The 144,179-nt window shown below is 39.8% G+C and overlaps 1 protein-coding gene across 5 annotated transcripts; it reads right to left on the bottom strand.

The window, feature by feature from the left end:
• Positions 1-50,163: 50,163 nt before the first annotated feature.
• Positions 50,164-122,239, bottom strand: LOC124720171 (zinc finger protein ZFP2-like). Of its 5 annotated transcripts, XM_047245495.1 has the most exons (7): positions 122,167-122,208; positions 116,936-117,025; positions 100,964-101,087; positions 100,746-100,835; positions 73,019-73,056; positions 69,393-70,404; positions 50,164-51,968 (listed from the first exon to the last, which is right to left on the bottom strand). In XM_047245495.1, the coding sequence occupies exons 6-7, from the start codon at positions 69,455-69,457 to the stop codon at positions 50,747-50,749; spliced, it is 1,287 nt and encodes a 428-aa protein (XP_047101451.1). In that variant the 5' UTR covers positions 69,458-70,404; positions 73,019-73,056; positions 100,746-100,835; positions 100,964-101,087; positions 116,936-117,025; positions 122,167-122,208; the 3' UTR covers positions 50,164-50,746. The 5 variants fall into 5 exon arrangements, with proteins under 5 accessions (XP_047101451.1, XP_047101450.1, XP_047101452.1 ...); XM_047245494.1 differs by lacking the exons at positions 69,393-70,404; positions 100,964-101,087 and having other exon boundaries at positions 122,167-122,239; XM_047245496.1 differs by lacking the exons at positions 69,393-70,404; positions 73,019-73,056.
• Between the last annotated feature and the right edge of the window lie 21,940 nt (positions 122,240-144,179).

Raw genomic sequence — 144,179 nt, 5'->3', positions numbered from 1 at the left:
AAGAGATGATCTGTCCACTGGAATCCAGGATAAACGGACAGTGATCACAGCTAATATAAAATGTTTCAGGTGTGGACGAATGGAGCATATAAGGAGTCACTGTCACCATCCTCAGGGTGATGTGAATAAGGTAAGAGGAAGTAATAGTTTTAGAAGTAGACGACTCAGAAGGAATAAGATGTTAAACACCAACAGATACCTCGGGTCCACCTATGGTCCTTTCCAGTAATCCTGGATGCTATGAAATCGTATACAGAGATGGATTGTGCGATAAGAGGAATAGTAGGAAGAAAGGATTGCATGATATTATTGGACACTGGGGTGCACGCGGCAGTCGCGAGTAGTGATCTGATGAAACACAAACAATGGAATCCACCATAGTACAGACTGCGTGGAGTTGGGGATACAGATGTCACACTATTAGTATTGGTGGACTGCCTGTATATTGTTCAATTTAAACAATGTATAGAGATTGTGCCACATACGAGTGATAGCTTCGACGCATTTCTGCAGTTAGATTTCTTACATCAGCATTGTGCTATAATCGATCTTTGGCAACATCGGGTGGAAATTAACGGAAAAATGTGTCAGTTAAGTCAAGCGATTATTAACATAGCGATGTTGTGAGGGGAATCTGTCACATAAGATGAACCAATTAAACTGCAAACGACCACACTAAGACTTAATTCGCACGATTGTGTACCTGAGGGTATTGGGAAAGGACTTTGGGTCATTGTTGAGTCTAACTTGCCAGTATGAACTTTGTATGTGGTGGAACTGTTAGAAGAGAATGAAGTACTAGATCAGATGGGTTCCTTAAATAAAAGAGGTAATGCATGGGTACAAAAAATGAAGCGTGAAAAGAAGATATCTGTTTCTTTAGATAATCTTGTTGCAGAGGACGTAGGATTAAGGAAGCCAATGTTAATAGCTAATACAGATATCTTGGAGGAAGAAGAATGGGACATGAGGGCTGTCGGCCATGGACAAGCACTGGACGTTGTTGAAACTGCATTATGGGAAAAAAGTCAGGTACCTAGAGGGGAGCAATGGACAATGGATAGAAAAATTAGTTTTGGAATTTATGGTTTATTTTTTCCAAAAGGGCCATTACCAGCTACGTATACTACACAGCACCACATACCGACAGAAAATGAATCATCAGTAAACCGCAAACCATTCAGAATACCTAGGTACTTGTAGCCAATTTTCAAGGAATTTATCCATCAGCTCCCCATGATGGAATAAGTGAAGAAAGTAATAGTCCAGGGGGGGGGGGGGGGGGGGCACGGATAGTCGTCGTGACAAAACGTTCAATGAATGGAACATGAAAACAGGTTTTGTTCTGATTACAGACACCTAAATGTGAAAACCAAAATGGATGCCTACACTTTGCCAAACATCACAGAAACCTTGATCATATACGTCAATGCAAATATTTTTCAACAAAATAGAGTTGAAGGGTGGTTTTCACCAGACACAGGATCGAAACAAAACAGTATTTTCTGTACCCTGAGGGCACCACCAATTCAGAAAGATAACACTCGGATTAAAAAGTGCAACTGCAGTGTTTCAGAGGTTGCTGGATGGAAACTCAGAGGTTTTAAACAACGCCAATGCTTAGTGTATCTCGATGACGTAACCGTCTATGGGAGTGATATGCAACAACATATGCATCGATTAAGGCTAGTATTTCTAAGGTTAAAAGCAACGAAGGTAACACTGAGTACAGAAAAGTGCAATTTTGTGATGGAAGAGGTAGTATACTTAGATCATAACATAAGTAAAGATAGGATTAAGACAGACCCAAGATTAAAGAGATTGGTATGTGAATCTCCTGTCCCAGAAACTTTAAAGGAATTGCAATCGTTTTTGGGACTCATAAAATGTTACTGACACTTCATAAAATAATCTGTGGATATTGCTAGGCCGTTGACACAATATTAAAAAAGGATACTACTTTAGTGTGGCCAGGAGAGTGTGAGCATGCTTTTGAGGAGCTAAAAAGAAGTTTTAACATCGAGTCCAGTATTGATATTTGCGGAATTTAATAGAGAACTTAATTTATAGTGTGATACATCGGACCATGCACTTGGATGTGTGTTGTCACAAGATATAGAAGGCATAGAACATCCAGTAGCTTCTGCATCAAGGCAACAAAATTCTCTGAAAGAAGTTATTCCACAATGGAGAATGAGATGTTATGCCTTATTTATTGCATATTTCAAGTGTTATCAGTACAGTAAAAACTTTAGGGTTATAAGAGGTCATGCAACATTAAAATTGTTGTTGTGCTAAAAGGACCCTTCCAGTAGGTTGTCACGGTGGGCAGTAAGACTAAATGAATTTGGTTTTGAAGTTATGCATAAACATGGGGAGAAGCACAGAAATGCAGATGCCTGAAGTGCAAAAGTAGTAATGCTAGATATTTCGGGTAATGGACATAAGGAATGGTAAGCTACACAAAGAGCAGATGACGAATGTAAGCAGTATTTTAAGCAGTCACAGTTCTGTATGCAGAACAGGTTGCTATGCAAAGGAATCAAGCTGGGACCATGGGTATTGGTACCAGCAAAGCTACGGAACAGATTGCTACAAGAAGAACATGATCACATATTAGTGAGTCATGGAGGTGGCAGATCTACCAACAGAAGAAGAACAGAAAAGTATTCGTGGAGGAACAGGCAGACAAACATTAACCACTATGTGTAGAATCACACACAGTGTGCACAGAGAACAGATTGTTTTCGAACAAGAGTACCATTGTAGAGATTACCTGAAGAATTTGAACCATTCGAATTTCTGAGGACTGATGGTCGCAATGCCAAACCAGCATGTGGCAAAAGTGGCACAAGCACTTGGGAATATTTCGATACTGAAATTTGGAGTGTCTGAAACAATAATAACAAACCATGAACGAGCTTCATGAGGGATCTATTCAAGGAATTGTGTAAGTTATTGAATGTGAAGAAGTTAAGGACGAGTCCTCTCCATCCACAAGCCAGTGGAAGAAGTGAAAGAGTGCATAGGACGATCGAGAAGATGCTTGGATACTATGATTCATATCACACCAACTGGGACATCTGTTTCAAATACGTTGTCTCTGCCTGCAACTCAAAGCAGCATAGGAACACAGGACCATCGCCATATGAAGTTGTATATGGTCATTAAGCACTATCATTGTTCCACTTAATGCAAACAAAGGAAGGGAAGACAGGAGATTCTATTAAGAAATTTGCCAGAGTGATTAGGTAAATTTGGAACAGAATACAGAGTGCAAACACACGGTCATCAGAGAAAGAGGAAGATACAATGGGCCATACGGCAAGAGTGCCACAATATAAGGTTGGTCAGTGGGTGAAGCTATCAACGTTGTATACTCCTAAGGGAAAGGCGTATCAGGGGCCATACCATGTGGTAGAGACCACGTCGATAGTAAATGTAAGATTTAGTTGCCCACAAGAACGATAATCGTGCGTGTAGTGCGGCTGTAACCTATCCTAGGGAGGGGGGGGGGGGGGGACGGGAAGTTATTCCAAGGATAGGAGATGCAGACCAGAAAGGGAGAGTGAGGAGAAAGGTTTCGGAAGGTAAATACAGGTTGTGAATGAAATGATAACGAGGAACTGTGTTGATTGAGGCCTAGGATATAGTCGTTTAACATTTTTTATCTTTAGGAATAAAGTTAGTGTAATTAGTGTAAGCAGCTGAGGAGCAGCAACGAATTTAAGAGGGAGAAAAGTAATAGGTATTCCTCCCTCTAGGCGGGGTTTAGAGAAGTATGTATTGAATATCTCATGAGAACTATGATAACTGATTGCACAAATAATGCTATATGCCAGAGCTACAGAAGAGGCAGTTAATCAGAAGCAAAAGTCTTAGATAGGCAAGTAGTAATCACACAGTGTTTGCAGTCCGCAGAACATAGTGTCTGGGAAGCACGAGAGAAAGTAAAGGAACTATAGAAGGCTATGCAGCAGACTGTAAGAGATCAGAGGTAAACTTTTTGTCGCCAGAGCAGTATTTAGAGGGTATAAGGAAAGTACAGAAGGAGCTATCGCTGAAGTTGAGGTTGGCATTAGAACCAGAGCACAAATCTTTACCTTCTTGCTTCAATGTAGCCACAGTATTGGTCAGACTGATGGAGTGAAAGTTTATTGTTTTCTTTTCTATACCAGTAGCAGGGAGAAAAGCACATTAGCAGTGCTACATAGTTCATGAATATCCCATAAAGTGGGGGATACCGAACAAATTTGTAAGGGTAAAAACACAGCAACTGTTCCTAATGGCAAAAGACAAGGAATGCAGGTAGAAATGGAGAAGGCGAAGTTACAAAAATAACACCAAGGAGATATCACAGTCCGTCCGAACATGGTAATAAGAGAGCGGCAGGATTCCTACGCAATGAAATTGCTAATGGAACAAAAGGAAGTAAGAAAACGTAATAACACAATGTTAGCCTGTTGAAAAACACCCCTTGGAATGCTGTTCATGATTGGCAGTACAACAGGCCGACTCAGCAGACTGAGGTACAAATTTGCAATCACACTGCATGGTATAACCAAGAGAATGTCCCTTCTGTCATATGAATGTACACCCTAGGACATAACTCCAGCCGGCTGCTGTGGCCGTGCGGTTCTAGGCGCTTCAGTCTGGAACCGCGTGGCCGCTACGGCCACAGGTTCGAATCCTGCCTCGGACATGGATGTGTGTGATGTCCTTAGGTTAGTTAGGTTTAATTATTTCTAAGTTCTAGGCGACTGATGACCTCAGAAGTTAAGTCGCATAGTGCTCAGATCCATTTGAACATAACTCCAGGTGCAAGTCCAGTGTGTCTAACAAGCAGACAGGTTGGTTGTAGGCCCTCAATTGGCCACCTTCTAACCAACACACAGACATCACTAGCGCCAAAATAGACCCAGCCTTCATCAGAAAACACAACAGTCCTTCATCCTGCGCTCCAATAAGCTCCCACTTGACACCACTGAAGTCGCAATTGGCGGTGATTTGGGGTCAGTGGAATGTGCACTGCAGTGAATATGACTCAGAGCTGTTCTTGAAGTAACCGATTTGTAACAGTTCGTTGTGTCACTCTGGTGCTAACTGGTGCTCGAGTTGTAGCTGCTGATGCAGTATGATGCTCCAGAGCCATACCCCATACACAATCGTCTTTTCTCTCATTAGTGCCACAAGGCAGTCTGAAGCCTGTCTACTTGTGACTGTACATTCCCATGTCCAAATCTGCCAGCAATGACGCGCAATGGGTACATTCCTGTCAAGTCTTTCAGCAATATCGCATAAGGAACATCCAGCTTCTCGCAACCCTATCACATGGCCTTGTTCAAACTCAGTGAGGTATTGATAATTGCGTCTTTGTCGCTTCAAAGGCATTCTTGACTATCATCAACTCACCACGGCCAATTTCAAAGGTAACTAACACTCACGACCGTTACTGCGTGTATTTAAAAGAAATCTGATTTGCACCCTCATTGTAGCTCTACTATCGCCACTCCTTATGACTGGCCGGAAAGTTGAATAGAAACCATCTTTCAGATGTAGAACCTCGTCTACCGACTTCCATTTATTTCTCAGAATCCCTTCTTGGTGTTGCGATTTCCTTCCATCGATGTACTATCAAACTCTAAGAAAACCAATAAAATTTGAAGTAACATACTGAAAAGGACGCCTTCATACATTATGGAATATACATGTTAACTCTTTTAAAAGAGGGCAATTATTAATTCTCTAGTACACGTCAAGTAAGCCGAGAATACATCTCATATATTTCGTGGCTGCACAGAAAACCATTCAAAGGACTAGATCTACATATGATAGAGTGTCATTGAAATCATAACATTAACCAATCACAGCCGAACAACCCATAAAACCAATACAAACCCACATTGTCATGGGGTAAGCTTGTCACTAACATGTGCTAGCATAAAGTGAGGAAATCAGACTTCCACAAACTGAAATTATAGAAAAAGAGACATCAGTTCATACATGATATGTTGCCTTAATGAAAAGGCGGATGTTTAAGAGATCTTAGATATGCAGAAGAACACCGTATGAAATTTTCTTTTGTGGTGTGCATATGACAAATGTTGAATCGAAGTTTTCTTCATTCAGGAAGATGTTTAAACCCAAGTAGGGTGGATTGTCCCCCTGTGATAATTCAATGGTAAATTTAATATAAGGACGTTAGCTATTAAGTGCCTTACCATTTCATCTATGTGATATGTATTACCATGAGAATCACACATGTATCGTCAGTATAACTCTTATAGGCTAAGATCTTGGTCTTAAACTGTGGCTGTGTATTAAAGTATTTTTGTTCAAAATACGCAGTGTAAGTCAGTGGCTGTAGAGGAGGCCAAGGCCAACCCCATGTTTTATTTGTAAATAGTACTGCAACTTACATCCTTCTGAATCTGCTTACTGTATTCATCTCTTGGTTTTCCTCGACGATTTTTACCCTCCACACTGCCCTCCAATACTAAATTGGTGATCCCTTGATGCCTCAGAACATGTCCTACCAACCGGTCCCTTCTTCTTGTCAAGTTGTGCCACAAACTCCTCTTCTCCCCAATTCTATTCCATACCACCTCATTAGTTACGTAATATACCCATCTAATCTGCAGCTTTCTTCTGTAGCATCACATTGCAAAAGTTTCTATTCTCTTCTTGTCTAAACTATTTATCATCCATGTTTCACTTCGTTACATGGATACACTCCATACAAATACTTTCAGAAAAGACTTCCTGACACTTAAATCTATACTCGGTGTCAACAAATTTCTCTTCTTAAGAACTGATTTCCTTGCCATTGTCAGTCCACATTTTATATCCTCTCTACTTTGAGCATCATCTGTTATTTTGCTCCCCAAATAGAAAAACTCATCTATTACTTTAAGTCTCCCACTTCCTAATCTATTCCCACAGCATCACCCGATTTAATTCGACTACATTCCATTATCCTCATTTTGCTTTTGTTGATGTTCATCTTATATCCTCCTTTCAAGATACTGTTCATTCCATTCAACTGCTCTTCTAAGTCCTTTGCTGTCTTTGGCAGAATTACAGTGTCATCAACGAACCTCAAAGTTTTTATTTATCCTCAATGGATTTTAATTCCTACTACAAATTTTTCTTTTGTTTCCGTTACTGCTTGCTCAATATACAGATTGAACAACATCGGGGATAGGCAACAATAACAAGAAAGCACGACTTTATGTATATTGGGTACCACGTCAGATGATAACCATGCAAATGTAGTCTCCATTCCTTTTTATAGGTAAAGCTTCATACAGAATAGGGCGAATTATAAAGAACCATGGTTATAGAGAACATTTTCTACCAATAATAGCCTTAAGAAAAATTTAATCCACTCCTTAAAAATAGCTAAGGACAAACTGTCTATCTCTGGGGTATATAAAATCACATGCGGTGAGTGCCCTAGCTTTTACATCGGCCAAACAGGGAGAGCGTTGTCAGCAAGATATAAAGAGCATATTCCAACAAGAAGTGGCGATGGCACACGGGGTTCGACTTTCGACAAGCACCTCGTCAAATGGCCCATGCACCCAATCCTTCAACTAATACTGAACTGTTGCACTGTGAGGTAAAAGGAACAAGGCTAGCTATTCTAGAGGAGATGCAAATTTGCTATTCGATAAAAAAAAACCTGAATGACAGATGCTGCTGAGATTTAAAAACTTTTTCGAAGGTTTCCAATCTTTGTTACGTTTGGTTTAATTTAACCCTATTACATCGACCACCATATTTCTCTCTTGATCGCCGCATGCCATATTCAGACATCAAACCTTGGACTTCCCTTTAAATTTAAGTTTGGCCCACTTCTCGTTCACGAGAGGTTGGACTCCATTATAGTTGAATTTAACAATTATGCAGCACAGTAAAGAAAAACTTAGCTGTTTTAAATACTTCCCCTTTCAACAATAATGATAACGCTACACGCATATCGTGTTACTTACAATGTTACCTGTGGAAGATTATTGCCATCAAATGTACATTGTAGATTATATGTTAGTACACTTGACCTATGTCGGTCAATAGCATGTAAGCCTGATGATGGAGACATTGTACCCTCCATCACATTTTAATTAATATGCTTGACCTATGTCAGTCAATAGCAGCTAACTGTGATGACAGAGACATTGTATGCCTAGTTACACCCTAATTAAATTATAGATCATGATTAAGGTTTCAAATAAGTGAGACAAGTAAGGTGCTCGCTATTAGTCATGTTTGGTGAGTATACTTTACACGAGGACCATATGTGCATAAAGTTGTAAAGACAATCTTTAAACTTTATACACGCAACCAAGTAAATTTCCTACCATTTAATACCATTTGCGTATAGTTAATACACATAGGGACTTCATCTACATAATGCTTAGTTTGCTTAAAATTAGGTTATCAGCTCCCAACATGTTACGTACAGACAGGCAATGATATACAGACTTGACTCTCCATATGTGCATGCACACGAGTTGCTATGTGCTCAGTGGACTTCTGTGTGCAACAGTCAGTGCCAACGTAGTTGCCACTGCCATCCGACCACGTGGTGAAGTGATGCCGAGGCTGGACTTCAGTTAAGTAGTTTTAAAGTACCACGGTAGTATAGGTTTTAATTTTTAATGCTGACTGTGCCTTACTCTGGCACGTTATAGTAATTTTATGCTTCTGAAGAAGGTTATATTATTCTAGCCGATACGTGGGTAAAGACCAGAAAATTCTCGCAACTGAGGCGGATCCTTCACTATAATAGGCTACAGCCCTGTCTCACCCTCTTCCCAACCACTGTTTCCCTTTCTTGTCCCTCGACTCTTATAAGTGCTATCCAGTTACTGTACAAACTGTAAATAGCGTTTCGCTCCCTGTATTTGACCCCTGCCAACTTTATAATTTGAAAGAGAGTATTCCAGTTAACATTGCCAAAAGCTTTCTCTAAGTCTACAAATGCTGGAAACGTAGGTATGAGTTTCCTTAATCTATCTTCTAAGATAAGTCATAGGGTCAGTATTGCCTCACATGTTCCAACATTTGTATGGAATCGAAACTGATTTTCCCCGAGTCGGCTTCCACCAATTTTCTCCATTCATCTGCAAAGAATTAGTATCAGTATTCTGCAGCTGTGACTTATTAAACTGATAGTTCTGAAATTTTCACATCTGTCAACACCTGCTTTCTTTGGAATTGGAATTATTATATTCTTCTTGAAGTCTGAGGGTAATTCGCCTGTCTAATATATCTTGCTCATCAGATGGTAGAGTTTTGTCAGGTCTGGCTCTCCCAAGGCTATCAGTAGTTCTAATGGAATGTTGTCTAATCTGAGGGCCTTGTTACGACTTAGGGCTTTCAGTGCTGTGTCAAACTCTGCACGTAGTATCATATCTCCCATTTCATCTTCGTCTACATCCTCTTCCATTTTCATAATATTGTCCTCAAGTACATCGCCTTTGTATAGATCCTCTATGTACTACTTCCTCCTTTCTGCTTTCCCTTCTTTGCTTAGAACTGGATTTTCATCTGAGCTCTTGATATTCATGCAAGTGGTTCTCTTTTCTCCAAAGGTCTCTTTAAGTTTCCTGTAGCCAATATCTATCTTACCTCTAGTGATATATGCCTCTACATCTTTACATTTGTCCTCTAGGCATCCCTGCTTAGCCATTTTGCACTTCCTGTTGATCTCATTTTTGAGACCTTTGTATTCCTTTTTGCCTGCTTAATTTATTACATCTTTATATTTTCTCCTTTCATCAATTAAATTCAATATTTCTCCTGCTACCCAAGTATTTCTACTACTCCTTGTCTTTTTACCTACTTGATCCTCTGCTCCCTTCACTATTTCATCTCTCAAAGCTACCAATTCTTCTTCTACTGTATTTCTTTCCCCAATTCTTGTCAATCGTTCCCTAATGCTCTCCCTGAAACTCTCTACAACCTCTGGTTCTGTTAGTTTATCCAGGTCCCATCTCCTTAAATTCCCACCTTTTTGCTGTATCTTCAGTTTTAATCTATACTTCATAACCAATAGATTGTGGTCAGAGTCCACATCTGCCCCTGGAAATGTCTTACAATTTAAAACACGGTTCCTAAATCTCTTTCTTACCATTACATAATTTATCTGAAACCTTCCGGTATCTCCAGACCTCTTCCATGCATACAACTTTATTTCATGGTTTTTGAACCATGAATTAAGTTACGCTCTCTGAAAAATTCTACCAGGCAGCTTCTTCTTTCATTCCTTACTCCCATTCCATATTCACCCAATATGTATCCTTCTCTTCCTTTTCCTAATATCGAATTCTAGTCATCCATGACTTAAATTTTCGTCTCCCCTCTCTATCTGAATAATTTCTGTTATCTCATCATACATTTCATCAATCTCTTCGTCATCTGTGGAGCTAGTTGGCATATAAACTTGTACTACAGCGGTAGGTGTGGGCTTTGTGTCTGTCTTGACCACAATAATGCATTCACTATGCTGTTTGCAGTAGCTTACCTGCACTCCTATTTTTATTCATTATTAAACCCCGTATTGACCTGGTCAGACGTCTTGTTCCTCCTGCCACCGAAATTCACTATTTCCCAATATACCTATCTTTAACCTATCCATTTCTCTTTTTAAATTATCTAACTTACCTGCCCGATTAAGGGATCTGACATTCCACACTCCGATCTGTAGGACGCCAGTTTTCTTTTTCCTGATGACGACATCCTCCTGAATAGTCCCCAGCCAGAAATCCAAAGGGAGAACTATTTTACCTCCGGGATATTTTACCCAAGAAGACACCATCATCATTTAACCATACAGTAAAGCTGCACGCCCTTGGGAAAAGTTATAGCTGTAGTTTCCCCTTGCTTTCAGCCATTTGCAGTACCAGCACAGTGAGGCCATTTTGGTTAATATTACAAGGCCAGATCAGTCAATCATTCAGACTGTTGCCCCTGCAACTACTGAAAACACTGCAGCCCCTCTTCAGGAACCACACATTTATCTGGCCTCTCAACAGATACCCCTTTATTGTGGTTACACCTACAGTACAGCTCTCTGTATCGCTGGGGCATGCGAGCCTCCCCACCAATGGCAAGGCCCATTGTTCATGGGGGTTCCCCATATCTCTACTAAATTTCATCCTCAATTTCGTATTTCTGAACTTCTTGTTTATGTCTTTTGATATAAATCATCCCTTGATTCTCGATTTTTGTTGTTAATCGTTTCAGTTTTATAACCTATTTTATAACCATGACAAAAACAGCCATGGTATTGATGAACAGTATTGGTTTCTTCATAAAAACCATCAACTTTATAGCTCCAGCTACACTTATTTCACCACAGTTAAGAGAAGATTGAATATAATTATTGTTTAAACTATTTACCCAAGCTATAGATGCTTTACTATAACATTAGTTTGCTCTTTACACATTAAGGAAAGTCTTCTATTAGGTAAATATTTAGATCTGTATGTAGTGATAATGCGTCGAGCAATTATTAAATAACAGACAGGATCTATACTAGCTATTCTTAAGATTTATTTTCTCAGTTCTAAGAAACCTCTTCTTAACATAACTATATCAGAAATACATTATTTATTAATTTATTATTTCATATTGAACACATGATTTTCTCTAACTTTTTGACCATGCCATTTGAGAAATATTTCCCTATCGTTTTGTTTCATAGTACCAGCACAATAATATTCCATATGAAGAGTTATAACTATGCATGTTTCATTCTCGTTTGTATTGAACAAATGTGGGAAATATCCTTTGTTTAGCTCTTTCAAATCAAATGTTTTTGGAAAACTACTAAGTGATCCTTGTACAAAACTGCTGCTCTCTATAATTTTTAAACCTAACTATTTTATCTCCAACAACATTAATTTAGTTCCTGTGTAGATAATATATGGCTTCACAGTATTTTCAGATCAATACTTAAAAAAAATTGTGAATCTACCCTTTAGGTTAATGAGCTATAAATATGTAATCATTATGTTTACTGATATCATCTACCTACTCATTTCGTCATTTGTTTCAAATTTGTACACAGTGGTAACATTAAAACTATTACAAAATTTGGAATATGAATTACTGTTTCAGTTTAGGTACAAGAAATTCTCTTTCGGGAGCCTTTATTACAATACTTAAACCATTTTCCTGTAACTATATTACTGCATTCCAAACCTTCCAAAATACAATAATTTTTTAATTCTCTGTTAATATCACAACCATTTTACTACATTTTTCAAATCCTTTGACTATATATTCTTCACTAATTTTTTTACACACGCCACTATTTTGTATTTTGTATTGCATATAACATTTAGGATTTTTAATTTCTTTTTTCTACATTTTTCAAAGCCATAATTGTGTACTTTTGATTTCAAACAAACAATTTAACGAACTTCATGTTCATAAACTATACCACAAACTCATTGGTGATTGTCTAACCATTCTTTGTTATAACAGTATCTATTACAATTTTTACACTATTTTTACACAGTCTTATTTTCCAGAGTATGATACCATTTAATTTAAAATCTCGATAAAATCTGCTACTAGATATTGGCTTAGGATATCCTGGTATTAATTTAATGTATACCGATTTACCATATATAATTATATTATTGTAAACAAATAAAACAATATCAGTACCTGGTCTCTCATGTATTTCATCCTTTTTTTGGAAATCTAGTAATAAACATGTTAACCAATTAATTAGTATCTGTCATTATGTATCACTATCTATGTACACTCACTTCTGATTAAAAATATCTAAAATTCCATTCATAAATAATTAATAAATGATCGAACTTCTTAATTTGACATAAAGAATCAGATGAAACAACTGGAATTGTGTTCAGTGTAGTTGATGTTACCATACAAGCCTTGAATACGATTGACATCATCTTGATATAATTCTACATCTGAACCATTATAATGTACATACATTATTGATTCATCAATATCCATGTGTTCAAAATCTAGTACATGACCAATTTCATGAAACATGTTTTAAAGCAGAAGATGTGGCTAAATTTTTGGAATTAAGAAATACAAGAAAGGCAATATCAGGTCATATTAGAGAAAAATATAGAAAAAAGTATAAGGATCTGAGGGGGAATTATTCCTTCCTCTTGTATCCACACACATATTTACTAATTACCTTGGTCCATATTCATTAATTATGAAAAAAATGATATTAAGAAGATGGTCAAAACTGGTATCATGAAGACGTTTCTCAATCAATTCGTAAACATGGAGAATATTCAACTAAAGAGATGTAGTATGGTCAAATAACTCAAATGGAAAGTATAAAAGGATTAAGGATGAACAACAAAATATTTAAATGGAATATGTGATAATGCTATGGGAATAATACAAGAATGAAACAGAGAAATGGATGCTTTATCACCTTACAGTGTTCCTGAAACATTCGAACAGAAATTAAAATCAACTTTAGTTGTTTTAAAATTATTTGATGATAATATTGAACATGATTCTTATGTCATTAGAACACAAAAAAATATTTGCAAAGGCAATCGTATGGAATCGAAGACAGACTTCCAAATTGTGAAGAAATGTTAAGATTTAACTATAGTGTTAATTCAGTAAATTTATTCTAAAGAATGAAAGAAACTTTAAGTACTGTTTGTCAGCGCAGTTACTTCAATATTTTAAATGACTAAACACAAAAGCAATTGATTAATGATATAATTATTCATCAAAATTCATCAGTCCTCCAACGATTTAACAACACTTCTACACACTGAACAAGAAGAATGATCAACTAACCATTGATGGACAGGGAGCATGATCTACTAACCATTGATCAAAACATTCTTTATGAAAGATATGTTTACATTCTGTATTTACAAATTGATGATTTTGATCAATTAAACATATAGAACAATCAGTACCTTCAGACTGATCCATTCTCTCTTAAGGTTGTAATATTTTTTGTATGTAAGCTTCAGATAAATTTCGACATCTTAAAATTGCTTTGCAATTAACTTTGCCTTTAAATTCCATTATAAAATCTTCAGACAATGATCACTTGATATACTATCCCAACATACTTTATCTTGAAATTCTGTCATAAAATCTTCAGATAAATTCTGAAACAGTGATAAGTCCCCCAATTTATTATGAAATTCTCCCACAAAATTTTCAGACAGTGTTGTCTGCCTGATACACTAATCCAGTCGACTTTATCTTGAGGTTCTGTGACAAAATCTACAGATAATTTATGATTACATTATACATTAATGCAATCTAATTTAGTTTGAAATTATCTCATAAAATCCTCAGATAATTTTTTATGATATGCTATATATATCCCAATTTATCCTTAAATTCCTTAAATTCTCTTAAGAAGTTTTCAGGTATGTTTTGTGATATGATATACCAAACCAATATACATTATCCTGAAATAATCTCACAAAATTTTCAGGTAAGTATTGTTGCAATGTAATTTCTTTCTAATAAACTTCATTTTCAAATCCTGGAATAAAATCTCTTGACAACATCAGATAACGCTCATATATTATTCCAGTCCTGTTTATCTTTACATTCTTTCATAAAATTTGCAGGTTATTTTTCTTTCTTTGATACATCTGCCGAATCAAACTCAATAAATGGCTTTTCCTTTCAATATAATCAACATGCACAGTTCTGTAGGTTTCATTTTTACTAAATGGTAACTAAACTAATTTTGCTATCAATTCGAAAACATGGAGTATACAAACTACAATCAACAGGCGAAAATTTTCAGAAATAAATTGAAGATTTAGAAAATGATAAATTAATACTATGTCTGTGAGAAGAAAAGAGGAAAAGAAATTCAAAACTTAAGAAGATGAGAATTAGTTTTTGCTGCAGAAATAAATATATTGCAAGCACATGTCATTGTACAAACTGAAAATACTGATTTCAGAAATATGTTTCTTATTCTATGATAATTTTAAAATGAATTTGCATATGATTACTATGTGATTGCAGATACCCATCCAAATCGTGAAGCAATAGCAAGAATAGAATATAATCCAGACTCAATGAACTTTTACATTAAAATGAAAGGAGAATTGAATCAGAATAGTAATGAAACTTCCTGGCAGATTAAAACTGTGTGCCCGACCGAGACTCGAACTCGGGACCTTTGCCTTTCGCGGGCAAGTGCTCTACCAACCGAGCTACCGAAGCACGACTCACGCCCGGTACTCACAGCTTTACTTCTGCCAGTACCTCGTCTCCTACCTTCATATCAGCGCACACTCCGCTGCAGAGTGAAAATCTCATTCTTGCAGAATAGTAATGTTTACAGAAATTACATTTCATTAATTAATCAATACACTGAACAACAACAGTTAAAAGATGTAAGAATATTTATTTATCCACTTAATATGTGAATTATTAAATCCTAACTATTTAACAAGTACTTTATCTCCTTTCTTTCTTAAAACTTTCTCAACTAGATAAACATCTGGTTATCTTGTCTTCTGTAGTTCATACTCATAAAAATATCCATTGATTTTTTCTACAGCCAAGCATTTAATTTATATGTGGCTGGATTAGAATTAATAAAATATTCAATTTAAAAAATTTCTGTTCACTAACCAGGTGTATAACATTTTTTCAAAAATTCCTTTAAGTGGGTACACCTGCTTAGCTGGGTGGTAACGTGCTCATCTCCCATGCAAGTGGGCACAGGTTCAATCTCCAACTAGGCTGGAGATTTTCCTCACTCGTGGACTGGGTGTTGCGTTTTCCTCATCATAATTTAATGATATTCACTGGCACTCAATGTGGCGACTCAAATTAGACTTGCACTTGGCAGCCAAACTACCCCGGATGGGGCCTCTTGGCCAACGATGCCATATGCTCAGTTCCATTTTTTTACTATTGAAGAGTACTTATTGAAACTTTATCGCTAACTTTATATGTGACAGCTGATTTATAATTTTGGTTATTAACTTGTATTGGCTCCATTTTTAATGTTGAATATTTTGTATTATTATTGTTGACAAGCAAACTTTCAACTACTTCAGTTCATTTATTATTATTTTCCTTGTAAGTGAGTTTTTTCCACAGCTTTCCTTTAAGCATTCTATTAAATCTTTCTACTACAGATATTCTTAATTCACTAAATGTTGACTAATGATTAATATAATATTTTTTTATAAGGTCTAGAAATTCTTTATTATACCATTTCTTACTACAGTCTGTTTGTAAGTTTCTCGGAGTTTTGTCTCTAAATGTTTTATGAAAAGTAACATATTTACTAGTTTTGTCTGTAAGTGGAATAGCCCAAGACTATTTTGGAAACTTCGAAGAATATTTATATCCTTTACTTATTTTTTAAATTCCTTTCAATTTAGCAGACTCGATTTCTACTATATTAGCTTGTAATAAGTCATTTATACCAAAAGAAACCACATATCTTCTTTTAAAAAATTTTCTCATCAGTTTATGTAATTCATTAATAATTTCAGATCTGGGTGACCCACCCATACCTTCACCTACAAAAATTTTTAACAGATTTAATCTTTTTAGTTTTTTATACTGTGCAAAGACCTACAGTTCTTTGTCTCGCATTTTTTGTCATTATTGTGTGAGGATTATGTGTTGCAGCAAATTTTCTGCACTTGAAGCACCAGATTTGGTTACCCAGTGACATAGACTAAAAGTTTATTAGATTTTAAATTATTTCACCAAATATAATTAATTAACTCTACATCTACCGATAGAGTTGTAACTCTACCTTTTATCATTGCAGTTACAAAATTTGATTTGTGTACCATTACTGATTGATTGCTATTATTTACTTCATAAAGATTATCAGATACATTAACTGTAACATGAAAATCATCAAATTTCAGATCTTTCTTTATATTCTTACCAGCAACAATAATACTTTAAGGCCTGAAATCATATTCGAAATTGGAGATTTTTTGCTCATCTCCAGCAATCAAAATAAATTCAATTAGTTGTTTATTATCTGAAATATTTTGTAATATATTTACTAATATATTTTTATTGAATCTATCAAAAGCAAATGTAAGAGCTATATGCATGCTTTTCACCATTTTGTTGAGATGTGTTACAGTGGTATGAATCTGCATAACTTTTCATTAAGACAGTCTGTAGTGACATAATTACTGAATTGTGTTAAAATACTTGAGTGTTGAGCCTTGGTAACAAGATTGGCTAGTTTCTTTAACTATTGTTTAGTAACTGCATTATAACCATGTGCAGGATCTTTTATATCTTCTACCTTCAAAATCAATAAAACTTTTTAGTATCTTTAAAAGCGTTCATTAACTCTTTGGGAATTGTTTAATTAAGTTCTCTATTTTTGGATCGAAATTACCTAATTCATGAAGTAATTTTTCTATATTTGATTCAAAACATTCGAGTTACTCAGATTTTATATTAATTTTTGAGTTTATTTTTAGTATTCTTCATGTTTAGCTTATTTCCAAACATGTCAAATTACTAGTTTCAAAATTTCATTAAACTTATAATTACATGGCATCAATTTTATAACAAATATGCACATATGGCCACAAATTTCTTCATTAAAAGTGTGAATTGGTTGTCTATTATGGTACAGCTCACCCTAGCCAAGACCATGTTTAACCATGTCTTTAGGAATATTTCATCCAAATGAATCAAACACAAATTTTTTTAACAGGCCCTTTGTGGGCCAGCATGATATGATATATGTAAATTAACTATTCTAGATTCACATTTTCTAAGATGATCAGGTAACTCATCAATCATAAAATACCACAGAAGTATTCGTTTTTTAATTGTTCATTAGGTTTTTGTGTATCAGATTTACTTAATAGATAAGGATGCATACGGATTATGTTTTGCACTCTTTTATTCCAGGACCAGCTTTCTTCCCCATTGCTAAATTCTGTCTTTTTTCTTCTCCTAATTCTGCATCACCTTCCTCCACATCCATTACTGCTTTTGGAATACCAGCTGCCTCACCTGCTAGTGAACCAATAATTGCTAATTATAGTAACACTGTGAAAATAAAGGAAGAAATCCTCTTCATGTTTTGTTCCCCCTGAGCCTTCTCCCCTTTTCCTTAGGTATTTAATATTTTTTTAACAGTACCTAATGTTATTAGTAAATTACCACTAGTTTTTATCTCTCTTTCCTTTTTGTGTATCAGTTAAGAAATAATAAATACAAATTAATTTTTCGTTATTGAGTTTAATTTGAATTGAGTTTGATTTGGTTTTGCCATTAGGTGAAAAAGTACAATGAATGCTGAAGTTCTTCATTTATACAATTTATTGTGAAGATTAATAATTTTTATAGTCCCCAACCATTATCATCGAGACACAGTCTAAACGCTGCTTCAGCTGGCATCATATCTAAAACCATACCCAATTTTCTCTTCTCATTTATTATTCTTCTAACTGGCATGGCAGCTAATTTTTCTCCAGTTCTTGCATCAGAAGCCTGCTTCTCTAATTCTCAGCTGGTTGAAGTTCTTTATCTGCTTTGTGTCTTTTTTCTAAATCCTTATAATCTCTATATACAGTATCATCTGTTTTGCAAACTTCATCTAGTGGATTTACTTCATCTAGTGCATTTACTTCATCTAGTAGATTTATTCCTTGATCTCCTATAGCTAATCTTTCAACTAATTTGGTCCCTGTGTCACGAAAACAGTAGCCTGGTAACTGCATTTCAAAAGGTAATGAATTAATTAGTTTTAACTAATCCTTCCCCATTTTTTCATTTCTTAAAACATGTGGCAAGTTATTCAAAAATCAAATCAAATATGGATTTCCTTTTGGACTGTTGACAATAAAATCACTAAATTTATTTGTTAACATTTGTGTTATTCCCATTTTTTTATTATGATAATTTCCATTTCCAGTTAATTCTTCTCCATGAATAACTGCTAGTCTATCAAATAAATCTCTAATATCATTCATCCAAATATATTCAATTGGTTCCTCTGCATTTTTTTACTAAACCTTCACCTTGTTTCTCATCCTCATTCGAGTTTAAATCTACTTCTGTTCTGGAAAAATCATCTGCTTCTGAATGATCTATATTTGATTGTAATTGTTATAATGTTTGGAAGGAGACATGTACAATTTGTTTTATCGATCTGTTATACACTCCTGGAAATTGAAATAAGAACACCGTGAATTCATTGTCCCAGGAAGGGGAAACTTTATTGACACATTCCTGGGGTCAGATACATCACATGATCACACTGACAGAACCACAGGCACATAGACACAGGCAACAGAGCATGCACAATGTCGGCACTAGTACAGTGTATATCCACCTTTCGCAGCAATGCAGGCTGCTATTCTCCCATGGAGACGATCGTAGAGATGCTGGATGTAGTCCTGTGGAACGGCTTGCCATGCCATTTCCACCTGACGCCTCAGTTGGACCAGCGTTCGTGCTGGACGTGCAGACCGCGTGAGACAACGCTTCATCCAGTCCCAAACATGCTCAATGGGGGACAGATCCGGAGATCTTGCTGGCCAGGGTAGTTGACTTACACCTTCTAGAGCACGTGGGGTGGCACGGGATACATGCGGACGTGCATTGTCCTGTTGGAACAGCAAGTTCCCTTGCCGGTCTAGGAATGGTAGAACGATGGGTTCGATGACGGTTTGGATGTACCGTGCACTATTCAGTGTCCCCTCGACGATCACCAGTGATGTACGGCCAGCGTAGGAGATCGCTCCCCACACCATGATGCCGGGTGTTGGCCCTGTGTGCCTCGGTCGTATGCAGTCCTGATTGTGGCGCTCACCTGCACGGCGCCAAACACGCATACGACCATCATTGGCACCAAGGCAGAAGCGACTCTCTTCGCTGAAGACGACACGTCTCCATTCGTCCCTCCATTCACGCCTGTCGCGACACCACTGGAGGCGGGCTGCACGATGTTGGGGCGTGAGTGGAAGACGGCCTAACGGTGTGTGGGACCGTAGCCCAGCTTCATGGAGACGGTTGCGAATGGTCCTCGCCGATACCCCAGGAGCAACAGTGTCCCTAATTTGCTGGGAAGTGGCGGTGCGGTCCCCTACGGCACTGCGTAGGATCCTACGGTCTTGGCGTGCATCCGTGCGTCGCTGCGGTCCGGTCCCAGGTCGACGGGCACGTGCACCTTCCGCCGACCACTGGCGACAACATCGATGTACTGTGGAGACCTCACGCCCCACGTGTTGAGCAATTCAGCGGTACGTCCACCCGGCCTCCCGCATGCCCACTATATGCCCTCGCTCAAAGTACGTCAACTGCACATACGGTTCACGTCCACGCTGTCGCGGCATGCTACCAGTGTTAAAGACTGCGATGGAGCTCCGTATGCCACGGCAAACTGGCTGACACTGACGGCGGCGGTGCACAAATGCTGCGCAGCTAGCGCCATTCGACAGCCAACACCGCGGTTCCTGGTGTGTCCGCTGTGCCGTGCGTGTGATCATTGCTTGTACAGCCCTCTCGCAGTGTCCGGAGCAAGTATGGTGGGTCTCACACACCGGTGTCAATGTGTTCTTTTTTCCATTTCCAGGAGTGTATTTAATACCCCTACTTGATTTTACTTCGTGTGGATTCTGTTCAGAATACAATGCATTTAAGTTATACAGGGTGAGTCTCCTAACGTTACCACTGGATATATTTCGTAAACCACATCAAATACTGACGAACCGATTCCACTGACCGAACGTGAGGAGAGGGGTAGTGTAATTGTTTAGTACAAACCATACAAAAATTCACGGAAGCATGTTTTTTAACACAAACCTACGTTTTTTAAATGGAACCCCGTTAGTTTTGTTAACACATCTGAACATATAAACAAATACGTAATCAGTGCCGTTTGCTGCATTGTAAAATGTTAATTACATCCGGAGATATTGTAGCGTAAAGTTGACACTTGAGTACCACTCCTCCGCTGTTCAATCGTGTATATCGGAGAGCACCGAATTACGTAGGGATCCAAAGGGAACGGTGATGGACCCTAGGTACAGAAGAGACTGGAACAGCACGTTACGTCCACATGCTAACACCTTTTTATTGGTCTTTTTCACTGATGCACATGTACATTACCATGAGGGGTGAGGTACACGTACACACGTGGTTTCCGTTTTCAATTATGGAGTGGAATAGAGTGTGTGCCGACATGTCAGGCCAATAGATGTTCAATGTGGTGGCCATGATTTGCTGCACACAATTGCAACCTCTGGCGTAATGAATGTCGTGCACGCCGCAATACATCTGGTGTAATGTCGCTGCAGGCTGCCACAATACGTTGTTTCATATCCTCTGGGGTTGTAGGCACATCACGGTACACATTCTCCTTTAACGTACCCCACAGAAAGAAGTCCAGAGGTGTAAGATCAGGAGAACAGGCTGGCCAATTTATGCGTTCTCCACGTCCTATGAAATGCCCGTCCAACATCCTGTCAAGGGTCAGCCTAGTGTTAATTGCGGAATGTGCAGGTGCACCATCATGCTGATACCACATACGTCGACGCGTTTCCAGTGGGACATTTTCGAGCAACGTTGGCAGATCATTCTGTAGAAACGCGATGTATGTTGCAGTGCTCACCGATACAAGGTGCATTCAAGTTCTAAGGCCTCCGATTTTTTTTCTCCGGACTGAAAAGAGATAGAAACATGCACATTGTTTTAAAAGAGGCCGTGTTCATTGTCAATACATCCCAGAGATGGCAGCACCATACGGCAGATGGAATTTTACCACCAGCGGCGAGAATGAGAACTGTTTTAAATACTTAAAATGGCGGCGTTTTCCTTACTTGAACAGCGTGCAATCATTCGTTTTCTGAATTTGCGTGGTGTGAAACCAATTGAAATTCATCGACAGTTGAAGGAGCCATATGGTGATCGAGTCATGGATGTGTCGAAAGTGCGTTTGTGGGTGTGACAGTTTGATGAAGGCAGAACATCATGTGACAACAAACCAAAACAACCTCGGGCTCGCACAAGCCCGTCTGACGACATGATCGAGAAAGTGGAGTGAATTGTTTTGGGGGATCGCCGAATGACTGTTGAACAGATCGCCTCCAGAGTTGGCATTTCTGTGGGTTCTGTGCACACAATCCTGCATGACGACCTGAAAATGCGAAAAGTGTCATCCAGGTGGGTGCCACGAATGCTGACGGACGACCACACGGCTGCCCGTGTGGCATGTTGCCAAGCAATGTTGACGCGCAACGACAGCACGAATGGGACTTTCTTTTCGTCGTTTGTAACAATGGATGAGATGTGGATGCCATTTTTCAATCCAGAAACAAAGCGACAGTCAGCTCAATGGAAGCACACAGATTCACCGCCACCAAAAAAATTTCGGGTAACTGCCAGTGCTGAAAAAGTGATGGTGTCCATGTTCTGGGACAGCGAGGGCGTAATCCTTACCCATTGCGTTCCAAAGGGCACTACGATAACAGGTGCATCCTACGAAAATGTTTTGAAGAACAAATTCCTTCCTGCACTGCAACAAAAATGTCCGGGAAGGGCTGCGCGTGTGCTGTTTCACCAAGACAACGCACCCGCACATCGAGCTAACGTTACGCAACAGTTTCTTCGTGATAACAACTTTGAAGCGATTCGTCATACTCCTACTAACCTTACCTGGCTCCCAGTGAGTTTTGGATTTTTCCAACAATGAAAGACACTCGCCGTGGCCGCACATTCACCAGCCGTGCTGCTATTGCCTCAGCGATTTTCCAGTGGTCAAAACAGACTCCTAAAGAAGCCTTCGCCGCTGCTATGGAATCATGGCGTCAGCGTTGTGAAAAATGTGTACGTCTGCAGGGCGATTGCGTCGAGAAGTAACGCCAGTTTCATCGATTTCGGGTGAGTGGTTAATTAGAAAAAGTCGGAGGCCTTAGAACTTGAATGCACCTCGCACACACGATCGAACAGCGGAGGAGTGGTACTCAAGTGTCAACTTCAGGTTACAATATCTCCGGATGTAATAAACATTTTACAATGCAGCAAACGGCACTGATTACGTATTTGTTTATATGTTCAGGTGTGCTAACAAAACTAATGGGGTTCCATTTTAAAAAAAGTAGGTTTGTATTAAAAAACATACTTCCGCGCATTTTTGTATGGTTTGTATTAAACAATTACACTAGCGCCTCTCCTCACGTTCGGTCTGTGGAATCGGGTCGTCAGTATTTGACGTGGTTTACGAAATATATCCAGCAGTAACGTTAAGTGACTCACCGTGTGTAATATATCTGTATGATTCGATAAATCACCACCTGCAAATTTTTCACCAAATTCTATTATAATGTGTTTCTTAGTTAACAAATTCATTAATCCAGCTGTATTTTGATATTTCTTTACATTGATGATTAACTTATCTCCCTCAAATTCTGCTGGTTTATTACCAATATATTTAAGCATACCAATAGGTTTTAGTCCAACAACTTCATCTTCACTATGATTAGTATACTTTAATATTCTCTGACTTATAATTTATTTTTATAATTTCACCTTAAGTTTGAGCTATCTTTTATCTATCTTAAATCTCTTCAGCATATGTTGTCAATAAATCTTATACTTCTGATTCATTTAGCATATAGTAATACTTATAAGACTGATCATCTCACCATTCATAGTTTGACCTTACTTTTCAGTTTCATATTCTTCTAAAAGTGTATGACTATTTGGAGCCTTTTGCTTCTTAACATCTCTATTTTCTTCAATAGCTTTCATCACATTATCACCTAATCCTTTAAGACATTCTTTAATTTTTTAGATAGCATCAATATCAGGTTGATCTTCTTCTCTGTTTTTTTCATATTGTTGTTGTTTGTTGTTTTTGCGACAACTTGAATCCTTCTTTCAGTTCTTCATTTTTTTCTACTTCATTTATATTTTTAACAAGCTATGGGTCATATTTAGAATATATTTACTAATGACAAAAAGTTTAATGAAATTATTTTCATTTGTAGATTCACAAAAATTGATGAGGCAATTGAGTCTGCTTTTACAGCAACCACATGTACCTGGTCCACATTTATCTTCTTTACTAGTTCATGAACAATTAGTGTAATGTTCACCAATTTTTCCTAATTTTTCTTATATAACCAAGAGCTTCATTAAATTTATGTATATGTTAAAGTAAAATACCATCACCATGGTCAAACAGATATGCAATATTATATTAAAGTACTCATTAAATATCGATGAAAAACTAGGTTAGGAAAACTTATATAGAGTATCTGTATTTCCCTTCATTACGTTCCCTAGCACACATCTCTTAGAAAAAAATCCAAAATGATGAAACTGATCATTCCAACATTTGCTACAATTTTGTTAAATTATCAAATTTTAAATCACCACCAACAACCTTATTTATTTAAATGATTTAAATGTGTATCACCTTGTCCAAAATATTTTAAAAATTTAGATTATCCCACACTAAATGTTGTGATATTTTTGAATATGTAGGAGCTAAATAGAAACAATTTATTCCTTTATGTCTTTCTCTAACAAAATATTCTCTAACTACATCTTTTCTTAAAGAATGAAATAACCCAATCCACATGTGAATAATCTTGGCATTTATGTAGAGGTACAATTTCATCATTGTTTTCAATAAACATAGTAATCTTCTCATTACTTTTAGCTGGCCGCTGTGGTCGAGCGGTTCTAGGCGCTTAAGTCTGGAACCGCAATGCTGCTACGGTTGCAGGTTCGAATCCTGCTTCGGGCATGGATGTGTGTGCTGTCCTTAGGTTAGTTAGGTTTAAGTAGTTCTAAGTCTGGGGGACTGATGACCTCAGATGTTAAGTCCCATAGTGCTTTCAACCATTTGAACCATTACTTTTACCTTAAACTTTTTTTACATATTTTTACAGATTCTTTATACCCTGGTTCATCTCAACTTCTTGAATAACAACAAGTGATTTATCTTATTCCAATTTAACCATGCTGGAACTGTAATCTAACTTTAATCATTAATGTTATTTTTCCACGGCCCCTTGGACCTATAATAGCACATCAAATAGAGTTAGGTTAAAGCTTACTATTTTATTTTTTGATTTCTTCCCTGGAATTCTTATTTTTGGTTTGCAATCTGTTTTCATTTAACTAAATAAATATGTATTACTATTAAATAAGTCGTCTATTTCAGTTTTACCTCAGGGAATCACACCTAGTGATACGTGGCTGGCGACCACGGGGCCCCGAGCCGAGTCCTGGCATTGCTTCCACTTACTTATGCCAGGCTCCTCACTCTTATCTTTCCTATCTGGCCACCCTCGGCCAGCTCTTGTTCTTTTCCGACCCTGACGTTATTAGGTTTCGAGGGCTAGGGGTCTTTCATTTTCCAACCTATACTTCTCATGCAGCGTCTGACCCAGAGCGGGCGGCTGCAAAAGGCGTCTGTATCCCATGTTAGGGGCGGCCTCAAGAACTGCGAAAGGCAACGGAATACCACCGCAGATTATCTTCCCTGCATAATGCAGTCTCCATTTTATGCACAAAAAATGGCTTCCTCTCATGTTAAATCAGTGTCCGGAGGTAAAATAGTCCCCCATTCGGATCTCCGGGGGGACAACTTGAAAGGAGGCAAAAAATCAAAACGAGAATTGGTACCTGGAATGTCAGAACTCTGCTACAAGCAGGAAAACTAGAAAACCTTAAAAGAGAGATGGAAAAGAATCATATGGACCTCGTAGGAGTTGCTGAGGTAAGATGGAATGGACATGGAGAGTTGCAGTCAGATGAATATGTATTCTACTACTCAGGAGGAGAAGTAAAAGGAATTAATGGAGTAGGAATGATTATGACAAAGGAATTGGCTAAATGTGTGGAATATGTAGACTATGCAAATGACCGGGTTATTGGTGTAAGGCTGAAAGGAGCACAAAAAGATTTACTGATTGTCCAGGTGTATATGCCAACTTCAGAACATGATGACCAAATTGTAGAGGAAACGTACAATGTAATAGAGAGAATAATGGACGAAAATAAAAAATGCTGCAAAATAGTAATGGGAGACTGGAACGCCATTGTGGGAGAAGGGAAAGAGGGAAACATAGTAGGCAGTCATGGTCTTGGAAAAAGAAATGACAGAGGTGAATGGTTAATTGGCTTCTGCAGGGAAAGGCAGCTGATAGTGCCAAACACATGGTTCAAGAACCATAAGAGGAGGCTCTACACTTGGAAATCACCAGGGGATAAATATAGAAACCAAATCGATTTTATACTGGTAGAAGAAAGATACAGGAATGGAATCAAGAAGGTGCACACATTACCAGGTGCAGATATTAATAGTGACCACAACTTACTTATGGCAGAAATAAAAATAAGAATGAAAAAAACTGAAAAAGGCGACAATGGTGAAGAAATGGGATCTAGAGAAGATAAGGTTCAACAAAGAACAAATTACAGAAATGCTGTCTCGGGACTTTCTAAACACATTACGAGACAAAGAAGCACCTGATAATGCCAACGAGTACTGGAATATGCTGAAAGAAGGAATCATTAAAGCAGGACAGCAAAATATAGGATATGTAAAAGGGAAAAGGTCAAAAAAACCATAGGTCACACAAGAAATGATTTCCAAGATGGAGGAGAGAAGAAAATTGAAAAACAAGAACACTGAAGATGCAAGAAAGATATACCGAAGGTTAAATAACGAACTGCAAAGAGAAACAGAGCAGGCTAGGAAAAAATGGCTAAAAGAGGAATGTGATGAAATTGAAGAACTGGACAGGAAGGGAAGATACGACTTACTATACAACAGAGTAAAGACTATGACATGGGAACAAAACAGAGCAGGAAGTGCTACTATGGAAATTTTGAGTAAAGACGAAGAGGTAGTGTATAAAGATCGTGACGATGTCCTCCAGAGATGGGAAGAATATATAAAAGAGCTATATGACACAAATAACAAACCAGAAACTCTGGAACTTGAATCACACAACAGTGTAAGTGATGACGAGAAAGGACAAACAATCATAATGGAAGAAGTAAAGTCTGCCATTGCTGCAATGAAAAATGACAAAGCAGTAGGTACAGATACAATACCGGGAGAAATACTAAAATGCTTGAACCACAATGGAATAAGAGAAATATTGAGGTTATGTAATAAAATATATGACAGTGGTGAATGGCCTGAGGACTTTTTGACAACAGTAATGATTCCATTACCGAAAAAACAAGGAACCAAGAAATGCAGCGAGCACAGGACAATCAGCCTCATTTCACATGCAGCCAAAGTGATGTTAAGAATAATTAATAAAAGACTTGAAAAAGTAATAGAGGAGAATCTCGGCGAGGAGCAGTTTGGCTTTAGACGGAATACGGGCACCAGAGATGCAATAGGGCTCCTACGAATCTTGGGAGAAAAGTTTATTGAAAAAGGAAGAGACCTATATATGTGCTTCATTGATTTAGAAAAGGCATTTGACAATGTGGTTTGGGACAAGCTGGCGACTATTATGAGGGAAAAGAGAGTGGACTGGAAAACCAGAAGACTTATAAACTCATTGTACCTTAATCAAAAAGTTTCAGTTAAAGTGAGAGGACAAAGTACAAACTGGATCAGACTAGGAAAAGGAGTAAGACAAGGATGCTGTTTATCACCTACTCTTTTCAACCTGTACTTGGAAAATATGATTGACCAATGCTCATTAGATGACAAAGGAGTAGAAATTGGAGGAAGAAGAGTAGGGTGCTTGAGATTTGCTGATGACATGGTCCTTGTAGCCACAGGGGAAAAAGAATTACAGGATTTGGTGGACACCATTGCAACTAACGGAAAAAAATATGGAATGAAAATTAACACAAATAAAACAAAAGTATTGGCAATAGGAGGAAATAAGGAAATAAAAATTGTGCTGAATGGAGAAACACTAGAACAGGTGCAAAATTTTAAGTATCTTGGAAGCAGGATAGACACCGACTGGAAGTGCACCACAGAAATTAAAACAAGGATAGCAATGGCAAAAGAGGCGTTTTATAAGAAAAGGAGAATCTTCTGCAGCGGTATGGACAGAGAACTCAGAAAGAGACTCATAAAATGTCTTGTATGGAGTGTTCTTCTATATGGCGCTGAAACATGGACTATGAGGAAAAAAGACAGAGAAAGGCTGGAGGCTTTTGAGATCTGGACATGGCGGAAGATGGAAAGAATAAGTTGGATGGACAGAGTAAAAAATGAAGAGGTACTGAGAAGAGTGGGAGAGAAAAGGCAGTTACTAGATGTAATAAAGAGAAGAAAAAGAAATTGGATTGGGCATATATTAAGAAAGAATGACGGACTGATAAAAACAGTTTTAGAAGGTTATGTAGAAGGGAAAAGGAAGCGAGGAAGGAAGAGATTCCACATATTGGATGACATGATGGACGGTACAACATACAGCAGCATTAAGAAGGAAGCAATGGATCGCAGAAAATGGAGAGGCAAAGGACCTGCTAATATAGCAGATAACTGATGATGATGATTTCAGTTTAGTGGTAAATCATCTGCTCTTAAAAAAATTCACTCTACCTATAAAAAAAAATTAAAGCAATTTTGCACTAGTTGGTTTTTATACAACATTTTTAACTCTAAATATTACACAAAAACTAATAATTTATATTGTGAGGGGGAAACAATAGAAATTCTGGTTGGCCAACGTAGTTTGAAAAGCATGGAAAAATTTATTCATTCCACCCCAAAGGCCAAGTATTCACATTAAAGGAGATGAAATTTTAAATACAATTATTATTGGTGGTGGTTAGTTTTTAACGTCCCGTCGACAATGGGGTCATTAGAGACGGAGTCAAGCTCAGGTTAGGGAAGGATTGCGAAGGAAATCGGCCGTGCCCTTTCAAAGGAATCATCCCGGCATTTGCCTGAAACGATTTAGGGAAATCACGGAAAACCTAAATCAGGATGGCTGGAGATGGGATTGAACCGTCGTCCTCCCGAATGCGAGTCCAGTGTGCTAACCACTGCACCACCTCGCTCGGTAATTATTATTGAGCGTGATGTTAAATTATATATGAATATAAAAGATAGTATTGAAAATGTGCCAGGATTTAGCAACTGATTATTAAAGCTAATGAAAAAGCTGTTGCTAATGATGTTCCTAAATTTATTCCATTTTAGTTACTCGACATAGATTTTAATCTAGCTGATGGATTGTTTGTGAAACATACTGCTCATTTTAACCAAGAAACTTATGTTATTGCTTCATTCGAGCTTAATGCCGAATTTAGTGGAGCTACAATTCATGAACACATTATCATACATATATTCCAATTTTTGAGTGAACACAGGAATTAGAAATAATTCTAATTAATAGAAATGATAAACTGATTGAGTTCAATGGTGCTCTGTGATAGCTATTTTAGAAATGGGATAGTAAACTCTTTAATCTAAATATTCCTAACAAGGCTATAGAAATTAATATAAACATAAGAGATGGATAGTTTTAGCCTAATCATACATAGTTGTACTTAGATTCAGTATTATTGAAGCTGCTGGTACAGATTACCCAAGTTATGATGGAAAATGTAATAAAAAATAATTGATAATTATGTGGCAAAGCTATTCGATTTTATAGCCATGAAGTAAGGAAATAATGTTATGTCTCAAACAGAGTATCCTTTTATTCCATCATCAGTTTTATTGAATTGGCTTCATTTCTTAATGATAAAATAAGTATGGAAGGACATATAGTTAATAATGGTAAAGTAAAGAGTAAGAATAATGAAGTGCTTTATCCACTGAGCATGCTTGGTGGTTTCTTAAGGGACAATACAGAATTTTTTGGGGATGTGATCTCACTGTAATTTTTACTTGGAGTTGCATTGCTGAAGTTTCTCTTGTCAGATGGGCTGATTACAATGATGCTGAACTAGAAATAAAAGAGACACTTCCAAAAGAAGGTAACAGATTAGTAGAATCTCTAAAAATTCGTGTACTTGTCAGCGAAGTATAACATTCTGCCCTGATGACCTCAACATATTGGTCTCTTTTGAGAGATATGTGTTCATCACCAGGGTCACTAGGTCCGGAAATAAATATGCAGACATGAATGATAAAGATGTAGAATGTTAACAAAGGTTGTTTTACTTAAAAAAGCTTTGAGAGTTTTCACATGAATAATTCTGAGGCTATATATATCAGCACACCCTTTTAGTTATACTCGAGATTACTCTAAGTCTGGAGATTATTACCCATGATGTCAAGAACTTCATGAGTTGGGATGTTGAAATACGTACTTCCCATATCAAAGTACGCCAGTACTGCTTATTTGGTACGTTCAGTACCTGTAGATGCTCAATAATTTGCTTCTGATCTGCAACTATATTCGATTCCGAATAAAAATCCTCATTTAAGGATATCTCTCAGATCCCTAGCCAACTAACATCTATCAGTGGTGTTAATAATAGGTCTTGAAAGGATTACTGTTTACGCAACTTGAATACACCCCTTACAGTGGTGGCACTGATCAAATACCAATTTGATACGTATAAGTACTTTTTTGATTTGCTCTGTGCATTTGCCAATAAGTCCACATTTAACCAGGCGTACACCATTACCCACAATAATTGCCTTGACTTTCTGTTTATACTCAGCTTCAGACAGCACAATAGTGTAGTGGTTATATCCCTATCTGCCCAAATGCAGGGGGCCCCATTCCCACCTAATTTCTTATTTATAATTTTAACTACCTGTTGGTTATCGTTAAGAGTGATGATAAGAAAAAATATTGTAGACTAACGTATTATGGACCAATCTCGTGTAAGGTATATAGGTGACTGAAAGCCTTAAATGTCATACCTACATGTTTTATCCCCAAGAAGAATGGACAACAGTTTTTACATGAAGAGAGACCAGTTTAACCTATGGTAATATAGGTGTTTGTCAGATTGAGTGCCTACAGTGTGATTGCAAATCTATTAGGCCAAATGAGAAGAAGCTTCCATATAATATATACAGGGTGGTCCATTGATCGTGACTGGGCGAAATATCTTCCGAAATAAGGGTCAAACGAAAAAACTACAAAGAACGAAACATGTCTAGCTTGAAGGGGGAAACCAGATGGCGCTATGGTTGCCCTGCTAGATGGCGCTGCCATAGGTCAAACGGATATCAACTGCTTTTTTTAAAAATAGGAACCCCCATTGTTTATTACATATTGGTGTAGTTCATAAAGGAATACGAATGTTTTAGTTCAACCACATTTTCCGCTTTGTGATAGATGGCGCTGTAATAGTCACAAACATATGGCTCACAATTTTAGACGAACAGTTGGTAACAAGTAGGTTTCTTAAATTAAAATACAGAATGTAGGTATGTTTCAACGTTTTTTTTTTGGTTGTTCCAATGTGATACATGTGCCTTTGTGAACTTATCATTTCTGAGAATGTATGCTGTTACAGCGTGATTACTTGTAAATGCCACATTAATGCAATAAATGCTCAAAATGATGTCTGTCAACCTCAATGCATTTGGCAATACGTGTAAGGACATTCCTCTCAAGAGCGAGTAGTTCACCTTCCGTAATGTTCCACTTGTCGCAGCCATCGAGGATTTACCGTTGCCCAATAGTGCATATTATGCCGGTTTACGTTACCACTGTTGGTGAATGACGCTTCGTCGCTAAATAGAACGTGTGCAAAAAATCTGTCAACGTCCTGTAATTTCTCTTGTGCCCAGTGACAGAACTGTACACGACGTTCAGAGTCGTCGCCATGCAATACATGGTGCATAGAAATATGGTACAGGTCCAATTGATGTTGCTGTAGCATTCTCAACACCGACGTTTTTGAGATTCCCGATTCTCGCACAATTTGTCTGCTACTGATCTGCGGATTAGCCGCGACAGCAGCTGAAACACCTACTTGGGTATCATCATTCGTTTCAGGTCGTGGTTGACGTTCCACATGTGGCTGAACACTTCCTGTTTCCTTAAATAACGTAACTATCCGGCGAACGGTTCGGACACTTGGACGATGTCGTCATGGATACCAAGCAGCATACATAGCACACGCCCATTGGGAATTTTGATCACAATAGCCATACATCAACACGATATCGACCTTTTCCGCAATTGGTAAACGGTCCATTTGAACACGTGTAATGTATCACGAAGCACATACCGTCCGCACTGTCGGAATGTTACGTGATACCACGTACTTATACGTTTTTGACTATTACAGCGCCATCTATCACAAAGAGAAAAAAGTGGTCCAACTAAAACATTCATATTTCTTTACGTACTACACGAATATGTAATAAAAATGGGGGTTCCTATTTTAAAAAACGTAGTTGATATCCGTTTGACCTATGGCAGCGCCATATAGTGGGCCAACCATAGCGCCACCTGGTTTCCCCCTTCCAGATAGACGAGTTTTGTTCTTTGTAGCTTTTTGGTTTGATGCTTATTTCGTGAGATATTTGGCTCAGTCACTATCAATGGACCACCCTTTATAGAGCACACTGCAGTGAATAATCTTTTCAGACCTTTCTCTGTATTTGGCATTTAATAACCACAGCTTACAGGAGATTACGAAAGAAAACCTGCATATACAGCCTATAGGTCTATCGCTTACCGTCTGAAAATAAACTGAAGATAGCCCTTAACAAACTAACTAAATTAAAGCATGTTTAATATTTGCATATTCTGTTTTCAGAGTATTGCATCCTAGTGGATGAGCCCACACTTTCAATAAAGGATAAGAAGTGGTATTATTCTGCATTCAGATTTATATTATAGTATTTTTTACACTTGGTTCTGCCATCTGTTGCGCCCCTGGGGTTCTGTTATGTATTGGTGTCGGATAATACATGTGATGGGAAAGCACTGGAGTTTTATACTGTGTATACGGCAGAGTCAGAATGCTTTTCCCATAGTGTTGAATTTACCAACGTCATGGTGCCAACAGTTGACTCACTTGCATGGCATTCATATTGCATTTTAACATTTATGTGTGGCTGGTTTGTGGATGGGTGTCTATCTGGCATTCATAAGTCAGAATCCTTACATAAAGGGGACACATCATGGATGGTCTGATGCCTGTAGGTGCAGGAGACTTTGTACCATCTCTTTTTCTAATGTCAGCGTGTCAAAGTTTGGTTACTTCACATTATGTGGGCACATGTTCATGTCAACCTTAAGCTGTGACCACTGGAAGTTTGTATTGATTTTATGGTATGCTCAGTGGACAGATGAACTGAATGGGTAAGAATTTATTTTAATAAAAATTTTTATTTTTCGAAGTTTCCTCCTTCATGCAGCCGAAATGTGTTTCACTGCAGAGACATGCTTAGGCAGGAGCTGCTGCTTTGGTACCAGTTACCACTGGATGTCGTCCCCAGCCCATGCTTGGTTCACATGCATATCATTCTGACAGTGAAGGTGCTGACGAGGTGGTGCTTAGTTGAAACATTACTGACATGGGAACTATACTAGAAAACCCTCCAGCAACCAAACAGATAACTGTGAATGATCACGTGGGGGCTGAGCTGACTCACTCTTGGCAGCTAACCTTTGACTACATCACTCATCCTTGTCTTTGGCCATATGCCTGTCAGTTTGGTAATGGCCTCCCAAGTGCCACTTGTATCCGTTAGAGGTAAATCTCAGAAATGAACACCAAACAGTTGTTTTGAACCACACTGCATTGGTCTCTTTTGAACAGTTCCCTCAATTTTCGTGCACTCCCAGACACCCACATCCTAAAACTGCCTTGCCATCACCAATTCCCGTATATGGGTGTGAGCTGTGGGATTCGGACTCACTGTCCTTTTTGGCATATGAATGTTATCTTTTGCAGATGAATGCCACTTCATTATGTCTATGTTATGGAGCCTCCTGCATGCTGCACGTTGTTAGCACACAACTATGCTACACTGTCATAGACACGTGGTGAGCTCAGCCAGACTACATTGTAAGTCGTTTTCCCAACCTTTCTTGTCGTTCAGATGCATCCACATATGCTGCTCCGCGTGAGAACTTGTGTGGGCTGCTACTCCCCAATGTTGTGGCCACAGACAGCACCTTTCCCACGTGGGCACATTCTCTAAGCCGCAGTGCCACCATATCGCTGTGGGTGCCAGTCCCGCCTGACCCACCGCTGCCAACGTTACCCCTTCTTCCAACAAGAGTTCTGTGTATACCATGGATCTATTGCCTATTTCCAAGAGTTTTTTGGTCATCGTCCCTGCCGTCGACGTGCTGTTATTGACGTCGATGCTGCTGTAGTCATCGTCGCCACCGGTGCACATTTGCCTGTCGAAAACATAAATTAAGTCCCACTAGCCATGCATACTTACACTCTGTGGCCGCTTCTCTGCGAGAATATTTTGTCACCTTTTTTATCAAAGTTACGTGGTTTTTAAGTAACTATTTTCCCGTATTTTATAACCAACCCTTATACACTTTCTGGAGCGATTCGAGAGCAAGAGTGACGGAAGTAGATGCTGCTGGGAATGACAGAGGAACAAGTTAATACACTTACCCTGAAATTAGAGCTACAGGAATAGTGTGAATAATAGGTGCGAAGGCAAGAAACTGAGCACAAAGCTTGTAGGACTGTTGCAAGTTTTTTAGGAAACCCTACAGCTAGTTCTGCAGCATCTGTAGCAAACACTGCGAACAGCTTCCCTGCGGCCTCTTTTATACCTACTTTTTCGGGAACGCCAAATGGAAATGTTACCACTTTCTTACAGTATGTTAGCAATATGCGGCATGCTTGCAGTTGGCCACATGGAATTCTGCTAAGTAGGGAGGTTAAAGTTGTCAGGTAACAGATGTAAGTATGTCGAATATGTCGATGCATTACAAGATGCAGTAATATTTGAAGCAATGCAATTAAATTAAATTTATTGCAACGAATTTTTGACCTGTTAATCCAGAAAGTTTAAACAGGTTGTACATATTCATTAACCATACCGACATACAATGATTCATATTATGCATGTAGTAGTAAATCATGTTAACAGCAACCATTCGTAAAACTAATGCAGAAATAAAAAGAACATTTGAAAACTAAGAAGGAATTTATAAAATAACGTAAAATATGTGAAATTACTTCAAGTTCCAAGTGTGTAACTTTCATCTTACATTAGTAGATATGTTACTGGCAGCTTTGGAATAACTCAACGTTTGCCATCTACCGCCAACTACACCTACTTCTAACCTATTGTTGCTAATTATTCTACATCACCTGCACTGATATATATATGCCTTGGCAATTCTCAAGTCAACACATGTTAGTGTAGCTGATCATAGCAATCTTTCTTCTGATTTTTTTTTCTTATATATATTTGAGGTTTCTCTTAATTAAATGTATATTTGCCTATCAATATCTATTACTGAGGAAATGATTCTTGTGACCTGTTGATATTACGAGTATTTTGATACTCAGAGCGTCTAATTGATATTACAGACTGAAAGTTAAGCACTTGCCTATTAGATATCTAATGTGCTATCACATTGACTTTCGTCCACAAGTTTTGGTCACTTACAGTTGTTTGTAGATTGCAGTGTAATTGACTGCAGTCTCTCTCTACCTGAAAAAGGTGGCATCTGACACGTAAGTCTTCTCTTCAATTTGCCAGAAACCCATGTATTTTCTGAAAGCTTATGTCACAAGTACAAAAACTGTGTAACATTAGGAGCAGAACAACAAGCAGTTAGGAGCTACAGAACCCACAAAGTATCAGTAAAGTGTTGGAAACATGACACCAAAATCGCTAGAATGCCCTTTTCAAGTATTTACATGAGTCAGTGCATGGTAAGAACTTGGATATCTCAATATAAAGGAAGGAACAATTCAGTGAAAAGAAACAATATACATTCGGATGTAAAACGTGTGTGACTTGGTACTGACTTCAAATAAAATCTATTACAAAAGACAATCAATGTGCAATTCATCAAATAAACAGTGAGATGGGCAGAAAGGCTGCTCACAACGGGCACATTTTACAAAAGCGATAGCCTCATACATTGCACACTCATCATTTGCCAATGAATAAAAGTAACAATCCATTGATGCCACCCACATTCCAGGTTTGTCATCCAGGTATTCACCCTTATAAAAAGCATACTTAATCAAGTTCTTTAAACGAGGAGTGCCGAACTGACATACGGAAAATGCCTACAGCGCCAGAAAACTATCATGATGCCAAATGTGTTCTTGTGTCTCGATAATGATCGTGTTGTTACATAACAAACATAAGATTTTTAGTGTCTGAAAAATGAATATGCTGAGGCTGGATATTTTCTGGAGATCTTTCAGGCACCAGTTCTTTCTGTACAACTTCACCATCAGGTACTTTGTAAGAAGACAGTGCAAGATCTTCGTTAGAACACTATGAATCCACTAAAAGATGAATTTTCTTCCCATCAGTAAACATACCTAGCCGAAGTACATCACAATAGAACCGCTTCAGATCTGCTTTCGACGTGTTGGCTATTTTTCTAGTATACAGATTTATATTCTGAGGATCTGTTGGCACTGACTGTGGTGGGAATGTTCTGGATGGCTCGGATACAAGCACATACTTTGACAACAATATTTTGACTTCCACTAAAATCACAGGCATAATTTCTGAGCCAACAACAGTGCAAACAAATGTTGTTCCTCAAGTTCACATGACCAATCTGGTCAAAACACTTACTTCTGAATCGTCTTTGTACTACGGTCTTTCTGCCATCTTTGATCTTGCTGTCATACAAAAACATACATGACTCACTTGCGCAGTGAGAACTACAGTGCCTCAATTACGATTGTAGTGCCTCTTCTCACACACAAGACAAACACCATGGAACACAATGTTCGCTATTGGACACTTAAACAGTGTGTGGCCTGAGTGGGTTATTCTCTCTCCAGCACCACTGTGTTATTTTGATTCATTATGTTTCATCTACCACTGACACTGCCTTGAACACTGTCTACACGGGCAATAATGTTCCACATTGTTTCAACTTTGAAAACTGGGCTACCAGTGGGTATCTATCTGTCTGTTTAGGACGTTTTTATAGTAATATGGGAGCCTACTTGTCCTACACTACTCATCACTTGGCTTTTGTTGTGCAAATTGGGACCTTGGACATTATATACTTCTTCCACTGAATCGAACGTGGCACTGAGCAGTACAGTATCACCTTTATGAAACAGATCCCAGCTGATGCACCTGCACTGCATCAATTTTAATTTCGCTCACTCCTTCAAGAAAAATATGAATAATGAAGTCTTTTTTCCAATTTGTCCGCCACCAATGTCATGAGTTATGCTCATATACTCACCAACCCGTAATTTTGTGCACTTGTCCCTCCAGTAACGTTTTTTTACCTGCCAGTTAAGCACTGCTATTTTGATTACGTGAATGCATACTCGTCTGATGATGACCATTCTGTTCATGGAAACATTTATCATGCTTCATGTACACTGTTCCATTGCTCTGTGCTTCCCCATCTGTCACTAAGCAGACACTACTGATACAGGTTACTACTGTCTCCCTTTCATTTCCACTGATACATAGAGAGTTTTACGTTCACAAACAGCACACTGTAAACAGTTATGCAGCTGAACACAACCCAATGTCTTGTACACATACAAAATTAACGTACTGCTCACCATCACTACACATAACTTCAAATGTTTCGCCTTTTTTAAGGCATTTTATTAACCCACTTATTCATGGGCATTTCTGCTCAGTTTCACATTGCATTAACTGTTATGTACTTTTATAACAGCAGAATAAATATCTATGGCTTCACGGCACAAATATTTTATGGCAGCAGCACACACACTTCCTTTCCTACCACTTGTAGAATTCATTATACACTCCTGGAAATGGAAAAAAGAACACATTGACACTGGTGTGTCAGACTTACCATACTTGCTCCGGACACTGCGAGAGGGCTGTACAAGCAACGATCACACGCACGGCACAGCAGACACACCAGGAACCGCGGTGTTGGCCGTCGAATGGCGCTAGCTGCGCAGCATTTGTGCACCACCGCCGTCAGTGTCAGCCAGTTTGCCATGGCATACGGAGCTCCATCGCAGTCTTTAACACTGGTAGCATGCCACGACAGCGTAGACGTGAACCGTATGTGCAGTTGACGGACTTTGAGCGAGGGCGTATAGTGGGTATGCGGGAGGCCGGGTGGACGTACCGCCGAATTGCTCAACACATGGGGCGTGAGGTCTCCACAGTACATCGATGTTGTCGACAGTGGTCGGCGGAAGGTGCACGTGCCCGTCGACCTGGGACCGGACCGCAGCGATGCATGGATGCATGCCAAGACCGTAGGATCCTACGCAGTGCCGTAGGGGACCGCACCGCCACTTCCCAGCAAATTAGGGACACTGTTGCTCCTGGGGTATTGGCGAGGACCATTCGCAACCGTCTCCATGAAGCTGCGCTACGGTCCCGCACACCGTTAGGCCATCTTCTGCTCACGCCCCAACATCGTGCAGCCCGCCTCCAGTGGTGTCGCGACAGGCGTGAATGGAGGGACAAATGGGGACGTGTCGACTTCAGCGATAAGAGTCGCTTCTGCCTTGGTGCCAATGATGGTCGTATGCGTGTTTGGCGCCGTGCAGGTGAGCGCCACAATCAGGACTGCATACGACCGAGGCACACAGGGCCAACACCCGGCATCATGGTGTTCAAAATGGCTCTGAGCACTATGGGACTTAACATCTATGGTCATCAGTCCCCTAGACCTTAGAACTACTTAAACCTAACTAACCTAAGGACAGCACACAACACCCAGCCATCACGAGGCAGAGAAAATCCCTGACCCCGCCGGGAATCGAACCCGGGAACCCGGGCGTGGGAAGCGAGAACGCTACCGCACGACCACGAGATGCGGGCCATCATGGTGTGGGGAGCGATCTCCTACACTGGCCGTACACCACTGGTGATCGTCGAGGGGACACTGAATAGTGCACGGTACATCCAAACCGTCATCGAACCCATCGTTCTACCATTCCTAGACCGGCAAGGGAACTTGCTGTTCCAACAGGACAATGCACGTCCGCATGTATCCCGTGCCACCCAACGTGCTCTAGAAGGTGTAAGTCAACTACCCTGGCCAGCAAGATCTCCGGATCTGTCCCCCATTGAGCATGTTTGGGACTGGATGAAGCGTTGTCTCACGCGGTCTGCACGTCCAGCATGAACGCTGGTCCAACTGAGGCGCCAGGTGGAAATGGCAAGGCAAGCCGTTCCACAGGACTACATCCAGCATCTCTACGATCGTCTCCATGGGAGAATAGCAGCCTGCATTGCTGCGAAAGGTGGATATACGCTGTACTTGAGCCGACATTGTGCATGCTCTGTTGCCTGTGTCTATGTGCCTGTGGTTCTGTCAGTGTGATCATGTGACGTATCTGACCCCAGTAATGTGTCAATAAAGTTTCCCCTTCCTGGGACAATGAATTCACGGTGTTGTTATTTCAATTTCCAGGAGTGTACTTTGACATGCTGATGACATTATGAAAAACGCTGGATTCATCTAGCAACAAGCCCCAGTCGTTCCTTTTATATCCCTTTATGATTCAGTATAAGCTGCAGTAATTGTGGTGCATTATGTCACCTATTTCCTGTGTCTGTATTTCTATTTTTCATTTGATTTTGTCATGTTCTGCAACTGTTCTTTTTGTCTAATCTAATTAGTACTAGCACGGATATGTTGGGTCCCTGAATAGCTATAATACAACAGTCTTTTTCAAAAAGTGACTTTTGTGAATTCCTGTTTTTAGCTCATCACATAAAAGAAGACTACCCTATGTGGTGCACCACAGGCCAGTTTGCTTGGGAGGTTATGAGCTTGGAAGTTGATTACAACTGCCTTCCTAGCTCACCTCCATTCTTATTGCACCTTCCTATACATTTTAATGCCTTATATACTTTTAACCAGTACCATCATCTTTATTTAAGTTGGTTCTCCTATTTTCATGACAATTAAGACCTCTATTCATTCCCATAGTACACTGACATGACTATCACTATTGGGTGAGCCTACTGGCTCCAAAGCTATCTCAAATTTAACATCTACATATTCATGCTATATTAATCTTATATACTTCCAAAATGTGGTTTCAGTTCCATTAGATTTCCCTAAAAGTGGAAATAGAAACCCACTCTTGTTTCCCCATAAAGTATAGAATTAATACAACCAAGGTATATCATTCACATTTGTTGACTCGACTGTGCGGCTGGTTCCGGTGGAGGTTCGAGTCCTCCCTCGGGCATGGGTGTGTGTGTTTGACCTTAGGATAATCTAGTTTAAGTAGTGTGTACGCTTAGGGACTGATAACCTTAGCAGTAAGGTCCCATAAGATTTCACACACATTTGAACATTTGTTTTGTTGACTGTCGAGTTAATTCTGTCGTATGTCTGGCCACTAGTTGTTTTATTCTTTCTAAAAGTATACCAAATGACTATCACTACCATCTTCACCAGTTTCGCCATTAGCTGGGAATTTAGTGCTCGAGTATTCAGCCTTACTTCTTACAAGGGAACCTCCCCATCGCACCCCCCTCAGATTTAGTAATAAGTTGGCATAGTGGATAGGCCTTGAAAAACTGAACACAGATCAATTGGGAAAACAGGAAGAAGTTGAGTGGAACTATGAAAAAAAAGCAAAATATGCAAACTGAGTAGTCGATGCGCAAGAGAGGCAACATCAAGGATAGTGTGAGCTCAGGAGCGCCGTGGTCCAGCGGTTAGCGTGAGCAACTGTGGAACGAGAGGTCCTTGGTTCAAGTCTTCCCTTCAGTGAAAAGTTTAATTTTTTATACACTCCTGGAAATGGAAAAAAGAATACATTGACACCGGTGTGTCAGACCCACCATACTTGCTCCGGACACTGCGAGATGGCTGTACAAGCAATGATCACACGCACGGCACAGCGGACACACCAGGAACCGCGGTGTTGGCCGTCGAATGGCGCTAGCTGCGCAGCATTTGTGCACCGCCGCCGTCAGTGTCAGCCAGTTTGCCGTGGCATACGGAGCTCCATTGCAGTCTTTAACACTGGTAGCATGCCGCGACAGCGTGGACGTGAACCGTATGTGCAGTTGAGGGACTTTGAGCGAGGGCGTATAGTGGGCATGCGGGAGGCCGGGTGGACGTACCGCTGAATTGCTCGACACGTGGGGCGTGAGGTCTCCACAGTACATCCATGTTGTCGCCAGTAGTCGGCCGAAGGTGCACGTGCCCGTCGACCTGGGACCGGACCGCAGCGACGCACGGATGCACGCCAAGACCGTAGGATCCTACGCAGTGCTGTATGGGACCGCACCGCCACTTCCCAGCAAATTAGGGACACTGTTGCTCCTGGGGTATCGGCGAGGACCATTCGCAACCGTCTCCATGAAGCTGGGCTACGGTCCCGCACACCGTTAGGCCGTCTTCCGCTCACGCCCCAACATCGTACAGCCCGCCTCCAGTGGTGTCGCGACAGGCGTGAATGGAGGGACGAATGGAGACGTGTCGTCTTCAGCGAAGAGAGTCGCTTCTGCCTTGGTGCCAATGATGGTCGTATGCGTGTTTGGCGCCGTGCAGGTGAGCGCCACAATCAGGACTGCATACGACCGAGGCACACAGGGCCAACACCCGGCATCATGGTGTGGGGAGCGATCTCCTACACTGGCCGTGCACCACTGGTGATCGTCGAGGGGACACTGAATAGTGCACGGTACATCCAAACCGTCATCGAACCCATCGTTCTACCATTCCTAGACTGGCAAGGGAACTTGCTGTTCCAACAGGACAATGCACGTCCGCATGTATCCCGTACCACCCAACGTGCTCTAGAAGGTGTAAGTCAACTACCCTGGCCAGCAAGATCTCCGGATCTGTACCCCATTGAGCATGTTTGGGACTGGATGAAGCGTCGTCTCACGCGGTCTGCACGTCCAGCACGAACGCTGGTCCAACTGAGGCGCCAGGTGGAAATGGCATGGCAAGCCGTTCCACAGGACTACATCCAGCATCTCTACGATCGTCTCCATGGGAGAATAGCAGCCTGCATTGCTGCGAAAGGTGGATATACACTGTACTAGTGCCGACATTGTGCATGCTCTGTTGCCTGTGTCTATGTGCCTGTGGTTCTGTCAGTGTGATCATGTGATGTATCTGACCCCAGGAATGTGTCAATAAAGTTTCCCCTTCCTGGGACAATGAATTCACGGTGTTCTTATTTCAATTTCCAGGAGTGTATAATCAACTTCGCTCCCCAGAATGCCAGGACATGTTTAGATTTGCTTGGATATATGCAGGATTTGACGGACTACACAGGGAAAAATTTGAAAACGTTAAAAACACTTTTTGACAGAGCACAGGGAAAACTGTGCGACTGTGAAACTGTTGCATTCATTTGTTGCAGTTTATGTGACAAACTCTTATGTTTTCATCACTTTTTTTGGGAGTGATTATCACATCCACAAGAAAACCTAAATCAGGCAAGGGTCGAAGAATCTTTTTACCCATTCGCCAAGTGTAAAAGTTAGGTGGGTCGACAACATATTCCTGTCATGTGACGTACATGCCGTCGCCATTGTCGTATAGAATATATCACACGTGTTTTCCTGTGGAGGAATCGGTTGCCCTGTGACCTTGCGATCAAATGTTTTCGGTTCCCATTGGAGAGGCACGTCCTTTCGTCTACTAATCGCACAGTTTTGCGACGCGGTTGCAAAACACAAACACTAAACTTGTTACAGTGAACAGAGACGTCAATGAACGAACGGACAGATCATAACTTTGCGAAAATAAAGAAAGTAAACTTTTCACTCGAGGGAAGACTTGAACCGAGGACCTCTCGTTCCGCAGCTGTTCACGCTAACCATGGGACCACGACGCTCCTGAGCTCACACTATCCTTGAAGTTGCCTATCTTGCGCATGGACTACTCAGTTTGTATATTTTCTTATTTTTTTTCATAGTTCCACACAACTACTTCCTGTTTTCTCGATTGATCTGTGTACAGTTTTTCAAGGCCTATCCATTGTGCCAACTTATAACTAAATCTGAGGGGGGTGCGATGGGGAGGTTCCCTTGTTAGAATTACTCACTTTCTTAAGAATAACGAACTTGTAAACTTATGCAAAGGTTCAAAACAACTAGCATCTGTCAACACACTATATATACTGATGATTAATCATCTTGATTGCGAAGCAATCGAACCTAGCTAACCTGTTGCAATTGCCTCCACCTGACTGCTGACACTTGCATCCTGAAAGCAATAACTAGACCGTGTTTCCTAGTTCCTCTACCTTTTAATGTTGACTTACTTCTCCTTCACTGCATTGGAGAAATGGTTCATCCTGTTCCAACAATGCTCTGCTGTACTGTGGTTTAATATGGGAGCGGCTGTGTTGAAGACAAATTTGGTAATCCTGATCAGGCTGATGCAGATCGCTTCGATAAAGATCTCCCCAAGACTCTATTCTTTGTTTCACAGAATCACGAAATCTTAGTATACCAGCACATGTAGTTGACTCACATTGATGACAATCTTTTGGCTTTCTATGTATTCTGTAATATTAAGGAGCATTATATTCTACTTGGTTAAGGACCAAACCAATGACTTACGATTTATCAATATTAGTCTCACTGAGAAGTATTATGAATCACGATTTAATAAAACAGTTATAGTGTTACTGTTGTTTTAATGAGATCAGTTTATCAGGGATATATAATCAGTTTGTAATCTAGCTTTCAATAATTTCGACATATTAACTTTCATTCAATAAACTACAGGCAAACGTATGGTTCCTGAATTGGGGCAACAGTCTGCATGATTGATTGATCTGGCCTTGCAACATTAACCAAAACGGCCTTGCTGTGCTGGTACTGCAAACGGCTGAAAGCAAGGGGAAACTACGGCCATAATTTTCCCCGAGGGCATGCAGCTTTACTGTATGGTTAAATGATGATGGCGTCCTCTTGGGTAAAATATTCCAGAGGTAAAATAGTCCCCCTTTCGGATCTCCGGGTGGGGACTACTCAACAGGATGTCGTTATCAGGAGAAAGAAAACTGGTGTTCTACGGATTGGAGCGTGGAATGTCAGATCCCTTAATCAGGCAGGTAGGATCGAAAATTTAAAAAGGGAAATGGATAGGTTAAAGTTAGATATAGTGGGAATTAGTGAAGTTCGGTGGCAGGAGGAACAAGACTTCTGGTCAGGTGACTACAGGGTTATAAACACAAAATCAAAGAGGGGTAATGCAGGAGTAGGTTTAATAATGTATAAGAAAATAGGAATGCGGGTAAGCTACTACAAACAGCATAGTGAACGCATTATTGTGGCCAAGATAGATACGAATCCCATGCCTACTACAGTAGTACAAGTTTATATGCCAACTAGCTCTGCAGATGACGAAGAAATTGAAGAAATGTATGATGAAGTAAAAGAAATTATTCAGATAGTGAAGGGTGACGAAAATTTAATAGTCATGGGTGACTGGAATTCGGTAGTAGGAAAAGGGAGAGAAGGAAATATACTAGGTGTATATGGATTGGGGCTAAGAAATGAAAGAGGAAGCTGCCTGGCAGAATTTTGCACAGAGCACAACTTAATCATAGCTAACACTTGGTTCAAGAATCATAAAAGAAGGCTGTATACATGGAAGAAGCCTAGAGATACTGACAGGTTTCAGATAGATTATATAATGGTAAGAAAGAGATTTAGGAACCAGGTTTTAAATTGTAAGACATTTCCAGAGGCAGATGTGGACTCTGACCACGATCTATTGGTTATGAACTGTAGATTAAAACAGAAGAAACTGCAAAAAGGTGGGAATTTAAGGAGATGGGACCTGGATAAATTGAAAGAACCAGAGGTTGTAGAGAGTTTCAGGGAGAGCATAAGGGAACAATTGACAGGAATGGGGGAAAGAAATACAGTAGAAGAAGGATGGGTAGCTTTAAGGGATGAAGTAGTGAAGGCAGCAGAGTATCACGTAGGTAAAAAGATGAGGGCTAGTAGAAATCCTTGGGTAACAGAAGAAATATTGAATTTAATTGATGAAAGGAGAAAATATAAAAATGCATTAAATGAAGCAGGCAAGAAGGAATACAAACGTCTCAAAAATGAGTTCGACAAGAAGTGCAAAATGGCTAAGCAGGGATGGCTACAGGACAAATGTAAGGATGTAGAGGCTTATCTCACTAGGGGTAAGATAGACACTGCCTACAGGAAAATTAAAAAGGACTTCAGAGATAAGAGAACCCCTTGCGTGAACATCAAGAGCTCAAATGGAAACCCAGTTCTAAGCAAAGAAGGGAAAGCAGAAAGGTGGAAGGAGTATATAGAGGGTCTATACAGGGCGATGTTCTTGAGGACAATATTATGGAAATGGAAGAGAATGTAGATGAAGATGAAATGGGAGATATGATACTGCGTGAGGAGTTTGACACGAGCACTGAAAGACCTGAGTCGAAACAAAGCCCCCGGAGTAGACAACATTGCATTGGAACTAATGACAGCCTTGGGAGAGCCATTCCTGACAAAACTCTACCATCTGATGAGCAAGAGGTATGAAACAGGCGAAATACCCACAGACTTCAAGAAGAATATAATAATTCAAATCCCACAGAAAGCAGGTGTTGACAGATGTGAAAATTACCGAACTATCAGTTTAATAAGTCACAGCTGCAAAATACTAAAGCGAATTCTTTACAGACGAATGGAAAAACTGGTAGAAGCCGACCTCAGGGAAGATCAGTTTGGATTCTGTAGAAATGTTGGAACACGTGAGGCAATACTAACCCTACGACTTATCTTAGAAGCTAGATTAAGGAAGGGCAAACCTACGTATCTAGCATTTGTAGACTTAGAAAAAGCTTTTGACAATGTTGACTGGAATACACTCTTTCACATTATGAAGGTGGCAGGGGTAAAATACAGGGAGCGAAAGGCTATTTACAATTTGTACAGAAACCAGATGGCGGTTATAAGAGTCGAGGGGCATGAAAGGGAAGCAGTGGTTCGGAAGGGAGTGAGACAGGGTTGTAGTCTCTCCACGATGTTATTCAATCTGTATATTGAGCAAGCAGTGAAGGAAACAAAAGAAAAATTCGGAGTAGGTATTAAAATTCATGGAGAAGAAATAAAAACTAAGTTTCGCCGATGACATTGTAATTCTGTTGGAGACAGCAAAGGCCTTGGAAGAGCAGTTGAATGGCATGGACAGCGTCTTGAAAGGAGGATATAACATGAACATCAACAAAAGAAAAGCGAGGATAATGGAATGTAGTCGAATTAAGTCGGGTGATGCTGAGGGAATTAAATTAGGAAATGAGACAAAGTAGTAAAGGAGTTTGCTATTTGGGGACCAAAATAACTGATGATGGTCGAAGTAGAGAGGATATAAAATGTACACTGGCAATGGCAAGGAAAGTGTTTCTGAAAGTATTTGTATGGAGTGTAGCCATGTATGGAAGTGAAACATGGCTGATAAATAGTTTAGACAAGAAGAGAATAGAAGCTTTCGAAATGTGGTGCTACAGAAGAATGCTGAAGATTAGATGGGTAGATCACATAACTAATGAGGAGGTATTGAATAGAATTGGGGAGAAGAGGAGTTTGTGGCACAACTTGACTAGAAGAAGGGATCGGTTGGTAGGACATGTTCTGAGGCATCAAGGGATCACCAATTTAGTATTGGAGGGCAGCGTGGATGTTAAAAATCGTAGAGGGAGACCAAGAGATGAATACACTAAGCAGATTCAGAAGGATGTAGGTTGCAGTAGGTACTGGGAGATGAAGAAGCTTGCATAGGATAGAGTAGCATGGAAGAGCTGCATCAAACCAGTCTCAGGACTGAAAACCACCACGACAACAACAACAACAACAATAAACTACATAGTTTATAGGAAAAAAGATGTTGGCAATATTATTACGCTAAATCTCCTTTGTATCGAAATACCCCACCATGATTTGCTGACGCACCCCACTGATGGAGTGTTAGATCTTCAAAATTTGTAACCATCTTTGGTGCCCCAATGCTGTCGTTTCTGACCACAATACTCCATCACTGTGCTCAGCCATCACCATTGCATCAGCATCGCCACTGCCCAAATGATGCATCTTGCTGTCCCTGCTGGCTCAGTACACTGTTGGTACATATTTCGTCACTGCACCACCACATCATTTCAGTTGGTCACATTTTTTCTACAATAACCAAAATTGATCAATTCCAACTCTAAATTATTGTACTATTTTTTATAACATTCTTACAAGCTTTACATCACTGTCCGCTGTTTTACTACATTCAGCAATTTTTCTGTTACTCCGATTAGATCAAAGCATCCCTTAGCAAGTGCTACTCATCCAAAGGAATATTTTCAATCATTCACCAAATATGTCTGTAATTTTCATATCAGTAACCTGCGGCTATGGAGGCGGAAATAAGTGTGCATGGTGGACCAACTGACAAGGTGAAAAGCTTTATTTTAACCAGAATTCTAATTTTTCAAAGGTATCTCTTTATATAACTGAACTGTGTTTCGCTGTAGAGCTATGGCTAGGCAGAGGCCGGTTCTGTATTATTTACTTCTGTATATTGTCAGCAGTGCATACCTTGTTCACACACATACCATGCACGCAAAGAGAATGTTAAGATGCGACATTTCACAGAAAAATTGCTGGTTAGAAGCTAGAAAATGCTGCTCCAACTAATCAGATATCTACGAAGAGTCACAAGGGGCCACAGAGCATACCTGGGACCAATCTGACTTGCTCTTGGCTATCAGGTTTTGATCTGATTCAGCATGCCTTCCATCCCTCTCTTGGGAAGTATGTCTCTAAGCGTGTTAGTGGCCGCAGATCGTTAGATTATGGAAGTAAACACAAGTCAGTTGTCTTGAAGCACAATACTTCATTCTCTATTCAACAATACGCTCGATTCTTGTGCACTTCTGGATCCCATGTCCCCCAACACTCTTGCCATTGACATTTCTTATACAATGGGTTGTTCATCAGTTGTGATTTATTTAATTTATGTTTTTATTAGGAGCAGTTACATTCATGTATTTATGGGTATGTATTGTTTCCAAGCATCAATTTCTTCAAAATGGCTCTGAGCACTAAGGGACTTAACATCTGAGGTCATCAGTCCACCACAACTTAGAACTACTTAAACCTAACTAATCTAAGGACATCACACACATCCATGCCCAAGTCAGGATTCGAACATGCGACCGTAGAAGTCTCAGGGTTCCGGACTGGAGTGCCTAGAACCACACGGCCACCGCAGTCGGCAGATCAATTTCTTTTACTGGTTATCCACACAACCACAGATTGTGATGTTCATTTCCTGTTTACACCTGACATACAGAGGAACACTATATTACCCTTCCTTAGCTGACACATATGGATATTCAGTGCATATTATGGTGCTTTTCTTAATATGTTACTAGAATTTTCATTGTTTTTTCTTGCGGATTCATAATGTATAGTCGCCACATTAATAGTGTATCTTCAGTAACAAATGCAGAGAGGACTGTTGTCTTTAATGGGAGATATAATAGAAAAAGAGGTCCAGAAAGAAAAAAAAAACTTGGAAAAAGGTCAAGAGGATGATATACAATATGGTGCAGAATGCTTTTGACTAACAATAAAAAATGAGGCATATATTAAGTGAGTTACAGTCTTTTGAAACTTAAGAAGCTGTTCCTGAAAATTTATATTTTCTGTTGCATTTTTCCCTAAATCTCTGAAACCACTTTGAGTAGAGTACTCGAATTTTTAGGAAGTACTAACATACATAATGAGAGTCAACTAAACTAAAAGAAGAACATAATGTTATGTACAATTAAAATTATTTCCGATAATGCACAAAATGTCAACCACGTAGTTAAACAATTGCTTTTCCGAAAGCAGTGGCTGAGGTGCAATTATTGCAGTTCAGTAGACTCAGAACATACGGTTTAATGTCTTTCAAGAGTTTCATATCAATGGTTCATGAAATACAGGGAAGCCAAGTCACTAAATTTAACATTGTCGGTATGGGACGATCCAACTCCCCTTAAACCTGGTTGTGCTTTCCTTTTACTGAAAAATAAAATTGAATACAAGTGTATGTTGATGTACCCAGTTACGAATAATTTATACAGCAGTTGAAGTTTTCCTATCATGAGAAAGATGGAATGAAATGTAATCACATAACTAAAAAGTGTTATTGTTAAAGTCTAGCAAAACTGAACAGCGTCAATTAAAAAAAAGGTTCAAATGGATCTGAGCACTATGGGACTCAACATCTGAGGTTATCGGTCTCCTAGACTTAGAACTACTTAAACCTAACTAACCTAAGGACATCACACACATCCATGCCCGAGGCAGGATTCGAACCTGTGACCATAGCAGTCATGCGGTTCCGGACTGAAGTGCCTAGAACCTCACGGCCGGCACAATGTCAATCACTTAATGATAATTATCTTAAGTTGTTACAGGTATGATGAGACATACTAAACCACTTTCACTAATAACAAATACTTAGAATATCAAAAATAAAAATCATCTGAACTTAAAGACAAAGCTTATTTACAGAACTCCAGAAAACATCATGTTTATTTACAGAAAGTAAGAAAAATATCAAAAATGAAAAATCTTAAAATAACATAAGAAACAATAAATAAGAATTCTCATTTGATGTATTTATTAAGTACAATAAATATTATTCAACTGGATTAAATTCAATAACCAATCATCACATTCTGAGCTCTCCCAAGTGTTGTTCTTGTGTATACCAACACCTGGAATCAAACTATATCATTAATTGTTTACCTATTACATTTTCTGTGGTGCTAAATGCTAAATAAATAATTAAGAGCTTTGGTGCATTAACAGTTATCTACCTTATATCTGATTCATGATCAGAGCTTAGGAATTTCACAAAAATATAGCTATTGTGCATTGGTGTAATGGGCAACCAACCATGATGAACTTGTAGACTACATACTTTACCAACTGACTCATTTGTGTGACTATGCATTGACAAGTACTAGGTTTATTAACACTGTCGCGACCAGCACACTGAATGCCACATGTTGCAGGCACATGATGCAGTAAGGAGAGTACGAGTCTATAAGCAGAACAAAGATCAACAAGGAATTATTCTAGCAATGATGTGAGTTGCAAACATGTAAATTTATTGACATAAGTGACTGTGAGGAAGAACAGATTGTTCTGGTCTGACAGCTGGGAACCAGCATCTCTAAAGTGAAGCTGGTTGGGTGGTTGTATGCTACCACTGTGAACATCTGCAGAAAGTTGCTGGGGTTCAAAACATCACAAAACATGGAGGTCAGGGGCTTGCCTGCTTAGAGGTACTTACAATTACTGACATAGTTTAAAGATTTATCCAATAGAAAAATAGCAGCGTAAATGACAAAATCACGTTTGATTCACTTTAGTGTACAGTTTAGTACTATTCATGACATTTCATGTTACGGATAATTATATTGTCACACCATCTGTGACCCCTCTATAGTACACATTATTGCATATTTTTTCACAGTCCTAGAACATTTTGTTATTTCACAGGCATTACATAATTAATGTCTGTCATATCCTTTATTCTATAAGACTTAAGGGCACCAACAAGAGAAACCTATTAGCCTGAAGCAACACTTTTTGTGACTTCTTTCCGATGCGAAGTAATGCATGACTCCAGAGAGTACACAACACAGCAAAAGATTTGCCTCAAATATCTCACCCATGAGATTTCTTTCCAGTGTGAGTTAATACATGTCTCTGGAGATAACCTGGCCTTGAAAAAGATTTGCCACAAATATCACATGTATGCGATTTCTTTCCAGTGTGTAATAATGAATGTGCTTTTAGATCAACTGACCTAGCAAATGCTTTGCCACAAACATCACATTCATAAGGTCTCTCCCCAGTGTGTAAGAAGGCGTGTTTCTTGAGGTCACATGACATAGCAAAAGATTTGCCACAAATACCACATTCGTGAGGTCTCAGCCCAGTGTGTAAGAACGCATGTCTCTTGAGATCACCAGTCAGCGCAAAACATTTGCCACAAATGTCACATTCGTGAGGTCTATCACCAGTGTGTTTGAATGAATGTTGCTTAAGAGAACATGATCTAGCAAAAGATTTGCCACAAATATCACATTTGTAAGGTTTCAGTCCAGTGTGAATTAATTCATGTCTCTTGAGAGTACCCAACTCAGTAAACGATTTGCCACAAATATCACAATTGTAAGGTTTCAGTCCAGTGTGAATTAATGAGTGTCTCTTGAGATTACTTCGCACAGCAAACAACTTGCCACAAATATTACATTTGTGGGGTCTCTTTGTGGTAAGTCTAACACCATGGGCACCAGCTGTAGATAAAGTTCCATGACCACTCAGCTTCTGTGTCCTACGTGGTTTACGTGTGTCTTTAAAGGACTTTTTTGAAGCTTTTGAAGATTCCTTATCTGAAGATTGCTCAGTGTGTTCTGTGAGAGAACCTACTGGCTCACTGTCTGAGAGGCTACTGTTCTCGTGTTCTTCACTACAGCCATATTTCTCATGATTGCCAGCTGTTAGGACTCGACAATTCTCACCCATTCTCAAATGTTTTTTCAAGCTAACATTACTGTGAAATACCTCACCACAGGATTTACAAACATACGTAGGAGGTTGCATGCCATCAATGTGCATGACTACATGCTTTCTGAGTCTATATTTTGAAGTAAAGCACAGTAGGCAGACATCACAAATAAACACATTGAATTCCTGTTCCCTCATACTACATTCAAATCTGGTGCTAAGCGAGCAATCCTCATCCATGGTTAATTCCTGTGTATGAGTACCACACTCGTGTGTTGACTTCTCTCTGTCTCTCTCCAGTTCATTCTTGACCAGTCCATGGTGAACAGTTTCTTCAAACGAAATGCCACAGCTCCCACCAGTAATTTGAATCAATCTGAGGAATGAAGAGGAGAATGTTAAATATTGATATATACAAGGCATAGAAACTATATTTCAGTGTCCTGACCTCCAGGACTATAGGCCACAAGTCATAGACATACGAGCATACAAAATTACAAACTGAGTAAATGTTAGCGATTTAAAATTATAATATTCTACCAGAAAGAAAGAACTGATGAAGTAAAGGTGGGTAAAAAGAAAATAACCAGAGAAAATTCAATAATAATCACTGATGATTTTATTTGGAATTTTTGCATACTTAAAATAATTAAGTTTCAATTGTTACAATTCTTTTAGTGTTCCTCTTCCATCATAACAGCTCTGCAAGTACCTTTGTTTTGGAAACACCTTTGGAAAGAAATTGGTACAACCACCAACAGGTAATTTATTTCTCCAAATAAGACAGAATTTTTGCCGTTTGATTCCTAATGAGCCAAGAAGTAGTGCAAGCACCAATATCTTTACTGGATATCTAGTATAGTTGTCAATCAGGTGGGTAATGACTGTTCATAACAATAAACAATGTCATCATTAAAAAATTTAAAACAGAAATTGCATAGAGATGAATGAATTTGAATGACACACATTTACAGATACTTTCAGTCTATGACTGTGGTTTTGGCACTGCAGCTTATGTGAAGCCTTGAGCAAATGGAAATACTGTCTGGAAGGATGGAAACAGTTATAAATTAGCCAGTATACTTACAGATAGTCATTTTGAAACATATGTGCATCTTATAATTACATTTTCTCCGAGACATTCAAGTCCCTCCTTTATCTACCTGGCAATAGTGATAATGTAAGGGAAAGTGAGGAAAAGATATGATTTGAAGTTTGTGTTGGGGAGGGCACTCAACTTTGGTAGTTCAGGCAGAAATGTTAACCATACTGCTGTGGTGGTGTAACAGTTAGCATTTCTACCTAGCAAGCAAGAAAACCCGGGTTTGAGTCCCAGCTGCAGCAGGAATTTTAATTCATTTCTATTGCTTCATTAATAATCGTATATGTACATCTTCCCAACATCTGGTCATTTGGTATTCGAGAACAACCCTGACTGAATCAGACATGCATATCAATGGCCACATCATCACCCATCAGACACAGTGCAGGCTAACATATTCTACTGACTGTCAATGATGGCCCTGTAGTATTCAGGTCCCATCAATCTGCACGCAATTTTTCCCACAGAATGGAAATGCGACACCATTCAGCATCACATTATGTGCATCATGTTGGGAACTGAAGATTGCTAACTTGTGAGGGCATGCATGCTCCAGTGTTTTTCCTTCTATTCTGGAAGTAGTTTCTGACTACGTTGCATTGTCTTGGATATAGATATAGCTTTCCTTGGCATGGTATATAGCAAATTTCGAGTGTTTTTAAAATCTTAACTGGTATAATTCGATTTTGTAACTGAATTGACATTGTGTGTCAGATTTCATATGTTAACAAATGAATCACTAAATATTGTCTTAAATTTTTTTCATTCAACTAGTTACAACATGTATTTTCATACAGATGGAAACGAAGCAGCTGAATATTGATAAGGAACAAGGGGAAAAATGCAAATAATGTTCCAAATAAGTACTCCCCTATGCTTCTTAAGATTCCAGAGATAAAACTTAATTATCATTCTTGTGCTGTGCCAGTCTTTCATAAACAACCAAGAATAAGAAACAGAAATTCCAGAAAACTTGAAGGATAAATAAATTTGGATGTTAATTACCAATTTTTTTACAAGTCAGCAAATAGACATGTAAGTACGGGGTCCTGGTGTCTGTCATACACTTAATATTTACCCTCCACTTCAGCAGTTTTCTTGGCAAGTACACCCATAAACTTATCATACAGTGGTCACAGAAGTGCACAACCATTTTATCAACACATGTAGTACAGCCTGGACAGTAACATTGTTGACGGTTTGCAGTAGATCTGTGAAAAAGTTCAACACTTTGGCAGTTGCCTTTACTTCATTCGAACCTATCTTTTTTCCTTTCTTTCCTTCTCTCAAGTCTCACATTAAGGCGCTGCAGTTTTGAACAGAAACCGTTTCTTACAGTACTGTGAAAAATATTACATCTAATTCCACCTACTACGAAAGGATTGTCAATGTATTTAATGCTACATTTGCAGACTGCTGTGAATACAACACCTATAAAAGCTTTTATATCAGAAACATCAATATCATGCACAAAAGATCTACTCTTTTAAATGTTTTTATATTATCAAAATTTTGATTTATCATTGTTAAATCTCATCTAAAATATCTTTAGTGGAAAGTACACCCGTTTACTTGATGAACATCTGGAGTCCTATCCAATGCTTTACCACTAAATCACAGGCCAGGAATCCACAAGAGCAACGTTATACTGTCTTATACCAACATTGTTTGGTGGTTGTACATTTCTCCATTTTGAAGAGTTTCCCTGACCATAAAAGCTGTAATCATGGTGATATGACTATGATCTCTGTCGTCATCGTCATCGTCATCATCATCATCATCATCATCATCATCATCATCATCATCATCCAGTTTGCGTTCTGAATTTGTACCACCAGTTTCTATCAGGTAATCTTGATGAATATGACTGTCATCTAGAATTTTATCTATCATTTGTGCAAAATGTATGTTTAAGTATGGTTCACTTACTCTCACAACTCATGGAGAATAATAAGTCTTTTCTGGTAGTTTTGAATGGTGAGATGGACATCACACACACACTCCAATATTGTGCAATTTGATTACAAGACACTAACAGAAGTCACAATTATTACATAGCAATAATCAGAACAAACATGAACTGCTGATAAACGCCTGCTGAATGATATTCACAGAACTTGTATAGCATGTCTGCGAGATGTCAGTGCCTTTATTCTAAATTTACTGAACGTCAAACTGTGCGAAAGCCACACATCTTAAAAAATGTGACCAATACTGAAGGTTTTGCAAAATGTGTCTATCACTTGGTAACTGGCATGTGGTGTCACCCCACTCTTGAATGAAAATGATGGTGCAGACACTGCTGTGTTCTTGAAATGCTGGAATAATGTGTTGCATAACAAGGTACCTATGAAGTGCAGATGTCACTGTGCATTTAACAGGCCTGTGAGGTGCATCTCGAACAAACACGTACTGAGAATGAAGGCACTTGTGAAACCATACTACACGGATGCATAATGTGAGTGTGGTATTCCTACACAACTTATGGTAGAAGAGAAACCCATGTACGGAGTAAAATGTGCCTTGTCCCTCCAACTAATATTCCTGAGCCACATGTCAACCATTTCTATTCATGGCAAAAAACGAAGAGCAAAGTCAGTGCCCTGTAGCTATCTTGGGGCTTCTTTTGGAGCACATTCCAATTCTTATAGAGAAACCAGTCTAAAATTTGCCAAAAAACTTCTGAACTCTGAACCAGGGGAGAGAGGGATTTCTGTGACAAATCTAGCAATTTCTGCACAATTTGAGGCATCTGCTGCATGGTTGGCCATAGCTAAAAGCAACTTCAACAACTGCAATGGAAATGGGACACCTTCCCCTTCCTGATGCATCATCTACTTCAACTGTTCCTCCAAAATTCTTGATTGTATTCTTTAGCACATATATTGACATCGGGCCTCTTCACAGGTTTCTTTCAGCTAAATTCCTGCAATGCAGAACTATTGTCCTGATAAAACAACGTTTCAGGCGATGCATAGCCTTTCTTCTCAACAGCCACTACATTCCATGTGCAAGACTTAAACTTTCTTAACCAGGGTGTGTATTTGATCAAGGAAAACGAATTCCGATAATTCTTCATGACGATGTGAGAGGGGAGGAGGTGACAGGGCAAGAGGGGGTGACGGGGCAAGAGGAGGGAGTTCTAAGAAGAGGGCAATAGGGGTCAAGAAGGGGGAAAGGGGTGTAAGACAAGCCTAGTAAAGAGGGGGGGTGACAGTCTCGGGGGGGGTGACAGTCTCGGGGGGGGGGGGGTGACAGTCTCGGGGGGGGGGGGGGGGGGGGTGACAGTCTCGGGGGGGGGGGGGTGACAGTCTCGGGGGGGGGGGGGGGGGGGGGGTGACAGTCTCGGGGGGGGGGGGGGTGACAGTCTCGGGGGGGGGGGGGTGACAGTCTCGGGGGGGGGGGGGGGGGGTGACAGTCTCGGGGGGGGGGGGGGGGGTGACAGTCTCGGGGGGGGGGGGGGGGGGGGGTGACAGTCTCGGGGGGGGGGGGGGTGACAGTCTCGGGGGGGGGGGGGTGACAGTCTCGGAGGGGGGGGGGTGACAGTCTCGGAGGGGGGGGGGGTGACAGTCTCACGGGGGGGGGTGACAGTCTCAGGGGGGGGGGTGACAGTCTCAGTGGGGGGGGTGACAGTCTCAGTGGGGGTGGGTGACAGTCTCAGGGGGGGGTGACAGTCTCGGGGGGGGGGGGGGGGGGTGACAGTCTCGGAGGGGGGGGTGACAGTCTCGGAGGGGGGGGGGGGTGACAGTCTCGGAGGGGGGGGGGTGACAGTCTCAGGGGGGGGTGACAGTCTCAGGGGGGGGGGGGTGACAGTCTCGGAGGGGGGGGGGGGTGACAGTCTCGGGGGGGGGGGGGTGACAGTCTCGGGGGGGGGGTGGTGACAGTCTCGGGGAGGGGGGGGGTGACAGTCTCGGGGGGGGGGGGGTGACAGTCTCGGAGGGGGGGGGGGGTGACAGTCTCGGAGGGGGGGGTGACAGTCTCGGGGGGGGGGGGGGGTGACAGTCTCGGGGGGGGGGGGGGGGGGGGTGACAGTCTCAGGGGGGGGGGGTGACAGTCTCAGGGGGGGGGGGGGGGTGACAGTCTCAGGGGGGGGGGGTGACAGTCTCAGGGGGGGAGGTGACAGTCTCAGGGGGGGGTGACAGTCTCAGGGGGGGGGGTGACAGTCTCAGGGGGGGGGGGGGGGTGACAGTCTCGGGGGGGGGGGGGGGGTGACAGTCTCAGGGGGGGGGGGGGTGACAGTCTCAGGGGGGGGGGTGACAGTCTCAGGGGGGGGGTGACAGTCTCAGGGGGGGGGGGGGGTGACAGTCTCAGGGGGGGGTGACAGTCTCAGGGGGGGGTGACAGTCTCAGGGGGGGGGGGTGACAGTCTCAGGGGGGGGTGACAGTCTCAGGGGGGGGGGTGACAGTCTCAGGGGGGGGTGACAGTCTCAGGGGGGGGGGGTGACAGTCTCAGGGGGGGGGGTGACAGTCTCAGGGGGGGGTGACAGTCTCAGAGGGGGGGGTGACAGTCTCAGAGGGGGGGGTGACAGTCTCAGGGGGGGGTGACAGTCTCAGGGGGGGGTGACAGTCTCAGGGGGGGGTGACAGTCTCAGGGGGGGGTGACAGTCTCAGGGGGGGGGTGACAGTCTCAGGGGGGGTGACAGTCTCAGGGGGGGTGACAGTCTCAGGGGGGGTGACAGTCTCAGGGGGGGTGACAGTCTCAGGGGGGGTGACAGTCTCAGGGGGGGTGACAGTCTCAGGGGGGGTGACAGTCTCAGGGGGGGTGACAGTCTCAGGGGGGGTGACAGTCTCAGGGGGGGTGACAGTCTCAGGGGGGGTGACAGTCTCAGGGGGGGTGACAGTCTCAGGGGGGGTGACAGTCTCAGGGGGGGTGACAGTCTCAGGGGGGGTGACAGTCTCAGGGGGGGTGACAGTCTCAGGGGGGGTGACAGTCTCAGGGGGGGTGACAGTCTCAGGGGGGGTGACAGTCTCAGGGGGGGTGACAGTCTCAGGGGGGGTGACAGTCTCAGGGGGGGGTGACAGTCTCAGGGGGGGTGACAGTCTCAGGGGGGGTGACAGTCTCAGGGGGGAATAGGGGTTATCAGTCGGCAGAGGTGACGGGCCCGGGGGCGTTACGGGCCCGGGGGGGCGTTACGGGCCCGGGGGGGGCGTTACAGGCCCGGGGGGGATTACGGGCTCGGGGGGTTAGGGGCTCAGGGGGGCGTTGGTGGTTACGGTTGGGGGGGTGGTGGTAGTATCGGGCTAGGGGTGTGGGGGGTTTCGGGCTCGGGGGGTGTTGGTTGTTACGGGTGGGGGGTGGTGGTTACGGGCTCGGGGGGGGGGGGGTGGGGTGGTGGGTTACGGGCTCTGGGGGGGTCACAGGCTCTGGGGGGGGGGGTCACAGGCTCTGGGGGGTGGGGTCACAGGCTCGGGGGGCCACAGGCTCTGGGGGGGGTCACAGGCTCTGGGGGGGGGGGTCACAGGCTCTAAGGGGGGGTCACAGGCTCTGGGGGGGGGGGAGGTCACAGGCTCCGGGGGGGGGGGGGTCACTGGCACCGGGGGGGGGGGGGGCGGGGGTCACTGGCTCCGGGGGGGGGTCACTGGCTCCGGGGGGGGTCACTGGCTCCGGGGGGGGGTCACTGGCTCCGGGGGGGGGTCACTGGCTCCGGGGAGGGGTCACTGGCTCCGGGGGGGGGGGGTCACAGGCTCCGGGGGGGGGGTCACAGGCTCCGGGGGGGGTCACAGGCTCCGGGGGGGGGGTCACAGGCTCCGGGGGGGGGGTCACAGGCTCCGGGGGGGGGGGGGTCACAGGCTCCGGGGGGGGGGGGGGGGGTCACAGGCTCCGGGGGGGGGGGGTCACAGGCTCCGGGGGGGTCACAGGCTCTGGGGGGGCGGTCACAGGATCTGGGGGGGGGGGGCGTCACAGGATCTGGGGGGGGGCCGTCACAGGCTCTGGGGGGGGGGCGTCACAGGCTCTGGGGGGGGCGTCACAGGCTCTGGGGGGGGCGTCACAGGCTCGGGGGGGGGGGGCGTCACAGGCTCGGGGGGGGCGTCACAGGCTCGGGGGGGGTGGGGTCACAGGCTCGGGGGGGGGGGGTCACAAGCTATGGGGGGGGTCACAGCCTCTGGGGGGTGTGTCACAGGCCTTGGGGGTGTGTCACAGGCTCTGGGGGGGCGTCACAGGCTCGGGGGGGGGGGGTGTCACAGGCTCTGGGGGGGGTCACAGGCTCTGGGGGGGGTCACAGGCTCTGGGGGGGGGGGGGTAACAGGCTCTGGGGGGGTAACAGGCTCTGGGGGGGGTAACAGGCTCTGGGGGGGGTAACAGGCTCTGGGGGTTGGGGGTAGTAGGCTTTGACGGGGTTAGTAGGCTTTGGGGGGGTAGTAGGCTTTGGGGGGGGGTTGTATGCTTTGGGGGGGGGTAGTAGGCATTGGGGGGGGTAGTAGGCTTTGGGGGGTGGTAGTAGGGTTTGGGGTGGGGGTAACAGGCTTTGGGGGGGGGTAACAGGCTTTGGGGGGGTTACAGGCTTTGAGGGGGGTTACAGGCTTTGAGGGGGGTTACAGGCTTTGAGGGGGGTTACAGGCTTACGGGGGTAACAGGCTTACGGGGGTAACAGGCTCAGGGGGTAACAGGCTCAGGGGGTAACAGGCTCAGGGGGTAACAGGCTCAGGGGGTAACAGGCTCAGGGGTTAACAGGCTCAGGGGGTAACAGGCTCAGGGGGTAACAGGCTCAGGGGGTAACAGGCTCAGGGGGTAACAGGCTCAGGGGGTAACAGGCTCAGGGGGTAACAGGCTTACGGGGGTAACAGGCTTACGGGGGTAACAGGCTTACGGGGGTAACAGGCTTACGGGGGTAACAGGCTTACGGGGGTAACAGGCTTACGGGGGTAACAGGCTTACGGGGGTAACAGGCTTACGGGGGTAACAGGCTTACGGGGGTAACAGGCTTACGGGGGTAACAGGCTTACGGGGGTAACAGGCTTACGGGGGTAACAGGCTTACGGGGGTAACAGGCTTACGGGGGTAACAGGCTTACGGGGGTAACAGGCTTACGGGGGTAACAGGCTTACGGGGGTAACAGGCTTACGGGGGTAACAGGTTTACGGGGGTAACAGGCTTACGGGGGTAACAGGCTTACGGGGGTAACAGGCTTACGGGGGTAACAGGCTCAGGGGGTAACAGGCTCAGGGGGTAACAGGCTCAGGGGGTAACAGGCTCAGGGGGTAATAGGCTCAGGGGGTAATAGGCTCAGGGGGTAATAGGCTCAGGGGGTAATAGGCTCAGGGGGTAATAGGCTCAGGGGGTAATAGGCTCAGGGGGTAATAGGCTCAGGGGGTAATAGGCTCAGGGGGTAATAGGCTCAGGGGGGGACATCTTTAAGAGAAGGATTTTGGGTAAATGGCTAATATGCATTGAAGAGTCGGTAGATCCACCTGCCCCCTCGTTGCAATACTACTAATTATGCATGTAGCACCTCCCATTCTGTGCAGCCTTCCCCTCTGCATTGAGCCACATTTTGATGCACGTTATATTTCACTCATGAGCATCTGTAATCAGTCATGACCACCCCATCCCGGCTTCTGTGCTCCAGCAATTTGTATGAAACAACACTTGCCCCATGCAACTTATGCCTCTGCACCCATGACTTCACAATGCTACAACTAACATCTATGAAGTGTTGCATATATACAGAATTGTAAAAATGGCTGCCCATGCAAGGAATGTTTAAACATTATTCTACCTATACCTATCATTATGGTTTGTTGTTATTACATCAGTAAGAGGTTGTAAGTTTTTTTTATAGATCTGTGCAGAATTTAGGTATTGTCAACAGTATGATGTTATGGGTGTGCTGAGTATAAGGTATTGGGGAAACCTGCTGTTGCATTCTAGAAAATTTATTGAGAATGTTGTCAGAAATTATGTAAACAGCAATTGCATGCCACCTCTGGCTCTGAGGCAATAATCAGCCACACCACATGAAAGTCCTAATTGCATGAGTTTTGAAAATATACAGTGATAACAATGATGAATAATAGTCACCTACATCTTCACAATTCCTCTGCATTTCTTAATTATGAGCCTGGCACAGGCTCATCGAAAAACCTCCAGTCTGCTTCTCTACTATTCCACTTTCCAACTGCGTGCGGGTAAAACCAACACTTAACATCTTCCCATGCAAGTTATGTTTTATTTTATTATTATGATTATTTCTCGCTAGGCACACGGGTGCCAACAAAATATTTTCACATTCTGACGTGTTGTGAATGAAATATCACGAGAAAAGCTTGCCACTGCAAAAACCTTTTTTTTTTTTTTTTTTTTTTTAAGACAACCACTGCTGTGTGTGTATTTTAATGGTGATACAATCTCTCTTATTTCATGATGATACAAAAGGAGCTCCCGTTCCTTTAACTTTTCCATGTCCCACACTGCATTTTAATACTCCAGAAGAGTGTTGACAATTGTAGTGCAAGCAGTATCTTCAAGAGATATATAATCTAAGCATTCAACCAATAAATCATTGTCTTTGCTTTGATATCCCCAAAGCATTTTGTATGTTACTGTTACAATGTCAGTTATCCATAACTGTCATCCCTACATATTTGTGTTTACGGTTTTTAGATTAATGGATTTGTTTTAGTACTCCTGGATGAAATCACAATTTTCACTGTTGAGAGTCAATTGCCATTTAATGCACCATAAAGGTGTCTTATCTATCACTCTGCAATTTTTTTGATCATCATTTACAAGAAGGTAAATAACAGTTTCATCTACAAACACTGCTCACAGTCTTCTAAATCGTTTACGTAAATCAGGAACAACATAGGGCCTATAAAACATCCTTGGGAATGCCAGGTATGAATTCAGTTTTGCTCGATGACTTTCTGTCAGTTATTACCAACTGTGACATTTCTGACATGAAATCATGAATCAATTCACACAACCAGGAGGATACTCCATGGGCACGCAATTTAATTAGAAGTCACTTGTGAAGAACAGTGTCAAAAGTGTTTTGAAAATCTAAAGATGTGGAACCAATATGGTATCATCTGTCCGTATCACTACTTATTCCATGAGAATAAAGAGCTAGTCGTGTTTCACAAGCATCGTGTTTTCTGAATCCATGTTGGCTATTTATCAATAAATCGTGTTCCTAGAGGTCTTCACCCACAGTGTGTGTTCCAAAATCCTGCTACAAATCGACGTTAGTGATAGGGGCTATATTTCAGCGGATTACTTTTTTTTCCTTTCTTGGGTGCTGGTGTGATCTGTGCAAGATTCCTGTCTTTGTGAATGGATCTTTCTACAGTTGAGCAATTGTATATGACTGATAAGTATGGCACTATTGTATCAGCATACTCTGAAAGGAACCTGACTGGTATACAATCTGGACCAGAGGCCTTGCCTTTCTGAAGTGTCTTAAGCTGCTTCGCTACACTGGGGGTTTCCATATCTAAGCTTCGCATATAAGCAGTTGTTCTCAATTAGAGTTCTGGAATATTTACTTTGTCTTTTGTGAACGGATTTAGGAAAGCCATCTTTAATAACCCTGCTTCAGTAGCACTGTCATTAATAACAGCCACCATTGTTATCATCCAGTGAAGGTATTGACTGCATCTTGTCACTAGTATACTTTACATACAATCAATCTCTTTGGGTTGTGTGCCAGATTTCGAGACAGTTTCGTTTTGGAAGCTAATAAAACCCTCTCTTTCACTCGAGTTTGCTTTTGTAAAACATTGCCAATCTTGAGGGTTTTGCATTCTTTTAAATTTGGCATGCATTTTCTGCGATAGTCTTGGGACCTTGTCTGTGTACCTTGGGGGATCAGTACCACCTCTTATTAATTTATTTCGTTCATGTCTCTTACTTACAATCAATATTATTTCTTTGAATTTAAACCACATCTGGTCTAAGCTTACAAAGTCAGATCCGAAGGAGTGGAGACTGTCTGTTACGAAGGTGTCAGGTGAATTATCATCTGCTTTTTTTAAATACATCTTGCATTTATTTTTGATGAATTGGATGTTTCAGTATTTGCTCTTGCTACAACAACCTTATAGTCGCTAATCCCTGTATCTGCCACCATGTTCCCTGTTTGGTCAGGAATATTAAGAGGTCAGGCTCTGTTGGGTTGGGTTGTTTGAGGAGGAGACCAAACAGCGAGGTCTATTGGTCTCATTGGATTAGGGAAGAAAGTCGGCTGTGCCCTTTCAAAGGAACCATCCCAGCATTTATCAGGAACAATTTAGGGAAATCACAGAAGACCTAAAGCTTGCAATGTTTTTGCCACCATTATCACACTGAGTGGACTCCTGAACTAACTGTTCAGAATAAGTTTGAGATGGCAGTCAGTATGTTTTGGGATGTCATTTTATGCCTACCACCAATATTCACGCACTTTCACTAACATATCAAAGGTAGATTGAAGTCACCACCAACAATAATTGTATGGATGGTGTACCTATTTGAAAGGACACTCAGGTTTTCTTTGAATTGTTCAGCAACTGTATCATACGAGTCAGAATATCGGTAAAAGGAACCAATTGTTAATTTATTTCGGTGTCAAGTATAAACTTTCCACATACTAACTCACAGTAACTATCTACTTCAATTTCACACCAAGGTAAACAACTACTAACAGCAATGAACACTGGATTCCTTCCTCTCCTTTGAAGTCATATCCCTAAGAGGTGCCATTAAGAACCTAACATTGGAGCTCCCAGATATGAGTAATACCACCCTCTGAATACCCAGGTCTTGCATGTCGAGAGGCTTCCTCCGAAACAGGGCAAGCGACTTCATCTGGCTCATGGACTTAATCAGCCACAGACATCACTTGAAATCTGTCCATCAGGTGAACTGGGGAAGTTCTCTGATTGGCCCATCGGAAAGTCTTTTGCTGCCAGCCACACACTGGAATGACTTCCCACACAACCACAAGTGAGAGGTCAACCTTATTGTGGGCAGTGCCTGAGGTGGCCACAGCAGTAGACCGGTCAGGCACCATATGGGTCGTGGTCGATGTCCTGTGGCTGAATACAACACTGCCTGGAGCTATGAGCTAAGAGTCACCAACTCAGCTCATGTCTGAACACAGGATTACTGTTTCTATCCATAAAGCTGGCATGGCAAATACACAGAAACACATGATATAGGAGTTGAAACTAAGAAACGTGTGGGCACTGAACTAGAATCTTGTTTAAGTTTGTTAACATACCCAGCTATAAATAACAGTTTATAAAAACCCCTACATTCCAATGCAAACAAACAGGTAACACCATAACCAAGTGGACAAAAAAGTCTCGTTAAAAGGGTCTTGTTGTAAGTGACTGATACTGCAATGATTGTTGAAACCAGAATAACAATACGAATGGATCATACTTCCTGATATTACACGTTTTTGTAACTGGGCCTGCATGCTGGGAGAAAATAATCTGGTTCTTATGCTGTTGACATATCCTGAGATATGTATATATTCTTATGAGAAACTGTTTCAGTAAAAATATCAGCTATTGCAGGAGATTTTGCATGGATTTAAGGGAGTAACACACCAGACATTCAGCAGAAGCAGTGATATTCCAACACCAGAAAAAAGCCAAAAAGCAAATTTATATTTGGTGACGTCTTTGTGTAAAATCAGGTATTTCTGCAGATATTTCTGCTTTGGTCGCCACATGCAATTTTACCTATTTTATTTCAGAGAGACATACTTCCTTAAGGATCTCAAAGCAGATGGCCCAGGATAACACAAACCTTATTATTGCTTTCAAACAGGGCAATCTGAATTTAAAGCCCATTTACCAAGCACATGTAGGAACTGACATGTCACTCAATGAATTCATTACATATGGGGATTGCTGGAATAACTCACAGTATGGCTTTCTGGTTATAGATAAAATTAGGCAATTGAAAAAGAGTCAACAGAGATGAAACTTCAGTGACATTCTTCATGAAACCCAGTCCATCAAAAAGTAACTATCAATATACTGTAGGCTAGAAGTAAAGCTGCACACATGTTGCACATTCATTCAGAGAGCGCAAAGCACATTCATTTATTTGACAGAAAAATTGAGATAATCAACACTAAATTAATGGAATAGGAAAGGTTGAAAGTGCTGTGACACACTATTGACAGAAGCAGAAAAGGAGGAGGAGGAGGAGGAGGAGGAGGAGGAGGAGGTGAAGGAGGAGGAGGAGGAAAAGAAGAAGTCACAGTAAAGACTGTTACTGGGTACAGTAATCCTGAGTTACAGCAAACATGTGGGGTCACTAGGACAAAACCACAAATGTTTGGTATGCACTCATTATGTTTACTGAGAATGCAGAGTTGGGGATAAGGAATTTGAAAGAATGCATTTTCTATTACAGTCAACCTTGTTGAAAACTGAAAACATCAAAAAGGATACCCTGAAAGTATACAAACATATATTCAAATATTACACACAACCAATGCACATAAGACCCCAAAAGGATTAATGAAAATCTCAAAAAATGACAAATACCAGAATGCAATTAAATCGACACTAGCAGCTGCACATAGTGCAGGTAAATTGGTTGAGATTCAGCATTAAAGGCTGAACAATCTACCCCCAGAGTACATACATTATGATGTTCCGAATGCAATGATAGCTAAATTATGACTGTTTACAGCTTCAGCTGTTTCAAGGGATGCAGGTCAAAAGAACATAATATTATTGATCACATCCAAGCTTTTAGAAAGACACATCATCAAGTAGTCTGTTGCAGATTGGAACAAGTTAGTTCCCCCACACTATTCAAACCTATTATAGAGGTGAATTTTACAATAGGCACTTCAAAGCACAAATGGAACAATACGGGATTAATGACTATTCAGCCATCTCCCGTTTGAAGGCCAAGACTGTTGAACACGATGATAAAAACTGAATGTGGGTGCAATTTAGTTTTCAATGTATGTACAAATGGCTGAACATATTACCACAAATTATTGAGAAGTATAACTGCATTACTCAGCACACAATTAAGAAGAAATCTATTGATGTCACAGAGGAATATAGAGGAATTACAGAAAAGTTCTGAACTGAAGGTGTTCCTCACAGAGCAAGTCCTAAGACATTGAGGGAACAGGGCATTGTTGAATTGGCTCAGTTTCTCAACAAAGCCCAATTATTGGGCGAACACACACACACACTTTTCTATGCAATCAGGAAAGTAAACCTCAAATCATGCAGTAGTGTGACATGAATGCAAGGAAACATATACAGATAGGTGAAGGTGTTATTCTTGAGAATCTTCCATTCAAACTTTGTATCTCTGGATACAATTTCTGTGGCCCTTGAACAAAACTGCAAGAGTTCCTAGCTTATGGTGAGAAAGGATTTGAAGTATTGGACAATACATGCAAAGAACGTTTACACTATAAATAAAGATTATCATATTGCAGACCAAATATTCACTTTTATTTATTTATTGTGTCAAAAGTGTATATAAGTGATATACTTCACTATCCCCCACAGAGATCTGCTGGAGTGAAGTACTTTTCTTTTAATTCAGACCAATGTTCTTTCAGTGTGAATGACATTACATCACAACTTTAAATGATGCAGAGATTTGTTTACTGCGAAGTTTAGCTATTGAGCCATAGCTGAAGGTGAATTTCGGGAGGTAAAATAAGAAGGGCATGCCCCTTGACATAGTAAATATTCACTGATGAAGCTAGACAGATCAGTCAAGGGAAGGATATTGGTATAGGACAACGTATCACTGCATTAGTGGTTGATAAGGCAATGTGTGTCAAGCTGAAGTTGGGTACTGGAATAACTTTCAAACTAAAGCAGAAGAAAAGACCTATGAGACGTTTAAGAAATTGTATCTAATTAGTGGTGACTAGCAAAATGTGCTTTGAACCAGAAAGGAAGAAGGAAACGACTTGTTAAAATGCCCAGGGTCCTACCAATACCAAAGACATCTGGCTGAAGAGTTCTGCTTCTAATCCCTCCATTTGCTGGGCTTACAGCCACTGGTTGACGACTTGCAGGGGGAGGGGGGAGTCACTGCCATATCTCAAGCAGTAAAGAATTCCGAAAATGCTGAAAAGCAATTACAAGAAGCTGAAATGCATGATATGACCATGGAAGCTATCGGCAAAGGCCTATATTTAAAACCATTCAAGAAAAGGGTCTCAGTGACTTAAGGCTGTCTGAAGAACTGTGTCATTACCTCACTGACAGAAACCAAGTGTACAATTTAAGGCACTACCAAAACTTAATTCATACCTCCAGAAATACTTCTGCCTCATATTTATCCTAAAAACTGCATAAAAACAAGCAGTACACAAATCTCTGCATCATTTAAAGTTGTGATTAATGTCATTCACACTGAAAGAACATTGGTCTAAATTAAAAAGAAAAGTACTTTCCTCCAAAAGATCTCAGCAGAGGGTAGTGCATTATATCACTGATTGGTCTAGGAATATAAAAAGCATAGCTTATGTCACTGAATTAATAATAAATACGGAGCAGGGGAGTTGCAACAATACCTCCTGGGTACTGTGAGATTGATGATTTATATGTATACAAAAAACAATTTGTTTAAGGATTTGAGCTACATGCAAATGTTAATATGTTCTCATCAGTTAAAAGCAGAAATATTGTGGACTTTAGTAATAAATGTTCAATAGCACAGCTAGTAGGTGCACAATACTGATAAAATTTAAGAGTCAAATCAACCATTCGACATACTGCCAGTCAGTACAATTTATGTAGAGTAATATCGCAACGACTTTTGTACCTTGACGACATATTAGTACATATTATGTACGCATTTTTTCCTACAGTAGGTCCTGCTTATAAAATTGAAGCCAATGAAGTCCAAGATGAACACAGACTGCCACACAAAGCCAAGGTGATGAAGGGTTCGAACCCATTGGGACATTGGCAGGTACCACAAAGTTTATCTCTTGAGTCATAGCCGAAAGTGAACTTCGGGAGGTAACATAAGAAGGGCATGCCACATATGGTGGGCAAGGCAGTCATTGAAAAAGTGGGGCCGTGTGCAGTGGCCACGCCATTTGAGGCGCCATGTCATGGATTGTGCTGGAGGTTCGAGTCCTCCCTCGGGCATCGGTGTGTGTGTGTGTGTGTGTGTGTGTGTGTGTGTGTGTGTGTGTCATTCTTAGCGTACGTTTGTTTAAGCAGTGTATAAGTCCAGGAACTGATGACCTCAGCAATTTGGTCCCTTACGATTTCTCGCACATTTGAACGTTTTTTGGAAAAGTGGGCATATGATGGGTGGCTAGGCATGACAGAAGAACAGGACATATATCCACTGAGAAAGATATCAAGCTGGTATGACAGTGGTGCCCCAGTAGCTTCAGAGTAGACTCTCAACCGGGCTAGTGTAAAAGGCGTCAGTGGCCAAGCATATTCCACAATGGTGGACTATGTTAAGACACCATAAGGTGGGGAGACATGCAGAGAAACACGCAAAACACCCATAGTTTGGTTCTGAACAGATGAGGTATCAGTACAAATGGAGGAAGGTACTCTGATCCACTATCTGTGAATAACAGGGTTTATGGCTATAGCAAAGAGGGTGAAGCTCAGGCAGATTCCTGGACACCGCTTTCCTCTGGATACGGGTGTCTGACAGGGCTGAACCCACATGTACTGTGAAATTTCAGTCCTTTAAAAATTCATTAAAGAATTGGAGCAGGTGGCCTCAGAAGCCCACCAGTCCTCCAGCTGATGTCAGCTGATGTAGGCTTTCTCCAAATCAAAGAACATAGCCACAGGCTCGTTTTTCTGCAGGAAACCATTCGTGGTATTCGTTGAAAAACTGACGAGATGGATGACTGCCAAACAGTGCATTCCAAATCCTCACTGTGCAGCGGTCAGGAGATAGTGAGACTTGGCCTGCCAAACCAGCCATCCATGAATCATATGTTCCACCACCTTGCAAACACAGCTGGTGAGAGAAACAGATGGTAGCTAGAAGGGAGGCGTTTGTCCTTACTGGGCTTAGGTATGGGTATAAGAGTGGCTTCATGCCAGCAACTGGGAAATGTGCCCTTTGCCCAAATGTGACTGTATATACAAAGGAGAAAATGCTTTCCCATGAGAGAAAGGTGTTGCAGCATCTGAATGTGATCATCGTCTAGTACTGGGGCAGAAGACTGGGATGAGTTAAGAGCACGGTCTTGCTGCCTCATAGTAAAGGTGAGATTGTAGCATTCACTATTCTGAGAGGACAAAGTATCAGTTAACCCCCCTCCACTCATTGCTGAGGGAGGAAGGTGGGGTGATAGTGCGTAGAGCTATAAATCTCCGCAAAGTAGTGGCCCTAGGTGATGGAGATAGCAATAGAGACCAATGACATCAAAAGTCATGGTCATACCAGAAATCAAGGAATGGAGCTTGGTTGCAAAGAGTGAACAGATGTTGCCCCATACCATGAAAGAGGGAGTGAAACTGTTAAAAGAAAGAGTAAATGAAATCCAGCTAGCTCTTTTGGTACTATGATGAATACGATGACACTGTGCATGCAACTGTTTATAATGAATAGAGTTCACCATCACAGGATGATTGTTAAAACTGTGGAGAGCATGTCTCCGCATGCGAATCACATCATCGTACATATCAGTCCACCTAAGGAGTGGGACACATTGAGGTAACATGAAGTGGAAGGTATGGAACATTCTGTGGCAATAATAATGATAACATTTGTAAGATACTTTACCTGCTCATCACAGCTGGGGAAATGTTGGTCGAAGGTTGCCAGAAAGAGGTAATGCCTCCACTCATCCTTAGAAAGCTACCAACTATGTCTATAATCAGTTGTAGCAGTCAGTCTGAAATGTGTGCGCTCCATTTTAACTGAGAAGGTCTGCCAAGAGGGAACCTCTTGGAGACGTTCTCAAAAGGCCTGAAGGGTGACAGTAGGCATTACAGTCACTAAGCAGCAAAATGGGGTGAGGGAGCAGCTGATCAATGTGCTGAATTAAGTCTCCCCTGGTGACAGTGAATGATGGAGGGCAGTAGACATTAAAAAGAGAAATGTGAAACGATGAAGGAAAATGCAGACTGCAACAGCTTTCAGCTAGGTGTTCCATGAGATGCTTTGGTTACAAACATCATCCTGCAAGACCAGTACGTCTCCGCCATGAGATTGACTGCTGTCCTTGAGATGGGGAATATCAAAGTGGACTGAAAGGAAATGTGGGAGGCCGCCAGGACACAATTTTGTTTCTTGGAAGCAGAAAAGAAGTGGACTTTGCGTTCCTCATTATTCGATCTAATGCTTGCTATGTTCCATTGGGGAAGAGTCATAACAGGGATTGGGGAGGAGGCAACAAACGAATGGTAGTCACCTCCGTGGCTGCCGAGTGCCAGCCTTCAAAGACACACTGCTACACTGTGCACAGGCTGGAAGCATCAGCATTCTCCGTGGGTCAGCCTGCCGATTCCAAGGGAGAAAAATTGTGGGTGGTGTGCACCACCCAAAGGGAGGCCAACTGTATGAGGGTATCATGCGGTGGGCCGTTGAAAAGGATCTCTAAGTCTGGGAAGGACAGAACAATTTGCCTTTCTTTGATTTCTTAGAGCCTTGTTGGCAGTCGATGACTGATGTGTGTTGGCTGGAGGAATGTAGAATGTCTTCGCAGGAGTATTCCTCTTCTCCTCTCTGGCCTTCCAGTGGTGTAGCAGGTGATTTTGTAGTCGGGGTGAAAATCTGGCAGCTTGCTGCACACCTGCAGGAGAAGAAGATCATGATACTAATGCAATACTCGGTAATTTCACAACTGAAGTTCTGAACTGGAGGTCAGAAGTCTGCATAGCTACATTCTTTGTGAAACAACAATGCACAGCAAGAATGATACTAAAATAAAGGGCTCTTGACTAGCTAACAATGTGCAAGAGACACGATATGGTAGTTTTTCCATCTTCCAGATGGCCCACTCAACAAGGTACACGAGCCATTCATGGGATGAGGTGGCATGGTCGCCATTAGAATTGATACAGTGGAGAGGAGGTGGTGAGAAACCACCCTCGTGAACACCTCTACCACAAGTAGCACATTTGGCCATGTTTTGACAGGGCATGCGAGTGTGGTTATAATGTTGACACTGGCAGCGACACATCTATTTTTGACGCATGATCAGACTGTGATGACTGCATGATGTTGTTGTTTGTTCAGTCCAGAGACTGGTTTGATGCAGCTCTCCACGCTACACTATCTTGTGCAAGCTTCTTCATCTCCGAGTAACTACTGCAACCTACATCCTTCTGAATCCATTTAGTATATTCATGCCTTGATCTCCCTCTACGATTTTTACCCTACATGCTTCCCTCCATAACAAAACTGATGATCCCTTGATGCCTCAGAACATGTCCTAGCAACTGATCCCATCTTCATACCCTGCCTTAATCTTTGAGGGAAGCATTACTCAATCAAATGACAGAAAAAAGTGCATGTGTGCACTAGGTTTGCATCAACCTATTTCATTGCCCAATGGACTGCAGTAATAAACTGATCAGATAAGTGCGGATTTTTCCCTCGATCAGACCCTCAAAGAGCTGAGTGCAAGTAACAGCACATGATGAATTCTGCATACAATGGTGCTCAACACCAACAGGATATCCACGGAGGAGCGAAGCTGTTAGCAGAGTTTGGGCTTAAACTCACAACTGGTATCCAGAAGAAAAGTCGCAATACATAATCGAGAATGAGGTTTCACAGAGCTGTGGTGCAGTGGTTGGCACACTAGACTCGCATTGATGGTTTAAACCCATGTTTGGCCATCCTGATTTAGGTTTTCTGTGATCTTCTCTGCATTGCTTCAGGCAAATGCCGGAATGGTTCCTTTGAAAGGGGACAGCTGAGTTCCATCCCCATCTTGTCTTAACCCGATGGGACCGGTGACCTCGCTGTTTTGTCCCCTTCTCCCAGATCAACCAACCTACCTCTTGACCTGGGGCTGGCAATTATGCACTACCCTGTTGCCTATTATGTATCAAATGGCTGGGCTGGCCTTTAGGAATGCACAGGGAGGAAGAAGAAACAAAGAAACCCAAACACCAAAGCGGAGGAAGGAGGGGAGAGGTGAGAGGGAGAACGAAGAGAGAAAGGAAAAACAAATCATGGACTGTTCCGATGTCAGGCTATTGAAACACATTCCTGAAACTAACCAAAACATGTACCCCAAGGACAGGGGAAAAGAACAGCAGGACAGATATTCAGCACAGAAAAGGAAGAGGTGCTGCAAAGACTATGAATCCTGTGGCACCTAAGCACACTCTAAGTGTGGTGAGCCCCCAGGGAGAGGGAGGGGGGGATTTTTATTTCAATTATATGAAAACATACTTTCCTCCTATGACCTACACGTAACGACCAGTATAAATTTGATCAGCATGGTCGGGTGAAACACTGGCCTTTCATTCTGTTTCTGAAACACTAATGGTCATTGGGCTTCAAAACAAATAGGCAATGGCTCTTGAAATAGGTCTTTTAGGCTTTTTAGGGAATTTCTCTCTGGCAGATTTTCGAAAGTGACATCATACAGGTGCCCTCAAGACTATGCGACAGATACACAATATTACTGTCTCTAGAATCAATGAGGATTCATCACTTACATCTTCACAACCTTACTGAAACTGTCTCCACATATTTAAGGTACTTCTTGATGATGGGCTGTAAACCGTAAATACTACAAGCTTGTGTGTTTCCTGAGCATGACTGCAGCACATTGAAAGAGCTGTTCAACACTATATTCTTTAATATACCATGGCAGTGAATTAACTACAGTCTTGTTCTACAGTAGTACAACATTAGCTTGTGTCCATGAAGATGAATCTATTGAATTTCAGTAATTTTCATGTGATGCTCTACATTAAGCACACCACAGCTGCTGACTTCCACATGAACTTTCATTTTCCTGTATGCATATTGTAAGTTGGTTCAAATGGCTCTGAGCACTATGGGACTCAACATCTGAGGTCATCAGTCCCCTAGAACTTAGAACTACTTAAACCTAACTAACCTAAGGACATCACACACATCCATGCCTGAGGCAGGATTCGAACCTGCGACCTTAGCAGTCACGCGGTTCCGGACTGAAGCGCCTAGAACTGCACGGCCACTGCAGCTGGTTATTGTAAGTTGCTTCTATTTATTTAGAAATGAACACACAATTGCTCTAGTAGAGAATAGCATTACTGACCATACTGCCTTGTTACATTGTAGCTTGTCTGCAACACTAAATAATTACAGAAGTGCATTTCATTTCATATCTGAATTACTTCAACATACAGTAAGTAAAAATTTATGTTACTCAAAAAGTTCCACTGTATATAATGAAAACTTACCTCTCACTATTTGATGCATACTTTGTTGAGGTTGCCACCTGAAATATTTCAAAAAATGTCCAGTGATTCACAACTGATGAGAGTAAATAAATAAAATTCTATTAACACCTACCAACATCTGATTGGTCAATCAGTTGCTGTATGTGATTTTTAAAAATTGCATTAAAGATAACATGATAAACTTTGCAGTTATTGAAACAGTGTGTCAGTAAGAATTCCCACTTCATTTCCACCCTATGTTTTTGATCCTGTAAATAATTATGCAAGGCAGTGGTTCAGTTTTACCATACCTCCCACTAGATGATTCAAAAGAAAAGTGGCTGAAGACATTTTTCATCTGTCATGCACTTACACCTTACAGAAAATTTTCATTTCCTCATTTCATTACAAAAATTGTTATTGACAGAGAGGTGAATCCATCATAACAAGTGATCCATTTGGACCTTCGTGTTCTTGGCAGCTGACAAACAACTTGCAAAGGTGAGGAGTGTCTTCTAAACCCAGCTATAAAACTGAAACCCAAAATAAAGTACGGGCTTGGAACATTAAATATACAAATACTAATAAATGTTGGCAAACTGAAAATACTGTTGGATATTGTAAATTTACTACAAATTAAAATATTAGCATTAAAAAATATCAGATACACAGAAGAAATCCCACTTTCTGGTAACTGTAGATTTTTCACAGGGAAAACAGAGACGAAATTCATAGAGCTATGCCAACACTATGCTCTGAATTCATAAATGGAAAATCTGTATTACAATCAGTTACAAATTTTTCAGTGTCTTCAGAAACACTCTCCCTGTAACATTTCAATATGTAAATGACAGACAATAATTAATGGACACACACACACCAATAAATCAGGATAACAAGAACAATGGAGACAAAGTAAAACATTTTTGAGAACAATGTTGAGAAGAATCTGATGAAGTACCACAGAAAGAGTATAAAAATTTCATTACATTTTAATCCTCGAACTGGTTGACAATGGAGATTAAAACATTTTCTGACTCCATTGTCATTAAATGTATTTATTCACTAATGGAATTTTGACTATTATGCCATTCTCGAGTGACACCCCACTAAGAAGTAAGTCAAGTTACTAAATGTCACACCTGGTGCATGGTGAGTACAAATTAAAAAGGGCAGTAGGACATGACTTTGACAGACATTATTACATGAAATGCTATGTCTTTTGTAGGCATATAGACGGCAAACACTCCCGTCTTTTTATGAATATGGAATTTGTAAACATGGTTAACACAAGGAAAGTGGTGTCTGAAAAGGAATTATGATGCACTCCGACAACACAATGAGCTGTCACTTGAGAATGGTACAACTCCAAAATAACAATTTTGAATAAATACATTGACTAACAGTCCAGGAAGAAAATGTATTCATTTATAAATTTCTGCCTAACTATGGATGTAAGAAAAATGGAAAACTGGTAGGAAAAAGACTTTAGAAAATTTAGAAAAGTTGTTGGCAGCTAACACACACACACACACACACACACACACACACACACACACACACACACACACACACAAAAAAAAGTTTTTGCGTTCAATGCCTATTAGCTGTACAATTTCTAACAGTTTTCGGACGACAGGAGACAATGTGGTACTGGGGTGCAAGACTCACACATTTCTCACAGTTGACTCACATATTACGTGCAGCCAGTCTTCTCGGGTCAGACGGCTGCATCTATATTCACAAACCCTTCTTCTCCGAAGACTATATCTGGTTAAAGGAATTTCAAAATAGACTCCTTTTCTACTCTTGAAATAATTCTGCACTTTCAGGTTACTTTTTGTTCAACTCTGTTATATTTTCATCTCCACAGTAAAACAACACAAGTTTCACACAAGCATTCAACTCTCGCAAGTCAAACCTGTCTTGGACCATAAGATATTAACAGATAAAAGTACAATATGTTTGGTTTAAAAACCACTATAGAACCAGTTCTTGCTTCTCTTTAGTTCAACACACAATTCATTTGTTCACAACAATACAGTTGTTACACCATCAAGGAATAGAGCATGCTTGCTCCTTATACTGGACATACAGCTTACACGGCACACAATGCAAACACTTGTCCGAGTTGATCGACCGTCACTATTGCAGTATTCTTCAGATACATGTCCATTCTGTACGCACAGAAACCGGTGGCGAGGTGGACACATCTCCACACTCTCATTCTCGTACTTAAAATATCGGGTGTTTGAGATGGTGGGAAGCCGAGTGTCTCTAAATCATACACTGAAATTCTCGAGGCACTGCTAACTATGATCGAAGCCTATGGCTATGTAACAAAACACTGATTTGCTGAATTGCTCTTGAGGTTCCAAAATAGTTTTGTGTGTGTATAAGACCCACAAATTAATCTTGGGTCATCAGAATTGTTATTTCTGTTTTGATGTAATGTAACTTCGTTTAAACTGTACGTAGATTTGTAGTAAATGGATTACAATTACATAATTTTTAATAATCCACTGGCAGTTATTTCTATATTACACACTTATCGCAACGCTTTTTACAAAATACTTTTGAGTGCTACTGTAGTGGGACTGTATCTACCCACAGCGAGATGAACGAAGCAGATAATGAACAACAGTATCAGCATACAACCACTGTTTTGTTATGCAGATTGCTATAGGCTATCTGATGCCCATATGGACAGCAGCAGGAATCCTTAACTACAGTGTGTGATGTGAGCTCTGCCAATCAAATCATAACTCATTCAAAGAAGAGAACTACCGTATCCTATGGACTATAAAATGCTATGGACTAAGACACACAATTTTCAAGCAACATTAAAAATTTTTTTTACCATTTCTATTGTTAGACTGCAAAGCATTACTAAAAAAAAATTCTTAGTTTATGAAACTGAATAGTTCTTTATAATTCCTGAAAATTGTCATCTCAATTTTCTCTATTTTCTCTTCCTCTACATTATTGTTGTTCTCTTCTTATTTAAGATGATCTTCACTGAAATCGAGAGCATTACTTATGCTGGATTTCTTGAAAGATTTGACAATTATCTCTTCCCTCACTCTAGGCCATGATTGTTTACCCACTGACACTTGCTTGATTGCAGGCCATTTTAAAGCTCTGTTCAGCATAAATTCATGTTGTGTTTCATCCATTTGTTCGTCTGTTAGCAAATACACTTTCAATAGTTTATTTATTGAGACACCAAGAAGTTGCAACTGTCAAGTAAGTCCTCCTGGAATAACTGAAAGCTCTGTACTTGTCTCAATTTCTCTTTTCATGTAGAATTTTTCAAATGCCTGCTAAACTGATCTAGCACAAGAGTACTCTTCTTCAATAAAGCACCTTTCCTTCTCTCCCACACTGTTAATCCTAAATTTCATACCAGCCTTGTCTATCCAACCCCTTTCATGTACACGAACAACTGCTGGCAGTATTTCAGAAGGTTTTGGCGTTATTTTGTACTAAAAAATGATCAATGGGTTAAGTTTGGTACTATTAGCACAACATGAAAAGACAACAGTGTAGTGCAATTTTTCATGTCCACTTGTTTTTATAGTTACATTTTTAGCACCTTTCATGGCAACAGTTCTGTTACTCAGCACATCAAATGTCAGAGAAGTTTTGTCCGTATTTGCTATTTCACGTAGTTCTGCACAGGTTATCTTCTGACGCTGAATAATAAAGCAATGTAACAACAGTAATCTCTCTTCATACTCTTGTGGCATTCTCTGAGGTGTTTGGGTATTTGTTTGCATCCAAAGTCCACGAAGTTTCATAAACCTGTAACACCAACAAACTCCACCCTTTAAGTCTGTTGAATACCACTTTAGCACTACCTTATGACCATGTATTTCAATTATTTTTGTATTAATTCCAATGTCATGATGGTGCCCTTGAATCCATTTCAATATATCATTATCTAGTTGTGTTCATTTTGCATTAGTCATCTATGAAGTGAGTACTATACGTAAGGTTCCCAATGAGCTACATCCTTCAGGGTACGTGCTGGGCAAAATCCAACAACAGTGCCATGTGCAGTGGTTCCCTCACTCTTGAGCTCCCCGTCCACGATTCGCTATGTCCCTCAGTGTTGGCTTGGCAGCCATCAGAGATGGAAGTGGTGATCGCTGCACCTGTCAAGTGCAAGGTTCAAGCAGTAATCCAATTTCTCCACGCAAGATAGTTACTGTCCATCAAAATTCATCGGCCACTGACTGAGGTTTATGTTGAAGAGTGCATGTTCATTCATCATGTCCACAAATGGTGCAGGGCTTCTGCTGAGGGTCACACGGAAGTTCACGATGAAGAACGCAGTAGAAGACCTCAGGTTTCGGACACGATTGTCCATAAGATCAACAGTGAGCTGCTCAAAGATCAGAGCATCACTGTTCGTGAACTTGTTGAACATATTCCTGAAGCTTCCCACAGCACAAATTAAAGAACTTTCATAGAAACGTTGGGTTATCACAAGGGGTGTGCTCGCAGGGTCCCCTGGATAATGACTGATGGATACAGGAGCAACGCCTTGACTGTGCTCACAAGTTTCTTCAACAATGAGAAGGCTGTCCAGTCTTCTCCTATCTTTTGGATGCATTCCTCCACTCATTTCTGCCATCTGTCTCTCGGTCTTCCTCTTGGTCTCTTTCCTTACAGTTTCATCTCGTGTATCCTCCTGGGTATCCTCTTCTCCTCCATTTGCTTAACATGCCCATACCATATAAGTCGATTTCTCTACCTCCTCCCGTAATGGTTCCACCTTCATTAACTCTCTGATCATCTCATTTCTCAACCTGTCCATCTTTGTCACTCCAATACCGCTCCTCACAAATTTCATCTCACTACCTTGTACTTTGCTTTTCTCTCTGCCTTTCATAAGCCAGGTACCAGATGCGTATGTAAGGATTGGGGCATAGTATGAATGGTATATAACTTTTTACTGATTTGGGATACACCCTTGCTCCATTTCAGGGTTCTGCCACTCTTCCAAAATGCTTCTGCTTTTCTCCCCACTCTATTTCTTTGTCGTTTTGTCCACATTCCTGTTTCCTAGGTACTTGAAACTGTTCACTCTCTTCAATCATTCCCCATCAATTGTTATTCCAGTTGTTCCTCTCTCCTCTGTTCTTGTTGTGATAATTATCTCACTCTTACTCATACTAAATTTCATCCCATATTTTTGTACTGTTCATTCCCACATGTCCAACTGGTCTTGTACTTCCTCCTCCTTATCCCAAATCATCATATCATCTGTAAATACTACAGCTTTCATCTTTCCTTCACCAATTACTTGTGCTACTGTGCTCATTACAATAAAGAGTAATGGTGAAGATGCACCTCTCTGCCTCAAGCCATTCTTCTGTTCAATCCAAGCTGATCTCTCTCCTCTCGCTTTCACACAGCTCATACTTCCATGGTACATTTCTCTTATCCTCCAAATAATCTCTTTTGCTACTCCTCTGTTCTCCAGAACTTTCCACACACTGCTTCTATGTATAATATCACACGCTTTTTCAATGTTCAGGATGGTCAGTAGTAGATCTATTCCATATTCATAATGCTGTTCCTGCAGTTCTATTACAGCATAAATTAGACCCACAGTGGACATTCCTGTTCTGAAACCATGTTGTTGTTCTCTCATCCTTCTAATTTTGTCCGAATTCGTGCTTCAAAAATTTCCTCAAAAATTTTGCACAATGACTCATCGATGCTATCCCCCAATACTGCTTGCACTATTTTCTATTTTCCTTCTTAAAGAGTGGGACAATTATTCCCTTCTTCCAGTCTTCTGGGATCATCATCTGTCTCCAAACAATTTTCATTACTCGAGACAGCCATTGTATCCCCACCTCCCCTGCTGCTCTCACCATCTCTACAGTTAGCTTATCCAGACTTTGTGACTTCCATCCCTCCAGCTTGCCCTATGCCTCTTCCACTCCTCCCCATGTAAGGTCTCATATTACACCTTTTTCGAACCTTCACTATCCTCATCCATCATTCTGGTCCACTGTTCCATCCACTTTCTTCTCTCCTCTGCCACCACTCTTTTTGCTTCTTTCTTTCTTGCTTGATGCTCTTCTCTTGTCTCTACTGTTCTCTTCTGGAACCAGGTATTTAGTTGAATTTACAGCCTTTAGATCTGAGTGATTTACCATGTAACCAAAATTTAATGGATTCCTTTAAGCACTCATGTGGATAAGCTCACACTTTTCACTATTTAGAGTCAACTGCTCATTTTTGCACCATGGAGGTAACTTTTCCATACTATTTTGCAATTTTTTATCATCTTCTGATGACTTTACTAGATGATAAGTGACCGCATAATTTGCAAAGAACCTAAGACTGCTGCTCAGATTGTCTCCTAAATTGTTGACATAGATAAGGAACAGCAAAGGACATATAACACTACCCTGGGAAATGCCAGCAATTGCACCCGCTTTACTCGATGACTTTCTGTCAATTACTACGAACTGTGAACACCCTGACAGGAAATCACAAATCCAGTTTCATAACATACGATATTCCACAAGCATGCAATTTGACTAGGAGCTGGTTGTTAGGTACTATGTCAAAAGATTTCTGGATCTAAAAATACAATATCAATTTTAAATACTTTGTCTATAGCGCTCAACACTGTGTGAGTAAAGAGCTAGTTGTGTTTCACAAGAACCATGTTATCTAAATCCATGTTGACTATATGCCAATTGACCATTCTCTTATGTTTGAAAACAATAACACAATATATGTTCCAAAAACCTGCTGTATATTAATTTTAATCATATGGGCCTGTAATTTAGTGGACCATTCTTACTGCCTTTCTTGAGCATTGGTGTGACCTGTGCAACTTTACAGTCGTTGGGTCCAGATCTTTCATCGAGTGAGCAGTTGTAGTAGTATGGAGATATTGCATCAGCATGCTGTGAAAGGAACCTAACTGGTATACAGCCAGGATCTGAAGATGTGCTTTTAATAAGTGATTTAAGTTACTTCACTACTTCGGGAATATCTACCTCTAAGTTTCCAGAATGAGATTTTCACTCTGCAGCGGAGCGTGCACTGATATGAAACTTCTTGGCAGATTAAAACTGTGTGCCCGACCGAGACTCGAACTCGGGACCTTTGCCTTTTGCGGGCAATTGCTCTACATCTGAGCTACCGAAGCACGACTCACGCCCGGTACTCACAGCTTTACTTCTGCCAGTACTTTTTTACCTCTAAGTTATTCATGTTGACAGCTGTTCTTGATTAAAATTCTTGGAATATTTACTTCACCTCTTTGGTGAAAGAATTTCTGAAGGCTGTGTTCAGCAACTCTGCTTTAGTAGCACTAACATTGATAGTATTTCCATTACTATCATGCAGAGAAGGCATTGACTGTGTTTTGTTGCTAGTATACTTTACATATGACCAATGTCTCTCTGGATTTTCTGTCAGGTTTGGAAACAAAGTGTTGTTGTGGAAACTATTATAAGCACCACACACTGAAGTCTGTGCTCAATTTCATACTTCTGTAAAAGATAGCCAGTCTTGTACATTTTACATTCGTTTACTTTTGGCATGCTTTTTTCATTGTTTCTGCAACAGTGTTTCACCCATTGCATCACACTGACCTGTCTCGTCACACAAAATAAGGTGATACTGGGCTTACATGTATTCCACTTCTCTGCCATTTAAATCACTTATTATGGTTCACAGTTTTGCCGTCATCATCTTGGGGCATGCTGCACACAATTGCTTCTGAATGGTTTAGTTTACAGAACGAATAGTGTACTATTTTAACAACACTATTGTATATATACTCTGAAGCTACACACACACGCACACACACACACACACACACACACACACACACACACACACACACACACACAACCTAAATGAATAACCTAATCAAATTCAGAATTATTATAAAATGAAGTTACCTAATTTTGATCTTTATTTTAATCGTGCCAATCACGTTAATAACAGCACATCTCCTGCAGAATGTACTTCACTGTAACAGTGCCAGCAGTAAATTCTAAGGAAATTAACACCCAGTGGCAATGTTAATAGCTAAATAGTGCTATACTAGTACTTTAACATCACATTCATTCATTCAATTACACTGCATTTGTGAATTGCAACATAAGAATGTTTCAAACAAAGAAATCTCTGTCACCCGTTACAGGTTAGAGACACCCTTTTACACAATGAATAAAACATAAAAGCAATGACAAAACAGTATTTCACAAACCTTTTACTCCCTCAACAGTATAGTAATTGATGCTCTAACATCATGCAGATCCACTGGGGCAGAGTGAGAGAATTTGTCCATGTGCATGTTTAAAAGCTGTACTTTCAGTTGGTTGTAAATGCAAAATATTAGAATTATGGCCAAAATTTCCAAGCTGAATCAATTTCAGGGCCGATAACTTGCAAGTACCATATTTTATGGATTGTAAGACAGTACGGACTGTAATATGCATGTTAATTTTTAAGAACTTTTTTAAAATTATCATTTTAACTACTTTTAATAATAGATTGCAAATCCAGACTGAAAAAGTCCTTGATTTATGAAACCAAACTGACCTTTAAAACCCCCGATAATCATACTTCCTGTTGTTCTTCATGATCGTCCTCTTAATACCCAAGATATTCACCACCACCATTGCGAGCATTACTTATGCCAAACTTCTTGAAAGATTTAACAATGTCGCCTCTCACTCTACACCAAAACTGTTTTATACACAGACACACTTCTTTGATTGTAGGTCATTTAACAGCTGCCTTTAGTGTGAATTCATGTTGGGTTTCATCTGTAACATAATGATTGTATTCAGTCACAAAATTTGCCAGAGTGGAAGTGAGTTGCAACAGAGCCAGCCACAGGCAGGGGAGGGTGTTATTCGTTGCAAAGCAAAACATGGCCAACTGCCTGTTCGACCACAAGACAGGACAGCCCACCCTGAGTCAAATTGGAGAAAATTGATGGCCACCATCAGCTGCATCGCCGTGCTACCATCACAGTCACAGCCAGAGATGTCACTGACAGCAATATTCAAGTGACACCACACTCAGCCCCCTCCTTGTACTATCAGCAATGCTGCACATCTATTGTTTCGCATGAGGGGCAACCAGATGCCTCCACCAATCTGTTCCTTATGTACTATAGCTGAGGGCTGGAAAAATGGAATCAACTGACCAAATCTAATGTCACCCTCGCATGTATCATTTTGCTAAAGGGAACAATTTGGGGTAATAACTTAATAAAATACAGAAAGTGTGAAACAATTTTCGGATAGGATAAGGAAAATTAATGGATGTATCTACAAAATAGGGCAGGATGCTGCAGTGAATTACATTATTTTGCTAGAAGCTGAGCAGATGGTCCTCTATGGCTTTTAAAGATGGTTGCATCCGAAAATGTAAAAATTTGTGTAGAAAGGTGTCCAAAAGATTTGCCAACAGCAGTGCAGTTAGCTATTGAGTGAGAAGATATCTATTTGTTGACTGGAATGCAGGAAAAATGGACAGCATTTGCAGAATATATATAAAGTTTCAGGTGTGGACGAACAGGGCACATAAGGAGACACTGTCAGCCGCCTCAGGGTAATATGAATAAAGTAAGAGAAAGTACTAGTTCTAGAAATACAGAACCAGGCAGCAATAAGGTGATAAATACCAATGCGAACTCCAGGTCCATGTACGGTTGTTTCCAGTAAGACTGGATGCTATGAAACTGTATGCAGAGGCAGCTTGTGCAAAAAAGGAATAGTAGGAACAAAGGGTTGCACGATATTACTGGACGCAGGGGTGCTTGTGTCAGTCACCAGTAGTGATCTGGTGAAATATAAGCAATGGGACCCAGCACGGTACAAATTGTGTAGAGTTGGGGTAAAGATGTCACACTATTAGGATCGGTGGATGTAGACTTTTGCCTCGATATGGCTCAATTTGAACAATGAGTAGAAATTGTGACTCACATGGGTGATGGCTATTGCATGATTCTGGGATTAGACTTCTTACATCAGCACTGTGCAATGATCAATCTTTAGCAACATAAGGTGGAACTGGATGGAAATTGTTTCAGTACAGTGAAGCCATTGCCAGTGTAGCGATATCATGAGGAGTCTGTAGCAAAAGATGAACCAATTAAACCATGTACAACCACACTAAGGCCTGACTTGCACAATAATGTACATAAGGCTACTGGGAAATTTCTTTAGGTCAGTGTTGAATCTAGCTTGCCAGTAAGAATTTTGTGGGTGGTGGAACCATTAGAAAAGAATGAAGTATATAAAGAGTGAAAAAAGGTACCTGCTTCTATCAATAGTGCAGACAACATAGGATTAACAAAGCGGTTGTTAATTGTTAAGATGACATCTCGGAGGAAGAATGGGGCATGTGGGGTATCAGCCATGGATAATTGTCAGACACTGTTGAAATAGCATTATGAGAAAAACTGAAGCACCTGGAAGGAAGCTACAAGCAACAGATGAAAAAATTACTTTAGAATTTAAGGATTTATTTTTCCAAAAGGGCCACTACCAGCTACACTTATTACATAGCACCACATATCAATGGGAAATGAATCACCATACAGAATATCCAAGCACTTCCTGCCAATTTTAGAGCAATTTAATGGTCAACAACTGAAAGATGGAATAACTGAAGAAAGTAATAGTCCATGGGGAGGGGGGGGGGGGGGGGAGGGAGGAATAGTCACCGTACCAAAAAAAAAAAAAAAAAAATATATATATATATATATATATAAATTTACACAGGATGACACTCAGAAAGAATGGTTTTGCTTTGATTATAGACACCCATGTGAGAAAACCATAATGGGTACCCACCCCTTCCCAAACATCACAGAAACCTTGGATAGTTTAGAGCAATGCAAACAGTTTTCAATGATGGATTTGAAGAGTGGTTATCACCAGATAGAGGTTGCACCACAGGATCAACCCACAACAATAGTTTTGGCACCCTACGGACAATACCATTTTATAAGGGTGAGATTCAGATTAAAAACTGCACCTGAAATGGTTTCAGAGTTTGCTGAATGGAGTACTAAGAGGTCTGAAATCACTGCAATTCTTAGTGTATTTCGATGATGTAATCAACTATGGGAGTGACATGGAACAGTATACGCAGCAATTAAGGGAAGTATTCCAAAGGCTAAAATCAATGAAATTGAGTATGGAAAAGTGTAATTTTGTGACGGAAGAGTTTGCATACCTAGGTCATACCACAAGTAAAAGACAGTGTTAAGACAGATGCAGGATTAGTTAAAGCTGTACATGAATTTCCTGTACCAGAATCTGTAAGGGAGTTGCAATTATTCCTGGGACTTGAGAACTATTACCGCCGGTTCGTAAAAGGACTTACGAATACTGCACTTGTTTGAAACAATTGTTAAAAAATGGTACTGCGTTTGAGTGGTCAGAAGAATGCCAGCATGCTTCTGCAGAGCTAAAAGAAGCTTTAACATCTAGTCTGATACTGATATTCTGAATTTCAATAGAGAATTTGTTTTATCATGTGATGCATCAAACATGCACTTGGCTGTATGTTGTCACAAGAGGTAGAAGGCGTAGAACATCCAGTAGCTTACGAAAATTCTGCAGAAAGAAATTATTGTGCAACAGAGAAAGATTTACCATATGTTACCATGCCATATTTATGGAATCACATATATCAAATGTTAACTGTACAGTAAAAAGATTAGAGTAATAAGAGATAATGTGGCATCAAAATGGTTGTTGGGGTTATAGGATCCTTCCGGTAGGTTGGCACAATGGGCAGTAAGATGAAGTGAATTTGAATTAGAAGTTATACATAAACCTGGGAAAAAGCACAGAAATGCAGATAGCTTATGCAGAAAAGTAGCAATATCACATATTAATCAAAATAGCAGAGAACTACAAAACGAAGCAAAAGTCTTTGATAGGGAAGTAGTACTGACAAAAGGTTGCAGTCCATGGAAGACAGTGTTTGGTAAGCATGAGGGAAAGTAGCAGAGCTACAGGAGGCTATGTGGTAGCCTGTACGAGGTTAGCTAGCAGTAAGATTGTTGCTGCCAGAGCTGTATTCAGAGGGTCTAAGTACAATACCACAGCAAATACCACTGGAGATGAGGTTGGCTTTAAAACCCGAGCACAAATCTCGCTCTTTTGTTTCAGAGTAGTATCAGTGAGAATTGATCGAGAAAAAGTTTCTAGTTTAATTTCTACACCAGTAGCAGGTAAACAAGCACATCAAGATTGTTACATAGTTCATGCATAGCCCATCAGGTGGCAAATGCTGAAGAAATCTGTAAGAGTAAAAATGCAGTGACTGTCATTAACTGCAAAAGACAGGTAAAGGTATGTACAAATGAAGGAAGCAAAGTTACTAGACTGCCACCATGTAGATGACACAGTCTGTCCAAATATGGTAATAAGAGAGGGGCAGGATTTCTGCACAGTAAAATTGTTAATGGAACAAAAGATGTAAGAGAATGCAAGAAAGAAGTGATTGAGCCACAGTTGTACTTTCAGCTGGACGAGGTGCATTGGTTGTACTCTAGCTCTGACAATATGGTGGTAGTGGCCACTTGTTTTGAGCAGGGGAAGCTTATGGCAGCAAGGTGGCTAGAATTAAACGGGAGTGGTTTGTTATTAAATGGAATGGGGCTGACTTCTGTCTGCCCACCATGATTCCAGGGACAGCTCACCAGTATATTTTGCAGCTGCATTTGTACTGGCCACAGGAGCCCTTGAAAGTGCTACCGGTTACAAATCTAACCAGCTTAAATCAAGTGCCAGAATTAATGCAGTCTATACAGATGCTTCTGAACCAGCAGGGAGGATGAGTCTCTCAGAAAACCTTACTGCAGCATTTAAATTCATATAGGGAAAACCCTTACTGGGAGACAATACAGACTATTGTCATACCAGCCACTGCATTGGCAAATGTTCTGCTGAGTGTAGTCTTTGTTTAGTACATCGAAGATGAAGCACAGGACTGAACTTGGACCTGGCCATAGTTGAGGTTCCAATGGACTGGATGTCCTGAGCATTAAAAGCAGCAGAAGGAAGCCGAATGAACAAATGGGTACCAATAAGAATAACTGGTTCATTTTCACTTATAAGATGGGTATAGAGAGATGTGATTGTGCAACAAGCCTAGTAATGAAATAAGTTCCATGGTGTCTGCGTAAAGAAGCACGGTAAGGGACCCTGTGGAAACGTGCAAGATTACGTGCTAAATGATTCCTGTCTCAGCATCACTGCCTATGCCATTGGCCTGTGACACCTGGAGCAACATTCCAGAATGCAGTACAGGGTCCGCTGTTCGACCATAAGATGTGTCAAGAGGGAGCTGCCTGGTTGCTGGAGCAAGTTCACGGCCATCATCAGCTATGCCACTGCACTGTCATCATGACTCCAGCTAGAGACGTCACTGACAGCAGCATTTGTGTGATGCCATTCTTCTTGTGCTGTCAGCAATGCTGGATATCTATTGTTTCACACGAGAGGCAACTGGACACCTCCACCAAGTTGTCCCTGATGTACTACAGATGTGGGCCAGAATAAAGAAATTAATTGAACAAATCTACTGTTGTCCTAATGTTTCATTTCATCTCCACAGGCGACAACCAAGGGGACATTCAATACATTCATCATCCATTTGTTCCATTCCCCTCTCACATACACTTTAAATGATTTATTTCTTTAACCAACAGGTTGCAACTGTGAAGTGAGTCCTCCCAGAATAACTGCAACCTCTGAAATTCCCTGTTGCAATTTCTCTTTCACAGAATTTATCAAATGACTACAAGACTGATCTAGCACAAAAAGAGAATTCTTCTTCAATAAAGCACCTTTCCTTCTCTCTCACACACTATTACTCCATAATTTCTGTTGTAACTGCGACCGGAACGGTTGCGGGGTTGAAGTGACGGAAAGTGCGGCAGGATCCGCAGAGCGGGCCACGAACAACAACACACCGGGAGAGGACGGATATGACCAACGAAGGACAGAATGAACAAGATCGAAACAACGAGAGTCACAAGGAAACCTAACAACCACATCCACTCGTGCACAGAACAAGAAAGTAAGTAAGCTGTCTAACGCAAGGCGATGTGTCCAGAGACGTACAAAAGATTAGATTCACTGGCTGAGTAAGAGGCAGGTGCTTAAATACTCTATGGGGGGCGTCGATATTGGCCACTGGAACCACGTGTTCCACTGTGGCGCCCCACACTAAATGCAGTCCAGGAGGCGCACGCCACCACAGCGCAGAGATCTCTAGGGGTCTTCGATGTCCATGACGTCTGGCCGGGATTCAAAATCCGCGGCGCGCGGTACCAGAATTTCATAATGGCCTTTTCCATCCAACCCTTGTCATATACGTGAACAACAGCTGGTGGTATTTGTGCTTGAAAATGACCACTTGATTGAGCTTTGTTCAATCCGCACAACATGAAAGCGCAACAGTGTACTGTATTTTTTCATGTCCACTTGTTTTATAGTTACACTTTTAGCACCTATAATGGCAACAGTTCTGTTACTCAGCACATCAAATGTCAGAGGAGCTTTGTCCATATTTTCTCTTCACTTTCTTGTGACTTTTTCCAAGTTTTTTTTTGGTTTTGGTTCACATGCTATGTCCATGATGCTTCATAAACCTGTATCCCCAACCAACTTCACCATTAAAATATGTTAAGTTCCACTTTAGTACTAGCTTACAAGCATGTATTTGAATTATTTCTATATTAACACCAATGGCATTTTGACGGTGTCCTTGAATCCATTTCAATAGGACAGCATCTCGTTTTTGTCATTTTAAATTCGGTCCTCTGTTAGCATATTTAGCCTTCTCAATTTTTTTCCAATTCTTTTTTACTAGCCCGCCAATTGCAAATGGCTTTCCTTTGTTGGTGGAGGCCCAAAATGCTACATACCTGCTCCGTTTCCATGTTGTTCTGCATGTGCTATTACTTTCAATTTATAGCCTGCATCATATGAGTACCTTTTGTTTTTTTCCTTTACAGACCTACATTAAAGAGTCAAAGAAACTGGAACACCTGCCTAATATCATGTATGCAGAAGTGCTGCAATATGACATGGCATGTACTCTACTAATGTCTGAAGTAGTGCTGGAAGACATTGGCACCATAAGAACTTACATTCAGGTCAAGCTTATTACTGTTATTTCAAACTATCTTTATTTTCTACCTTAAGTAATCATAATAATCTGTCACAACCACCCTGAAGTTTGAAATTACCAAGCATCTTGTTGTAACTGAGGATCCATCCCATCAAAGATGTGCTGGCTATTCAGAAGTGTAAACAGATTTTTTTTTCTTTTTTTGTGAAGAATCAGATGCTGCAGATGAAGACACACTGGCACAGGTGTTGGCATAGATGTATATGTTGATCTAATAATCCTGGAGTGCTTGTCACTGCAGACATTTTAAATGAGAAAGGTGTAAAATGATTTCTATGGCATCTCTGAAAATGGAGAAGTTAAGGTAATGTTTTAGAAATCCATTTCAAAAGACTAGAACTTATTCATGTAACTCAAAAGTGGTAACACCCCTTTTGTTAGACCTGAATACATTTTAGCAATAATAAATTATACAATTATTATTCAAAAGAGCAATTTATGTCATTACTTACATCTTTGGAGTTGGGACCTATGACCATATAGAAAGATAAATCTGTATTTAAATTGTATAATTTATGTATACCTTCAGTTTTGTGGAGTACCAAAAGTTACAACAAGAATTGAGAGTCCTGTATGGAACCAAGGGTGTTCCAAATGAGACCAGTTTGTAATATTTATTTTCAAGATTTTGAGCTTTAGGCACAATTATTGCATGGAAGATTGTAATTCAAATAATTTCTAGAATCTGTATATTCTTGTGTGGCGCTAGGTACTTTTCATGTCCTGTATGAAACATTTCATTTTATGCTTAAAACATAATTTTTAAGAATTCTTTCATAAGTTATCTTTAATTCCACACAATCAATTGTCTGAACGTGTTATCAATTATTTAGAAAAGGAACTATTACTATAACAAATAATGAACCTTATTTTCCAAAAGCCTGGTTGCCCAATAGGAAACATTGAATTGCTCTTTACTCAGTCGAATTTTACTTTTGATGCAACTGACCTTTAACGAGTAAGCCTACAGTTTTATTTCATTATGAACTCCTTTTATATCTGTCCACTAAACTACCAGGTGAATTGATCATGCCACAAATCCAAATTATTTCTATCATTAATTTGTGAATATTGAGTGCTTCAGTCATTTCTACAATGAGGCAAACACATTTATTAACCAATTTAGAGGTTCTGTCAATTCTTACAAAACTACTTTTTTAGAAACTTTGCTCATTTTTGATAACCTACAAAATATTTTACTGCATCCTCTGGGCTTTCCATTTCAGAATAGGAGTTTATGTTGTGCAACAGTAAAACACAACTCACTTACACACTCCTCAAATTTTGTAAGAATCAATGATGCCCGAATCCATTAACCTCTCAATGACTAACTTAGGGATCAAAATTATTTTAAGGAAATATTAAATTCTTTGTGAACTTGACAACTAAAGACTGATCATCAAACACTTAGCACAGATACGCCGAGTTAAATTAATTGGGAAAGGTATGCACAATTTCTGTGTTCACAATACCTATACCAGACATTGGGCTTAACAGACCAAGTGTTATTGTAAACGTTAGACATACCTGTTACAAAGAGATGATAGGAAACAGTTTACTAGTACAAAGAAAAAAGGTTATGTAGAGGTGTCAATTTGCAGCAAGTATTCTTCAGTTGGTGTATAAGTTCTTGGCATTTTTCCAGAAGTTTAATACACACAACAGATACCCATAACAGTGACTTTAGTCATCAATGATACATTCTCCTGTACTATTTACAGCTGTCTTCCCATGCAGGGTCACTTTTTGATTCTGTGGCTGTAGACGTCACATGGTTTTGAGGTGAAACACTTGTCAACCCATGTTCAGAGTTCATTTTCATCTAGAAAGGAAGTCCCTTGAAAGTTATTTGATACCGAGCAGAAAAGGCGAAAATCTGAAGGTGCAAGATCAGATGAATAAGGTGGGTGTGGGTTTGCTTCAAAACCCAAGTCCTGTGTATAGTTTTTTGTCAGTCAAGCACAATGTGGGTGGGGGTTATCATGAAGTGGCATCACTTAAGACAATCTTCTTTGTCATCTTTCTTGGATGTGTCTGCAAGATGTGTCTGTTGTTGACAGTAAATGTCAGCAACAACAAGTGGTTACACTTCAGGGAAGCAATTCACAGTACACCACACTATTGCTATTCCACCAGACGTATAACATTATCTTTTGTGCATACTTCTTGTTACTGCTTTCTTTGGGCCCAACTATTCCTTTCTTTTCCTTATTTCAGCATAAAGACACCATTTCTTGTCACCATAATGGCACAGGACTGGAATGTTTGGTGTTGTTCACAAGCAAATTGATGACAAGCAATCTGAGATGTGCATATGGCCAACCACTGGTTTTTGTGGTTTTGGTTTAGAGCATGTGGTATCCATATTCCTGATTTTTGAACCCCCTCCACTACATGACAATGTCACACAGCGCTGGAATGGTCGCAGTTCATCACATTTGCCAGCTCTTGAGCACACTGATGTGAATCATTGTGGATTAATATGTTTAGGTGATCTTCTTCTAACCCACAAGGTCTTCCTGAACATGGAGGGTCACTAATGTCAAAACAATTCTTCTTAAAATGACAAAATCATTTTCTTGCTGAGCTCTGTCCAATGGCATTGTGTATGTACATGGCATAAATGTTTCTCGCTGCCTCCAGTACTGTTACCCCTGTACACAACTAAAATTGAAGAATATGTCGGCAATTTTCTGATTTCTCCATTTGGTACTGCACATTCTAGTGACCAAAGTTCCTTTTCTCTTGCCAAATGACCAAATGACAACATTTATAGTCAAATAGCAACAGTGAACTACAAATAAAAAAGACAATTGATAAATAAACTCACAGAAACCAGAATACCAACATGCAAAACCAATGTACTACAAACTTATGTACCAACCTAATATTTATAAAAAAATCGAAAAAATTTGTTGCATGAAAACAATTTCGTAACAGTAGCTGAAATTACTGGTTAGAAAAAGTGACAGTTGAAATTACATCCATTATACTCAGTCAAGAAGTGTATACTCGACTGGCAGACATCAATTCCATCAGGTGATCTGTCAAATCGATCACAGGAATCATCTGGTGTTGGTGACAGAAGCAGGAACTCTTCTTGTTATGATCGTAACAACCTAATTACTAAAATGTTGTGCTGACTTTAAAGTAAGGCTTAAAATATGCAGTAGAAACACTTATTACAGAAGTGGGGAAAACTTACTGACAAATTACAATCCTGATTTCCCCTTTCCTTGGGAAGCCATAATGTTATGGTGTTAAAAGAATTACAGTTACAAGAACTGAATCATAGTTTAGCAACCAAAAACTGGCTCATAGTAACAAATGTTACCTTCAGAGGAAAACTGAATTCAGAATGGGGAAACATATTGGTTGATGTTCCATAGGGTTCAGCATTTGACTCATCTTGACTACATAAATGTTATGCTAAAGCCACTGGAGGACCCTTCAAAAACTGTAATGTTTGCTCTTGGCACAGTATACTGTTAACCGAGTGAAACACATTCATACCAGGATCATCCAGGAGAATACTGGCCCTGATTGCAATTGGTTTACAGGCAATTACAGAAAAATTCAACCTCTATACTTACAAAACCACACATCATGCCATTCCAAACAAATCAAAATGAGTTAAAGATACAAGGAGGAGGACTGGATCAGGATTCATGTGTAATGTTCCTGGGCATGCAGATGGATAATAGATTAAAGAGGCACCAGCATGAGAATGAGTAAACAGAAAGCACTCTCTGCCTCGAAATTATCAACACTCCTCTAGTACGTCAACCTGCTGAAATGCTTCATAGTATACTTTGCATGGTTTTGCATAGTACTGTCTTACAGGATAATCTTATAGTGCATGGCATGGAATAAATATGTATCATAAAGCAGCATGCAGTAAAAATGCAATGTGATGTTGACAACTGAACATTGCATAAACCTCTCCGAAGATCTACAGAATCTTGCAAATACATGCCAGTACATAACTCCCATTGGTTTTTATGTTAAAAAACCATATAGATATTTTATTTGTAGTGGGCTGCCCCACAAGGTAATTCCAGGAACAAATGAAAAATCCAAAAGAAGTCGTCATTATTGTCTGTAGGTGAGTGGCACTGAGTGGATCAACTTGGTAAGTTTATCGATTTGTTGACCATTTAAATTTGAAATCCAAGCACACACAAAGAATTTGTAAGCAATACATTTCATTTAGTGTGTGACCAGTAGCAGGTCATATTTCATTGCTTGAAATCATATAAAATGAATCCTTGTGGGATTAAGATAAACTGGTACCTGTAAAACAGTTGCACACATGATCAGCTGTCATCTGAGCTGTGTCTTTTTAGGTTGAGGATGGGCATTTGATTGATATGCATTATTGTTATAAAAAAAATTATAATATGTAAAAGAACTTTATGGGAAATTAGTAATATTTCTCAAATATCCCAGTGACAAATTATATGAACAGCAACTACACGAAGAACATAATTGGAGAAGAAGCCAGGAAGAGGACTACTGCAATAGCAGTAAAATGAGTCTTTAACTGCCGCCTTGCAGAGAACCATTAGGATGAAGCAGAATCAAGAAATTCAGTCAGTATGGCAGGAGGTGATCAACCAATGAGAAACCTGTCTGATGCAAACAAACCACCAGGCATTAACAGCATGGAACTATGAGAGTAGCTGGGTTTAAGGTACAAATAAACGTTCTTTTCGTTAATTTTCAACTACTGTTCTCAAAACGAGTAACAACAGTAAGGCTAACATGCTGTGCAGTAGGCAACAGGAAATTTGTTGGTGATTATCATGATTTTTTATTCAACTTCGTAATTTTATGAAGGAACAGTTTAGTGAGTTAATTGAATCTGAAGAATTATGTAACAAATTAAAGAATATGGATAAAATTGGAAAACACATAAACGGACTGGAAATGGATGGAATAGAAAATGATCAGAAATATAATTTTTCAACTGGATGTAGTACCACTGCTTCTGAACCTGCATAAAAGAGCACTTCTTAATTATGAAGTGCCAGGAAGGTCAATTGGCTGTAAGGGGCTGCAAATCTGAGCTTGACATTTGCTTGCTCTCACAATATAGTATCTTTTTCTTATTTGTGGGAGTTCATGAAAGGCTCCATCTACCAGAGAACTGTTCAAAAAATTCTGGAACATTCGTAATTTTCAGTCAATGGTGTGTTTGACAGGAAAGCAGTTGGCACCCATGCAGACACCTAAGTTTAATGTGTAACTGCTGTAAGCTCCATTATTGTATGTCTTTAGTTATTGTTCAGTGTCGTATTGAGTAGAACATTGTGTCACGCATTTTGTGAATTTAGAGATTTCAGAGTTACAGGAGCAATGAGCTTGCACTAAATTTTGCGTGAAACTGAAGAAAACCTTTACAGAGACACACTAAATGATGCAGGAATGCTATAGTGGTGAGTGCTTAAGCTGTACTCAGTGTTAGAAATGGTTTATGCAGTTTAAAAATGGCTGGACAGATGTAAAGATGACCCTTATTCAGGGCGCCTTCAACATCTACCCATGGCGCTCATGTCAGAAATGTCAAAGAAACTGTGCACGCAAATCAAAGATTGAGTGTCTGACAGGCTGCAGAAGAATGTACCGTTTCAGTTGGATCATGTCATGAAATTCTGACAGCATCTTGGAATACATCGTGTTGTGGCTAAGTTCATCCCACGGCTCATGACCAGACAGACCTACGATTTGCAATCTGTGAAGAGCTTTTGGATCACGCAAATGAGGATGAGATGTTTCTTAAGAGAATCATAGCTGATGATGATACGTGGGTCTACAGTTGTGATGTTGAGACCACGGTTCATAATTCACAATGGATCAGGAAAGATTCTTTAAGGCCAAAAAAAGCTCATCTGGTCAGATCAAACGTCAAAGCCATGCTGACACTTTTCTTTGACTATGAAGGATTACTTCTTCATGAATTTGTGCCATAGGGGCAAACTGTTAATCAATGATACTATCGGGACATGTTGTGACACCTGCGGGAAAATGTGAGGACAGCCTGAAATGTGGTGAGATAATTCATTGCTCTTGTATCATGCTAATACACCAGCACAATCATCCCTGTTGGTGTATAACAACTGCACAAACAACTGAATCACTGTGCTGCCTCATCCTCTGTACTCTCCACACCTAGCCCATGTGGATTTCTTTTTATTTCAAAAGTTGAAAACCCCACTGAAATAACGAAGATTTATGAAACTAAACGAAATAAAAAAAAAAAAAATAAATAAAAAATTAAAAAAACATGTGACGCTTCAAGCAATCTAGCGAGAAACATACCAAGACAACATCTGGGAGTGTAAAAGGCATTGGGAGTGGTGTACCAATTGTGGAGGAGAGCACTTCAGAGCAGACAACGAGCAACAAGTAAAAGGTAAGCATAGAAAGATTTTGTGGACAAAGTTACCGAATTTTTTAACAGACCTCATATGCGCTTCCCTTCAAACAACTTTGGGTGAACTATGATGGTACATGGTAATAGCAGTGGCTATAGGAATTCCTGAAATGCTTGCAAAAGCTTGGGACAAGGCTATCATCTTGATGATTAAGTATATTAAAAAAAAAGATATTTGTGATCAGTAAATGGAGAATTTGATCATAAACATAGTTATGAGAAGAACCTTAATGTTGTATGCATGTAAATCATATACAACTGGAAAATCATATCATTCTTTCGTAAATAAAGGCTTTGCAGGCATGCGCAAAAGTAAAAATCTGCACCAACCTCTATGTTCATTTATGCCACAGTTATAGCCTTGTAAAATTTTATGATTTTAATCATCCTGAGGAATTGCTTATATAAGTATAATTTATTTTAGTGAAATACAAAAACCTAAATTTGTATTCATGTGTTGCATTTATTATTATACATTTTAGCATTTTTTAATAAAATTAAATTTTCTTTCAACACTGTAACCTATACCTTGCTAAAGATGGTGTGTGAAGGTTATTCATTTGTCCATTCGTTGATTTACACATTGGATTCCTTAAATGGTGATGTGGTTGGATGTAAAATGAGCCACAATGCAAATTTAAAGGAGAAGCTGCCACAGCTTCTGTGAAGTATACTGACAACCAGCAACTGTGACTAGTGCTAATCTACTCACAATGCTCATTATGGGAGCTGTTAATAGATTATTTATTATGTACATGTGTGTGTGTGTGTGTGTGTGTGTGTACATTATCTACTGTGAAAAATATCACTGTTGCTCCTGCAGCATCACTCAGCTACTTATTTTACCTATTATCTGCACCTGCAGCGATACTTCGCAATTTCCCTTATGGCATGTGGTGGAGGATACCTCATACCACTAATATCCATTTCCTTTCGCATTCCACTCACAAACAGAATGAGGGAAAAATGACTATGTGCCTGCATATGAGCCCTAATCTCAATTTATCCTAGTGCTCCTTATGAGGAATGTATGTTGGCAGCAACAGAATGTTTGGCAGCCACCTTCAGATGCTACTTATCTAAATTTTCTCAATTGCATTCCTCGAAAAGAACATCACCTTCCCTCCAGGGATCCCCATTTGAGTTCTCAAGGCATCAATATGACACTAAGTGTTTTGTTCAAAACCTACCAGTAACAAATCTAGGAGCCTGCCTCTTAACTGCTTCTCCAACAAAGGATTAATACACCTTTACACAGAAATTGTATCAGCTGTCTGCTTACTGCCAAAGTTGAAACCCATTCAACATAAACACTAATGTTAAGTGGAACTTGCACCCCTTAGTCAAAATATGGCTATTATCTTAGTACTGAACTATGGTTTTAGATACACTATATCTACTGGAAACTAAATTTTTCTATTCATCCACTCTACAACAATAACGGCAAAACAATGCCCTAATGCTCTACACATACTAGGTGTACTGGTATGAAATGAGGGTTAAGATACAAATGTGTCAATAGGGAACATTTGTTATGAACGAGCCTTAATTTTTTTTTGTTTGGTTGGTGTGGTGTCACCGCCAGACACCACACTTGCTAGGTGGTAGCTTTAAATCGGCCGCGGTCCATTAGTACATGTCGGACCCCCAGTTGTACGGACGACGTAGCTAGCGATGCACACTGGCAAAACCTCGCTCATTTGCAGAGCAGATAGTTAGAATAGCCTTCAGCTAAATCAATGGCTACGACCTAGCAAGGCGCCATTAGTATCTATAGAGCCTCACTTGTATCGTCAATAGGGATGTACAACAAGGATGGATTAAAGTTAAGTATTCCAGCAGCTACGTACTTTTCTTTATAGCGTTCATTACGTATCCTGTTTCAGACCTATCTCTAGCCTGCGTGAGTTTAACGCGTGCCTTTCGGCTACTTCCGAGTGGCGTGGCTGTCTTACTACGCCACAACAGTTGGTATGGCATCTGTCAAAGATATTTAGTATATATCAAGTCATGGAACAAACAACATCATATGTTTTCATCATGTTAACAATGTCGAATCTTGTACCAGAAAGTGATTATTTGTGGAAAGCATTAATTTTTTGTTTTCATTTGAAAAAAAGTGCTGCAGAGTCACATTGAATGCTTGTCGAAGTATATGGTGATCATGCTCTATCAGAAGCAACATGCAAAAGATGGTTTCAACAGTTCAGAAATATGATTTTGATGTAAGAAATCAAGAACGTGGAAGACCACCAAAAAAGTTGAAAGACACCGAATTGCAAGCAATATTGGATGAAGCTGATACTTTTGAGTCAGAAGCAAATGGCAGCAATGCTAAATGTTGCACAACAAGCAATCTATGACCATTTGAAAGCTATGGGAAAAAAGTGTGGAAAATGGGTGCCACATGAATTGAATAAAGACAGATGGAAAACCGAAAAACCATTTGTCAAATTTTGCTTCAAAGACATGAAAGAAAATCAATTTTGCATCAAATTGTTACTGGCAATGAAAAATGGATTTATTTTAAGAATCCTAAATGGGAAAAATCATGGGTTAATCCAGGACAACCATCAACATCGACTGCAAAACCAGATCTATTCGGCAAAAAGATAATGCTCTGTGTTTGGTGAGATCAGAAAGGTGTGGTGTATCATGAGCTTCTAGAACCCAGTGAAACTGTGAATACTAATCGCTACAGACAACAAATGATCAATTTGAACTATGCATTGATCGAGAAAAGACCAGAGTGGGCCAGAAGACATGGCAAAGCAATTTTTTTGCATGACAATGCACCTGCACACAAAGCAAAACTGGTTCAGGATACAAAACACTTGGCTGGGAGCTGCTACCCCACCCGCCGTATTCACCTGACTTGGCCCCTTCTGACTACCATTTGTTTTCATCAATTGGACACGCATTGGCTGAGGAACACTTCGATTCCTACGAAGAAGTTGAAAATTGGGTGACTGATTGGTTTAATTCAAAAGACAAACATTTCTATTGGCATGGTGTCCACAAATTGCCAGAAATGTGGTCAAAATGTATAGAAAGCAATGGTCAATGGTCAGCACCTTGAATGAAATGTTTTTACTTTTCAATTCAAAATTAGTGTTTCATTTTCACAAAAAAATGCTCATTTCATACCGGTACACCTGGTATACATGAAGAGGCCCACGTCACTGAATGAAAGATACACCCATGCTTAACTACATGTCTATTCAATATGAAACCATCCTGATGACTCTGCAGAACATTGGGATCTCTTTTACCTCACCCCTAGCCCACTATTTCTTTCCAATATCCCTCCACTGTGTTACACTTCATTCTGAAATTAGTTGTGTTCTACTGGAAGTGGCTGAAGGTCTTAACTCTCCCATTTATCTTAACATACAACAGTCTGATACTCAACCTGTTGTCCAATTAGACACTGCAGAGTCCTTGCACTACTTTTCTCTAATGTAATCATAATCCACTTGCCGATTTCTTTCGCAGAAATAGCTGCTTCCAACCCAAATTTCTGCCACCCATTTTCCCTTATGATACATGATGGTTCCAAAAGACGATTTTCTCCATCTCACTAAACCCATTTGGGAACCTCTATTTTCCATATCGTCACTATAGCAAATAAAATTCTCAACATGGAAAAAATCAACCATCAGCAGTCTAGTGCCTTAAACCTACCATGCAACTAGTGGATGGCACAGACTTGGGCAGCTATAACCAGCGTTGCAAAATATGAAATACTTCTGAGGTCTTACATTTCTTAAACCATGCCATTACAAACTGACCTCCATGTTCAGTCTTTCAAGCAATGCCACATCAGCCTATAATCACATCCAGCTGCTGGAATCTTATTGGAGAACATCGTCTTTCAGCTAGTAGTACATGTGTATTGGTCTGCAAGATCACCAAAACCCCAGAAAAACTAAAACTGAGAATTAATGTTCAACAGCATGCAAGTGACAAAAATTAATACAACTTCTTGATCCCAAAATCTAATCTCTTGACTTCATTTCCTAGATGATGCGTCTCTTTTGTTATTATCTTCTTCACTAATGCCACCTTCACATACAACAGCAATTACAATCTAGAAAAACCATAACACACAGGCAAATGAGACTATGCCATAAATGCACATCAAAATTAAGCATGGTAAACAAATGTCTAATGAAGAAGGAGCAAATCTGAGGTAGGAACCAATTCTGCTGGTTTTTAGAAAATGTAAATCACACACTCCAGGAGTCCAATTAACAACGACTTTAAATTTATTGATCTAGCTTCTTGTGCAATTAGCTAGTAAAATTACTAATTCCACAAATGATACAGAATCTTGCTGGCCATCAGCCAGTATCAAAATGGCCAGCCCCAATTTTCTGCATCATTAAGCCCCAGCATTTGACATTCAAAAGACTGAATAAATTCTTACTAAAACAAGAGGTACCACAGAAGTAGCCACAGTATGTATAGGTTGTGGCCAAGGTATCAAGGGTGATTTAACACATACAAATTTTCGCTCTTTTTTCAAAACGCAAAAAATTTTTCGTACTAACTGACAAATAGTTATGACTCACACATAATATAAGAAAGACTGATATTCTTTTGATTTGTTTACACAGAAGTTCTTGGAAAGAGGAATATTTCTCAAATGACTTACACTATTAGAATTTACACTTTGTCCAAATGTGAAGCTAATGTATCCATCACATATAGCCATTAAACAAAACATTTGGTATCAACAAGGGCTACAGAAAATAGGACTACACCATTCACCCGTCCTCTTCCGCTTCTGTTCACAACAGTCAGCAAATAATAGGTGATATGCAAGTCAATTGGAAGAGTACATGAATGCTCTACAATTATATATAGCAATATAACAGGGGGAAACATTCCACGTGGGAAAAATTATATATTTATATATAGCAATACGGTCCAGACAATTCGCAATCTGGGCCAATTCCACTGCAATGCATCCTGTACTTTACACAATTAACAGAAGACTTTTTTCTGACTCTGCATGGAGTGCCAGAGATGTGAATACCTATAATATTCTCACTCACACTGACTTACACATTTAGTTCAGGATCCTCCTTGATAAAATCAGTGAACCAAGAGATTCCCAATGGACCTTCAACAAACTAAAAGAAGAAAACAATCTCCGAATTATAACTGCTTGCTAACTTCTGTATGTACGAAACAACTATCAATAATCTTTATCAGTATCATCCAGCTTTACAGAGATTCATATGGAGAAGGAGTGTCACAATGCTTCAAAATCAGTTCTAATATCTCTCATTTTGCTATCCACCATTGTGTAAGAGTTATATTGGCATACTTTGTCTGTCTTATCCTGTCATATACTCTACTCTGATTTCAGTAGCACTACGGCCTGCTCTCTTGGGTGGTCACACTCCCATATATAAGAGATGCAAATAATCTGCCAGCTATATACTCATAAAAGGAATGCTTTTTGCTCATTAATCAAATTAATATGCATTACATAGATTACAATCAACATTTTCCAAATTTAATGATATCTACATAGCTTCCTCCTCTGACACCACGTATTTGCAGTGCATGTTTATTAGGAAACAATGCAAATTTATGTCATGTACTGGGGAAAAATCATAAGGAATTACATACAGTGAATGCAGGATTTCAGTGATGATTTAAATACTTTAGTGAATTGTGACTGCAAAGTCTAAAACATACACCCACCACGTATCTTACTTGCAAGTTTCCGTTATAGCACTGTGACACAGAGGCAGATAACTAAATTAACAATCACTTCGAAGAGGAAGTCTTCCTTGCTATATTGGTACCAAATACGTATTTAAGGCATTCATAACATACTGGCATAATACAACATTAATAAAAGAGTAATAGTTAATAAAAGCATGAACACTGTGGGAACAGGATACATGTAACACATCTAACTTGAGTCAATTGAAATTCCTCCAAAATTCTTGAAAATAGCTGGTACCATAGGTTACAACTGCTCACAATCCATGATAATTTAATTTGAATGTCCCACATTCCTTTCATGACATTTTTAATACACCTTATGGACAATACAGTGCTTCTGTGAAAACTTACATGAAAATCAGAGCCATCCACATGTTTCAATTCTGAATCTTGTTTTACTCCAACACTAGGCTCTTCAATTATTATTGGGTCTTCAGGAAACTGAAAAAAAGGAAAAAAAATTATTTAAGGCTTTCCTTACATGGCCCTCTCCTAGAGAGAGAGAGAGAGAGAGAGAGAGAGAGAGAGAGAGAGAGAGAGAGAGAGAGAGAGAGAGAGAGAGAGAATACCTTCAAACAGATCTCGTGTAGAAGCTGACAAGGCCAAAATCATGCATATTCATCAATTACGACCAGGCAGCCAGAAAATGTGGATGCCACAATTCAAATATTTGAAACCAACGCTTTGTTTACTCTGAAAGCCAGGCACATCAGTAAGAGATTGACCACCAAATAACAACCAAAATTATTTTTCACACACCAAGCAGCAACCAATATACACAGTATTCATAAATATTATGGGCGTGGATATATGGTACCACATTTCCTCCCAAACCACTGGATCGACTTCAACCAACATAGATATACATATAACTTACTATCTAGACAAAAATACTAAAAAGGTAAGTACTACCAACCTCCTATGGAGGTGGGTGTGTGAATATGAAAAAGAGGAGGGGGAGGTACAAGGACAGTGAGAGGGGGAACTGGCAAAGATGGACAGAGAGAGCATAGCAGATGAACAGGGGTAGGGGGAAAGAGAAGCGGATGGACAGTGAGAGCACAGCAGATGGACAGTGAGAGCACAGCAGATGGACAGTGAGAGCACAGCAGATGGACAGAGGTCATTGGTTGGTTCATTGAACAGACCGAACTACTAGATGATCAGTCCTTTTTTCTTTGAACAGACAGGTCCAAATGACTGAAGAGAAGAGAGAGCCTACTGCACAAAACCCAGAGAAAGAAAACCCCAAGGTCTACTAAAGTCGATGAAACTGACTTAAGGGACAAAAAGCAGGAAGAGAGACAAAGGAAGAAAGGCAACCAAGGTTCCCCATCAAGGGAGCAGCCGGAAGCCCCCTGAGAGCATATACATTGGGGGTGCATACATCCCCCAGCCCCTGCCACTCGCCAGAGGTACTCCACACAATAAGTGCTTAGGAAAGACTATGAACAAGTCTAACACACCATGTGAGAGGGGGAAAAACAAGAAAAGAGCAGGTAGGGTGAGGACCAGACTGGACCACTAAGACAGGGTGTATACACTCTGAGACAACAGGGAAATCTGGGAAAAACCAAGGAATTTTTTCATCCGCAAGAAAACTGTGAAGAACACTGGAATTTTTTAGAATTCCGAGAATTTCTCATTGTTTTCCTTTTCAATTAAATTTTTGTAGTTTTGACTGGTAAGAAGTGATACTCTAACAAAGAATTTTACTTTAGCCCACTACTACAATGTAATGTTGCAGCAATAAAATTAAAACAAGAAAAAAAAAATTAAGTTGCAAAGGAAAAGCGCCATTTAAAAACAACAAAACACAATGCACACACAAGCGCTTGAAAGCAGCAAAATGTGTCAAATGCTTTAGGGTGAATGCTATGTAATAATTCATAACAACAAACTGCTTCCGATGGGCGTGACATCACAAGTTTCATTAGATTCATTTGAGTAGTTGCCAGTGGGCTTATGGGCATACGCAGTTGAGTCATGTATGAGCAGTACTTTCTCCAACTTCTGGCTACGTGAAGTGTGACTATTAGCTGTATCCAAGGTAACAAGACATGAGCTGTACCAGCAGTAGCAACAAGCAGGCAGATGCTACCCATTTTTTGCAAATGAGCAGAGCAGTCCGAGTTGTAATGGGACGAGGGTTAGTCTCCATGTGAACCATGTTTACTTTTAGTGTTTTTCTTATTCTCTTGGTTTGCAGCTCTCAAGTCAAATGAAAACAAAACAGATTTATGTGGCCGGAAGCTATAAAGTGAATTAAAATACATTCACATAATAATGGAAGGTTAAAATATGGTATTAGTTTGTTTTCTGATTTTATTTTATTTCCATGTTTTTGGCAGCCGGGCATTAATTGCCTTGCAGAACACTGAGGTTATTTTTGTACATTTGATAAAAAAATTGGCTTTGATTAATCTTTTCCTCAGAGGCAGTCAATTTATTGGAAACACTACTGGCTAGTGCCAACTGTCTGTGGAATTTCAAGTGCACGTTCTTACCTTTTGGGACATATGGCATTATGCCATAATAAAGAACTAAACATGAGGTAATACCGTACTGGTACTCCAAGAAAATTTGCATCCCAAAAACCACACTGAAAAGTTTAATATCAGCTTAGGGCGTATGTCTTTGTTAATCTGGAGATACGAATGTGATATGTAAGTCAAATTATGTATTTTATTATCATTTATGAAATTCCGACGCTCTTGAGGTATCCTCTGATGTCCTGTTTCGTTTATGGCATAATGTAAGATCATTTAATGCTATATAAGTACGAACATATGAACTACCTACATCGTAGTAGCAGCACAGGCACAGTAACACCATTTTCTGGCATTTTCTGACATTTGCTGAAACGAATTCTAATAGGTCACGGGAAAATAATTCGATTGGTAGTTTGAAAAGTGTTACTTTCAAAGTACATTTCATTTTTACACAATATGAGTTATGTTATGTGTGCAAAGGTGTTTCAAATTTTTAAAATCGCAAAGCATTTGATTCTCATTTAATGCTTAATACTTTGAGGGCCAAGAATTTCGAGCCCAGAAGACCAGACATTTACGTCATTACTTAAAATTTTACTGGGACATTTGTGTGATGTATCAAAGTGTAACAATGTACAAACTACAAATATTATGTGTGAAAGCTTGGCTTTTCTTGTAGCTACACTATGTACATTATTTTTACCATTAACTTTTTCTATTTGTGTGTTCCCACTACTTAACAGTGATGTTGCTATAGGCTGACTACATCACGTGTCCTATGCTCCGATCACTACATTTACATGCGACACATCTTTTGAAAGATGAAAACCGAATTTTGGAAACCGCTTTTCGCTGTCTGAAGCATATTTGCTAGTCCAGTTAACTACGGTGCCTGGAAATCAGCAGATGTAGTTTGCCTTAGTCGGCGCAATTGCTATTTCTCTTCAATTAGACGAGGTATTAACAGCTTCAGTCTACTATTTCTACTTATCCTTCACTGCACAAAAAGCCATTCCATCAATATTAGCCAAATTTTTTAAAAACAAGACGAAAACTTGCAGCCCGCGCACATTTACATGGGAGCTGCCTTTACATGGGAGCGAAAATCAATTGCAAAATTGGAAAACTGGCAAACAGAAGAAGATATCCAGAATCGTTTTTGAAGTGTTTACATGGTCACCCAGAAGCAGTATTGGGAGACCAGTTTACAAAATCAGGTTCTGGGTGCCCCATGTAAATGCGATGAATATTTGCTACCATCTGCAGGCGAGATCATGTGACATGAGCTATGACTGGCTTACAAAAGCGCATCGCGATCTCTATTTCAATGCTTCAGAAATTAACGTTCTGTATCTGGTGGAATTCGATTATATACATTTGTAATACGAAAATACGCACCGTACATGTTGCTGCAAACCAAAAATATTTCGAAAACGCATTTTTTTCTGGGGTTTGTTTCCTAAAGGGGTGGGAGATCCTACACCATTCAAAGGATTGATACATTTTCCAATTCCACAGGAAAGGATACTGTCACTTAACATGGAAAAAGTGTATTTTCACCCAGGAGAAAGTATTTCTTAATCGGGAAGAACCCGGGAATTTTTTATCCTTTTCCACATATACACCCTGCAAGACAAGATAGCCACAGCCCATTCTGGGTGTAGCAGGCAATATTGTGTTCTGCCAACACCTCAGTGGGTCGTAAAGTTACACGGCGCTCCTTTAAGGAGATTGACAAAAGTCCCCTTCTTGAATAAAGCATAAAATTAAGTCAGCCACTGATGCATCATCTCATAACAGGGACAGCAAGTCAGGGAGATCAAGAGTTGTGACAGTCCTGCAGCAAAACGTGGACCACTGTCAAATACAAACCATGACAGTGGGGTGGGTCCTCACATTGGAGAAGATGGCCATAAGTCAGCCAGGTATGGCTGATGCAGAGCTGGCAAATTGCAGCAGAATCCTTGCAAGAGGCCTGCATAGAGGATCTCCACAGATTCATAATCTCCTTCATCAACCGTAGTTTGTTTTATAAGTCACAATAATCCGTTCCATTTTCCAAATTCCTAAAACTTCATGGTCTCATACTGATTGGAGGTCTGCTCTCAGAACACCAATCTCAAGTCAGTTTATTGGTAGCCAGCTTGCCCAGGCTATCAGCGAGTTTATTCCCTGAGATCCCAATGTGACCCAGAGTCCAAACAAAAGTCACTGAGTCCATATTGTTCGAGGGCATACAGGGAACGTTGGATAGCAATGACCAAGAGATGGTGAGGGTAATATTGGTTGGAGGCTTGCAAACTTCTGAAGCAATCACTGCAGATGGGTTAAGGACCTATTGGTTAAGGTATGGATATGCTCAAGAGCAAAAGTGATGGCTACCAACATCGCAGTCACAACACTACAGCTATCAGGCAAGAAACGGAGTTCAGTATGTCCTATGCAAGTATAAGCAAGGCCCATGTGACCAGCAGTCATCGAGCAACCAGTATAGACTACTTCTGATCACCAGGGTGCACAAAGGACAGAGAAAAGTTTGTGGTGGAAGGCCTTGAGAGACCAAGTTTTTCAGACCTTGTGATAGATCAAGACATAGCTGTGACCAAGGGATGCACCACAGAGGTGTACATAAGAGGGCCTGGATGTGGATTTTCAGACCTTGTGATAGATCAAGACATAGCTGTGACCAAGGGATGCACCACAGAGGTGTACATAAGAGGGCCTGGATGTGGATTGTGATCATAATCCCTGATCCAGGTCACCATTGCGGGATGTGGATTTCCGTTTTTGGGAAGAGAGGACAGTAGTTTGGACAATTCGGGGAGTTGTAAACATGGGTAGCATAGTTGACAAGCTGTTGTTGGCACCTGATCTGCAATGGAGGGACCCTATCCACCATGAGTAAGCTGGTCACAGGACTAGTTCAAAAGGCTTCTCTTGCAAGTCAAACCCTGCAATGATCCAGTATCTGCAATGCTGAGGGTGATGCCAAACAGTATGCCAGACGTCCATAATCAAGACAGGATTGTATCAGGGCTTTGTAAGGGTGCAGAACAGTTGTGCAATCTGCACCCCTGCCTGTGTTACTGAAGCAGCGAAGATTATTGAGGTGAAACCAGCACTTTCGCTTACACTGGCGAAGATGGGGAAACTATGCCAACCACAAACCAATAACTAGTCCTAAAAAGCTGTAAGTCTCCACCAAAATGAGTAGCAGGTCATCAAAGTAAAATTCTGGTTGTGGATGAATGGCACAGCATAGAGAGAAGTGCATGATGTGAGTATTGGTGGCTGAGAACTGAGCACTATGAGTGAGGACCCATGAGTGCACCTTTTGTATGGCGCCTTGCTGGCATGTTCAGCAACATCCACACTAGAGGAATAAACACTAGAGGCAAAAGCCATCAGCGTACAAGGAGGGTGATACTGAGGACCCCACAGCTGCTGCTAGACATTGATGGCTGCTAGAAAGAGACACACAATATACCGCCCTGAGATATCCCCTTCTGTTGTATATGCAGGAGGGGAGGGGGGGGGGGTTGAGTTAGAAGCACCAACTCGAACCCAGAACATCTGGGGCAACAGGAAATTCTTGATAAATATCAGGAGCATACCCTGGAGACCCCACTAGTGTAAGGTATCAAATATGTGACATCACCATGTGGTGTCCCAAGCATTTTGCAGGTCAAAGAATATGACTTCAAGGCACTGATGTAAGGCAAAAGCTGTTCAGATGGCAGACTCCAGGTAAACCACATTATCAGTGGTGGAAAGGACATGGCAAAAACCAACGAGACTAAACCAGAAGACCCCGAGACTCAAGGAGTCAACACAGCCGCCGGATCAGCATGCATTCAAGCAACTTACAGATAACATTGGTGTGACTGTCCCTCTCTAGATGGTGCTTACCCCATTTGAGCACTGGAACAGTGATTCTTTCTCGTCACTGTGAGGGGAGCTCGCCCTCACTCCAGATACAGTTAAAGATGGCAAGTATAAGACGTTGACAGTCCACTGATAGGTGGTTTATTATTTGGTTGTGAATGCGGTTTGCCACTGGGCTGTATCAGGACAGTGGGCTAGGGCACTGATGAATTCCCCCTCATTGCATGGAGCGTTATATGGCTCCAGGTGGCATATAGAATGAAATTATTGCTTTCTCTCCAACCACTATTTTAGAACATTAAAGGCTAATTCTCAGATGCAAGGTATGGGCATAATGCACAGCAAAACGTTCTGCGACACCTCATCAATGGAGGCAGCACCATTCAAGGCAATAACAAGTACAACTACAGGTGTCTGGTATCAATAGAGACCTCTGATCTTAGCCCAAACCTGAGGGGGAGGGGTACATTGTCCAGTGGTTGAAACTTAATGTTCCAGCATTCTTGTTTCCATCATTTTATCAGGTGGCTGACAAGGGTACACAGCAATTTAATGGCAATGATATACTCCATCGATGGGTGCTGCTTGTGACACTGTAGAGATTGCCTACAATCTCTAATGGCTTCTGCAATTTCTGATGACCACCAAGGTATTGTCTTGTGTCAGGCCATGCCCGAGGAACAGGAGATCGCAAAATCAGCTGCCAAAACAATGGAAGTAATTGTATTCTGGACTGCCTCAATGGTATCTCCACACAGAGCGGAGTCAAGGGGGACACCAGAAGCAAAAGCACCCCAGTGCTCGTCTGGGCAGGCATCCAGGGTAGTGTTGCTGAGGAGCGACAGGAAAAATCAGGAAGTGCTGACTCCACACAGGTCATTGTGGACTTTCCTGTGGATGGATGGGAGAAGGAAAGGACTTCAAATGGAAATGTCAATGGCCAAGAAAGTTCCGCGCCCGACACTAAAGTGTGTGGGGTACCAGCATTCAAAGGGCAAAAATCAAGTAAGGCCAGTAAGTTTGCAAGGTCTTAACCATGAACAGTGATCATGATTCCACCCCACAACGGGTAATTGGGGTTGAAATCTAGTTCACTACACAGTGTCTAGAACATATGGGCTAACTCCCCCAGACCCCCTGTTGTAGGTAGCTTGATAATCATAATATCCCCAGTATCCACAAAGGGCTAAGGTCCACGCTATTAGAAACAAAATCTCCTGAAGGGCAGTGCAAAAGCCAGGGGAAGTGCTTAAAAGATGTAGCTCTGGCAGGTAGTGGAAAAACCGAAACAATTCCCCTGGAGAATAATGTTGTTGACATGCTGTGAGGCCATGAAGGGACCAAGGAGGCTATTTACAACCATATATAGGTTCCAGGTTCCATTGTGTGGTGTGAACTATGGCATCAGAGGCTGCTGGAAACTCCACCTTGGCCAAAGGCAATGAACAGACATGTTGTAGCATGGGGGCCACAGGACGGTCCTTCTCCTTGGAGGAATTTTCCTTGTCTTTCCTCCCCTTAGAGGATTTTGATGATAAGGGCTTCTCTGAATCAGTTTCACATAAAAATGATGACTGAAGCCCTGTTACCAGCAGCCTGTGGCTCCTTTAGCAACTGACTGGTGCCAGGTTCTAGACTGGCAAAAATCTTGGAAGGAAATTTCTGAGAGACCCCTTCCTAGCAATGTAAGCTGGAGGACGGTGATTCGTTTCCAGCTGGGAGGTGGAGTCCAATGTACCAAGTGGACAGGAGGCCATCAATCCCAAAGTACATGTGAAGAAAGCAGGAAGAGGAGAGCACTAGTCCACAATCTCTACAAACAGGGCACATGCTGCAATGCGAAAATATGTAGATACATTTCAGACACTTGAAACAGCACATTGGGGGGGGGGGGGGGGTGAGGAGAACATATGGTTTCCTACCACATCGGTATACCATCACATTGACCTTTTCAGGCAATGAATTACCCTCAGAGGCCAAGATGAAGGCTCTGGCAGCAACCCTATTGTCCTTTGGCCCCCTATTTACATGATGGACAAAGTGTACACCCCATCACTGCAGGATCACATGTAGCTCATTGTCAGATTGTAAGAACATGGGCTCTCCCTAAGGGTGCCACCCAGCCTAGGCAGTGGCTACCTGGCCAGAAATCTGTTGCTCGGAGTCCCTGTGCTCCTGACATCATGAGCACATACTCCTTGGCATACAGGGGGAGTTTTCAGTTCAAGCACCAACAGTGTGATACCTGTCTGGTCAGGTGGCTACCACTGTGCAGGTACTTCATGCCCCTACCACCACCACAGAATGGCTACCATGCTTGGTTTTGGCTATATTACCTTATTAAAGGCATAGGTGCAAAGCTGGAGCATAAACAGCATTGGGTGAGCTCCTTTTCATGATCCACACTTCTGGAGAATTTTAGAAATTTTAGCAGGTCAAATTCAACAATGGGCACCATGTATTTATTTAATGAAAAGTTGTAGAAAATACCAGAAGTGGAAACTCACGTCCCAATCATAAACCAGGTGCGAGCAGGGTCTGCACCAAGAAACCCATGTGATGGAGAAGCAGAGGGGAAAATGGATTGGGGAAGTGTACACTTGCTGTAAAAGAAAAGTAATGCTACAAAGGCTGCTAGCCAGTCACGTACTAACAAAAGAGTTGTGAGCCCCCTGCGGGCAGATGGACAGAGAGAGTAGCAGATGGACAGAGAATATGGGTGCAGGAGGTTGGAATTGGAGTAACTAAATACCCAGGAAATGTCCAATACTCAACTAGTTTTCCTTAAATAAAAGTTTCATCATTTTGCAAAACAATAAAACAATGGCATATATTTATTGTACAAAAATAAAATGTGAAATATCATGACAACTTTCTCCTCCTCCCCAATACTACAGCCATGGTACTGATGTAGTGGATTATGGAGGCTTTATCAATTATAAAATTACTTATTTTACACCTGAATTTAACTGTGAAATTGTCCTAAATTTGTACAAATAAAAATAATGATATGGGTTTGCTTGCACCTCTAGCAATCCTCCAAAAGTCACAGGAAAGGCTCACTGTATGGCATCTGCATTTACATCTACATAGATACTCTGCAAGCAACCATATGGTGTGTGGTGGAAGGTACCCTGTACCACTACTAGTTATTTCCTTTACTTCCAAACAGAATAAGTGAAAAACAATAATCTGCACTATAAGCCTCCATATGAGCCCAAATTACTCATACTGTATCTTCGTGGTCCTTCTGTACAATGTATGTTGGCAGCAGTAGAATCGTTTGGCAATCAGATTCAAATGTTCGTTCATTATATTTTCTCGATTATGTTTCTCAAAAAGAACATCACCTTCACTCCAGAGATCCCCATTTGAGTTCCCACCCAAAGCATCTCTTTAACGCTTACATATTGTTTGAACCTACTGGTAACAAATCTAGCAGCCTGCCTCTGAATTGCTTCCATGTATTACCTCAATCTGACCCATTACGAGTCCCAAACACACAAGCTACACTCAAGAATAGGTCCTACCAGCATCCTATATGTGGTCTGCTTTACAGGTGAACCACTCTTTCCTAAAATTCTTCCAACAGACCAAAATCAACGATTCATCTTCCCTACCACAGTTCTCACATGCTTGTTCCATTTCATATTGCTTTGCAACTTTATGCCCAGATATATAAATGACAACTGCCTTAAGCAGAACACTACCAATACTGAATGGCTAATAAAGATTCTTATTCTGTATTCGAACATTACAGGTTTTTTCTTCCTACTCATCCATATTAACTTACAACTTTCCACATTTAGAACTATCTGCCATCCATCACATCAACTATAAATTTTGTCTTAGTTGTCTTTTATCTTATAGCCGTTCAACTTTGACATCTTACCATACACAACTGCATCATCAGCAAGTACCCACAGTTTGCTGCCCACCCTGTCCACCAAATCACTTTCACATATAGAGATCAACAGCAGTCCTATCATATAATATTTTTTCATAATGTGGGGCCACAGTCATAATATATTTCTTTAAAATCAATACCGCCATTAGACTTTATTTGCAGTGTCACATTTACACGTCATGATTTTTGCTTTAAAGTGCCATTATCAAGTGTTTTAATGTTATACAGTGCCTAAGATGGCATACTGTCATATTAAAAATAAACTATTAGAAACATATTTCTGGTAAAAGCCTACTGCCTACTACCACAAATACTGACCATTAGACAATGTGTCTAATAGTGTATTTTAAATATGACAGTATGCCATCTTAGGCACTGTATAACATTGAAACACTTGATAATGGCACTTTAAAGCCAAAATCATGATAGTGAAAATGTACCATTGCAAATAATAAAAAAAAAAAAAAGTCTAATGGTGATACCACTTGCTTTATACACAGTAGAGTACAAATTCACAGCCATTTACTTTCCACTCTTCCTAATCATGTGGTTTAAAGTTGGAGTCACACTCTTGGTACAGTTTTAGCTTTCAGTGGCCTCTCATTACATCCATGTATGTTCCACGATTTTTCTGAAATTCTTGTCCCGAATTCAGCATGTCTAGTATCACTAGTTTATCCTTACAAAAAAAGTGCCACCAAATTTATTTTTCTGGCCACTTAACTGAAGAATTTTCATTGCATTTGCTGTAAATGAAAGCTATTGGGTGCTATAATGTGTGCGTAACTAGTACAGCACTTCTGCAGCAGCATTATTAGCAGGTGCATAAATATCTTTGTGTGAAGAATTTTCTTTTACTGTGTGTTTCTGTGTGGAAAGCAATATTGTAATCAAACAATGGAAAATCCAGGATGGATTTTGTCAACTAGAGTATAAGGCAAGAAAGAAGAGTACCTGATGAACTTGCTGCAATAATGCAAATATTGGAAGCTTTTGTGGTGAAATGCAAGAACGCATATAGTGTAGGACAATTTGTGACAGTTGACGAAATGCTGCAAACTTTCCGGGGTCACTGTTCTTTTGTTCAGCATTTCCCAAACAAAGCAGCACAGTACGGGTAAAAATTTTTGGTTTAGCAGATGCTAAAACATTATTCGCTTGTAATATTGAACTATATTGTGGAAAACAACCTAAAGGACCATATGATGTTTCTAATTCTCCCTGTGATATTGTAAGAATACTAGTTACTCACACTGAAGGCAAAGTATGGGATAAAAATTTTTGGTTTAGCAGGTACTGTGTTCTGCAATCCTGAAAATGACTCCACAGTGTTCTTGTGACTCCTGTAATTATTGAACATTTAAATATATTTCAGGTTATCCCCTCACAGTTCCTTGAATGCTTCCGTCTGTTCATGTGGTTTGCTACACTGGCTGCTCCTGGTCCAACAATGTGTACTCTGCCCACCTACTGTCAGTATATAATGTTTAAAACTTCACTGTCACGTAATTTTAGCAAAGCAACTTCAGTTTACCCTCTCCATTTTTTTCTCATTCATGATAATCCTGTCACTTTTGCCATTTGTAAGGCATCTGTGCAGGGCATCAGGTACTGAAATGTCTTGCATTTGTCACTCATTACCACTTGTAATATCTGAATCAGACAACAGCAACATCAAAACCTTTTATTTCCCTGAACACTTATTTCTGGCAAAACTATTTAAAAAATGCACATACACCCTACCTTGGCAAACTATTTACAACTATTCCATTGCCATTAATTCGTTTTGGTGGAACAAGAACATTCCTAATAGAAAGATTAAACCAGTCCTATGTTATCGACCAGAACTATGGGTTTTACATGTTGGTCTCAACAGAAGACAAAGTCCTGGAAATGTATTTTTTATGAAGGAGCACCAGCGTATCAAGACTGAAAAAATCAGTAATGCTGAAGTAAGAGCTGAAATGAGGACAAATGAAACAGCGACAACATAGAAAGAAATCATCAAACTGGTATGGACATTTGTTGAAAATGTTAGATAATTGTTGGCCAAAGAATAGTTTATTGGAAACTACCTTGCTGACAGAAACACAGTAGACCACTTAAGTTTTGGAAAGACAGTATCAATGAAATAATAAGGCGGCATGGCGTAGGCAAAGAGGATGCATTGGAGAGAGATGGTTGGCAGGAGATAGCAAGAATACAACAAAAATGGTGTTATTAATTTATCTTTCTATTAATTAGCTGCACATAATAATATGAATATAATAATACAAATAATGATAACAATGATCACCACCACCACAACCAAAAAAGCATCGTCTTTCAATAATGGGAACTGCCACACTCTGATCTGCTAGAACATCATGACTACCTTCCTGAAAGCCAGAGTGCCCAACTTTTCCACATAATGATAGGAACACATTGTGGAGTGGAAGCAATGAAGCCTTTGTAGGTCACTGTAGGATTGTTGGTACCACATCTGTACTGACAGATCACCTAATTCTCATAAATTCTGAGGAAGGGCTGGGGGCAATGAGCTCTGATACCATGTTCTATGACATCCCCAAAGTGTTCGATCCGGCCCAGATCTGGTGAGTTAGGGAACCAGTACATTGACTGGAAATCACCAGTGTTCCTCAAACCATTATTACACTCTTGACTTTGTGACACAGTGCATTATGTTGCCTCATTTTGCCACCTGTTCTATTTCACCATCTGTCATGGGGAGCAGCTACCCAACCCCACAATGTCTGGATGTGGTTTCACCTTAGTTTCACCACGTGTTGAAGACACTCAGCACAGCACTCCTCAAACACTAAATACACTGTACAATTTCTGAAACATTGTGCTGAGCCTCCAGGCAATCACAATCTGCCCTAGGTCAAACTCAAATTCATTGCGAACCTTCCCCATCATAAACACAGACAGCAAGCTGGCTGATACTACCTGCACAGTGTGTGTGTGTGTGTGTGTGTGTGTGTGACTAGCAATCATTCCTCACCAGAGGACACTCTAACGCAGTGGTCATTATGTTCTGGCTGATCAGTGAATATGCATTCAGTATTACGGCTTCCAAATGTATGCTGCCAAAGCCAAGGAAACCATGCCACAACTCTGGAGGGAATGGTCAAAGGTATCTATTTATTAGAAGTGTGTACTGGGAAGTAATGCCTCCAAAACTTTTATTCTGTTCTCAATATCAATTGTGGTATTACTTGTCATGCATATTACTCTGTCAACTCTTCCACGTTGCTGACACAAAATGCAACCCTCTGCACTAGCAGGCTCCAAATTGAAGTGTGTTGTGTTGTGTGTACAGTTTTGCCACTGGGCACAAGAGAAATTATGGGACGACAGCAGATTTCTTGCACACAGTCTATTTAGCGATGAAGTGTCATTTACCAACAGTGGTAATGTAAACTGGCATAACATGCACTTTTTGGCAATGGAAACGCCACGATGGCTGCGACAAGTGGAACATCAGCGAACTTGGCGGGTTAATGTATGGTGCAGCATTGTGGGAGGAAGGATAATTGGCCCCCATTATATTGATGGCAATCTAAATGGTGCAATGTATGCCAATTTCCTACATAATGTTTTACCGATGTTAATACAAGACGTTCCACTCCATGACACAGAATGGCGATGTACTTCCAACATGATGGATGTACGGCACATAGCTCGCATGTGGTTGAAGCTGTATTGAATAGCATATTTCATGACGGGTGGATTGGTCATCAAAGCGCCATACCATGGCCTGCACGTTCACCGGATCTGACGTCCCTGGATTTCTTTCTGTGGGGAGAGTTGAAGGATATTTGCTATCGTGATCCAACGACAATGCCTGACAACAAGCGTCAGTGCATTGTCAATGCATGTGCGAACATTACGGAAGGCGAACTACTCACTGTTGAGAGGAATGTCGTTATACATTTTGCCAAATGCACTGAGGTTGACAGACATAATTTTGAGCATTTATTGCATTAATGTGGTATTTACAGGTAATCACGCTGTAACAGCATGCATTCTCAGAAATGATAAGCTCACAAAGGTACATGTATCACATTGGAACAACCAAAATAGAATGTTCAAACATACCTACATTCTGTATTATAATTTAAAAAACCTACCTGTTACCAACTGTTCGTCTAAATTTGTGAGCCATATGTTTGTGACTATTACAGCGCCATTTATGACAAAGTGAAAAAAGTGGTCCAACTAAAACATTCATATTTCTTTACGTACTACACAAATATGTAATAAAAAATGAGGGCTCATATTTAAAAAAACACAGTTGATATCCGTTTGACCTATGGCAGCCCATCTAGTGGGCTAACCGTAGTGCCATCTGGCTTCCCCCTTCAAACTAGACAAGTTTGTTTCTTTGTAGTTTTTTCATTTGACGCTTATTTTGTGAGATATTTGGCCCTGTCATGATCAATGGACCACACTGTATAGGTCAGCATCAGCTCACGATAGCGAAACACCCTTAACGGCGACAACACATTGGAATCAGACTCTTCCCTTTACCTATATGGGTCTGGTGAACAAAGGAGTGAATGGAACCAATGGTTATTGTAATACTAACCCAAAGAATTGAGACAAATTTTCCACTACACTGAACAGGCACAGGAAATGGCCACCGAAGTAAAAAGCAGTGACCATTTGCTTTATACCCAGTAGAGTACCCTATATGGGTCAAGAGCAGCTCACTATACCAAAACAATACTACCAAGCAAACAACACAGAAATATCCCACCAACCATCATAACACGCGAAAAATATACCCAAAAGAATGACTACTTAACACAAAAAAGTTCTGGCGCTGCACACTAGGCCAGCCACCACAATATCTCTCTCTCTCTCTCTCTCTCTCTCTCTCTCTCTCTCTCTCTCTCTCACTCACACACACACACACACACACACACACACACACACACACACACACACACACACACAAACAAAACAAAACAAAAAAACCAAAAGAAACTCCCAACCCACCCACAACCAACCAACCTCCCCCCCCACCAACCTCCACCCTGCCCCAAGAATCAAATATCCATCAACAAGTAAAAACCAAAAAATAAACAAATCTCAATCACACACTATAACTCAAAAACTGCGACAAAATAGATCCTTCACAAGATAATCACAAAACAACGACCAGCCCCCCACCTACCTCTGCAAACATTACGAACAACTACACACCCCCCCCCCCCCCAGCCGCCCACCCTCACAACACCACCTTAACCAACCATATATACCCAATACATTACATTTACAGTACATACTCATTTAACTAGTTGTTGTTGTTGTGGTCTTTAGTCCTGAGACTGGTTTGATGCAGCACCTCTTCCCCCTCCCAATAACTGACTTAATCGCCCCCCCCCCCCCCAACCCCTCTATCGTATTTCTACATGCTCCAGTCTCATAATTCTTGAATTGTATTGGAAACTATTGTGCTACCCTCCTCTATACACTTCTCAATTAATCCCACCAATTCCGTTTTCATGCACCCTTCCAAACCCCTACAAACACACACTGAAAAACCATCTCCGGATACAACAGTCCCCCACACCCATAAACCAACCAGATACTTACCCCTCCCATACTTCCTCTTCCCAAACTGCAACCCCCCCCCCACCACCACCTCTCGCCCATCCAACTTACCCCTGTACTTAATATATTCAGAACAAACTTCCCTACAAAACAAAAACCAGTCAAAAACCATTCTCTCTCTCACACCAGTGTCATGTGCACAAAAACTGTGGGAGGATCTATAACAAAAATAATACATCCATCAACACAATCTCTCCCATGTCCAACCTAGACCTTCAAAACAGGTACCATGGCTTATGGAGCACCATAGTTTCTCTCTACGGCACCGCCACATGTAGCAACCCCTGGTCTGAGACGCTGTAACTTTTGCCAACTGTATGTCCTGCCGACACGTGCAGTATTTCACCACTTTAGCCAGCAGCCTGAATAATTGTAAAATTTTTATGAGGGACAACATATTTTCCCTGTTTATTGAACACTAAATTGTAACCCTTGCCTCAATTCCATGTGACATTCAACACAAAGCTCATTTCAACTGTGAAAAATGTCATGTTTAACACTGAAAAACATTGGTTTTTTACTAGACTATATTACTCGTGGTTCCAGTAGTATGACAAAAATTGCATGTATTCACACACCATACTGCACAAATAGATTAATGAAACATTCATGAGAAGTACAAGTAAGCCACTTACCATGGAGCCTGGTTCAGCTGGTACTTCATCTGTTTCCTCTTTTTTCATCCAAACAGGTGGCTTCTGGTCCATAGCTGCACTTATACAAATCTGAAAAACAAGCAATCAGATAAAAACAGTTTTACTTAATTTCCATTCTTACCATGAGGTACAACTCAAAGGCAGTATTTTCACTCCCCTACTGGGTGCAGAAAATGGTTGATTACACAGGACACACACAACAGTGGATGAGGAAAAGACTGTTCAGTGATATCAATTCATTCACACTTCTCAGGTTATGAGGAGACAACATTCAATCTTAAAATCACATTCAATGGAAACCAAATAGTATCAATTGTTGCTGCCATTCCTTTGTAATACAAGCTTGTGGTATACTGTGCCACTGAGAGAATTATGGAAGACATGTAATTTTTGTGTGTACACTAACTTCAACATTATGATAAATTAAAGCAATCAATACACTGTAGTGAAATTACTGAATAAAACCAAACATTTTATTCAACACTTTGTTTGCCGTGTTACTTAATTTCAGGCTGATGCGCAAATGATGTTCGCCAACCAGTGAATATGCAATTTTAACATAGGTCTTACTTTGAAACTTTCTTCATCTACATTGATTCACAGTTGTATCCTCAATTTAGAGTAAGCACAGTAAGCACTGATACTCTGGAATCTTTACCTACTCACTGAAGAAAAACATACACTTGTACTGCAATCTATACAATGCGCTGTGGAACTTCTGCTTCTTGATTACCATCAAGTTTTAACATCTGGGTCATTCCACGTTAAAGAGACTTTGTGACAGAAAAGTTAAAATGACAATATTACAAATACAACCTTAAAAATGCCAAGTTAAAAGTACATTTTTTCATTGCAAAATAATCATGAATATGAAAAAATTAAATTTCTACCTTCACTAAGCGTTTAAAGTGCACTACTCTATGGCACCACAGAGAGGTATGTTTTATGCTATTTCCAGATGAGTATTAGTTGTGTTATCTATGGCTGATTGTTCTATTGTTGCAAAGAATATTGAAGTCAATATTGTTGTAGCTCATAATAATTCGTTTTGTTGTGATGAGCTAATTTCTTTATTTTGTTAGTTTTATAATATATATGCAGCCTGTAACACCCGTAACAAAAAAGATACAAAAGTTTAATTTGTAATCTAGTAAATTTGTTCTGTACAATGCCTTTCTGTAAAAGTGAGGTTATGCACATGTTTTACAATATCATACCATTACATGGCATTTTGGAATCTTATTTAACACTCTTAGAGCTGTTACGGGTGTTAATAATTTTTGTTTCGGGTGTTACTTAACACATGCGTAACACCTGTAACTTGATTTGGAAGGTTTAATGCCACCATCTCTAGTAGGCCTAGGCCCTGCATTTAAATTATAACCAAAGGGTACTTCCAATAAGCCCCAGTAAAAAATCCGCTGTTATTGAAAAGATAGTTTCCGATATAATTGGCCCTGAAACTTTCATGTTATACAAAACATTCCAGAACTCCAGTCTTAAGTGAAGAGGAAAAACTAAAAATTCTAGAGTTCTTCACTGGGGACGACATAAGCCGCCAAGCTCCTGGGCATAAGGATCTTGTAACTGTATGGAAAAAGGGAGAATGTAAACAGAAATTCCAAAAGTGTCGCTTACTTCTGACTGTAGGAGAGGTTTACGAGGAATTCAAAAAACTCCGTCCAGATATTTCTGTAGGAAAGACCACGTTTTATTCACTGCGACCACCTTTTGTTCTCCTATCATCATATACACCACATAATGTATGTATGTGTGTGTGTGTGTGTGTGTGTGTGTGTGTGTGTGTGTGTGTGTGTGTGTGTGTGTGTAAGTACCACTACAATTTCATAAGCATACTTGAGCCCTTGAGCAAAGCTGTTCCATCTGTTCCAAGCAATCACAAGGAATTATTGAACGAATGAAGTTGTAATTCACAGAACGAAGACTGTGTTTTAGGGTCATGCCAGGAATGTCAAATTAAATTGAGCAAATTTATCCCAGAAGGCTTTGACTTAACTAAAAAAATTGTCTGGAAGCAATGGGAAAACGATGCGAAACATCGTCCTTGTCTTAGCGAAAATTCAGGGAGCTGCGATTATGCCTTAGCATCACTGGTTGACAAATTGCCTCAGTTTAAAAAACATTGCTACGTGAAGATAAAGCAGAGTGATTTCTTCCAAGGAAAGAAAAACAGCCTTGATGTTGAAGAATGTGTTCTTCAACTGGACTTTGCAGAGAATTATGCGCTAATTTCACAAGATGAGGTACAGAGTGCACAATGGGCGCATTCACAAGTAACTATTTGCGCTTTCTGCATTTGGTTTGCAAACCATGAAGTCAGGTCCTATGCAGTCACCAGTAACGACCTTTCACACACAAAATATTGTGTGTGACCTTTTCTTAAAACTGTTATAACGGAGATTAGAAAAGCTTTTCCTAAAGTTAAAAGAATTTATATATTTTCTGCCAACTGTGCTGGGCAGTTCAAAAATAAATATACTTTGTCCAATCTATGTTATTTTGAGAGAGACTTTGGATTGCCAGTTAAGTGGAACTTTTTTGCCAGTTCAAATGGTAAAGGAGCCATGGATGGCATTGGAGGTGCACTGAAGAGGAGCGTGTAGACAGCTGTTAGATCTAGGAAAGTTATTATTAATAACGCAATTGACTTTTGTGACTACACCCTGAAGAATTTTTCTAAAATTAAAGTACTATGGGTTGATAAGATAACAGTGGAGCATAACATTCCTATTTTGGATGAAAGGTGGAAAAATTTACAAGCGATTCCTCAAATCCAGGGCTGCCATCACTTTCGGCCTTACAACACAACTGATTTGCTGGTTTCAAAAACAGCAGAGTCATTAATGACAAGTGTGTCAGTATTACTGAGGAGGCCAAAACTAAAACATTAGGCCTACATGCAAAAAGATGCATAAACTTCTATGAAGTGTTCAGTTCTGATGATTCTGATCAGGAGACTGTTCCACTATCTGAATCACAAGACAATATTGGAAGTGCTTGAGAGTTAAGCCTAAATAATAAAATTGAAAAGTCTGATTTAAAATTTGGGTTATTTGTCTTGATTGACATTCCAAGTGACTAAAAGTGGCCAACCCTATCCAAAATTCAATACCATTACTTGGCAATCTGCCAGAGTGAGGTTGCTGAAGAGGAGGATGTGAAAATAATGCTTCTGAAGTCAGTAGGAAAAAGTAAAACACTTTTTAAACTAGATGAAACTGATATTTGTTTTGTGCAATTCGGCCAAGTACTATCTAAGGTAACAACACCAGAAATAAAACAACAAGGTAATCGTTTGTACTATGAGTTCAATTTTGAGTTGGATGTTGCTGAAAAAGATTATTAAATGAAGTTTTTAAACCTATCAATAATAAGAAAACACTTTTGTCATAAATTTATTAGGCCTACAAAATGAGGTAAATGTTAGGTAAGTAACGATATCTTGGCCTAGTTGTACTATAAAATTGTAATAATTTTTTTTGTGTAATAAATAGCTTTATCCTTCAAATATGTTTTCTTAAGTACATAATTTTATTCCAAATAAACTACAATAGGCCTACTTCTTTACTTTTTATGCAATTGTAAGAGGTAGATTTATTTCTTCAAGAATCAAATCTGATGCATCTATGTAACACCCGTAACATTTAATGTAACACCTGTAACAGCAAAAAATATATAGGATACTGAGTTATGATGTCCAAAAAAATAAAAATTTATATTTCAGAATAAATTTTGGGGCAATACCTCTTAACAGTTGTTTTACGAGAATAAAAGCTTCATCAAGTTTGGAGAAATTAGAGAATTCCCTAACTCATAACAGGGGTCAGGTCTACCTTTGGTAACACCCGTAACACTACTTTTTTGATTAATAACCAGGAGAACAATAAAACAATTCCAGTATCAACATTTCTAACCTGAATTATAATGTAAGCCTTAAAAGTTTTCAATATTAAATTCAATAAATATTTTTCCTTACATTATTTTTCCTGATTTTAAGGTGTGTACATGTAACACCCGTAACTATGGAATTGCCCATCTGTTAGTTTTTCCTTACAAAACTGATTTAATGAAACTACTTCCTACTAACCATAATGATGACGAATGTTCTGTTGAGTTCTGATGATGTGTAATGCTTTTTGTTAGAGAAATTACACCTCGGTTAATTAATACCTCATCCTGGCCAAATTTTCTGACACTTTCTAAATAATGTTATGATAATCTTATACAAAAACACATTGAAACCCACACACTACAACGAACTGGTATTTACACGCGATTTACCAAGCTATAGAAGAAAACAAGAAAGATAAATAACCAAAGCACACTGAAAATAAACAGAAAATGCAACACAATTAATACCTTCTAAAACACTACTTTTCACGCGAACATATCCAAACTATGAAATGTTGTAGGTGGGGGCATTTGTAAAATTGCTTAACGGTAGCTCTACAATCTGCAGCAGCTATATCCCTGCATCAGATCACAGCAGACTATCTTCGCAAACATTATTACGCAAGTCAACATAACCATGCTAAATTGGTGAATGTGCGAACTTCACTGTCCACCTTTTCTCGTCAGTCTCGGAGTACACAAAATTGACATTCACTTTCGCTGGAGATCATTGCGTGGAGAAACTGCTCCAGTAACTTCTGACAACATGTCACAATAGCAACGTCTCTTTTACGAAGGCACATACAGCGATTTTACCAGACACGCCAAACACAGTAAGCAATGGACTGTACGCCATACAATATCGACCTAATAATTTTCTTAATGGATGAACCATGTAGACACGAATCACACTAAACTGCTTGTTTAAGAACTATTACCTGCCTTTTGCAATTCGAAAACTTATAAGACCACAGAAAACAACACAGGTGTTCGGTTGTGATAAACATAACCTGAAAAAATTACAACATTCACACAGCGTCCCAGACTGTCACCAGGCACGGCATAAGTAATGTTCACCATTAAATACTGAAAAGTTTCATTCACGTATGCCTAATAACATTAGAAAAAAACCGTGTCAGGAATAGTTACCACAGTGTTATCACAAAATATTCGCGACTACACTCATCAAAATCAGCTGTAATCATAATATAAAAGAAATACCGAGTTAATTTGGTCACCAAACAAATTTTAGTGTTTCTTTTACTGATTTTTGTAATTTCTAAAGGCTTATTTATTACCTGTAAGATGTAACACACAAATTTCTTCAAAACCACGAGATGGCAACAAGTTAAGATCATGCAACACCAAAACCAAAGATATTGCAGTAAGACAGAACATAGTGCTGTATGCCGAAAGATAAACATTATGGAAGAATCTCCATACGGCTAATTTGCAAGACCGGAAATAAAAAAAGCGAAAAGCAAAACACTATAGGTTATTCTATCTCTTTGGTAAATGCTTTCCGCCATATTAGTACAACACCTACATAAATTACAATAACTGTTATTGAAGGAAACGATTTTGAAAATTTATTGGAATTTGAAAGCTGTACACAAAGTGATTGAAATAATTGTGGTCTCATGGCTCATTTAGTTAGAAAAGTCCAATACTGTACTTTTAGATTTGTTCTGTTTTTCCTTTCAAATCTGATTTCTTTTAAACAAAAAAATGATATGTATATTTTCTGACCTACTGCACATGATGTGATTTCCAAATTACATGAGGTCGCTAACTATCATAAACATACTTATTTCAAAGAAATGCATAGTAGTATTAAAGTATGCAAGAACTGCTTTAGCCCTGTTGTTCTGTTCACTTTTACTACACAAATGTACTCTTCAGGTCAATACGACACAAAATAATGAAATGCTGAAAAATCTACTCACATGTATTTTTCGTACAATTGTATGCAATCGACATTGTTCTCATATTTCAGTATATTGTTAACGATCATAGCGATAATAATAAAAGTAATAATAATAATAACAATAATAACAATAGCACAGAACGTCGCTTAAGATAATTTATTATTTTAGTATTCATGCAGAGTATATTAGGAGCAACGGACATTTCCACCAGAAAGTCATTCTCAATAACCACCTGTCGGTCTGCTCATATCACTTTCTTTCCTTCTTCCTCACTGCAGTTTGGACACAAGTAAGTGACGTGTGTTTTGCATGCATGTTTATTACACTTTCTGCACAACATGTTTGTTTTACTCTTATTGGATGAAGACAGAGCTTACACTGTGAACATTTAGTAGAGTTTTTGCTGCTACTGATTTCGCCACACCTGCCACTCCTTCAGGGTCTTGAATTCTCCTAACCATTCTCAAAGAATTTTCTGTTCTTGGAAAATGCTTACTTGATGCAATGTGGTCTGCAAACAGTGATTTTCTAAGTTCCTTCAAAAATATTCTCCTTTTATTTAATTTTCTTGCATTCCAGTTAGGGTCAATCGAAGTCCACAAGACACATGCATTATAAGCAGCAACATCAAGAATACTCTAGAAAACTAACATGGGCCTTCTACTGGTATTTCGTTTGCATCTATATGTACCTGTTAGCTGATAGAGGGTGTCTACAGCCCCTTTGGTTGAATTATAACCTAAAATCATTTTTGGCTTCTTATTAGCCTTTTCAATTATTTTCTCACTGTGGTGGAGAGTGGTCATTAGAATAACATTCTTATTCCTCTTAGGAATGTAATTGATCACTGTAGTGTCATTTGTGAAGTAAAATGAAGAGCTATGAATCTCGCTATTGGTCATAATTTGTGGAAGCTCTGGCTTATTTTTACCTGTGGTTCCTAACATTATCAGTTTCCTTTTCAGGAACACCTGTCCCTTATTGTCTCATGTATATCCTGATCTAGCAAAGCAGAGGTAAGATCAGCAATACTCTCATTCCCTGATTTTTTTCTGTCGCCGCTCCATTCTCCTTTCCTGTATAAATTTGAGCTTTCAGTGCCTATGAAGATTGACTGTGACACAGAGTCCATATCTTGACTCCACATTTTGCTGGGTTGCTTGGGATGTACTGCTTGAATGGACAGTGGCCCCTAAATGCCATCAGGTGCTCGTCAACGGTCACATTTCCTCCTAGACTTTACAGTTTAGGAAGAGCCTCTAACCACTTTTCCCAGATACTGCGAATTGCAGCGGTTTATTAGTACATCATATTTCCTCTCTTGTGGATTTCTTATCAAACCGCAAGACGCGCGACATTTTACAGGATGTTTCTAGAGACATGGTTGCTCGAAATATGTTCCGACCAGTATCCTTATCCCACAAACTTTTTGTAGATTCCCCTTGTGAATGTTATACACACACAAGGAATAGGAGTCCTAAACATGCACGAAAAAGAGAATCATCAAAGTTTGTCCATTGTTTACCATAAACTCGTTGCCCCTCAATATTTGACATCTCTGTTATTTGAAACTTCTGTAGAAAATAATACTTCAAACGAGCTTTTTACATCGTTTATTCTCCTGCTTGCACACCTGGTAACTCCCAGGGTACTCCTGATGACGTTCATTAGCAGGCAGGCTGCCATTTGCCCTGGTGGTTGCAACTAGCATTCTATGTCCCCGTTTTTAGAAATAGAAGTCTGCATACTACTTTGAACAGGCTTTGGACTATCGTCAATGTCATGAGAATACTCGCTTTCAGATGCATTACTGACATGATCTTCGAACATGGAAAGTGATACTTTGTCTCTTGAGCTGTTTACTAATTCTTCCAATTCAGCATCAGTCAGTGATGTAATCGACATGATGTCACAATTCAGACTGATAATAATCGATAGAGAACACAAACTGAGCACAAACAATGGATAATTCGAACAGTTGACAACTTGTAATACAAGTCCATTTAGCAAATGCAGCGCCTTTGTTGACTTCTTGAATGTTGAGAGTAATTATGACCAATGAAAGTGATTACTACTGTAAAATATGAGACAACCAGTCAGTATTTGACTTTAGAGCAATCATATTAATGTTGAGTCACATTGACTTGAACACTACGTATGTAATTCTTAAGGATTGTGACCAGAGAATTAAAATGTTTCAAAAATATTTGAACCATATACTGCGCTTATATTTTCAGACAAACTCAGCAAATTTCATAAAATTATTTTCATGTTTAAATAATAAGAAATGAAGTTTATAACCATTTTGGACAATATAGACCTGAAAGAACAGCAGGGTTAGCCATACGATACAGTGTCGAATCTTTTGAAATACAGTGTTATTCAATCACTTTTTCACAACACATTACAAAATTTCAAAAACATCCGTCAATATCAGAAGACATTCACTGAATCATCTGATGAGATGAAGGACATCCTTCTGGTTTTCTTTGATCTGTAGGTTTTTGCAAGATGATCAACAATCCACTTGTAGTGTGGAAAGCACTGACTTGAATAGCGACATCATATTGTTGTGGTTTTCCTTTGTTACAGGACAGATAGACATGTACAAAGATTCAATGCTTGACATTAAATTTTGTTGACTTTTCTTGTTTTCTTGATACATGTCAGAGCCCTACACTCTTCACTAAAGTTTTCTTCAAATCACATAACAAATGGATGCTGTTGTATGATGTTTACCCAAAACATCCTTAACCATCAAAAGAAGGAAGGGATATTGGATTTAATTCCCTGTCGACATCAAGGCCATTACAGACTGTGCACAAGCTCAGAGTTTGTTAAGTATGTAGAAGGAAATCAGCCTTGCCCTGTCAAAGAAACCATCCCCGCATTTGCTTGGCGCAATTTAAGCAAATGACAGAAAACGTAAATCTGGATGTCCAGACACAGGTTTGAACCATCATTCTTCAGATGCGAGTCCAGTGTGCTAACCACTGTGCCACCTCACTCGGTCTCAGCCACCTGACTCCCTTGCTGCACACATCCTTTCTCTTAATAGGCATGTGGCGATTCAAACGATAATTCCAATTGATGGGTTATTTTGTCAACAACATAAGGTTAGTCATCCCTTGTTCTTGCATGTTCAGCAATAGTCTTCCAGCCAGAATTCCAGTCCAGTCTTACCAACTTTGTTTTTTTATTCTATAGTGACTGCCTGATGCAATGAGTTACGTTCCATTTCAGCATGACAAATAAACATGAATTTTAAATCAGTGTATTCTGGGCTAGTTTTTCCATTCTTTGATTAATGCTAGCTTAAGTGTTTCATAAACAGCTGACAATCACATCACAGCAACAAACTTCATCATATTCTAATCTCCCTGCTAAAATGTGCTTTACCATTGCAGGTAGAGATTTCAGTGTCCATACAAGCAGCTTGTTATTGAACAGGTACTTCATTTTCCTTCTGTTCCTGAACACATGAAACGATCTCCTTCTTTCGACTTTATTCCATGGTCTGTAAAATTAAAAGAGTTCAATCGATGCTTATAAAGCAAAGCATTGTTGTTGGGATCAGTTGGTGCCAACAAAACTTTTTGAAAAAGAGGTTACAACTTGCAAAGGTCCTATATAAGTTTTGGGCTTGCTCTTGTTCCTTTTTGTTCTCCTCTCAATCCCTGTCTTTTTCTAAAAGATGGGCATTATAATTAGATGTAAGTTCATCTTTATTGACTCTAGCGATACTGTAGGCCATACATAGACATCACTGATCTTTTTTGGGATGATGAAAACAGAGGCCGTAATCCTCTGAAAATATCTTTCTGTAAATATGGTCTTTAGCTGTTTTAAGACCATTTTCTGTATGCACAGCTTTGTACAGGGACCAATGACAGATTTACCAATTTTATTTTTGTTCTTGGGTGAAAGTAGTGAGAGTGATCCACTGGAAAGTTTCATTGTGATTCCTCACATTATCCCAAAGTTCTAGTTCACTAACTTTCTTTACATGATGGCCCTGCTGACTTCTTCAGTTGCGTTTTCCAATGTTCTTTTCTTCACTGCTATAAGATCTATTTGTTGTGGAATACAAGTACATATTCTGAGCTCAAACATAATGAAGTAACTTGAACAGGATAACCTACTCAGTGCCAACCAGCGTCGATTACGAGAACATCGAACATGTGAAACCCAACTTGAACTTTTCTCAAATGACATACTGTAACCTCCCCACAGAAATTTTAAAAGAAAGAAAATCGACAATACTTAATAGAAATGGGAGCCGAGTGTAACCTCCCCGCAAAATTTATAATAATTGACAATATTATTTAGGGATGCTAATGGACATTGCGCTAAGCGTAACCTGCCCACAATGAAATGTACTGACAATGGCAACAAAAATGTGAAATTCGCAATCTGACTCAAATATAAATCCTTCAAAAGTAAAGTCCATTCAGTGACAAGAAAATTCAATTAAACCGAAATATCGGTCTTTGGCCCTGTGTAAAACAATCAGAATTAAAGTCTTACCTCAGAATAAATGGATGTCACATATCTGCTCTTGTTGTTGCGCTCCACTTGGAGGAACTGCATTGCAAATAATAATATTCTCTTTTTTTTTGTGATTTTAGTGGAATTTTTCTTCAAAAGAAGTGGAATGAAATGGGAAGTGCAACGAAATCTTGAGTTCAATAAAAAATTAAATTTTTGAGAAAATGCTTTTGAAATAAAAAATTATTATTGGGAGACTTGTTGGAGAATAATTACAATAAATAAAATTTTTCATTATCTAATGATTATATTAATTAACAGTATACCTTATTCCTCATCTTGACCAGTGTTGCCGACCGCCTACATCACACAACCGCACTGGGCTGCTACTACTGACCGACCGCTCTGCATGACGACTACAGAGCTACAGACTCGCAACGACTGAACTGACAGACTGAACTGACAGACTCGCAACGACAGACTGACTGACTGAGAACCGCTCGCAACACTCGCGCGGTCAAGCGCATACTCTCTGGTCACAGATGCTACAATGCCTCGCCATCGCTGCTGCGTTACATACGTGTTTCATAACCCTCCACTGGGGGGGCAAAAATTTGGCAGCGATGGTGAGTCATTTGGACTTGCCAAGCGCGGCAAAATTTTTCTTTAATTAACAAAATTCTACAACTTACAGAATATTTAAATGTTGTGCACACGCACTAAGTACAAAATATACCAGACAAAGACAAAATGTGAGTACAAAACATAGTAGCAAATCAGAAAAAAAAGTATGTACAAATTTTTTGACAGATAAAGTGCACAGGCACTGAAAAAATTCTTTAGCATATGCAGAACAAATAAACAGACTGGCAAGAATAATTAGATGTAGTACATAAAGTAAATGTTGTGCACACGCACTAAGTCCATATCAGACAAAGACAAAGTGTGAGTACAAAACATAGTAGCAAATCAGAAAAGTATATACAAATTATTTGACAGATAATAAAGTGCACAGGCACTGAAAAAATTCTTTAGCATATTCAGAACAAATGAACAGACTGGCAAAAATATTATATTGACAAGTGACATAAGTGTACTCGCATTGGAGTTCAGCGAATCGAAAAATGTATAACCTATGAACATAAATGATGTTACCAAAATTTTTCTTTATGTGACAAGAATCAGGATAGGAAAGGGAAGGATTGCATCATGGTTGTAGCACTTTAGATTGCACACAGCTGCTCTGAAAGTCCATATCTTTCCACAGAAGTACAACACCAAGTGACACAACTTGAAGATCTTTTCCCATCAGAATTTATCAGTGTAGCAAAGACACTGAACTGTCGTAGTAATGTTCCATGTTTTCATTTTGGCAGTACATTAGGTACACCAAACAGTGGGACCATAATAACATCTTCATTGCTCACGGTGGTGGACAGCATGTCGTGTCAACACCACACTCTTACAAGGCACACCAACGTAGAATTAGTGCAAAACCAAAGATAGTGCTCCATGATCACTAGGATAAACAGGACAAATGGACATTGCAGTAATTCAGGGTAGTTAGCTTATGAGGAGAAGGACATTATGTCACATAATATTGACAATTACAGACTTAATTAGTAGTTTGTGGCATTCATAGCCCAGTTATTGAACATTTCTGTACCAAGTATGTAGTATTACAGAAAAATGTTCATCAATTGTTGTACATAGAATCAGTAGCCTTCTTTTCCTGGTTACAAAGCATTATGAAATAATCGCATTCTTTTCAGTTACAGAGTATAATCAAGAATCATTAACCTTCTCCTAATTACAGTTAATTAATCATTTGTCGTTAATTAATCATTTGTCTAATTACAGTTAATTAATCATTTGTCTAATTACAGTTAATTAATCATTTGTCGTTAATTAATCATTTGTCTAATTACAGTTAATTAATTGATCATTTGTCATTTCAATATAGTAAGAATTATTAGCCTTAATTAATTACAAAGCATTATTAAACAGTACCATAGTTAATTAATTATGTGTCATTCCAATCTATTAAGAATCATTAGTCTTTTCCTAATTACAAAGCATTATGAAACAGTCACATTCATTTCCAACAACAAAGTATGGCATCGTTAATTAATCATTTGAAATTCCAATATATTAAGAATTATTAGCCTTCTCCTAATTACAAAGCATTATTAAACAGTCACATTCATTTCAAATTACAAAGTATCAACATTGGAAACAAGAGCTAATCAATGGCATAATTAATAACAATTCGTGGAGTGACATTAATTATTGGCACTCAGTGGCCAGCAAGTATTGAATAAAATCATCATTCAGTATTATTCAGATTATTACGAAGTCATTATTAAAAATCAGTTAATTACAGTCATAGCATTAATAATCATGGGCATTACAAGTACTCATTACAATAAACAGTGTTCCTCATTCAGTAGTATTCAGATCATTACAAAGGCATTATTAAAATCAGTTAATTACAGTCAAATCATTAGTAATCACAAGCATTATAAGTAGTATCATTACAACAAAAAGTGGCAGTTATTAGCTAGTGACAAAGCATTATTTTGAATATAGTCTCATTAAGAGGTCATTACTCAAGTGACATGCTATTCAGAGTTGATCAGTATTATTCAGAATTATCATAAACTAGTGACATTATGTGGGACTGGTAACATTTTTTTTGGTAGCAATGCATTGCGTTGGGATCGATAATTAATTGCTGAAACATAACACTATTTGCTTTTGACCTATTGCTGCAAATGAGGATAGGTAACGTCATTCGTCATGAGTCAGCTGTAGCAAGATTATGTAACAAGGCAGTACATGTGATCACATTTATAAATGATAAACACAAATGGGTAAAAAATATAAAAATGCAAGTACTAGAACAGGTATAATAAGTAACAGGTTTAGTAAGTGTCATGAAAAACTTCTCCTGAAAAAAAAATACAAAAACGGATTATTGATCTGAAAGAAGAAACGCACACTATGCTGAAAAGTAGTGAACTTCGAATTAACAGGTAGTGAAGTGTGTATAAAAATGTGTTCCATAGCTGTCCTTTCCAAAACTTTCAGTCATCCTACTATGCAATGTAACACCTGCTGTCAAAGCAAACTGCAACAAATACTTAAATAACTACGTAGCATAAATACATTACTTCAACATTATCCTCATCTGTAAAGAAAAAACTTCATTATCCATATCATCATAACCTCACCATTATCATCACCTGTAAAGAAAAACTTCATTATTCATAATACCATATCCTTCATCATTATTCATCAGTATTCATTATCATCTGCAAAAAATCACTTCATTACTCATTTCATAACTATTCCTTATCTCTAGCATATTTCATCACTAAAACTAAGATGTGTAGTTCAGTCTGACAGCCTGCATCAATCACCTTGTATTCTGAAAGAAAAAATTAGTTAAGACTGCTATTCTTCGATGAGTATAGTATATTCTTGTTAATGTTTGTTAATCCTGATCCATTTACTCTTCCTCATAAAGTTATTGCATCTCCTTTCGTTTATTCCGTAGGTGAAATTCCATTTATGTTAAATTTATTTCTTAGAATCATCATTCCTTTCTGAAATTGATGAACAAAGATTAATGTCCTGCATTTAAATCATATACCCACTAGATAATGACTGGTTTATGGTAACATAATTAACCCTACAGCATAACATGACAGAAAACGTAATATGTCAAAAACATTGACAGTGTTCAAAAACAAAGATATACACAGAATAATACAATGCAGCAGCACAAAAAAAATGTGAAACAGTCACGATGTTGAGATGTCAAAAGGCAAAAAAAATGTCAAAGTCGACTGGTGTGTGTTATATCTTAACTATTTCATAGTCCATACAAACAAAACTGGAGTACAGTCACATACACCAAAAATGGAAAATGTGCACGGTCTGATGTGTAACGACAAGAAAAGCGACCTGCTAACCTTACCTTGCCGGGCACTTGCCAAGAAAAAATACGATAATCATCAATAAGTAGTCACATAAATATAATTGCTTTAGTAAATGGCATCATAGTGTGTTGAATCATACAGTGGTTTCACTCAATAAACGGTTTAATGTTTGATATATGGTGATTGCCTTTCGATTTTCTGGTTCTCAAAGTTTCGACGTGTACAACATTGGGGTGAGGGATGCTGCGAATCCGATATGGACCTGCGTATAGAAGTTCAAATTTACTGCACTTACCTTTTAATTTGCTGGATAAATAGTGTGTACGTACTAGTATCTTCTGTCCAACGTGAAAGACGCGGCGTGTACAAACCTGTTTTTGCTGTCTTCTCCGGCGCTCTGCGGCACGTTTGATGTTGTTCAGCGCAATGTCAATTATTTCGTGGTGTCGTAGGCGACGACTTTTGGGAAATTCTATTAATTCTTTAATTTTGTTCGGTGGTTCAACGTTTTTCAGTATAACAGTCGGAGATAGCATAGTGGATTCATTTGGAATGGAATTAATTACATCTTGGAATGAGAGTATGTGTGTATCCCAATCAATATGTCTTTTGTGGCAGTATATTCGGCACAGCTTACCAATTTCTTTCATTAATCTTTCACAAGGGTTCGAAGAAGCGTGGTACTTGGATATATAAATCGGAGAAATGTTTCTGGCTCGTAACATGCGTGTCCATACGCTACTACGAAATTGTGATCCATTGTCAGAAATTACTTTCATCACATGCCCTACATGAAATAAAAAATGTTTTACAAATGCTTTCGAAACAGTTTTAGCAGTAGCTTTGCGTAATGGAGTGAACGTAACAAATTTTGAAGTGAGCTCAACAGCGACAAAGATGTAGCAAAAACCTCTGTTAGTTCTCGGAATCGGACCAAAAATATCTACTGCGGCCATATGTCTTAATTTAACAGGTATAATGGGATATAAAGGAGGAATATGTGAAGTGGTGTCTGATTTAGCTTTCTGGCAAATTTTACAAGACGCTAAAACTCGTCGTATACGTTTCTCCATGTTGGCAAAATAACAGTTCTGTCTCAGTATAAGAAAACATTTTCGTGCTCCGTAATGTGCGTAACTTAAATGAGTGTACCAAATTAATTTGTTAACCAGTTCGTCAGGTATGCATAATAACCAATTGTTCCTGTCAGGATGAGAGCGGCGAAACAGAATGTCATTGCGTACAGTGTAGTGGTTCCTAATCGTAACATTTTTCTTATCTTGCCAAAGCTGTTTAATATCTTTCCACACATTGTCTTTATTTTGCTCCTTTGCTATGTCCTGTAATGACGATGAAATAAAGTTTTCAAATGCAACTTGCTGAATGTACATGACACTGAAATTTGTTTTGCAGAAGCTGGTTGCTACGTCTTGCTGATTGTTGCCGAGAGAACGCGATAGTGCGTCTGCTATAACATTTTGTGTGCCGGGAATGTGAACAATTGTAAAATTAAATTCCTGTAAATAAAGTTTCCATCTACTTAACCTGTCGTGAGTAAATTTAGCCGAGAGTAAAAATTGTATCGCTCTGTGGTCTGTGTAAACGGTGGTATGTCTGCCATAAAGAAAGTGCCGAAATCTCGTAAAAGCCCATACAACACTTAATGTTTCAAGTTCTGTAACAGAATAATTTCGCTCAGCAGGTGACAAAATGCGGCTTGCAAATGCGATGTTTTTAATAACTGTTGAACCATCTTCTTCTATTTCCTGGAAAATATGTACGCCTAAAGCGGTGTTGGAACTGTCGGTAGCAATGGAAAAATTTCTAGTAAGATCGGGGTGCGATAACAGTGGAGCATTCAACAAAGCATGTTTCAAATAACATTCTCGTGAGCAAAATTCTGCGTGTCAAAAGTAATGTTTGCGTTACTGTAATATGCAATCTGTGCTGTATCTGGTTAAAATCTATCGTACGTGTTATTATTTACGGGAGAATGTTGTGGCATATCCACTATATGAACTGTTCTGTTATTTCTTATTGACGTGTTACGCTATAGATGACACCTATTGTCTGTTTCATTCGTGATAATACGTTGTTGCTAATGTTCTTGCTGCTCATAATATCGACTGTTATTAAATGTACGCTGAAAATTGTGCTCGTTATTTTTACGTCTGTCAAGATAGTAATTTCTATACGGCGTATTGCTATGCGAGTTGAAATAGTGTGTTGTCTGTACGTAGTTATTTCTTTGCTGCCATGCGTTACTATTTGTTAGAGCTGGGACTATACGTGCACGCGGCGAAACATTAAAGTTTGGTTGACCTTGTAGACTGCATTGTTGGTTAGGTATGCTAAGCGGCTGACTTTCATGCTATTGTGGTGAAAAACATCTATTGTTACAAAAATATGGTTCCTATTGCTGATAATTTTACACATACTGATGATTACGATTTTATCTGTTATTAAAATTACGGCGGTAGTTGCCATTACGGGAGTGCCTACTGAAAATTGTCACATTCGGTAAAATATTTGTCATATCCGTTTTTCATTACATATTCTTAATCCTAGGTAGAGCAATAGTTAAAGAGCAGTTTGGATAGATATAAAGGATAGTAGAAGAAAAGGCAGCAGTGCAGAAAACTAAAGATGAAATAGCACTACTACAGCTCGGGGCCCTATGCTCGCTACGGCACATATTCATTAAAGCGTAATGAATCCCCTGAGGTCTTTACGCACTGCAAATAAATTTTGGCTTTTGCGTTACAGGCAATTGCGGTATACATTCAAAAGCAAATAGTTGTATCCATGTTAATTCTAGTTTCTGCATTATAGGCAATGCTGTTGTAAATACAAAAATAAATTGTCGCATCTGGTTCAAAGTTAGCTTCTGCATTACAGGCAATAGCGGTGAAAGCATAAAAACAAATTGTCGTATACAGCTCAAAGCGTGTACCTGTGTTCTGTCATTATTAAATTCTTTAGATTTTCTTACAAATGCAAATTGCTCGAAATCTACGTTCTCGTCACTTAGTTTGATAATACGTTCAGGTTTGTGTGAAAGTCTGTTTGTCTGTGTGATTTCGGATTTCAAGTTGCGTAGCTTTTCAGATTTTAAGTCGCGTGGCTTTTCGGATTTTAAGTCGCGTAGTTGCCGTAAATTGTTCACATTATACACGCTGCGTAAGTCTGACACATGTTCATAAAGTGGCGTCTGTTGTGACATGTTACTAACTGAAATGTCTCTCACCTCTGCCACTTCCTGTTGCAAATCTGATAACCTCCGACGCAACGTGTTGTTAGACGAATCGATCTCATTAATTGTCCGCTGCAAATTTTGAAATTCAGGTGTTTGGATAAAAGAAACCGGTGCAGTATCGTCTGATTTATTGTCATTAGTATTTTCGATAACATCAATACGACTGGCCAATTCATCACATTTTTCAGTCAGTATTTTAACCTGATCATCGGTTTTAGAATCAGACGCATTAATCTGTTTTTGCAACTTGCGCGTAGTTTCGCTCAGTTTTTTAACATCAGCTTTGATGACATCGCAATCCTGTGTTAGATCTAGTTGTTCGAATCTATCTGTCACTGTTTGAATATTTACTGTGTGTGTATCTGTTTTTGCTTTAAGATCAGAAATTTCATCCTGTAATTCCGCGTTCAATTGTTCTATGGTATTAATTTTGTCGGACACTGTAGTAATATTATTGTCTACATACGTCTTCGCTTTCGCGAATATTTTACGTTTGTCCTCTTGTCTCTGTGCAGTGATTGTTTCCATGACTTGTCGTTTTACTTTGTTTTGATCTTGAATAAATCTGCGGAAACGCGTATTACTGTTCTGTATGTGCTGACTAAAGCGCTCGTTAATCTGAGTGTACTGCTGTTCGAATTTCGCGTCTATCTTTGCGTCCATAGTGCGCGAAAGTTCTACCGTCATTGCTCTAAACTCGTCCCGTAATTGTGTAGCTTTTTCAGAGCACTGTTTGGCGACTCCGCTAATTTCGTCTCTGAGTGTATTTGTTGCGGCTGTTTGCATTTCCCTTAATTCTTGCGCAATCGACTTTATTTCTTCGCTATTTTTTTGTGAACAAGCCTCAATTTCCACGCGCAACTGTTCCTTAGTGTCATGGCACTGCGCGGCAACGTCTCTAATTTGTTCACTAAGCTGTCTGTTATCTTCCCTAAATTGTTTGAAATTTTCACTCTGTTGTTTGACCTGTTCACTGAGTTGTTTAAAATCTTCACTTTGTTTGTCTAATTTTTCGTTCTGTTGTTTGGAATTTGCAGTAAGGTCGTTCTTAAACTGTAGCATTATTGCCATAAATTGATTCAAATCATACGTAGCATTTGCATTCTCAGTACTGTTTAATGGTGTACCTGCAGTTGTCGCGCTTTGTGTGACCATTTGGTCATTCTGTATTTTAGAAAAAGGTTTGCCAGTCAAATGTACACTATCAGTCATTGTTTCGGAATTAAATAAATCCGCCCTACTTTGTGTGATCTGTTCATATTCATTAGACAAATTTGTCTGTTCGTTACTTGGGTTTTCCAAATCGGGTGTGTTAAGCTCTGCAGCGCTCATTACAATAGAGCATTCTGCGTCATCAATTGTCGTCAAGTTAACAGACGAGACAATTGAGTTCGTTTGTTCATCATTACGGTGAAAGTCATCATTAGTGATTGGAATGCACTGATTGTTAGTGAACGCAGGATTGTCATCATTACGTTGCGTATCACAATTACTATCGGTCACGTTGTTTAAGTCGGTAATTTCATTCACAATACTTCGCGATACACTATTCACAGTCTTTCGCGGCATTTTTACAATAGTCAAAATTTTTCACAAAACAAATCAACACAGTGCAAAAGCAACACACAAATACAACAAAGCAACAAACTGCCGTTGACCTGTAGAGAGAAAGTCACAATATTATTAACAGCGTTGCGCTAAATCCTAATTATATCTAAGCAAACAAGAGCAGATATCTGACTGTTGTTCAAAAGACTCTCAACGAAATACGATCCTGGACTGGGTGTCGCCAAGTGTAACCTCCCCACAGAAATTTTAAAAGAAAGAAAATCGACAATACTTAATAGAAATGGGAGCCGAGTGTAACCTCCCCGCAAAATTTATAATAATTGACAATATTATTTAGGGATGCTAATGGACATTGCGCTAAGCGTAACCTGCCCACAATGAAATGTACTGACAATGGCAACAAAAATGTGAAATTCGCAATCTGACTCAAATATAAATCCTTCAAAAGTAAAGTCCATTCAGTGACAAGAAAATTCAATTAAACCGAAATATCGGTCTTTGGCCCTGTGTAAAACAATCAGAATTAAAGTCTTACCTCAGAATAAATGGATGTCACATATCTGCTCTTGTTGTTGCACTCCGCTTGGAGGAACTGCATTGCAAATAATAATATTCTCTTTTTTTTTGTGATTTTAGTGGAATTTTTCTTCAAAAGAAGTGGAATGAAATGGGAAGTGCAACGAAATCTTGAGTTCAATAAAAAATTAAATTTTTGAGAAAATGCTTTTGAAATAAAAAATTATTATTGGGAGACTTGTTGGAGAATAATTACAATAAATAAAATTTTTCATTATCTAATGATTATATTAATTAACAGTATACCTTATTCCTCATCTTGACCAGTGTTGCCGACCGCCTACATCACACAACCGCACTGGGCTGCTACTACTGACCGACCGCTCTGCATGACGACTACAGAGCTACAGACTCGCAACGACTGAACTGACAGACTGAACTGACAGACTCGCAACGACAGACTGACTGACTGAGAACCGCTCGCAACACTCGCGCAGTCAAGCGCATACTCTCTGGTCACAGATGCTACAATGCCTCGCCATCGCTGCTGCGTTACATACGTGTTTCAATACTGAAAACTTTGTGTCAAGGCAATGAGGTAGATACAGTATTTCTTAATTTCCAAAATCATTTGACTCAGTACCAATCTATGCTTATTGTCAGAAGTTCTTTCATATGGGGTACAATGTGAAAAAGTAATTTCAGGTGTGCCCCAGGGAAATGTGTTGGAACACTTACTTTTCATGTTGCATATTAATGACATTACAGACGATATTAACAGTAACATAGAGTTTTTTGCAGATGATGCAGTTATCTATAATGAAGTACTATCTGAAACAAGCTGCAGAGATATTCAATCGGATCTTGATAAGATTTCAGAGTGGTGCAAAGGTTGGCAACTTCCTTTAATTGTTCAGGAATGTAAAACTGTACATTTAACAAAACGGAGAAACATAGTATCTTATGACTATAATATCAGTGGGTCTCGGTTGGAATTGACCAACTCATACAAATACCTGGATATAACACTTCATAGGGATAAGAAATGGAATGATTACATAAGCTCAGTCGTGGGTTATGCAGGTGGTAGACTTAGGTTTATTGATAGAATATTAGGGAAGTGCAGCCAGTCTACAGAGGAGACTGCTAACAAATCATTCATGCAATCGATTCTAGGATATTGGTCAAATGCAGGCGTCGCTCGTGGTTTCTATACTGGGGAAGGCTGTGGCATTTATTGATTGGAGCCAACATAGACTTCGGGTTACGCTACAGATTAGTCTGACATAAACAACTAAGAATTCGGGGGGAGGGTAGATCACTCTCTACCTATAATTTTACGTACTGTATCTTCTATAATCAGGTATTAAATATCATTAGAAGCTAACTTCGAGTTAAAATCTTTGGTTAGTGTATTAATGCGTCACCATTACATTTTCCGACACTTTGCAGCAAATCATATGAAAAGACGCGTTTCGGAGAGATCTTTAATGCGATGAATGTTAACTTTGCGGCTGCTTAATATTTTTGGTGTTTTCAGTTCTAAACTTAAGGCGTTTATTGTGGTTTACCTCCAAAGCTCGAAGTTTACGAGTTCGCATGACGATACTGTGATGTTTTGGTGACGTCACAGGTCTTGTGCCGTGATTGGGTGACATGAGCAATCCGTGCAACTGCCATATTAATTCACATGTTTGAGAAGCGAACAGTTCGTATTTATTGTTTATTATGAAAATATGCATTTATGTGAAATAGCGCAGTAAAGATCTCTCCAAAATACGTCATTTTTAGTACGGTTTGTTGTGCTAAAGTACACAAAATGTGACACTGTAGCGCAACACACTGTACCGGTACCAAAAGTGATTTGTTTCGGATAATGTCATCACTGGCTAAACATGACACTACCCTTTTTAACTCACTTCACTTAATAGGCTGAGTGGGACTTAATATAAAGAAATTACCTCTCATCAATTATGAATGCACTTTTGCTTACCTCAATTCATCTGTTTATAGACGAAGTCGGCTCGTCTCCCCTTCTGCGCAGCAAAATGGTCTATGACCATGTAATTGAAATTTGGCCAATTCAGTAATTCTTTTTCAAGGGAACACATTGCAAGCGCACAAGTCTGTCCTCATTCATAGTGTTGCGCATGAATGTTTTCACTCTCTTTAACACAGAAAAGCAGCGTTCTGCCTCTCCGGTCGTCATAGGGAAGGTTACTATTATTTGCAGAAGTTTTACACTTTCAGGAAAAGCTTTAGCCAGATTGTTATCGTAAAGAAAGTTCAACAAGGCCGGCCAGTGTGGCCGTGCGGTTCTAGGCGCTTCTGTCTGGAACCGCGTGACTGCTCGGTCGCAGGTTCGAATCCTGCCTCGGGCATGGATGTTTGTGATGTCCTTAGGTTAGTTAGGATTAAGTAGTTCTAAGTTCTAGGCGACTGATGACCACAGATGTTAAGTCCCATAGTGCTCAGAGCCAAGTTCAACAAGGTCAAAGCACCTGACGCCCTCACAAAATCTTTTCGGCTGTACAACACGTTCAGTTCATGACGTAGATCTGAAGATTGTAAATTGAACAAATTAACAGCTCTTTTTCCGGAAAAATAGTTCTATGTTTTGCAAACAACGATGGATCAAACAGCTGTGTAATCGATAAGTGATCATTGAAACTGAATCATTCTCAGATCTGAGTTGTGATGAGGTCGTAAATGTTTCGTGCACACACTATTCTTGATCCTGTGAAACGTCCCCATTTTGCAGTTGGTTCTACCTGTTCCCAGTGATCGGCAGTTTCAAGTGAGGTCCTAATTTGCTGGACAGAATCTGCAAAGTGCGATACATATTCAACAGTTTCCTCTGCTGCAGTTGGTTAAAGAGAATGTCACAATGAGGCATGACTGTATTAAAAAAAATTAACCAGAAGAGGAAATCTTAGTCTTGCAGGAAACCCTTCAGTCCCGTGGCCTTGTTTATTCTCTTGTAACCACTGGCATCATCATCAATAATTCTCTCTAGGCACTCAACAATATCCTTTTGGTATTTGTACACAGTGGTTACGCTCCGTGATTTAAAGTTTCATCTGATGGACTGAGGAGAGGTAGGAATACGCTTCTTCACTACTTCGTCAAGAATGGCTGTACGGCTAGATGACCGGGAAAAAAAGGTGGAAATTCCTTCCAAGTTGCTAAAGAAGATCTGCACTTGTTTATTGCCCGTCACACAACGTTCAACAATTAAATTTAACTGATGGGCGTAACAGTGAATAAAGTGAGCATTCCTGTACATTTCTCTAATTCTAGTTTGAACTCCACTTTTATGGCCACTCATAACAGGAGCACTGTCGTAACACTGAGCTATCAGTTTTTCAGGTGTTTCATGTACATTCATTTTCTCTAGCTCGCAGAGAACAGCTGCAGTTACATCGTCTGCACAGTGACTTTTTGGGCGTACAAACGAAATAAATCTTTCATTTATTTGTCCCAGTAGCTCATAGCGAATTATTAGGACCAATTGTGACAAATTTGCACAGTCAGTAGTTTCATCAACTTCTATTGCGAGAAAGTTTGCCTTTGACAGTTCACTCCTGATGCGATTGAGGCATACCTCATAAATTGATTCCTGGAGTTCATTTTGAATTGTCTTCGACAGGCCTAAGAAAACACAGTTTTCTGATTTCTCAATGTGCTGCTTCAAGACGCAGTCCAGTTCTGCCATAAGACTGACTAATCCTCGAAAAATTCCTGGGCTTTTGGAATCTTCTGTTTCATCGTGGCCCCTTAAGGCAAGCTCGAATTAGCCGCAAAATTTAATACAGTCTATCAGTTTACCCAGAATATACCGATTTTTTGATACATTTTCATTATATATCTTTATATTACGGCGGTAGGCACTGTCTAATTGGCACACAATGTCCACTTTCCCTAGCATTGAAAACTCAATGAAACCATTTAAATGTTTTTCGCTGGAATTATGTTTTTTCACCTTTGCGTGAAAATTCTTTAAGTCAGTGATACCAGTTTCAGTCCAGGCACTATCAGTACTATTTGTAGGAAGACAGGTGAAATAGAAAAATGCACTTTTCACTTCACAACCACACAACCACTCAGGTGCATCATACATTGCTCTATTAAAACTGCGTTTGTATCCTTGCCTAGATTTGCACTGTTTCTGTTCTTGGTTGATCGTTAGATCGGCTCTGGGTGCATCAAGTTCTTTCACTTTCATCCTATGGCCGTGTTCCAAGTTTTTACCTATTAAATTGCACACTGAATTCATATTGCGCTTGTTTTACACTCGCGGTATGTCGCAGATATTCACAAGCAAGTAAAACTCACTAAAATCTTGCAAAATACGCTCCGAAAAAGAAACTTGCTAATAGCACACGGTATCAACAAAAGCAGTCAGCATCAGCAAGCAAGGAATGTAAAGTAACGGGACAAATTTCGCGCGCATTGTCCTCTAATCACTTATAAAACTCTCGCTAGATGGCAGTACTGTAATGTTACTGTAGTCCAGTGCACTCTGGCGGGATATTTGCAAACTTATTCTAAATGTGGATAAAATAGCCAATGTCAGAAACAAAACAACTATGTAAAACATTATCAAAACAATAATACTAAACGTCCATTAATGACGCATCGAAGCTTAGTAGAGATGTGCAGAGACAAAGATTGGATAGCGATGTTTCAGCCACTCTACATTCCTTTATTACATAGATAGTGGAACGTGAAGAACGTGTGGTGGTTGGTATGACACCCTTAGGCTGCAAGCTCTGAGCCTTAGTGTCGCCCATAAAGAGCAGTACTATGTAGAAGCCACGCCCTCAAACCGCTACTACATGCAGCTTATGGACGTTCCAAGGCGCAGCCTAAACACTACTAACCGTTCGGAAAACATCTATCGATACAAACAGTTCCAAAAATGTTGAGCGTCATGATTTTAATCGGAATGGGAAATATGAGAAATTCGTCCTGATAATTTAAATTATGTAATACGTTGTTGCGAAATTTACTCTAAAATATATTTTGGGGCGGCTCCGCCTCAGAGCCTTTAATTACGAGCCGCGCCTGGTCAAATGTGTTGTCCTCATACCAGTTAGGACGAACAGGGGATATTGAATGTATACAGAGAAGGACAGCGTGAATAGTCACAGGTTTGTTTAATTCATCAGCGAATGTCACAGAGATAGTGATGGAACTGAACTGGAAGGCTCTTGAAGATAGACATAAACTAATCTGAGAAAGTCTATCAATGAAGTTTCAAGAACTGATTTTAAATGGTGAGTCTATGAATATACTACAGTTCATTACATATCATGCACATAGGGATAGTTAGAATAAGATTAGAATAATTACTGCATGCACAGAGACATTGAAACATTCATTCTGGCTGCACTGCTTATGTGAATAGAACAGGAAGAAACCCTAATAACTGGTACTATGGAATGTACCCTCTGGCATGCACCTCAAGGTTGTTTGCAGAGTATACATGTAGGTGTAGAACCACAACACTTTTACCGATTCCAAGTTTACTAAGAAATGAGGCCCTACAGACTTGAATTGATTCCATTCGTCATGGCAAGTAGTATATAACAGCGAAGTTTTTTGTGTCCACTCATTTACTAGTTTTTTAAGATTTTATCTCCATTACTGCAAATAAAGCCTGTGCTTTTGTCTCATAAATCTCTGATTTATAATATCTCACAAAAATTTTCTGCCTTACTCCACAGATGAACTTCTTATGACACTTTCTTCTGCAGTTGTCTCAACATGGATCTTTCATGTAGGCTCCTGAAAATGGAGTTCCCTGGATGAGATGTAGGATTCTTTGCACTACCACCTGATACTGAAGGTACTTCTATCCCAGTGTTCTTGATGTTTATATTTTCCTATGACATTGCTTGCACTTGCAGGCGTTTCTTTTATGGCTCCTAAATTCTGTTCATTAAAAGGCTGCACATCAGTAATGTCATCATTAATGGCTCTCTCCAAAGGCTCACGTCCTGCTTTGTTGCCACCAGCTAGTTTTAAATGTTTCAAATTAACTTCTCCTCATCTTTGTCCCTCTTCATCTGATCCATTGATAGTCCAAAACAGGAGGAGAGACACCTGATGATGAATGTAAACCATGATTCTCGTCACTGGGAGGCAAAGTAAAAGGCAAAGTGACTGATTCAGGTGGTTTATCAATCAGAAAACAGGAAGAATCAAGGCTACTTGCAGAAAAACAGAAACATGTTTTAGTGTATTGTCTATTACGATACTTAAAACATTCCTTACTCTTCAGCTTAAGAAAAAGTAAAAAAAAGTTTCCACTTAGTGTACATAGAAAATGAAGAAAACAGAAAAGAGATATAAAGCACTGAAATTTTAATTTCAAAGTTACAGTGTTTCAGAATAACATTGTAACACGTGTGAGCACAAGACTCTGAATTCTGTAGAACAAATTCCATCACATATTATCTGGAACTATGAATTAATAAATTAACACAATAAGACAGTTCTTAAATCAAAAAACACACCTGATTTATTCACTCTTTACTGCATAAAGTGGACAGAAACTGAAAGAATGGGGGGAAAATGTTTACCAGACATTGTTGACAATGTAAACGATATTACTGTCAAACACAGGCAATATAAATATTTCAACAGTGTATGCTGGTTAGGTATTAAATTATGTAGTTCATGATATCTACTTCTGGCATTACAGTTATCTCGTCAGTGACAGTTCTTATTATGGAACACCTGGGCAATTCAGGATATCTATTTGAGCAGAGAATTACTCACAAGTATAATACTTACATATTTGTTGAAATGAGTATTGTAATCCAACAGTAAATCCTGAGAGATTCCTAGTTGTAGCACAGGGTTTACATGTATTAATGACTCAAAAGTAAAAAAAAAAAGGAATTACCTAGTTGTACTAATGTGGCGATATTTATTAGCGTTTGTAAAGACAGGTTTAAAATACTACGAATAACTGTACAGCAACTTTAGACCCTACGACCATACTGGTAAACATAACCTTAACATGACAGTCAGAAGTCTTCGAAAATCTCAACCAAAACAGCGTTACAAAAAATATATACTGAGTTACAAAACGTATTACAAACAAAAACGAGGCAGTCACCTCCACAAAGGGTGATGTGTATTAAGGTATGATATCCCAGCTTAACTGTGTATATGAAAGCATCTATCAAATTTTAAAGAAATTCAAGTAATTATACTATTTCACCAAATTAATTATACCATTTTTAGCAATAGCATCTGTATTCAAAAAGTCGTTCACCTAGAATTTACGTATATGCAAACGTTAATAAAAGTGCATTTTTGAGAATTTTCAGAATTTGGGCATAGTATATTTCCTAGTAAATCAGCGTTTGTGTTTATAAGAACAGTTTTATGTTCAGATGGAATTTGATGTAAGATGAAATACAGCTTTCGATATTTGGTGGCACTAATAAATTTTCTGTTGCCACTTCACTGTATAATTTGTGACTTAAAATGAAAATTAATTTATTATGCTGGAGCAAAGAAATTTTTAAAATACTAATAGTTGTGCAGTATTGTGAATATCTGCATGCCTATACTGACTGCATTGCAAAATAATT

This window comes from Schistocerca piceifrons, chromosome 11 (genome assembly GCF_021461385.2).
Source record: "Schistocerca piceifrons isolate TAMUIC-IGC-003096 chromosome 11, iqSchPice1.1, whole genome shotgun sequence".
NCBI classification, from domain to species: domain Eukaryota; kingdom Metazoa; phylum Arthropoda; class Insecta; order Orthoptera; family Acrididae; genus Schistocerca; species Schistocerca piceifrons.
This window is presented reverse-complemented; position numbering and strand designations above follow the sequence as displayed.

Coding starts and splice junctions, on each gene's coding strand:
- LOC124720171 (XM_047245494.1), bottom strand. CDS start 122,226: ATGATCTTAACTTGTTGCCATCTCGTGGTTTTGAAGAAATTTGTGTGT. Junction 117,026..122,166: donor TTGTGTGTTACATCTTACAG/GTAATAAATAAG, acceptor CTTGTTTTTCAG/ATTTGTATAAGTGCAGCTAT. Junction 100,836..116,935: donor CAGCTGAACCAGGCTCCATG/GTAAGTGGCTTA, acceptor CCTTTTTTTCAG/TTTCCTGAAGACCCAATAAT.